The sequence below is a fragment of the Arvicola amphibius genome, chromosome 1 (assembly GCF_903992535.2).
Source record: "Arvicola amphibius chromosome 1, mArvAmp1.2, whole genome shotgun sequence".
In the NCBI taxonomy this organism is placed as follows: Eukaryota; Metazoa; Chordata; class Mammalia; order Rodentia; family Cricetidae; genus Arvicola; species Arvicola amphibius.
The window spans coordinates 101,753,381-101,897,559 of NC_052047.1; the positions used below are offsets into that span (position 1 = coordinate 101,753,381).

Here is a 144,179-nt window from a genome sequence, read left to right on the forward strand (position 1 = left end):
CGCGTGTGGTGGTGAGTGCCTGTAACCCAGCACTGAGAGGCAGGGGACTCCTGGGAGCTCGCTGGCTAGTCATTCAGCCCATCAGGTCCTGGGAGCTCACTGGCTAGTCAGCCCAGCAGAAATGACAAGCTTCCGATTCAGCAAGAGACCACACTTCAAGGGAAGAAGTCAAAGAGTGATAGAACAGGACACCCAATGTCTCTGATCTTTGCACACAAGTTTACAAGTGTGTGCACCCCCACACCTACACATTCATATATCACACACACACGGACACACAAACACACACATTCTTGAAGGTTCCTACAAGACAAGGGGCTGGGCTAAGATCAGAAGGCTGGAGAGAGAGAGGATGGATTCTGGGGTCTTCAGAAAGAAAAACTTAGGGATCTGTAAAAGGGACAGATGCCAGGTTAACTGGAAGTTGGATAAAATAACTCTAAAACAGAGTCCCTGTCACAAGGACTTGGAAGACAGAGACTCCATGTCTTGACTTGATTTTCCTTAGATCACTGTGTGATGAATGCACATTTGTGAATGACTTTAACCAGGGCTCGCTCTCTCTCTCTCTCTCTCTCTCTCTCTCTCTCTCTCTCTCTCTCTCTCTCTCTCTCTCTCTCTCTCTCTCTCTCTCTCTCTCTCTGTGTGTGTGTGTGTGTGGGCAGCTGTGAGAGTTTTCTGGATAAACCGGTTGAGGTCCTGGTGCTGTGTGGAGCCCAAGGGCCCACACGAAGGGGTCAGGGCTCTAGTAGCATCGCCACTGGAGTATGTAAATGGGAATGCTCCATCTCTGGAGGGTTGCAGATGAACGTTCTGACCCAGAGAATTATTAGAGTTGCGGGAAGTCTCACTTTGGTTTGAATGAGGGTCTGTGGTGTCCTAGTAGACTGGGAGAAGGGGGTTTTCTGGACACTCCCCACTTCCTGTGGCATCTGAGACAGTATATTTTCCTTTTATTGTTTAATAATTTCAGATACACATACAGTTTTGATGGAATCCGCACCCCATTCTACTCCCACCCCTCCCTTTCTTCCTGTACCCAGCATGCCCCTCCCCCAACTTCAGTTCTGGTTTTCATTCTGTCTTCGTCTATGCCCCCTTCTCAGCCTCCCTCTTCCTCTCCATTCCCTCCCTTTACTCACTATCCACTCTCTTCTCATTTGGAAGAATTTTCTCCAGATGTCACTGCTCTTGTCTGTGATCCTGCTGTGTTAAAGCAGCTGCTCTCAAACCATGGGCTGGGACCCTCAAACAACCCTTTCACAGGGGCTGCTGGAGTTAATGGGAAAACACAGATATTTACATTATGATTCATAACAGTAGAAAACTACAGTTATGAAGTAGTAATGGAAATATTTTTATGGGGGTCACCACTACATAAGGAACTGTATTAGAAGGTCACAGCTTTAGAATGGTTGAGAAGCACAGTGTTAAAGGCAGTTACCATAGTCTTTTTGAACTTGAAGGTGCTGCCCCCTGGTGGGAAGAGCAAAAAAAAAAAAAAAGCCTGCTCTCTGCTTGGTAACCTGGCAGATTTTAAGCCTCAATTCTTAGCTGAGAATGAGAAACAATTAACCTGGTCCTGCGGTCTTCTCTCTCATCTTCCCATTTCCCCATCTTCCCATTTTTCCTCCATCCCTCCCTCCCTCCCTCCCTCCCTCCCTCCCTCCCTCCCTCCCTCCCTCCCTCCCCCCTCCCTCCCTCCTCCCTCCCTCCCTCCTTTCCTCCCTCCCTCCCTCTCTCCTTCCCTCCTTTCCTCACTCTACTTTTTTCTTCTTAAAAATTAATGACATTTTGTTCTCATTGAAAAATTAGCACACCTCTTTTAGCTTATTATATTTTATTTCATTATGGTTTGTTGTTCCCTCCTAGAAACCGGTTCTCTTCTAATGGGAGACAGAAAGAGAGTGGGTTTGGATGGAGTGGAGGTGGGAGGAACTGTGAGGAGCCAAGGGAGGAGAAACTGTAACCAGAATAAACTGTATGAAAAAAGAATCTATTTTTGATAAAAGAGGGAAAAAGGGAAAAGAAGAAAAAAGCAGCATACAGAGGAGCAGATTTCCTGAAGGTTGTTTCGTGCTAAGTTTCGGCTGATTCCCTGCCCCGCTCGGCTCTCTCCTTACCTGTTTGTAGTCTTTTATTCAGCCATAGAAATAAAACCGTGAAATTTCTAGGAAAATGAGAAAAAAAAGAGCTAGAAAAGCTATTAAGTGAGGTAACCCAGACTCTTAAAGACAAATATTTAATGTTCTCTCCGTGCACCTGTTTTCTGACAGCAGATTTGTGGGCCAAGTTAGGCTGATCCACAAATATGCGTATTTATATTCTGGAAAATTACCATGTAAGAGTGGTGTTGGGGGCCTGCAGAGGGCTCAGTGGTTAGAAGCACTGGCTGCTGTTCCAGAGGACCTGGATTCAATTCCCAGCACCCACATGGTGGCTCACAGTGGTCTGTACCACAGCTCTATGGGACCCAAGATTCTCTACACGCAGGCAAACCACCAACGCCCATGAGAACAGGACTATTCTAGGAGAGTAAGAGAACAGAACAGACGTGTGTGTGTGTGTGTGTGTGTGTGTGTGTGTGAGTGTGCTGTGCACGGTGTTCACGTGTGTGATGTATGTGATGTGTGTGAGTGTTGTAGTTTGTGTGCTGTGTAGGCTGTGTAGAGTACTTTGGAGAATATGAGACCCCATTTTAAAAACAGCACCGCAGCTGGGAGTAAGAATGCTTGCTTGCTGTATAAATAGGGACCTGAGTTAAACTCTCAGCATTGTTGGGCGTGGTAGCATATGACTTTAATCCCAACACTCAGGAGGCAGAAGCAGGCAGATACCCGAGTTCGAGGCCAGCCTGGGTTACAGAGTGAGTTCCAGGACTTCAGGGCTACACAGAAAAACTGTCTAGAAAATGGAAAGAAAAAGAAAAACAAAATAAAAACAATTCCCAGGATTCATGTAAAAAGTTAGGTCTCTAAGCCCAGTGCTGGGAGTGTGGATGGGGAGGCAGGAAGACTGCCAGTCTGCTGCCCGCCACCCTTGCTGGTGCTGTCTGCTGCCTGCCACCCTTGCTGGTGCTGTCTGCTGCTCGCCACCCTTGCTGGTGCCATCTGCTGCCTGCCACCCTTGCTGGTGCTGTCTGCTGCCCGCCACCCTTGCTGGTGCTGTCTGCTGCCCGCCACCCTTGCTGGTACCATCTGCTGCCCGCCATCCTTGCTGGTACCATCTGCTGCCTGCCACCCTTGCTGGTGCTGTCTGCTGCCCGCCACCCTTGCTGGTGCCGTCTGCTGCCCGCCACCCTTGCTGGTACCATCTGCTGCCCGCCACCCTTGCTGGTACCATCTGCTGCCCGCCACCCTTGCTGGTACCATCTGCTGCCTGCCACCCTTGCTGGCTGCCCGTCTGCTGCCTGCCACCCTTGCTGGTGCTGGTCTAGCTCCAGGCTCAGTGAGAAGCCCTGCTTCAAAGGAGCAAGGCAGAGAATGATAGAGGTGGATGTCCAACAGCCTCCTCTAGTTCCTGCATACACATGTGCATGCACACCACACGTGCACACACACATGCAACCATAGCACAAGACAAAAGCTGTTCGGGATGTCGGCAGACACATAGACATGCATTTATGAGCAGCAGCTAGACAGCGGCCTATGGGAGATGATACTTCGATCTGAGGGTTATGAAGGCTTGGAATAGACTTGAATATTCTCCAGCGAAATCTGTTTATTGTAAAAACAAACTGGACACACATCCCCTTTCTGGTTGGGTCTTGATGTCCCTTAGTCTCTACTGGAGGACTGGGTGTGCAAGGTCCTACCTCCAGAGTGGACACCGTTTCTGGGGGCGAACTGGGTTCCTACTGCAGGCTCAGCAAGAACATAGCTGGGTTGGAGAGGCCTCAGGGTCCCAGGGCAGAGAAATTCCCTGAGGCTGTGTTGAAGTCACAGACTGAACATCAACCTAAAGTTATGGTTTTCAGCTTTGAATGAATGAAAGAAAATCGGGCTGGGACTCACTAGGACAACTGGCCTTTAGAGACATGCATACGGGTGGTAAAGGGAGCCCTTGTCCAGGTGTTTTTCACCTGGAACATCTGCCTGAGTTTAATGGATTGCTCCTGAGGACCTTGTTACCCATTGATATCCTATCTGGACTAATACAGGGCAACTAGGAATTGATCATGTGGTGAGTTCCAGAAAACATGTAGAAGTTCCTGAGAAGGGTGTTCCGGGGGTTCAACATGGGAAGACCCTGGAAGAGTGCCTTTGGAGAAGGGCCATGGGGAAGTGTTTGGGAGATTATAACACAGAAGAGGGCTTAGTAGTTGTTCATAGGTTCAGCAAAGGGTGCCCCTCAAGTGCATACAGATTATGACCCAAATCTGGGGGTTCAGAGTCTTTCTGGGAGGATGTGATGGGGAGGAATTGAGTCTGAAAGCATCCTTGTAAGGTGGCCATGTGGGACTGTTCCTGGTGGAAACAATTTCGTCAGGGACCATTCTGAGATCTGGGGTCTTGGTGTCCTTTGGGCATATTGATGGAGTGAGACACTGGTTACAGGGCAGTGAGGGCAAGTCTGGAGAGTTTCACCATGATGGGAAGGGGAGAGTTTCAGGGGTGACTTTTAGATGCCAGGGGACCCTTTACCAGGCAGGTCATTTAAGGGAGATCTTGAACACGGTGGCTGGAAATTTAGTATTCATCTGTGGAGTCTGGAGAGAACAAAGGGGTGTGGTTAGCTGAGGGTGGCCCACACTCCTGACACCCTCCCTGTCCAGTGCTGATAGATTGGTGCAGCTTTAGTTCCTCATCAGAGATTTGCTTTGCAGTGAATGGCAAGCAATGCAGAGACCCTGCAGATGGTCAGGGTGCAGAGACCAGACATCAGAGTCACAGCAGCGGTGGTTGTCTACACAGGACCTATGCAACATCAAGACATTTGACATTCCAGAATAGATGGAAGAGGGCCTCATGCAGCCCCGCCCCTAAGTTGAGGAGCCTTACATAGAACAAGTTTATTTTTCAGGAAAGTATTCTCTGTTAGGATACCTACACGACAGTGGATAGTTCTATGCTCAGGCAGACTTGGCCAGCATTGACTCAGTGGACTCAATGGGCTATGAAAAGATGTTATGAGGTTGAAAGGAGGATGTGGTGGAGGGCTCTGGGAGGCATTGGAGGGGAACTGGGGGAGTGGATATGAAGACACATTGTATACACGTACAAATAAGGGTGTAGTCATGGAGGGTGAGTACAGTTGGAGTATTCTTGGAAGAATTTTGGGGTGTGGTATGTAGACATCTTGTGAAGACTTTTTGGGGGAATGGTTTGGAGGGGTTGAGGAAATATATCAAGGGGAATGACCCAAGGCCCCTTAAGAGTCCATGGAGATTTGGGGAGAACTTTGTGTGTGTGTATCTTGGCAATGTTTAGGTGTGTCTGTGTGCTTTCTCCCACCTGAGGATGTCAGATGGACAGGCTGCAGCTCCCTGGAATGTGGGTTGACAGGACTAAAAGACAGTGTTGTTTTAGGGTTTGTTATGAGAGAAGTATATTTAAGGGACTAGAATTAGGGTCTCTCAGAAGGATAGTCACGGATACTTTAGGGTAGTTTCCTGTCAGGGATGTTTGGAGAAGACACTGGGAGCATGAGGGGTTGGAGCTGGGAGGGCAGGGGTTGAGGCTCAGTTGGAGGTTGGAGGCCAGTGATGTAATGAGAGCATGCGTCATCTGGGTGGGCCTTAGAGCTTGGGATAGATCTGGAAGGCAACAGGACTGAGTTTGCTTGGCAAGAAATCTTTACTTCCTAAGCTCTTTCCATCTTGACCCTGTTAATAACATTTTCGGTATACGACCTGAGGTCCCCTTTCTTCATATTGCTCCCGCAGGACCCAGCAGGACTGGAAAGCATGCAGCGATGCCAGAATGGAGCCTCCAATCCACACTGAGAGGTTCCTGTTGGGCTGTGCCATCACCACCACGTGATCCTCAGGTGGCAGAGAGTGCAGGAGCTCTGCCCTGAAGCGCCCCTCCAGGCCAGTGAAGAGTGAGGAGCCTCCACACAGGAGCACATTCTGAGCCACATGGGACCGTAGCTCCTGAGGCACCTTGATGAGGCTCTGTTCAGCCATGGCTGGTAGGCCCACGGGCGACAGTCCTGGGATCTCCGGGGGATGGAACAGGAGCTCCGGGCACTGGAATAGCTCCTTTCCCAGAGTGACGGTCCGTCCATCCGGCAGCTTCAGGGTCTGCTTGCACTCCTGATCCAGACGAGCCTGCTCCTTTTGGAAATCTGAGGCTAAATAACAGTACTGATGTTTGATGTTCTCCACCAAGTCCAGGTCCTCCTGTCGCAATGGGAAGCCAGAACCCAGAAGCATCTCTGCTAGGAAGGCTGTAAGATGGGTGCCGGCCAGGTCCAAGCGTTGGATGGCATGGGGTAGGTTGTATCCCTGAACAACCGGCACTGTATAGCTGACTCCATGGCCCGTGTCCACAACAAGTCCGTTAACACGCCCGTGTGCATAGACTGACAGTACAGACTGAGACGCCACATAGACGGCTGGGGAATGCAGAGACTCAAAGGCCACTTCTACTAGCTTCTCACGATTGGTGACAGGGCTGAAAGGTGGGTCTGAGAACAGTAGCGGGTGGTCCTCGGTGGCCACTCTGAGATCATGCTCCAGGATGTGTCGCCAGATTAGTTCGGCGGCTTCCCAGTCCACCACAATGCCGTTGCGGATAGGTTTCACCAACCTCAGCTCTGGGCGGGAGCGGGCTGCTTCCCCAATAAAAGTTTCCAGCTCTGACCGGCCCTTGGTAGCCTGTTTCTTGGGCTGGCAACCCAGGATGGTGGCCACGGTGTAGGTGGGTTGGGAATGTCCTGCAAAGCCCACCTTACAGGTGCCTGAACCCATGTCAATAACCACAGCACCTGTCTTTGGTGGGAGTCTGACACCAACCATGTTGAGGGAATCTTGCTGTAGACTCTTGTTCACCAAGAGTGTGTTGGTGTTCAGGGCAAGAGGCCTAGAAGTCTCTGCAGAGGGCTGGGGCATTGGGTGTCCACTGACATTCATGGCTGTAGGTGGCCTGATGAGGTTGTTTGATGACAAGGTGAACCTCCTCTCTTTGGGGTGCCCATAGAAAAGACTAATCAAGGCCCAGGGTGGCCAGAAAGAGAGAGAGGGCAGAAATGTGGTGGCCTGTGACATCACTATGTCTGCCCTTACTTCACAATGCAGGGTTGTAGTGGGTTGAGATGGGTTGGGGGAAGGCACAGGGACCCTCTTGTATGAACTTTACCTGGGAGAAATGTCTGTTTATCAGAGATAGAGTGAGAAGAAGAGATTGTACTCATCTAGTTGGTCAAGCAGTGGTTTAACTGGGGCTGCTTACAGGAGTGTGGATGTGGGGGTGTTGTTTACAGGCACATGGATAAGGGTTATACCTAAAGGGTAAAAATGTCTTCATCTGGCAAATTCTGATGCAGAAGCTTCCTATATTTAAGGATACCTGCTTGTGTAGATGTGTCTATCTGAAACCCAGAGTGATCAAGATTACTGTCTGACTTTCTTTTTTTCCCTTCCCAGTTTGAATGTAATTTGTCCACATAATCTCATACAGAGTGGCACATTTAGGAGGTGTGGCTTTGTTGGAGAAAGTATGTCACTGTGGATGTGGGTTTTGATGTTTCCTATGCTCAGGAAACTGCCCAGTGTGTCAGTTGACTTCCTGTTGCCTGCAAGCCAACAGGAAGTTAGCATCATGTCTGCCTGCATGCTGCCATGTTTCCCATCACGATGATAATGGACTGAACCTCTGAAACTGTAAGCAGGCCACCCCAATGAAATGTTTTCCTTATAAGAGTTGCTGTGGTCAAGCCTGGAGTAGGGGAATCTCCCAGGGATCTATGGGGAGAATCCCAGCTTAGACTTATAGCAATAGCAGATACATAGCCTGAACTGGTCATCTCCTGTGACCAGATTGGTGCCTGACCCAATCGTCATCAGAGAGGCATCATCCAGCAACTGATGGAGTCAGATGTAGTGATCCACAGCGAAACATTAGATAGAGTTCAGGAATCCTGCGGAGGAGGAGAAAGGAGTGTAGGAGTCAGAGGGGTCAAGGCTCACACAATCAACTAACATGGGCTCATAGGGGCTTGCAGAGTTTGAACTGACAGCCAGGGAGCCTGCATGAGACTGACCTTGGCATTCTGCACATAAGTTACAGTGATGTAGTTCAGTCCTCTTGTGGGACTCCTAACGATGGGAACAGGAACTGTCTCCATCTCTTTTACTGGCTTTTGGGACCCTACTCCACATACTGGGTCACCTTGCCCAGCCTCGACACATGGGAAGGTGCTTAGTCTTACTGCAGCTTGAAGATACGCCACACTTTATTGATACCCATAGGAGATGTGTCCTTCCCTGGATGGAGATGGAAGAGGAGGGGATGGGGGTGGAAGAGCGGATGGGGGAAAGGGACTGGGAGGAGAGAATGGGGACAGCCTGTGACTGGGGTGTAAAATAAATAGATTAATGAATAAAAAATTTGAAGAAAGTTCAAATAGAAGAGACTGGAAGTGAAACTGACGTGGGAACTGCGGTGTTTGAATGAAGATGTCTCCGTAGCCTTACATGGATGGCACTATTAGGAGGTGCTGCCTTGCTGGAGAAAGTGTGTCGGGGAGAATGCTCAAACCAGGCCTATTGGCTCTGTCTCTTTCTGCTCTCTGTGGATCAAGATGTAAGAACTCTCAGCTCCTTCTTCAGCACAAGGTCTGCCTGCATACTGCCTTGCTTTCTGCCATGATAATAGTGGACTGAGCCTCTGAACCAGTCCCAATTAAATGCTTTCCTTTATAAGAAAAAAGGAGAGTTGCTGTGGTCAACAATTAATAACTCATTACTTTCTCCTGAAGGAATGGGTCCTCACAGATACTTCCTCTGTTCCAAGCTTGTGCAAGTCTGCATAGCTGCTGTATGTTCGTGGTTACAGTGGTGATATCAGCTGGATGGCAGGTATGATACTCTTCTCTTTCCCAGCCTTTGTTTTCTGGGCTCTCTTTTTCAGCATTCCCCGGACCTTCTGGTGGGGATAGGGGCCATTGTCCTGTTTAGGGCTGGGCACTCTCCAGTTCCTTAGTCTTTGCACTCTGAGCTGGTACGAGTCACTGCATTCACTTTTACCTTGTACACAAAGGAGCTCCTGTGCCTTGGGCTGAGAGCTGCACTCCTCCGTGGGCACAGACTTAGTTATTTATAAGGAAGCCTCACCATATGTTCATGTACTGAAAGAACGGCCATATGCTCGCTTGTTTGGCCGTTTGCCCTTCCTACTTGCAGCACCCCTGCTTTGGAGAGGAGTTATGATGATTTTTGTTTGTTTTCTTGAATGACAACAACAACCAGGAACACACTAAGTGTTCTGTTTGAACAGACTTTCTGTTATATTTTTAAATTCTGTGATAGAGACAGGAGAGATGGTTCTTGCAGAGGACTTGGATTCTCATCTCAGGGCAGCTTTACAACCGTTCTTAACTCCAGTTTCAGGGGATCCAGCTCCCTCTTCTGACATGTGCTTCATAGACATACATGTAGGAAAAGTGTTTGTACACACAAAAGAAAATTGTAAATGCGGTAATACCTGAAAGACAGTGAAGGTGAACCTACGTAGGCCCAAGTCACAGTCCCTTCCTCCCACTGTGCAGTCCAGGGATTCAACTCTGGTCATCGGGAGCGAGCAGCAGGTGCTTTGATCATCTGAGCCGCCACACCCACCTAAAAAGACATGTTTAGAATTTTCTTATCAGTCTCGCATTGTCTGCAGGTTGTCACAGTCTTTATTTTGTCGAGCTATGTGCCTTCTCTTTCTAGCATCAGAAGGGATGTTGAATTTTGCTAAAGGCCTTTTTTTAGTACTGCAATTTCTCTGTTTAACTCTGTGTCCCACATTATATTTATTAAATTGCATTTGTTTAACTGGGTTAAAATCAACTTCATAGCTTTAAAAAAATGATTACATCTTTATTTACCTTTTTTTTTGGTAGGAGAGTCTCCCTGGCAAGTGCAGAGGAGAAGACAACAGGTTGGAGTTGGTTTTTTATTCTACTGTGTGGGACCCAGCGATCTAATCCAGGTCATGAGATTTGGAGGCAAGCCTCTTTACTCACTGAGCATTCCAGTTCTACTGCCCATGAGCTTAAGATGTTTTAAAAATATTTACTTAGAAAAACAGTTAATAGTATGGTTTCTTATGCCTTCCGGATGATCTCACTGCTATTTTACCATCCTTCCTTCTTTTTCTGTATTTATCTCTCTTCATCTCCTTAGATAGAAACCTTTTCCCATTCGTTGATTGGATCACTTGTACCCTGCTGTATCCTTCTCTAGTGTTCCCCCAGCTCCCTGCTATGGCCATGATTTGGGGGAACAGAGGTCACAAGACTCTTGTTTTCTTGGAGTTTTCTGAAAGCTCTCACAAGTCTCCTAAAACAGCTCCACTCTTGGACCGTGCTACAGCAGCTGTCTTCCTAGCATCTCTGCATCCCTTTCTCAGAGGCTTCCGTGAGTGTACCTAGGTATTTTCTTGGAGGATATTTGGAGGGGAGTGCACACATGGCCACCTTATCTGTATGTTTGTGGTTGTTATATAGAAAAGCTATTCATTCCTGAAAATTGATTCTATATTCTGCCACATTTATGACTTTGTTTATTGCTTCTTGAAGTTTTCTAGTAGACTTTTTGAGATCTCATATTATCTGCAAATAGGGATAGTTTGATTTTTTTCTTTCCCTATATGTATCCCTTTAATTTCCTCTCTTGCTTTAATGCTTCTGGTACTTAAAGCAAAATGTTTTGAAGGGTTCTGGATAGTGGACAGCCCACTCTCACTCCTGATTTCAGTAGAATTGTCTCCAGTTCTTCTTCATTTAGGGAGACGTTCACTGTCTCTCCTATATAGATTTTTTAATATGTTGATGGATATTCCTTTAGCCCTACATTCTGTGTAATTTTTACAAGAAGGCAACTTAGGTTTTGTCTTCTTTTGAGAAGATCATGTGATTTTTGTCTTAGTACATTTATGTGATTTATTACATAATTAACTAGCGTCATCACCATCCCTGAATTTCAGGGATAAAGCCATCTTTGTAACAGTGAATAATGTTTTTGATGTTTTTGCATATAGAATACACATTCTATATGCAAGTATTTTATTGAACATTTTTGAGTTTATGTGCATCAGCAATATAGGCCTGTAGCTTTCTTTCTTTTTTATGGTGTGTCTTTTCCTGGTTTTGGTATTGGGTCTGTTTAGGTTGCTGATTCTTTCTTGGTTGAATTTTGATGGTTTGGCTGAATCTAGAAATTCATCCATTTCTTTTATGCTTCACATAAAACATGACATAGTAAGGCTTTTAAAATATTTTATTATAGTATTATAAATTTCTTCTTCATCTGTTATAATGTTTCCCTGTTCATTTCTGATTTTGTTAATTTGAGTCCTCTCTTTCTTTTTGTTAGTTGGACCAAGGGTCTGTCATTTTTGTACAAATAAATTTAAAAAGCAAGCTGATCTAACTAACCATTTTAATAGCTGTCAAAATAGACTCAAACCAAAACTAATCAGAAGAGATTGGGAAGGACACTACATACTTATTAAAGAAAAAACATACCAAGAGGACATTGCAATTTGTAACAACTATGCACCAAGTTCATAAAAGAAACATTTTTTAAATGTCTTAATTTTAATCACATATATTTTCTTTATTATTATTATTATTTTATTTTTATTACTTTAAAAAATACCACTCCAAATTTTCACTTCCTCCTTTCCTCCCATATCTCCACCCAATCTCCCCCCATCCCTCCAGTCTTAAGAGAGGGCAAGGCACCCTGCCCTGTGGAAAGTTCAAGGCCCTCCCCACTACATCCAGATTGAGCAAGGTAAACATCCAAAGAGAATAGGATCCCAAAAAGCCAGTACATGCAGTAGAGACAAATAGCAGTGCTGTTGTTGTTGGCCCTACAGTCTGCCCCAACTGTCAACCACATTCAGAGGGAGTAGTTTGATCCCATGATTGTTCATTTTCAGTTCAGTTGGAGTTGGTGAGCTCCCATTAGCTCAGGCACATTGTCTCAGTGGGTGAATGCATCATGGTCTTGACTTCCTTGCTCATACTGTCCCTCCTTCTGCTTAAAAGAAACATTATTACAACTTAAATCATATATTGGTCCCCTGATGCACTGATAGTGGGAGACTAACAGATATCTACAGAACATTTCACCCAAACAATAGAATATATCTTCATTTCAGAACCTCACGGAATCTTCTCCAAAATTGTCCATATACTAGGTCACAAAGCATATCTCAAAAGACATAAGAAAATGGAAATACCCCCTGTATCTTATCAGACTACCATAGATTAATGCTGGAGCTCAACAAAAGAAACTACAGAAAGCCCACATAGTTACGGAAATAACATGTCTCTACTGAATTAATACTGTATCAAGGAAGAAGTAAAGAAAAAAAAATGAAAGACTCCTTAGAAATCAACGAAAATGACTGAACAACATACCCAAACTTGTGGTAGTACACAATGAAAGCTGTGCTAAGAGGACAGTTTGTAGCACTAAGTGCCTTCATAAAGAAATTAGAGATCTCATAACAGCGACTTTCTAGCACACCCGAACACTCTAGAACAACAAGAGAAGACATTGCAAAGAGGTATAGACAGCAGGAAATAAACTGAGGGCTGAAATCAGTAAAATAGAAACAAAGAGAAGAATACAAAGAAGCAATGAAACAATCAACAAAATAGACAAACCATTATCCATACCAACAGGCAGAGAAATTTATATAAAATATAAATTAACAAAATCAGAAACAAAAAGGGGGTCATATCAACAGAGACCAAGGAAATCCAAAGAATCATTAGGTCATAGTTCAAAAACATGTATTTTACAAAATTGAAAATCTAAAATAAATGGATAATCTTCCTGATAGGTACCACTCACCAAAGTTAAGTCAAGATCAGATAAACAATTTAAATAGACCTATAATCCCCAAGGAAATAGAAACATTCATTAAAAGTCTCCCAACCAAAGCAAGCCCAGGGACAGATGGTTTTAGCATAGAATTCTACCAGACTTTCAAAACAGACCTAATACCAATACTCCTTAAATTATCCCACAAAATAGAAACAGAAGGAATATTGCCAAATTCATTTTATGAGGACACAGTCACCCTGATACCCAAACCACACAAAGACTCAACAAATAAAGAATTAGAGATGAATTACCCTGAAGAAATTTGATATAGAAATATTCAATAAAATACACACAAACTGAATCCAAGAACACATAAAAAAAGATCATCTACCATGATCAAGTGGGCTTCATCCCAGAGATGAAGGGATGGTTCAACATATCCCAGAGATGTAGGGATGGGTCAACATATGAAAATCAGCCAGTACAATCCACCATATAAGCAAGCCAAAAGAAAAAACCCACACGATCATTTTATGAGATGCTGAAAAATCCTTTGACAAAATCCAACATCCTTTCATGATAAAAGTTTTGCAGAGATCAGGAATACAAGTGACATACCTAAACATAATAAAGGTAATACACAGCAAGGCAACATCAAATTAATGTAATAAAAAATAACCAACATCAAATTAAATGTAGAGAAACTTAAAATAATTACACTAAAATCAGGGACAAACCACGTCTGTTCATATCTATCCAATATAGTACTTGCAGTTTTAGTTGGAACAATAAGACAACTTAAGGAGATCAAAGTTATACAATTTGGAAAGGAAGAAGTCAGATTATTGCTATTAGCAAATTGTATGATAGTATACATAAGTGACCCCAAAATTCTAAAAGGGAATTCCTACAGCTGATAAACACCTTCAGTGAAGTGGCTGGATACAAAATTAACTCGAAAAATGAGTATCCCTTGTAGTGATGAGGCGAGCAGGCCTGCTTTTCATCCCACCAGCTTCTGCACGGCTAGCTTTACACCCGAAATAATTACATGGAAACTGTATTCATTTAAACACTGCCTGGCCCATTATATCTAGCCTCTTACTGGCTAACTCTCACATCTTGATTAACCCATTTCTATTAATGTGTGTAGCACCACGAGGTGGTGGCTTACAGGGAAGATTGTAACCTACATCCATCTTGGGCAGGAGCTTCAAGGCATCTGCCTGTCTCTGTTTTCTTCCTCCCACAATTCTGTTCTGTCTTCCCCGCCTACCTATGTTCTGACCTATCAGGTCAAGCAGTTTTCTTTATTAATTAACCAATGAAAGCAACAGATAGATAGAAGACCACTTACATCATTTTCCATTTTTCTGTTTAAACAAAAAAGAAAAGCTTTCACTTTAACACAGTAAAATTACATATAACAAAACAGTTATCAAGCAAAAATTACAGCTACATCATTTATTTCTATTTTATCTTTTATCATAACAAAGGAAAACTATAACTATAACTAACCATTCTTCAACTCCATCAAAGACTCCAGAAGGATATAATATTACATAAGTAAACAAGAAGTAAGCAACTACCAAACTCTAGAAATGACAGAGACATCTCACTGCCTGTACAGTCACCCAAAGTTCCTCTGTACCGTTGGGGCATCCATCTTCAGCCTACAGGCCCATAGTATCCAGCAGACATTTCCAGGAAGCAGGAAATTTCAAAGACAGTTCAGTCACTTTCTGCTGTGTCCTACAGAATGTCTCGCAGACTCTTTCATGAATCAGGAACTCTGAAAGACTATCTCACCTTTAGGCAAGTTCAGCAGTCCTCTCTCTGTGGGTTCTTTGTGTCCAGTTTATGCAACAGTCCAGGCAAGATCAGTTTCTTGCCCAAATGGGTATCAAAGTCCATAAGGAGCCTCTTCAATGCCCATCTTCCTCTTGAAGTAGATTGGTGCTGCCAGGAGCAGACATGTCTCATTGTCATAAAAAGCCCCTAAGTTATTAAAACATTAAATGCCATATTCTGTAGTCTTTTAAAGATATGAAGAATGCCTATCTAACTGAAATATATCTCTATATATATCTAGAAAATCTAACTAACATGACTACAAGCTTGACTATTATTGATGATTATCTATTAACAACCTATATTTCCTAATTATACATTAAATTTTTTTAAAGGAAGTACACAATCACAATACCTTAATACCTTTCTCTTCCAGCTAGAATTTGTTAATTTTAGAGTCATCCAGGTGATAATGGTTATAAAGATAAAGGGATCACAGGAAACAGCTGAGGTTTACAAATGCATGGTAGGGCTAGCAGTTGCATGAATGGACATTAACAGTTTTAGAAATGCCAGTGCCAGGTGATAGGCACCAGAAGTACCAGCTACACTGGAGATCTAAAAGACAGGCTATGTATATGCCATTGAAGATGGAGCAAAAGAGGTACTTTATAGAAAGAGCGGTGGGGCTGTGTCCCGCCACCTGGCTAGCTTTGCCCAAAATAATTACACGGAAACTGTATTCTTTTAAACATTGCCTGGCCTATTAGATTCAGCCTCTTATTGACTAATTCTCACATCTTCCTTTAACCCATATTTAGTAATCTGTGTAGCACCACGAGGTGTGGCTTACCAGGAGAGATCTTAACCTGCATCCATCTCGGAGAGGAGAAGCATGGCGACTCACTATGGCGAATGCCTGAAGCGTCTCACCTCTATTTCCCAGAATTCTGTTCTGTCTACTCTGCCTACCTAATTTTCTGTCTCTTAAAGGGCCAAGGCAGTATCTTTATTAATAATGAAAGTAACACATAGACACTCCTCCATCAGTACTTTATTTTTGATATTGCAGGAAGACATTTAAGAGATTTTAATTTTTAAAAGAACAGTTAAAACTATGGGACATTTGTGCTTATAAAATGTTTTATATTGTTAATGTTTGGAATTAATAAAAGGCTAAAAATTAGGGTCAGAGCCATAAAACAATGACCTAAGCAGTCTGGCAAAGGGATTGATATAATTTCTAGAGGCCATTGAATGTTGACCCTTTGGTGGTTTAAAAAACAAAAACAAAAACACACAAAAAACCTTTTTATAGGGGTAGCCCAGGACCACCTGCATGTCAGATGTTTGCATTAAGATTCATAGCAATAACAAAACTGCAGTTGCAAAGTAACAATGGGAAAATATATTAAAAGGTCAAACCATTAGAAAGTTAAAAATTAGTGGCTTAAAAAAGGCATCTCCTTGGTCAAGGTCTATTCAGGCTTAAAAATGTATGTTTAGCCTCCTTGTCTTTGCTAACTTTGTTGAGTTTAAGTTATTTAAATAAACTGAGTCATATTTTTTATATTGATACTAAGGGGAATATCAACTGAAAAATGGTTGTTTTCTAAAGCTCACACGAGATAAAACTACTAAGTTCTTTTCCCAAGGCCAAGCATTTGGATAAAGCTCCCAGCCCCTCAGGTTGTTTGGAGAATGTTCTTCCTCCCTTCTTATCTCTGGCAAAGGGAACTTGTGGCTCTTCCCTAACAAGTGGCTGTGTGGCTGTACTACCTTAGAACTTGTCAAGGGCAATGCTAGCCCCTAGGCTCCCTCCTGTTCCCATTTTGCCCTGAGACCTTTTTCTGTGCCTTTGCAGGAGATGGCATTAACAGCTAAATACAAACTTGTTCTGTTTTTACCCTCAGAATGACTCCTTAATGGCTTCAATTCAAAATCATTAATTTTTCAAGGCCAAACATGACAGAATGTAAAGTTTTAGTCTTATAAAAGCTGCTAACTTATTATAGGCTTAGGAAATACATGCTAGTCAGTCATCCTTACAGTACTGATATAGTTAATTGCAGGGATACACCTTATTTAGGTTCCTGTATATGCTTTCAAAGTCAAACAAGTAACTAGAAACAAAGTTTGTCCAATCAGATGTACCTAGGTAGCCTTCATACTTCAGAGATCTGCAGAATATAGCATTTAAAATAATGATTAAAAAGCTTATATTAGACAGAGACTCCAAGATCCTAGCAGCTACCCAAGGTCTCCCACCTGGGTTATGACGCTGCTGACCACTGGGCCATAAGCTCCAGGGCAGCACATGCTGCCAGGACCCAGGCCAGACTGTGGGCAGACAGACAGCAGGACATTGGAGAACTGACTGCATCGCTTTTGCCTAGACAAAATAAGGTCAGTCTTCTCCATTTCCCTCTTCCAAGGGAATAAAGATCACCTTATGGGCTTGGCTAAGACTGTATAGACTGCTCTTCTGGATTCTGCCCCCAATGCTATGGAGACCTGGGTATGGTTAACTGCATATGGACTCTGGTCCCTCTCATTTTTAGTAGATTTGGAAGTTGCTTGTTCTGTACTCAGGTAAAATTTATTTATCCTCCTAGGATCTCTGAAAGTTTGATGGCTAGGCCAGCTATAATGTTGTCAGTTTATCAGCAACAGGTATCCAGATTCTTCCACAGAGCTATAGCCAGCTCATTAGCTCATTTTATAGATATAGAAATCAAACCTTGCTTTGTCAAAAGCTATTAGATCAAATGGATGGAAATAGAAAACACTATTCTGAGTGAGGTAACCCAGACCCAAAAAGATGAACATGGGATGTACTCACTCATATTCGGTTTCTAGCCATAATTAAAGGGCATCGAGCCTATAAATTTGGGATCCTTGAGAAGATAATAAGAAGGTGAACTCCCAAAAAAAGATATAGTAATCCTCCTGGATATTGGAAGTAGACACGATCGCCAGGCAAAATTGGGAACTTGAGGGTTGGGCAAGACTGGGCCAAGGGAAGATGGGGAGAGAAAAGTGTGAAGGGGAGAACGGGGGGAGCTCGGAGGAATGGGGTGCTTGGGATATAGGAAGGGTGGATATGGGAGCAGGGAAGCATATATCTTAATTTAAGGAGCTACCTGAGGGTTGTCAAGAGACTTGACCCTAGAGGGGTTCCCAGGTTTCCAGGGAGATGCCCCCAGTTAGTTCCTTGGGCAGCTGAGGAGAGGGAGCCTGAAAAGGCCAGTTCCTATAGCCATACTGATGAATTTCTTGCATATCACCATAGAACCTCCACCTGACGATAGATGAAGAAAATGACAGAGCCCCACCTTGGAGCACCGGACTGAGCTCCCAAGGTCCTGATGAGGAGCAGAAGGAGAGAGAACATGAGAAAGAAAGTCAGGACCGTGAGGGAACCTCCAGCTGGCGACAGATGGGGAAGGTGACTGAGCCCCACATTGGAGCACTGGACTGAGCTCCCAAGGTCCTGATGAGGAGCAGAAGGAGCGAGAACTTGAGGGAGAAAGTCAGGAACGAGAGGGGTGTGTTCACTCATGGAGACGGTGGGACAGAACTAATGGGAGATCACCAACTCCATTTGGAATGGGACTGATGGATCATGCGACCAAACCCGTCTCTCTGAATGTGGCCAACAGCGGGGGCTGACTGAGAAGCAAAGGACAATGGCTCTGGGCTCTGATTGTTCTTCATGGACGGGCTCTGTGGGAGCCTTCTCAGCTTGATCGATCACCTTCCTGGACCTGGGGGGAGTTGGGAGGACATTGGTCTTAGCATAGAGTGGGGAACCCTGATAGCTCCTTGGCCTTGAGAAGGAGGGAGGGGAGGTATGGGTGGAGGGGAGGGGAGGGGAGGGAAGGGGGAGGAGGAGGGGAGGGAGGGGGGAGGAGGAGGGAAGGAGATGGAAATTTTTAAATATAAAAAAAAATAAACCATGAAAAAAAATGTTTGAAGGGTCTAAAAAGTGATTTAAGATGTAAATACAGGTTAAGATATGGAAAATGTTTCTGATTTCTGTTATTCTTTTGGCTGTCACGCCTACTCCTGCTTCCTCTGACCTTCTGTCGCCATCTTGGAATTCCTTCTTACTGTCCCCTCACACATGTACATGTGTTTCTGTCTATTCCCCCCCTCTCCTTCCCTCTCCCTCCCTCTTTTAATAAATGTTTAGCTTTATGCCTATTTTCTGTGTCTATGTGCCTTTTACCTGCCGCCTGTTTACACGCTCCTGCCTGCTGTTGGGAACCCGCTGCCACTTGGCTCTCCTGGCCGCATGGCCTACCATCACTGCTCGGGCCACTGCTCCGGCAGCCGTCTCTGACTTGGCACTGGCTGCTTGCAGAGTCCACCGCCTGCCTACAGCTGCGGCCTGGGACTTATAGCATTTAGAAAAAAAACCCAACAATTTCTTTCCCCTTCTATGGTATAGTTCTGACAAGCTGATAGAGCAATGACTGTTTGGGTCACAAGCTCAAGATTTTAGATTTATTCTGGTTGTCATTTAAATGTGAACCTAAAGGTGTTTCTCATCAGGTCAGAAACATCTCTGTCCAATCCATACCTGGCTCTCTGGACAGCAGAAAAATGTACATGCTTCTAACCAAAATCTGTAGTTTTTGTTAGGAATCAAAGGTATGAGTCTATGCCTGCTGTTTACAGAAACCCATTATTGCTTTTATCTCTGAAACAGATTTCAATATGGGCCTAAAAGTTTCAAATGTATTTAACATCTGTTCCTAGTTTAAATTTATCTCATTAGGTTTTCACTTAGCTGGCAGACACATCTAAGCATCAGTTGCTGACTATAACCTACTCTGAATGACTGTGAGCCCTGGACTTGCTGAAAGCTGATGTGGAGCAGTCCAGCTGATGTGAATGCTCCCTGTCTCTTCAACAGAGTCTGTGAACCAGATGCTTCTGACGAGTGCCCCATTGCCTGAACTCCCTCTTTACCTTTGGCTAGCCTTTCAGCCTTCTTGGGCCCTAATGACAATGCCCCAATGTCAGCTTGAAGTAGTTGCAGAAAGGAACACATCATCCCATGCTCCTTGCCCAGAATAGATTGAAATGCTGAGACAAGGGGGAACTCCCTGGCACGGGGGACAAAATGACTACCTATTGTGCCCATTGATATACCAGAAAAATAGGCCCAGAGTTGTCAATTAATGGATTTATTAACTAAAATGGTCCTACAATTAAAATACACTTTGATTCTTTATGCAGAACCATAGAACAAAAGGGGATATTCAGGATTACAATTACAATTTAGTTGTACTCAAAAGATCAGGGTCTGGTAGGCTGGTAACTGCCCTGCAAAAATCTGTTAGTTAATGGTTCTTAGGTCCCAATACTATCTCCTTGATCCCCTGGGCAAGCAGGACCTATGATTGTGTCCTGTCATTGGTACTTGTGAAGGGGAAAATGTAGGACCCAGCTGTGACAAGCTCAATAGAGGCCTGGGTCTCAGTAGTTTACCCTGAGGTGATACCTGGTTCCCATAAAGACCACAAACTGAGACCACCCAGGAACCACCCAGGAACAGACCATCCAAAAGGATCTCCTAACACTCCAGCTGTTGAAGATACGATCACCTGCCAGTACAAACTATGCTAATGTAACTTTTCTGGTTCTTGCCTTTAAATAATGCCCTCCAGAAGGGTGGGGTGCCTTCTCTTGCTGCTGCTGCACTGACAAGGTCCCTGCCGGCTTGTATTGTGCACACAATAAACCTTGCTTTTGCATTTCGGTGAGTCAGTCTCTCTGGTGGTCTTTTGGGGTCCACACGGACTGGGCATAACAGTATGGATTTAAGAATTACTTGATAAAATATAAGGGCAAAACCTAAAAAAAATACTTGAAATAATCAGAGAATTTATCTTTTTCTCCTAGATAACAAAAGTACTTCAAGAACATGAGCAAGGAAGTCAGGACCGTGAGGGGTGCGTCCATTCACAGAGACAATGGGACTGATCTAATGAGAGCTCACCAAGGCCAACTGGACTGGGACTGTTGGAGCATGTGGTCAAACTGGACTCTCTGAACGTGGCTGACATGGAGGGCTGACTGAGAAGCCAAGGACAATGGCACTGGGTTTTGATTCTACTGCATATACTGGCTTTGTGGGAGCCTAGTCTGTTTGGATGCTCACTTTCCTAGACCTGGATGGATGGGGGAGGAACTTGGACTCCCCACAGGGCAGAGAACCCTGGCTGCTCCTTAGACTGGAGAGGGAGGGGGAGAGGGGTAGGGGGAGGGAAAGGGAAATGGGAGGAGGGGAGGAGGTGAAAATTTGAAAAATTATATAATTTAATAAAAAAGAATAAAGCCAGAGAATCAAACCTTAAAAAAAAAAAAAAAAAAAGAAAAGAACAATCTGTATGGTCTCCGAGGCAGTGGGCAGGCAGAGAATGTATGGTCACCGAGGCAGCGGGCAGGCAGAGAATGTATGGTTACTGGTCACCGAGGGAACTGTACAGTGGCAACAGCTAAAGCACAGGATTGAGTCTGCAGTCGCCACTCCTCAACCCTATGAAGATGATGTTTACAGGAGACAATCATATATCCATTTGTGTTCTATTCACAGCAGTCTTTCTACGATTCACTTAGAAACAACTTGTGGTGTGCAAGGTGATCAATGGTCAAAGAAAAGGTGTGCATACAGTGCCTCCACAAGTGTAGTTCTCTCAAGAAAAGCACCGCCATGAAGGGATACCAATTAAAGAAACCGCAAGCAGGGCACATCTCTGGTTTTTAAGGTACGTTCTTTCTGTCTTAAAGACAAATGTAAAAGAGGAAGACAACCCATCTATACAGATGTTACATAAACTGGAAAATTGAGTCAGAAGCTGTAAACAAAACACTTCATTAACTATGTATAATGGTTAATCAGGAAGATGTTACCAAACAAAAGATGGACAATCGGCCGTGGCGTGATGAACCACCACCATGCAATGTTCCAGAGGTGAAAATTCCCAGAATAAGGATAATATGTGTACGTTGTCACTGGAAAAATACTGTGTTGGTGGAGCACTCCTTCCCAACTGAGGACAAAAACCACCCAGCAAAGACAAAAATCACAGCAATGAATGCTTATTTAATGCAAATGGAAAGGAAAGCAAGGTTCAGATTCCCTCTGTAATCCTGCAAGCATGACACATTCCGAGTGAGGTTGTGATACCTGAGCCCTCGTGAGAGTAGAGTGGGTGCTTCCTGAAGGCAAAGGAACGTTCATTCTAAATCCCAAGAGTATTAGTAATTTCGAACATATTTACTCAATGGGTTTCCTATGAAAGTTTTGAACCAAGAGTTCATTGACTGAATAGCATCAATCTCTCACTATCTCAAATAAGGGATGGTGGGAACTGGGTGTAGAAACATATTGACATACCAAAGAAATGGAATTTGGGGCTATTGAAAGGGGCAATGAAATAGGTGACTTCTATAATGCAGGAGAACACACTGGTTACTTTTGGTATTTCCTGCAGCTATTTAAAGTAGGGCTCACAGCATCCTTACCTTAAGAGTCCTGGCTGGGGTGGCTACTTATATAGACCGCGCGTACTCAACTCATTACTCCAGCGCAGAGGAACATATGAATGTACTGAAGTCCGTTTTCCAAGAGGATTCAGCTATCTTATTAGATTATTTAGTTGTTCTGAGGTTTAAATATGTGTGAAGATTTGAGCACAGCACCTGGGATGCAGACAGTTCCAGTAACTGGTCTACAAGCACAGCACCTGGGATGCAGACAGTTCCAGTAACTGGTCTACAAGCACAGCACCTGGGATGCAGACAGTTCCAGTAACTGGTCTACAAGCACTGTAGCCGAGTCAGATTCTGTTACTGTGATAAAACACCTATAAAGAGGAAGCATTTAATTTTGGTTCATGGTTTCAGAATTTCCAGTCCATGGTCATCAGGCCCTGCTCTTTTGGGCCTGTGTCTGTAATATAATATCTGGTAACAGAAAGCAGGGAAGGCCCATTTGCCTCATGGCAGGAAGAAAGAGTGAGACAAGATGTAGTCAGGACCAGGGCATGCCACCCACAAACTAACTTCCTCCACAAGTTCCATACCTTAAGTTATCCACAACACCCTAGTGATGCCATGATTTTCATTTATGACCACCTGAAGGACATTCAAGATTCAAACTACAGGAGCCACCTCACCTATATCACCGCCAATCATTGAAGTTGTAGAAATACATGCATTTATTTCATTATTTTAAGCCACACAGATGTGTTATCCCTCTATTTTTAGCAAATACACAAATGCATATATACATATATGTACATGTTTGTGCAAAAGTAATTGACTACTCTTGATTTTAAACTTAATAAACACCATTAAGTTAAAAAGCGCATTCTATTGCAATGTAGGAATATTTTTACATAAGGCTATTAAAAATATAATACTTTTTCAGCTAAGAAAAATCCTAAACTTAATCACCTCTTAGCTGATATAGGATGGAATATTTACAGAGAGGTGGAAATCAAATACATCTGGTTTAAAGTGATAGACTCATCCTAAAATGGGCAACTTAAGCACCAAATAAAACAATTCTGCCACTCTTCCTTAAATCAAATACTGTCTTTAGTACATTGTAGCTCACTCAGACAAACATTTTTCAAGTTGATCTCAAGCAAACACATGTGTGTGAAGGAACAGGAAGGCTTCCTTCCCCAGGACTGGCTAAGCACTTCCTCTGTACATAAATAAAGGAAAATGGAACAGTTGAAAGAAAAGTAGCCACCACTGTTTTATCAATGAAAGCAAGAGCTCAAGAATATCTCATCTATACCCATATTAACATCAACTGCTGGTGTAAAACTCAGGACAGAAAAAGAAACCCAACGAGGGGACGTGGGTGGCAGCATAGAAACAAGAGTCTCACAGGGAGCGGGGAGGATGACCCTCAGGCTCCACCAGTTTTAACAGCTCTCCTGAAGGAACAGAAAGAAGAATGAACATTTGGTCCTCCACACACAGTGTGGTCCTGTTTTGTAATTGTAGTAGTAACCCTAGACACGCTGAGCAGCAGGTGCTGTAGCATATTCACAAGAAATGTCTTTCTGTACAAAGAACTTAAACTGTAGTGAAAATCTGAAGGTGCTTTAACAACAGCAAGGTGTGTTTTGATTGTAAAATCCCCTGTGCACGGCACCGAAGAGTCGTACTAGATGGTGTCTTCTGCAACCGTGGTGTCAAATATCTGGTAACATATTCGCTGCTCTGTTCCGCTTGTGACGTTGTAGGACTTGATGAGGCACTCCAGCCACGGGTATGCATCTACAGAACAAAGAGCATCCCGTTTAGCCATTAAACCAAGCATATAACTAGTAATGCTGATCAGTTAGAATTTTTACCCAACCGCAGATGAAAGTGATTTAAGAGTTTGCAAACACTGCCCGCAGAGGCCGTCGATCGCGTCTCATCCATGTGTTACTCCTCCTCTTGTGCTGACTGCTTACGGGCTGCCCCTGGCTTTTCCCTGACTACCAAGAGTCGGAACCTGAACTTAAGATCATATCAGCTTCAGCCTTCGTGTGACTTGCCCAGATGGGAGCAACTTTGGGCCTTGCCATGATGGCAGCAATGATGTCAACTCCATGTTTGGTGGGCAGTAGGACAGGCTCATTTCTTTCAGCAGAAAGCTCTGGTAGATCCAAAGGCATCTGGTACAGCACTTGAGCTCACCCAGGATAAAGTGAGGAGCTCCTGTGCACGACTGGTATCTATTACATTATACACACACACACACACACACACACACACACACACAATTTGCCTGTATATGACAAAAGTTACCATGCCCAGAGACTTATTTCTGGAAATCTAAGCATGGTAAGTGCAATAGCTGACACAAATTAAAACACTGAAAACAAACGATGTGTCTGGATTAAACTTTGCCTCAGGTGAGCAAATTTCCATCTCTTGGAAACTGATGTAACTGATGTTACAGTGCAGAGCTGATGTGGAGGAGGAAACCTAGCTGAGGGGCTGAGGGCAGCATCTCACAGTCACACCAGCAACAGAGAGGCAGACAGAAAAGAGACTTCTCACTGAAAACAATTACTAGAAGAATTAAGCAGCTAGACATAATTTATGTCTGCAGGTTCCAACAGAAAGGAATTGCTGGCCACAGACGCACCTGGTAGCAGCAGCTACAATGGCCACAACTTTCACCTATGCAGAGCCAGTGCACTAGCTGGTGTCTATGCAGAACTAACTAAACTTCACAGGCTGTGCAAAATGAAAATGGAAAATTCTGAAGATCACTAATACTACAGAGGAAATACATTGAGTCAAACAAGAGAAATGCAGTTTATTTGAGGGCATGTTTTTTGTACAAACTACATCCATTTGATATAAAGAAATTTCACTTTAAAGAGTTTCAATGTCTCTGCTATACTCAGAGTCAAAGACGCTGTGACCATAACTGCTATGCTTTAAGTGTCTCAAAACATTTTAAACTCCTTTATTTATATTAATTTTACTTCTGCTGTCATCCCATAAAGTTATTGGTCACATCTAGTAATTCCCATGGTCACATAGTTTTCCTCCCTCCACCCACAGTCTACAGATTAGATACACAGTAGGTGCTTTTTCAAGAAAGGGAAAGAAGCCCCTTCAAAATACTACCTACCAATTTTTATTCCTGGAGGACAAATCACATTCATGACCTTTTCCAGAGTCCCCTGAAGGCTGTCATCAGTGAGGACTTTGGATGCTGGGATCTGGAAAAATTTCTCCTAAAAATGATGCCAAACAAAGGAAATATTCATCATCTGAAAAGCTTTAATGCACAGAATTTCAGTAACCAATTTGCTAAAATGACCTTTTATATACGTATCAGTCTATTAAGGACGTAGAATTCATAAACTGGAATTGCCTATGCTGAAGCTGAACCTTCCACTTCAGCTGTGAAACAGCTTTGGGGTGCATATGGACACATAGTCAAGATCACCCAGCAAGGCTGATGACACTGGTTCACCCAGGAAAGAAATCTAGTGTTGAGTGCGAATGATGGTACATTAAGAAAAATTTATTTAATCTCTTCCCCTTCTATGTTCTGTTTGGGGAAGAGATTTTCTTGCCTTGCTCAGACATGGCACACAGCAGCTGCTCAGTGAATGTTCATTTAATAAGTGGTTGCATGAACTTTGCAGCCTGGAGAAAAAAAACCATTTAACCTCAACTTGGATTATTTCCATTTTTTTGTTATTAAAAAACCAAACCAAACCCCAAATATAAAATAAATATATAAATAAATAAACAAAACAAAACAAAACAGCAACAACAAAAAACAAAACTGCCTTACTCTTAACAAAACACTGGTCCTCCTCTTTGTATTTAGTATGTCATGGCTTGTGGGAGCAGGTGGACTGTTTCCTGGAGCTATGGGTCACTCTGGAAAGCCTAAGAAGCCATTTGAAGTTGGGGAATTTGCGGTGTGCAGGAGGAGAGCAATCAGCCACATGAGCAGTCAGTTACGACAATGTTTGTGCTGAAATCACACCAGGGCCTACCTAGGTCACTTGTACTCAACCTGTGGGTCGCTTCCTTTGCAGGGGTGGGGGTATGAAATGACCCTTTCATAGGGTTTACAAATCAGACACTGCATATTAGATATTTATATTACAATTCAAAACAGAAGCAAAATTAGTTACAAAGTAAAAACAAAATAATTTTATGGTTGGGGGTCACAAAACCTTAGTATTAGGCAAGCAGAGAACCACGGGCCTAGTCAAGCATCCCCAGCTGTCAGTACTCCATGCATAGTTATATACAGTGCAGGAGAATTAAGTCCATGTATTGAAAAACATCTGGACCTGCAGAGACCCACAGCCAGATTCCATGAGGGGGAAGAGTCTAAACTGGAGGTCCCCATTAAATCCCTCCCCCTCAGAGCTCAGGGAATCCTGCAGAAGAGGAGGAGGTAGAAAGAGTCTAAGAGTCAGAGGGGACGGAGGGCAGCAGCAGAACACGGTCCTTTGAATCAACTATGCAAGGCACATATGAGTTCACAGGCCCAACATGGGTCTCTACCAGGTCCCCTGTGTATATGTTATAGCTATTTGTTTATTTTCATGGGACTCCTGACTGTGAGAACAAGTTTGTCATGACTCTTGTGCCTGTTGTTGGGACTCTTTAACTCCTCTTGGGTTGCTGTGTCCAACTTCAATATTAAAGTTTTTGATTCATCTTATTATATAAAAAAAAAGAGGATGAGCTTGGGAATACTGAAGCTAATGGAGGCCTCAAGGAATTCTCAGCTTAAAACCACTAATGTCAGAAATGACAGCAGTGTCTGGGGCTCCTCCACGTCTCATACAATACTACATGTCTGTTTACCACACAAGCTCAGTTCCTTTAAGAGGAAAGCAGGGAGGCTTGCACAATGCAGCAGGCTCACGACGGTATGGCTCCACCGCTGCTCTTTGCCGAGCACTGGAACTTCTGAAGAAATGGCTCCTCAGATTTGGATTCCTCAACTTTATATTTTTAAAATTTTGATCTAATAAAAAGCTATAGATCACACAGTTTTAGATTTATGTGGCTGTATTGCTGTTATGTATTCTAAGTCATTTTAAATCCTTTTAAGAACAAAATACAAAGAAATTGGGTTTTAGGGTTCAAAAGGATTCAGTAAGTTATACTGAAGTAAAACTAAGTAGGATGAATATTAAAAATTTGAAATAAAAACTTTGGTTAACTATTTTTTACCAGGTCTCTTACTTACAGAATCCTTAAGGTAAGCGTCCAATACTCCTGTTCCATCATCAAAACTGAAAGTCATAACAAACACATACTGCAGAGGAACAATGCCCAAAACTAGTGGAAAAAAAAATAGAGCATATTATTCCAGGCTGCTAGATTTTTCTATAAGGTAAACCCGAAATACTCTACTCTAGTGAATAGGTGTAAACCATGACTACTCAGGGTATCACAACAAAGAACTGCTTTCTTCTCTAGGATCAGTTTGTTAAAACTGTGCAACAGAACCCTCCGGAATGTTCCACCGTATTTGTGCAGTTAAGAGTTTCATAAGATAAGGAACTGTATCTAGTTCTTGGTAGAACCATAACAATTAATTAGCTAATGAATTACATGTTAATTATATAAAACATGAAATTAAAAGCATAGAATGCTCTAGAAAGCAACACACAATATTGTTAAAGGCTTATACTCCTTTACACTGACTAGAGTATCCCTTTATTATTATTAATTTTTTTCAGAGATGTCATCTGGTTGAAAGAATAACCATGCTAGAATCTGGGGTTCCATAATTGCCAGGATGAGAAGAATGATTAAAGTGTGGACACTACACAGGACAACTTTAGTTACGGGCAAACGTCTCTGAAGACACTGCCAGGTGTATGGGATGTTTTACTACCTTCCATTCTCACAGACCATATTATGGTAGGAAGATTAATTAGGGAGGCAAGACAGACGAATAAATTGGGGCACAGAAAAAAATTAGTATGTAAATTCTGGCTTAAGAAGGTCTTAATAGTTCCACTGAAGCAACCAGAAGAAGGATGAAACTCAAAACCATGGCGGGTGGGAAACGGTACTGTCCAGCTTGACAGGAGAAGCTCATTTGAAGTAACATGGGATCTCAGTGGTCCAGGGTATGAGAGAGTTGTACCACAAAACAAAACATACCACAAGAAGCACACATAAACATGTTTATAACACAGAATTTCAGTTTAGGAGAAAAAAGCTGGGTGTACACTCTCACAAAAATAACAATTCTCACTATATTTTGAGTTGCCCAAACTAAATTCACAGCTCTCAGCTGTAAAGGGCAAACTCAGAAAACCACTGGCAGAGTGAACACTGATTGAGGAGACAAAGAAGTCAGGAAAACGGAAAAGCGATAAAGGAGGGAAGACGGCCAGCCTGAAAATGGAGACTCAACAGGGACACAACAGACACTGTGAGACCTCCAAAGAGCACTGTCCTTATAGAAAAGGAAAGACATATGTACACAAGAACAGGATCCGTATTAGTAGACAGACCCGACTTCACTAATAAAGACTTTCTAAAACTTATGCCTTATCATGTACCCTGTTCCTGGAAGCTAAAACCGAAGCTGGGTGATTCATGTGTGCAGTCGACAGCCTCCTGTGCTGACTGAAACTAGAAGGAAACAGCCATCCCGACACCTTGTCCATCACTAGGTATGTGCCAGCAATGTCGCAGGATCTGAATCTGTCATCAGTGATTACAAGGAAAACAAATAGCCAGACACTGAGATGTGGTTATGACTGCGGTGCTTGTAAAAGAACACAAGTATCTTACATACTTAGTCCTTAATTTTAGCACAATTGTTACAAATAGGATTAAGAAAAGTTAAGCTAGTTTTGACATAAGTATTCACAAATATTGAAATATAAGTCAGTGAGATGAAAGAGCATTAAAATTTTAGAACAAAAATCCAACTCACCTTCTGCCACAGAAGAAGGAATCCACAGTCTTTTATTAGGAATGGTACTTAGGTTTTGTATGGATTTCAAGTTTGAGCACTGTTTACATCTAAAATGAGTAAATGAGCAAGAAGAAATGGGAAGTATTTAAATATAATCAAATTTACTCAAGTATGACATCTTGTTTCAGCATGGACAGTGTTAGAACGCCAGCTATTAAACAGAAGAGCACTTCACTCTCTGTGCTCTAATGCGGTTGCTTTATAAACAATTATGACTGGTTTACCACACAAAAGCAACAGAAGACATGGCTGTGGTGGCTCCAGTGAGAGTGGCCCTCAGAGGCTCCTGTGTGGGCGTTTCTTTCCCAGTTGGTGAAACTGATAGGGACGCATTAGGAGGTGTGTCCTGGGGGAGGCTGAGGTTTCAAGAGGCCCAGTTAACTGTCTCTTCCTCTCACTGTGGATGTAGCTGTGAGCCCTCGGTCCCTGCTTCAGCACCGTGTTTCCCGGTATGCTGCCCTGCCTCCTGCTATACCAACCAGAACTAAAATGCTTTCTTTTATAAGACACCTTGGGCATGGTGTCTCCTCACAGTGAAAGAACAGTGACTGAGACAATGGGCTTCAAAATAAATAATTTGAAGTTGAGAATCAGGAACTGGATTCTTGGTCCAAATCATTACATAATTTGGCTGTTAATTTTCTTATCTGTTAAAACAAAAAGACATACTAGAGAAGTTGCAGGAACACTAAATTTATAGCTCTATAAGTCTTAAAAAATATATAAGAAAAAATTATTCTGAATGAACATTGGGGACAAGTTGGATTTCAGGCAAATTACTGTTTTTAGTGAGCACAAATTCAGAGGCATCGTGTACTGTCTGGAATATAGAACATCTGAAACAAGACAATTACTAAAATTGAATGTCATTTAGTACAGCTTGTCCGGTTGATATATCAGTAATTTAATTTTATTAGGCAAGATGAAATGTGTATGAGATGTAGTAAGAAAATATGCTTATAAAATATATTTGAATAAAAATCAGAACTCAAGAGTATCTGTAATTTATAAATTGGGAAAGAGGATTCATTTAATCATTAAATATCTAGATATTTCTTCACTAACAGTAATAATGAAACGATAATGGAATGAAAAATAAATCACTAATATTAGACAAGTTGATAGGCAAGCTGGTACCTAACTTTTGGTGTCTGGGGTTAGACTTCGGTACTGTGTACTAGGAAGGTTAGAAGAAATGAAGGGAGAGAAAAGAATGAGGGATGATCCTGTCAGAAGCAAAGCCTAGTCCATGGACTTACTCAAAGAACAACAGAAAACAATGCGTTCTGATATTTCAACTAAGTGGTATATAACCTGCCAGGACATTTAAAGATATAAAGACACTGGGAGCTTCACAGAATTAGGTACAGACATTCATTTTGATTTTATCGCTAAAATTTTTCACCCATTGTGTATGAAAGAAAACCAAGGGCAAAGCCCATTGGTTACTCTAGTTACTTTAAGGGCCACAATCATGCAGCTATGATAATGGCAGAAAGTAATTTTTTAGTGAAAATTAAAATTTAGGTTCATTATAACAACAACAACAACAACAAATGCTATACATTTAAAAAGAAAATGAGGGGGTAGAGGTATGGAGTAACAAGATTTCTCTACGTTACAGTTTCAAAGGGACTGTTTCATAAGAACTATAGGGCACTTTACTTTGCCCTGCTTCCAGCCGTAGGCTCCACGCTCTCTGCCAGTCTTCAGTGGCAGTAACTCTGCAAAATGCCGTATGCAGTTCTGGAACTTACTCAGTTTGCAACTCTGAAATGTCCCCTTAGCTGATACCTAAATTCTTGTGCAAGAAACAAGTTTAGTTTGTGTCTGAGATACAAAATGTTGTAAGCCTTATACGTTGCACACAGGATGTTTAGATCTCTATAAATATACAAGAAAAACTGAGTAAGGATACTTCAGAACTCTAATAGGGTTGCGTCAACACATCTAGATGTAGCACTCCACACAGCTGTTTACCCTGACAGTCACCGACAGAGAGCTTTCAATTGTTATCACTCCCTAGCATGCTTATTATTTCATCACACACCACCAGACTAGAAAGGGACAGTTAGCTGCCCTGTACCAGTCTGTATCACTGGGACACAATCGCTATTCCTTGGGAACTGTCTCTAAGTAGGAACTGGCACAATAGTATCAACTGCACACAGAGCAGCTGGAGGACAAGCAACGGAGACACAGTTGTAATTCCCAGATGCTGAGATGAACACACACCCATAGTGACACACCTTTCCTCGTATGAGGAATGGTGCCGAAAGGTCTAGGAGCTCCAGGTCCTCAGGGCCGGACCTCACCGGGATCACGCCGCGAAACATGCTTGACAGTTTAGAGATTTCACAGAGCCGTCCTCCTGTAAAACAATAAACTCTTCAAAGCCACATGGAATCAGAGCAAGATGCAGCTAAGTTGTTGGTTTAACTTAGCTGCCCCCAGAATCAAATGTCTCTTTGCAATCAAAAAATTCAAAGAAAACAATAATGTACACCATCCAGACTCTCTGTGTACATTCCATCTAAAACTAAACACGGTTTAGTTTTCTTTACTCCTTTAATCTATGACTGTCTGTACTCTGTCTCTTGAAAGACTGCTTTATTCTTTAAACTGTTTACTTCTTTTTATAACTGTCTATACTCCTTTCCTTCTCTCTCGCAAGCCTACATACATTTTAAACACACTGTGACCCGTTCAGAGGTTTATTTTTGTCTGAATCTGTCTTCACTGCATATCTGTAATCATTTTCTGACCAAGAGCACTTCTTAAAATGCTAAGTTGCGTGGCTATGACTAAAGCTGCTTTGGCTTTTGGCTCTACCCAGTCCAGCGTGGTTGGAGGTATGTTCACTGCCAGCTCTGCGAGGCATGATCACGGACCCAGCTCCAGGGATGCAGTGGGTCTATGTCACCATTAACCAACTTGTAGCACACTGCTCACAAACCTCATTTAAGTTCAGGACCTCCTGGAAGAGCCAGAGTTTGTGCTACCAGCATGAACCAGAAAGCCGTTGTTTAAAGAAGTCTTGCAGTTTTTGCTTCTCATGCTGGGTCAGGAAGCCTTCTCTTAGGGGAGCCACACCTCTATTCACTGCTAGTAAACAGAGTCTATCTGAAAGAAAAATGTGGCTACCAAGAAGCTGTGCTCAACTCTGTTCTTTTGTGTCTAGAATTCCTTCCCAAGCTTGCTCAGTTTTTATGTGGATGTACTTGCCCCAAGCTGGTGCCATTTTGTAAATGGAGAGTACTCTTTAGTTCCCAGCTGCCCAGACTCAAATAATCACACAGAAACTATATTAATTACAACACTGCTTGGCTTATTAGCTCAGGCTTCTTATTAACTAATTCTTATATCTTAAATTAACCCATTTCTATTAATCTGTGCATTGGCATGAGGCTGTGGCTTACTGGTAAGGTTATCTATCTCCTTTGGCAGCTACGCGGTGTCTCCCTGACTCTGTCTACACTCTGTGTATCTCTTACAGCCTGGCTATATTCTGCCTTGCTATAGGCCAAAGCAGCTTTATTCATTAACCAATAAAAGCAATACAAATACAGAAGGACCTCCAACAGCAATATGTGACACAGCAAAGGTAGTTACACGTTCAGAAAAAAATGTAAACTTTGCATGACAAAGAAAAAAAATGAACTGTTACATAAGAATTAGATGGAAAAAGGACAGGAAATAGCACAATTTCAATCTATGGTTGGCGATTTTCATCCCAATATTATGACCCAACAGTGACACCCAGAGACCAAGATGACAGCTTCACATAATTTATGAAATCCACTCTGAGCTGATGAGATTAGACAGGAATCCAATAGTGTAGGTAAATGCAAGTTCAATGCATACTATGAAAGTGCAATTCAAGTAGATGTGTGTGTTCACATATTTGAATCTGATATACTGTCTTAAGAAATTTAAATTAACAGCACTTTTACTTCATAGGTACAAAGTACCATAAAATATAGTCAACAATAATAGGGGAGAAAATATATAAAAGAATAGTTGAAAACTCAAATCACAAGTGTCTCACCTTCTATCAAGATCAGACACTCCTCTGAGGGAGGGAGGACGCCGTCGGTTTTCACAAAATGGACGGCGACATGACGTCCTCCTTGACCTTGGGTGGTCCAGACCTCGGAGTCATACAGTGACGTACCTTGGAGTTTGCTCTCTGGAGATTTAGTTGCAGCATCTTGAAAAATTTTATCCACATTTTCCTCACATGGAACATCTTGCCTAAAATGATTGATGACAAATTATTAGCAAAAAATGTAGGTATATTTTTAAAAATTCCAATTGAATAAATGACTCAAAAGCATTCACATGCTTTCCTGACGGTTCTCTGTATATTCTTTGCACTTCTGTGTTCTTCTTATGTTCTTCCTGTGCTCCTTCTAACACCATCTTTACTCTTGATATTTCCCTTCGAACTCTCTCATCCTTGGTGTTTTCTTTCTAGCCTATCTTACTTCCTTCTTCTCCGTCTAACTCCCCTCTTTCCCCTACAGCTTATACCCTAACAAGATCTTTCAGGCAAAGCAGAAGGCGCAAATGGCTTATATTTCATTTCTCAAGTGAATGATTAAGAACAGTCATCCCGACAACTCACATGCAATATATCTAAGTAATTGTATCTTCGAGGGCTACAAATTGCAGTTGTAAAGATCAGTCACTATATTATCTGTCTTGAGAGGTAATCTTATAAAGCATTTTAAAGGAGTCATAAACCTAAACTAATGAGGAGTCCAAGGAAAATAAGAAAACATACTCACTTACATCCTTTATAAACATTTGGTTTTCTCAGACTCAGAGAGTGAGGAGTCTAGGACAAGGAGACTCTTGGGGTGATATAAATCCTCGAGTATGGGCTCAAATCAACACTCCTGAGATACTGTATGTCTTAGTTACAGCTTAGTTGGCACTTCTAAGACATTATGACACCAATAGTGTTTTATATCTCAAAAAATACTTTCTTTATTGTAACTATTGACCATAAGGAGAAACTTGTAGCTCTTTCTCAAGGTTATAAAGTCAAATTATTCTCTGGAGTCCTGACCAGCCAGAGATTCTCTTCCTTCTGTGTTTCTGAACAAAAGCTGTTTCTGTTTATAGACCTTGGTCTTTGTGCTGTCATCTGCACGATTCCAGGACCCATTTTTATACATATAAAGTCAGTCAGCTGAACTTTGAGTCTCAGGATACATACCCATATCAGAAAACTGAGGTTAAAAATGTGCAGATAATTAACCAAGCAGACCTAGCAAGGAAAGTACAAGCAGCAATCAGTTTGCTTTGCACTTTTAACCCTTGCCCAACAAATCAGATAGCTCAGCTATGTGTCCTTGTAAACTTTTAAATTGTTTTTCTGGGGATGTATATCTTAAAAACCATTAACAAGACATCTGTTCTAAACTAACACCATTTTAAAGTTTTGTTTCTACTAAATGGTGCACAACAAAATCTGAAAATGCATATTTTCAGCATTAAGATAATTAGAGCAGCACGCCTTTAATCCCAGCACTCGGGAGGCAGAGGCAGGCGGATCTCTGTGAGTTCGAGACCAGCCTGGTCTACAAGAGCTAGTTCCAGGACAGGCTCCAAAGCCACAGAGAAACCCTGTCTCGAAAAACCAAAAAAAAAAAAAAAAAAAAAAGATAATTAGAGCAAGCCTGGCTCCTGGGGACCTCACAGGCCCTGACTGGGTGGCATGTCTTTGTACTCATTTTTATTTATCAGAACCCTGTATCAGCTAACATTATTAATGCCAATTAGACAATACAGCTAAGGAGGAGTCATCTTAAAAATCCACAAATAAAAATGCTCAGTAGATTGAGAGATATTCATGAAATAAACACTACTGAAAAGGCAGTGGGGGACTCCCCACATCCACCAGGGAAAGAGAGTAGCAGGAACAGGCAAAGATACAACAGAAGCAAAGAGATATTGCAGAGTCTGTAGCCTGTGACCTTCTTAATGAGTTTTGCCCATCAGAGAGTTTTCCTCCTGGGTCGCTGGCACCTTGGGTTTTAATTGCCATTTGCTGTTCTGTGAGATGGCTACTGGTGTCAGGCAATAGATAAGGTACACACACACACACACACACACACACACACACACACAGGCAAAACACTCACAAAATAAATTAATCTACAACAAACTTTAAATACTATTTTATATGCAGATTAAACCAGCTAAGCTTGTTTAAATTAAGGATTTAAGATTTAATGAATTTCATTTAATTTAATTTCAGATTTAACAAATTTTATTCAATAGGTGTTTAACATACGGCTAGATAAATCCATTTCCATAACCACAGCGAGGTTGTATTTATAGGGTCTGTAGAGGTCAGAACAATCTCCTACCATGTTGGTCCCAGGAGCTTCACCCAGATCCTCAAGCTTGGCAACAGGATCTCCGCCTACTGCCCAGTCCAGCACCCGAGGTGACTGCAGTTATTCCCAGGCCCAGTTAGTTGTCCTGAACAAGTTTTCACCCCAGTTAATCTCACTGTCACAGGGGACCTACTTTAAAAAGTTACTAGCTTCATTGTTTTTAATAATTGGTGACTCATACCCGTGTAATAAACGACCGTGTGGTAAACACGGCATAACTTTATTCTGGAAAAGCTCTCGGTTACATCTGCCTGAATACCGCCACGCTCCCCATCAGAAGGAGAACAAATTGAACCTCGGAAATCGTAAGTGAGCCACCCTGATTACATGTTTTTCTGGTAAGAGTTATGTGTTCATATAGTCTCTTCACAGCAATAAAAACCCTAAGACACACACTACCCCAATGTGCATGTTTCTGCACTACCTGTATCTCCCCAAATGCCATTCTGTATTTTGAGGAACTATGGTTCACTGCATTGAAAAAATAAACAGGATTTTATCATGTTTTGAGATGAATATGCATTGACGAGAATAAAACGCTCTGTACCTATGTTTATACATAAAACTGATGTCTGGAATGAAGGCTCTGCACCTGCTACATTTGTATCAAACATTAGATTCCAAGCCTGGAAGATCCATTTTTATTTATTATTATTAAGGATGACTCAAAAAAATTTTTCTTTGTAGGAATTTAGCACTTTCCCTTTAAATCATTAGCATTCTTTTAAAATAACAACAAATTAAATCATAATTTACCCATTTCTTAGGAATTAAAACCACATACACACACAAGCAAACACACATATGGGCATGCATATAGTTAAATAATATGAGATGAAAACTTTTCTTTTTAATTGGAAAATACTTACAATGAATGACATTTAGGACAAAGAAGTTTAACAGACTGGAAAAGTCTTCTGGGCTCATATGATCTCAGTTTTGCTAGGATTCGATATTGTTGAGGAGCTCTTTGCTTCAAAATGGCATGCAGTGGTGTCTTCTCTAAATAGTGGTGATCTATAAGTTCTGCAAAGAATATTTACATAAGAGTAAATAAAGTACAGTGTCTTAGGTATGCTCAGCATGAATTTCCCTGAAACAAATATATACCATAAAATCAAGTTACTCTCAGATACAGTCTCAGCGATTCGAGATGTGCACTTGGTCCATGGACACAGAGCCAGGTGCACAGCAGGACAACGGATATTTTAATTATATACGAAGCACATAAGTATTTCTCTATGGGACTAATAGAAATTCCCAGGAAAACTCTAATTTATGGAAAACAGTAGGGTTTATTTCACCAATAAAATGAAAGGTACCTGTATAACATGTAAAATTGCTCACTGCCAATCTCTTAGACAAATATTTTCAGGCAGTAGTTTATGTTATTTATTACTAGAATTTGATCAAGAGATATTTAAAAAACCACATTCACCAAATATTATTTGTCACACGGTCTTTTGACCTGGGTTCAAGGCTTTGCTGAACTGTCCTTTATCAAAGAGCCGGAGTGTGAGATAGAGGCGGTTATTATTATTGGGAGGAGCCCAATGATCACAGCGTTTGCAGGAGATAGGATTTATTTTGCAGGCAGAAAGGGAAGATGGTGGAAGAGGGATGACGCAGAGGGGAAGCAATCAGAGTGACATCGGAAGAGAAGGCCTGAGAACAGAGCAAATGACTGGCAAACAGAAATATGGAATTAGAAGTATAGGAAATTGGAATGACTGGAATGAGTCTACCCTAAATAGCTTAATATAGCAGGCGCTCCTCAATCTCTTAGACATTCTAGGGTGTACTTTCCTATTTTAGAGAATGAAACTTGTACACAGCCTTGTAAACTTCATAAACCCAGGAAAACCACTTCTGTTCACAGCTTTAAGGCCTCACAGATGTCTCCTCCTGTGGTCAACAGCTGAGGGCTCACAGTGAAATACTCTTGCCAGGCGGACGTCATCAACTTAAAGTAAAACGAAACAGTTGCTTCAGGCCGCATTCTGAGACATTGTTTTGAAACTTTAAACTTTATATTACTTTCAGGAAAAACTGTGAGAACATAAAATCCCCCTGAACATGCTTTAAAAAGATTCATAAATAGTTGTATACTGGCACATTCACTCTGCTCTCTGGTCTACCTCTTTCCCTATATATATTAAATTACTGGGAACAGCTTCCAGACATCATGTCCTGATCTGCCATCCCCTGAGCACTTTAATATTTCATGAAAACAATGTGTGTCCTTCACATAGCTACAGTGCCTGTTTCAAATAATTAGCACGGATTTAAGACTATTATGGGATTGTCAGATATTTCCCTTTCTCCAGTTTTCTCCGCCTTTCTGCTGTAATTCTAGACAATGCATATTTGTCTTTCATCATGTGCTCAGGCTTCAATATCAAGTGATCCTTTGTCTCCTTACTGTTTACTTATGACACTGATTGGAGAAGTTCAAGGGGTAATTTTGCTGAGTAAAAATCTACTTAGGTGCGGCTAGTTTGTTTTTTCTCAGTCTGAGATTCTGATCATGTTTTTTTTTGGCATAGAGACTACATATATGACATTATACTTCTCAGCACACCCAAGGAAAGAATCCATGAGAATGGACCTTCTCTCCTTCTCCTCCAGGGGAGGTAACTGGTGCAACTGATTAAAGGATGTTTAGCTTAATCTATTCTGAACGAATTCCCCACCCTTCTAACTTGCAGAGGTAAATGTGCTATTCTTTATCAAACACTTAGAATCCAGTAGTTTAAAAGCCACAGACTCACAAACCAATAGTTACCACTGTGTTGGCAAAATGATGTCATTTTAATATTTTTTCTTTTTTACATTAGTTAGCCATTTTAGCCCTCAGAGTTTTCTATCCATTCCCAGTTTATTATTCCTCATTAACAAGCTGAGTTCATACATCCTGGGTTGACTCACTGGATTCTAACCTATCACTAACATTAATTGATGAGCGTGTCACTGACTGGCTATTTACTATTAGCTGAGACTGTCTTTATTTTCTAGCAATTCAGGATGTTCTTGATTTATCTCTAATTCCCTTGACCAAATTCTGGAATCTGTTTTTCCTCAAGAGATACCTGGAACATTTTCGTAAGTATATTTTCTGTGCACTATATATGCTTGCTGCTTCTGGAGGTTGCTGCCTCTGCACAGTGCACCTACGGCAATTTTTGTATAACATCTAAGGCCTGATTTTAAGGCACCTTCTTTTCCGGCTCCCATTCCATGCTTACACCTCCTTTCTCCAACAGGAAAAACTCCTACTGCATAGCACCATACATTTAATGAACTATTTAATGAACTTCTGATTACAATTTTTTTTTCTGGATAAAAGCTTTCTCCCAACTTAGATGATATAACAAGGGTGTATCTGGTAAATATGTATTATCATTGTTCCGGGCACAGGGTAAAGAGTTTCTTACATGTACAATGTTAAACACATTACATAACTTTATTGAAATTAATGTCAGAGTAGAATTTATATCATTAAGTTTAGAACATGTTGAATACTACAAAGCTTAGAACATGTTGAATACAATAAATTTTATAAATTTTATAAATCTTAATTATTTATAATATTTATAATTATTTATAAGTTAAAACACATATTCAATATAGAAATATGCACTGTAGGATGAGGCAAGGGAATAAAAGCTAAATATAAGCATTAAGTGTCCCTATGAGGATCATTTGAGAAATACAAAGCAGGTATCTGTGAGCTGGTTACTGCAACGAAAGTGGCCTTACTTGTAGCACAGAATTGCTGACATCTTTCTACCGCATACAGTGAAACCACGTCTGAGCCAGAGTCTACAGGAACAGAAAAGAAAATAACACAATATGTAGCTCTTTAAGATATCTGTTAGAAACTTAATGTAAAACCGAGAGTACATAACACTAACCAGAGAAACTGAAGAAAGCATAAATAAATGTTCAAATGTCTTTCCCCCAATTTATTTGTAAATTCAACACAATTCTAACAAAAATAACAGGTTAGTCACAAAAATTGATAGGCAACATTTCTCCTGTCTTTAAGGGGAATTTAGATAATTGAAGAAGATCATGACAGAAGAACATGAGTGTATTTATACCACAAGACTTCGAGACACAGTAGTCAATAAACTACTACTGTATTGTCATAAAGACTGGCAAACCAACATATCAAAGAGAACTTAGAAATCAACCCACACTTCGATTGCTGACAAAGAAAGGAAGACAATTCATAAAGAATATAGTATTTTTTTTTAGAAGAAATGATTTTTCAACCATTAAAAATTATTAGTAAGGGAGAGTACATACATCAAATACACTCACAAGTGGAAAATAGAAGCCATAGAAGCCACAAAATAAACTCATTTAGCTCATTTGATGTCCTGGCAGACACTGAAGCTATACAAACATGAAAAGGGAAGAGGTACTCTGACTAGAAGTTCTTCCATCACTTCTCATCCCTCCACATCAAGTCAGGAGCTACTGACATATGTTCCATCACCAGCACAAAAGCATACACACATGCCCATTAACTTCTACAAAAAGAATACATTTGTGAGATCTGGATGACTCCAGTCTGCATCAAAATCAAGATGCCCTTGAGCAAAAACTATGGACTGGTTAAGATAAAGATAAAGGAACCTTTTGTTCCTTTTAGAAACTGATAAGCAAAACAGTTGTTGCCTAGGAAATCCAATCAGATTTTTTCAATAAATATGAAAAACCATACCCACATCATAAAGTAAGTAATCATTGTTACTCTAATATGAAAGTGTGAACACATACTAAAAAGTGAGCCATGCTTAGTTTTGGATATGACAAGGACAAAGGCTGAAGGTGTTGTTTTCATGTGAATACACATGCACAACATGTATAGATGTATGAATTTAAAAAGAGACAGGGAAGAAAACACTCAAAAAGATAACTGTGCTCATGGGATTATGAGGAAGTAAAATGTCAGTGCTACACATCGTCCTTACTTGAAGGTGTTAAACAGTCTTCATCTTCATCGTCTTCATCTTCTGATTGACAGGTGTCATTTGAGGGCTGAATGGCTGCCAAATCTACAGATTCTAAAGCTCTGAAACACAAAAGTGTGAAGTCAAATGGAGTAAGAAAGTCAGTACGGCAATTTACCTCTACTCATTAAATCCAGGAGCCCATACAATCATAAAATGTGCCAGATTCTACTCAACTCTCTATGGGTTTTAAAAACTGTCTGAGGACTACAATACCCTCAAAATTAAGAGCAAAGATAAAAAAGATATTGCATGGATGAACCAGTCAGTATAATACTACAAAAACAAACATGCTGTCTGGGAACTTAGTGGCTAACATTTGCAGTTGAGAGAATGTCACTCAAGTTTGGAAAAGCAAGCAGCATCAACTAGGGACACTGAGAGTTGGTATGGAAGAAGCCCCTGTTCTCCCCCAGAGCCAGACCTGGCAGTCCACTTTAGCCTCCCCTTCCAGCTCATCCATCTTCATTCCTCTTTGACTCCACTGACTAGCAGAACCCCTCTCTGCCACACTAGGCTGAGACCCAGGTGGGAGACCAACATCCTTCTTCCTGTCCTCCTCATGTTAGTCTCCCCACACTTGCCACTTACCTTTTGTATCGCTGCAGTCTGCCTACCTACGGAGCCTCTCCTCCCTGTTCACATCCACTTAGGACTCAGGGTCTTGGTACAGACCCAGGAGCCCACTAATTCTTCAACATCACCCCTCTCAGCCTCTCCTTATAGCCCTTCTCCGTTCCTTTGTGACCCCTGCCAACTAGCAGAGCAGCTCTCTCTCTACAAGGGATGCTGCAGCCGTCACGTTTCACTGGGGCTCAGGGATCCCACAGTTGCCATACTTGGATAGGACACAGACTGGGCAAAACAAATCAAACAACAAAACACCTACCCAACACAGACAAAGCTAGATATGTACACCAAGAAACATCTGAAACATTCTCATACCAGATGCCTAGTTCACAGCGCAGAAACACAAACATGAGCACCCAAGACCATATGACTCCTCCAGAAGGCAGCAACTCTTCTGCAATATTCCTTGAGAAGAGTAATTTAGCTAAAATATAAAACAAGGACTTTAACATAGCAATTATGAATATGCTTAAAGACCTTAAAGATGATAGGAACAAATGCCTTAATGAAATATTTGAAAACTCAAACAGTTGAAATAATGAAAACAATTCAAGATATGAAAGTAGAATTTAATAAAGAAAAAATACTAATGAAAACACAAACTGTAAAACCTAAAAATGAAAAAGTAAAGATGTCAAGCAAAGAACTCCAAGGTAAGTTTCACTAACAGAGTACAAGATATGGAAGAGAGAACTTTAGGTCTTGAAGACAGGGTAAAAGAAACTGACAGATAAGTCAGAATAACCAGCAAACTGAGACACTGTGAAAAGATCTTTTCCATGGATAATAGGAATAAATGAAGGAGGATAAAACTGGGTCAAAGGCCAGAAAATACTTTCAACAAAATAATAACAGAGAATTTTCCCAATCTAAAAAGATGTTTATCAAAGTATAAGAAGCATACAAAACACTAAATAGAAAGGACCATGAAATTCCCCATGATCCTCAAAATGGAAACACTAGACAAACAGAACAAAGAAAGGATATTAAAGGGTGGAAGGATAAAAAGACCAAATATCATATAAAAACAGACCTACTAAAATAACAGCAGACTTTAGAGTGGAGACTCTAAAAGCCAGAGGGCCTGGACTGAGATCATGAATGCCAGCTCAGACAAATGTACCAGGGAAACTACCAATCACAATAGATGATGAAAGAAAAACATTTTCCAATCAAAACACATTCAGGCAATTTCTGTGCACTAATCCAACTCTACAGAAAGGAGAAAAAAGAAAACTTCAGTTTGAAGAGAAGGTTAATTACACCCAAGAGGATACAAGGAATAAAAAATCCCAGAAGTTGGTCTAAATTGAGGAGGGGCGGGGGAAGCCCACACCACAATAACAAAACATTAAGAATTAATAAATACTAACTATTCATTAATAACTCTCCATATTAATGGCTCCAATTCCTAAATAAGAAGACATACTAACTGACTGGATTAGAAAACAGGATCAATCCTTTTGTTGTACCCAAGAAACATACTATAACGTCAAGGATAGATACCACCTCAGGCAAAAGAGTGGAAAAGTATTTCAAGGAAATGGAACCAAGAAGAAAGCAAGTGTAGTGATTTTAATATCTGACAAATTGAATTTAACCCAAAACAAAACAGAAAGACACTACCACACAATGGAAAAACCCAAGAGGATATTGTAATTCTAAATATTTATGCACCAAACACAAAGGCATCCAAATTCATAAAAGAAACATTACTGTAGGTAAAGCAACACACTAACCCTCACACCTTAATAGTGACTGACCTCACTTCCTCACCCCTGATAACAGACAGGTCCGCCCGATAAAACAGAGAAATGGTTGGATTGACAACATCATAAGCTAAGTGGACCTAAAAGCATTTACAGAATGGTCTACCCCAATACCAAAGATCATACTCTTCAGCAGTCTATCCCGTTCCCTCCAAAACTGACTACATATTAGGACAAAAACCAAGTCTCATCAGATACAAGCAAACTGAAATAACTCCCCGTGTCCCATCTGACCTCTATGGATTAAAGCTGAGTATCAACAACAGAAACAACAGAAAGCTTATGAATTCATGGAAACTGAAGAAACCACCACTGAAAAGAAAACTGGGTCAAGGGAGAAATTAAGGAAACAAGAAACCTTATAGAATTCAATGAAAATGAAAATATAACATACCTAAACTTACGGGACACAATGAAAGTGGTTCTAAGAGGTAAATTTAGAGCCAGCATCAAAACACTGGAGAAATGTCATACTAATAATGTAAGAACATGCTTAAAAGCTCTAGAAAAATAAGAAGAAATAATACCTAAACGAAAAAAAGTGATAGGAAAAAATAATGAAGTTCAAAGCTAAAATCAATTTCACCCAGCTACAAACCATGTCACCTGCAGCAGATACTTATTTGCAATATATACCAGTGCAATAGGGACAAAAATGTTATAGAAGTTACTCACCACTTTTAAAAATTGGATTTAAGACCTACTTTCTTACATGGTACCTATACATGATAATGCTACATGGACAAGAACCAAAGACTAGATAGGTCATGGGCCTTATGGAAAAAATATTTTTCTGCTAAAGGAATGACTCCTAATGACACGTCGGTATACCCATCACGCAGAGCACCACTCAACCTCGTCAGGAGAGTTTCCTTTTGCAGTAGATAGCAATTAATAAAGAGACCACAACTCAACAGTGTGCAGATAGTTGGGAGACTTTGAAGCAGTCAAGTCTGAATTAAAGCCCTCCCTTCCCCTCAAGGCTCAGAAATCTATGCAAAGAAGGAAGCAGAAAGCTCTAAGAGCCAGAGGTGGTTAATGTCTCCAATGATAAGGCACCGTCCAGCAACAACAGGTGGATGGATCCATGACCTCTCAGAGACTGCAACAGCATTCATAAGACCCACACGTTCAAATTAGACCAAATCCCAGCACTGAGAGGGGAAGGTGGACACAAAGTCCCACCCCAAACCAAGACGCTATTTAACAAAGAACACACTCTGACAAGGGAAAGTCAGTGTTCTGCAATGGAGTGTCCCTGAGTATGCTGACCACACTCTAGGGGGGCAGGGACTCATGCCGGGGGTATCTGGCCAATACAAAAGGAACTCTGTGTAATTTTTTTTGGATACACTTTTTGCTTTGTTATTTTCAGTCTCTGTTGATTTTTTTTTTTTGTGTATGTGTGTGTGCTTTGATTTGTCTTTCTGTTTGTTTTGTTGTTTATTTTAAGAGAGAGAAAACATGGAGTTAGCTGTGTAGGAAGGAGGGAAAAATCTGGGAGGAGATAGGGAAAAGATAATTAAAATGTATTGTATGAAAAAGATCTAATTAAGACAAAAATGAAAAAGTTAAATAATATGCTGTACACTGAGCTACAATCATATGGAACTAGTAAAATAGAGACTTAATGTTAAAAGCAACTGAAATGAATTAAAACTGATATGACAATAATTTGTCACTTTACAAAACAGTGTGCTTTCTCTTTGATGCATTGACTCTCCCTCTAGAATATGAAAGTCTTTCTGTACATAGTAGACTGACAGAAATTTAATTGTTGAAAAACTTATATAATAATACTGGCTTTACTACATCTCGCTACTTGGACTAAGAGTCACTTTCACTTGGCTTACACATTAGAATAATAAACAGTATGGGGATGGGTCTAAGGAGGTATATCAGTGACCCAGTCTGCCTAGACTGGGATGGGAAGATCAGAGGCCCAGTCAGCCTAGTCAGGGCTAGAGTCTGAGTTAAATTCTCCACAAGTCCATGAGGAGAAGCAGGGAAAAGACAAAGGCCACACAGCCCAGGAATGATACTTCCTTATAAAGTAACCTAATGATGATCATATTTATATTTTCTAAGCAGAGATATAAAAAAAACTTACCTTTTCAGCTGATCTACATCAGGGTTACTTTCTGGTAAGACTCTGATCCCCCGACCATAGCTGGTCCCTCCATGAAGATGAAACTCCAACCTTATCAGTGAAGTCATGGACTCTGAATTAACTGGCTGAAGTTTGGTATGGAGGCTATAGATTCTAAGAAAGCTTCCAATCTGAAAGATTGTTTAAGAAGATCATTTCAGAAAAGGGGCCTAATGAAAACAATTTCTGATATTTGATAATTTCAAAACCAAAATGAGGCATCAATTCAACAAGCAAGGACGGCATCTACCCAGGGGAGAGTGGCAGCAGGGAAGCACTGGGCTCGCACAGCAGCTTCAGGGGCCCTTATCAGATCGTGCATGAGTGGCATGCTTGTGCACACACCCATGCACTCAGTACACAACGCAAGCAGGCCAATCCCAGGGGGCCATCAATAAAATATACTCAAGGAATTCAAGACCTAAATAAAATTCTTTTTGATAGTTATTTCTGAAAAGTATTTGCTTGAATAAATTTAAAATGAGATTAAATATGAGGAATAATATCCTCTCACTTTGAGACAGGAGAAAAACTTTATAAACATGTAACTACAGAAAAATAACCATTTTTTTTACAAGATAATTTTCTTGATAGCTGCAGCAATGCTTGTGCCTTAGTCTTCTGACTGATGAGATTATAGGTATGTGGCACCATGTGCTTTTCCCCATCCTACAAATTCTATTGATACAACCTAGATGCCCTTCAGTGGAAGAATGGATGAAGAAAGTGTGGAATATATACATATTAGAGTACTACTCGGCGGTAAAAAACAATGACATCTTGAATTTTGCATGCAAATGGATGGAAATAGAAAACACCATCCTGAGCGAGGTAACCCAGGCCCAAAAAGATGAACATGGGATGTACTCACTCATAATTGGTTTCTAGCCATAAATAAAGGACATCGAGCCTATAATTCATAAAAAATCCTAGAGAAGCTATATAAGAAGGTGAACCCAAAGAAAAACATATAGTTATCCTCCTGGATATTGGAAGTAGACAAGATTGCCGGACAAAAAATGGGAATATGGGGGTGGGGGGGGGATGGAGGGATGGGGGGATGGGGAGAGAAAAGTGTGAAGTGGAGGATGGGAAGAGCTTGGGGGAATAGGATGGTTGGGATATAGGAAGGGTGGATATGGGAACAAGGAATTATATAACTTAGTTAAGGGAGCCATTCTAGGGTTGGCAGAGACTTGACTCTAGAGGGGTTCCCAGGTGTCCAGGAAGACGACCCCAGCTAGTTCCTTGGGCAGCTGAGGAGAGGGAGCCAGAAATGGCCAGATCCTATTGTCATACTCATGAATATCTTGCATATCACCATAGAACCTTCACCTGCCATTGGATGGAGAAAATGACAGAGCCCCACATAGGAGCACCAGACTGAGCTCTCAAGGTCCTGATGAGGAGCAAAAGGAGGGAGATCATGAGCAAGGAAGCCAGGACCGTGAGGAGTGCTTTTACCCATTGAGACGGTGGGACAGATCTAACGGGAGACCACCAAGTCCAGTCGGAATGGGACTGATGGAACAGGGGACCAAACTGGACTCTCTGAATGTGGCTGACGGTGGAGGAGGACTGAGAAACCAAGGACAATGGCAATGAACATGAACTCTACAGCATGGACGGGCTCACTGTGAGCCTTGTCAGTTTGGTTGCTCACCTTCCTGGACTTAGGGGGAGCTGGGAGGACCTTGGACTAAACATAGTGAAGGGAACCCTGATGGCTCTTTGTCTTTAGAGAGGGGTGGAGTGGGGGTATGGGTGAAAGGGAGGGGAGGGAAGGGGGAGGAGAAGGGGAGGAGATGGAAATCTTGAATAAAAAAATGAGAAAAAAAATTTTTAATAAAGCACTTGTACTTTTATCACAATCTTGCAAGATATATTCTATAAAGTAAAACATAGGATTAATCCAGTGGGGCTGTTTTACTCTCTCAACTTCAGGCAAGCTTTATTTATTAAAATACAAATGAAATGCCATTACACACCTTTCTCTTTTTTCCTACAAATCCTGCTTCATTGTGGTGACATAATACAGTGGAGAGAGGCATCAAATGGCGGGAGAAGGGAGGGGGTAGAAGGGAGAGACAAGGAGCCCAAGCCAGCTTCCACTCTGCACTCTCCTGGTTAATCTTTAGCTCCCACAGAGCACAAACAGTGATCAGGGACGAAGATCCATTCTCCCACCACTACCCCTTCATGCCAAGGCACTTCACTTTCTGTGGCCCCTGTGTGCTTCTGAGGACAGGGAGGCAAGAGGGATCAAATTTACTCTTCCCCAACTTCCTTTACCGGCTCTTCAGAAAAACAAAATGGAAAAACACAAGGGAAATATGCATTTTCTAAGAGGGATCCAAAGTGAGATACTAGGATAGTAAAGCAATTTCGACTTCTCAATGATTTTTGGAATGCTTCTTACTTTCTTATTAGTAGAGCAGATTTTTTGTAACCTTTGAAGGATCAGAAAGAAGACTGAAACTTGGAGAGAAAAATTACATTAATAAACAGGAATTTAACTGCCAAAAACATGGTTTCCTTACCATTAACTTTTAAATTTAAGAAAATTAGAGGCAGAAATTTCAGTGTCTTTCATGACATCTGAAAATGTCTTTTTTTTTTCTATAAATAAGAATAAAAGAGAAAGGTCAAGAGCATTCTGGAGAGCAAGAGGCAGAGACAGCGGGGACACCAGATGGTTCCACATGTGCTTTGCTTCAGAGGAACCTGAAATAACCATGGTAAATCTTCAAGAGGAAGTTTAATAAGTGAGCGCTCGGGTGTTTATCATCCTGCACCACACTGCACTATCAAGATCTGTAGGCCAGAGAGATCACAGAGTAAAGATGATGAAAGGCTTTCTGGAGACAATGCTGTATCTTGTTAAAGTTTGAGTAGACATTATTGTGCAATGTGCCTGATGCTTACTACTTGTGCTGTCTTGTCAATAATGCAGTAGGGTTCTACAAGCAGAGGAATGACAGTAAAAACACAAAATGCAAAAGTCTAACCAATATAGAACTATTAAAAGTAAGAGTTTTCTCACCAAAAAAGTACAATATCTTTATTTTTTCCTGTAGTCAATCTACAATTATTGGTTCACAATTGGCCAAGATGTAGTAACAACTATGAATATTTTACACTGTTTTAAGACTGCATCAAGATATGAATGTGTATTAGTAAGTACTATTTTAGCTTATAGACAAAAAGTTTAAAGTGTCATTTTGTACCTGTACATCTGTAAAAAATACTAGAAGAATAGCTTAATACAAAACAAATTTCACAGAGAACCTGAGCTGAAACTGACCTGAGGGCCCTCTCCTTCAAAACAAGCTTTCATGGTACTAGAAGGTGTCATGTGAGGCTCCAAAGAAAGAAGCAACCAAGAGTCCTTCCTACCCTGCTACGATGCCTGTAAACTACAACGACCAGCATGGCACAATGACCCTACGGAGGCAGCAGTAGCCTGCATACCTTAGTGGGAACCAACTGGACACCTCGCCAGCCACCCAGGGTTAGTGAAGTCATGGATCTTGGAGGAGAACCTACAACTGCTGCTTTACCAAACCAGCATAATTCCTAACTACACTCTAAATACACCACCTTATACCCGCAAGTGTGGTTATCACCACTCATCAAGGGAACTTCTTTATAATGGACAAAGATTATTACCAGAAAACCACAACCAAAATGTAGAATTGTAGAGCCAGGGATCAGTTCAGATGACATGAGATAATATTATAAGAGCCAGAGGAACTGGAAGTTTATGGTGACAATATGTCTTCTAGAAATGTAAGAGAACCTAAACCCATGAAGTCTCATCACCGAGGCTGCCTAAACCTGACCTGAACAAGGATGATATGAACAGACATGCTAATGTGGAAGGGGGAAAGGCCGTGCTGGTTCATTCCTAAACAAAGAACTGCAGGCAACCCAGCAATGCTGAGAGTGGGAGAAGAGTCTCCAGGGATGAGCCCCTCACCTGGTTATCCAATACCAAGTCACATTAAAACATACATGCAAGTAACACTATAAAGATCAAACATATAGTATTTATGTATTTATGAATCAACACAATAATAAACACAACAAAGAAAAAGAGGTCAAGAATTGGAAGGAAGTAAGGGGAAGAAGATATATGGCAGGGTTTGGAGGAAGAAAGGGATAAATAATGTGATAATTCTCAAAAATTACAATAAAAATTATGGCTGCATAAGATGATTCAGAGCTTTCTTTAACTTAGACACACATAAGTTTTCTAAATTAAAAAGCTGAAAACAAGTAAATCTGAAATGAATTTCTAGACTCTAAATAACAAATAAATCTACAAATAAAATTATATCAACAAAAATTACAACTAAAAAGAACACAGAAACAAAACAGCATACATCTTTCTAGTCAACATCACCTTCAGGGATTTTGCCATTTGGACATGATTATCATAAACTACAATGTCTATCACCAGATTCTGTAGCTGCAGAATGTGACTTAAGTCACCTTCGAACACAAGGTCTTGGATGCAGACTCTCCAAGAGGGAAACTTCGTCCTGGTGCCATCCCATACCTGTCATAGGGTAGTAAAGCAAACCTTAAGAATACTTTTTGCAAAAACAAGAGTCAAATTTAAAAATGAACAGACATATGCTGGTATCTGTAATGCTTTAACGTGTGAAGTCCCTTATTCTGTGATTATGGAGCAACTATATATGAGTACTGTCATATGACAAACGTAGGAAGATATGAAAATCACCATACAATGCCACATGAAACATTAACCTGGTGCAGACGTAGACTGACTTCTTTTTCTGTTCTGGGCTCAAAGACACTGCGCTCACACCCCACCCCTTGGGAACGTATGACTTCTGCATTACTACCAAAGACAAAGCTCTGAGATGGAATGGAGGTGTTAAATCATGAAACTATAACAGTTTCAAGCTGAATAACAAAACAAAACAGAACAGAACCGAATATGCTTGAACAAATTACAACTGAAAAGCATTTGCTCCATACCTACACTGTATGAATGAAGAACAGACTAAAAGCACAATGATTTTTAAAGATTACTGAGGGCCGGAGAGCTGACAATGCATGATGCTCTTGCAGAGGTCATGAGTTTGGTTTCCACCACCCACGTCAAACATCTGACAACTGCCTGTAACCTCGACCTCAGAGGATCAGGCACACTCCTACGGCCTCTCCAGGCATCTGTATAAATGTGCATATTCCCACACATATACATGTAATAAAAAAATACATTCGTAAGCCACTGGTAAAACATGGTCATCTGGTTAACTGTCAACTTGACGTAGCCCAGACTCGTCTGAGAAGAGAGCCTCACTTAACTGCCAAGATCAGACTGGCTTGTGTGAGGAAGATTGCTTTGATTATTCATGGACACAGGAGGGCCCAGTCCACTGTGGGCTACATCATCCTTAGGCAGGTGGTCCTGAACCAAGTAACAAAACTGCTCAGCACAAGCTGGTCTATAAGCCAGTGAATAAGAGGTAGCATCCTCCATGATTTCTGCCATACTTATTGAGTTTTGCATGAATTCTACATTTAAAGTTAGAGGATTTTTGGTGTGGAATTTGAAAGCTTCAAGTTCCTGATAGAGTACCTGCCCTGATATCCTCTGGAGTGTGACCTAGAAGTACACACCAGATTAACTCTTCCCTAGGCTGCTTGTGGTGTCTTATCACAGCAACAGAAATGATACAAGAACACATGGCTGCTGAGAAAACCAGAAATGGATGCATCATGATTACTTAAAGGGGGCCACAGTTAGTACTGTGCTAAGGTTGATACTAACCAGGTATAATTCAGAGAGAATAATGTCTGCTTGCTTCTGTTTTTAATATTTAATTAAAAATTTATGTCTGAGGCCAGTAGTAGTAGTGCAGACATTTAATACCAGATTAGGCAGATCTCTGTGAGTTCAAGGCCAGTCTGGTCTAAATAGTAAGCCAGGACAGCAAGGGCTTTGTAGAGAGACCATATCTCAAAGAACAAAATTATCAGAAAAAAAAAATCAAAATTCCATTCTGCAAAAGTCGTTAAGAGAATATTGTTACCATATTTACCTCCAAAGACATTTTTGCTATCGTCTGGACATTTTCAGTCTATAAATGAAGGCATACCAATAAGCAGACTATTACTAAAGTTTATCTCAACAAGTCCATGTCTGTAACTTTACTATATAAAGAACATTCTATCACACAGAAGTAGTCCACACAACAGTTTTGCTTCAAGTGTACTTTTTCCAAACATTTAAAATAATTTTTATAAAGGAAGTTTATAAAATTAAAATTGTTAGATGATATGCAAAGACTTGAGACATATTTTTAAACTATCCTTAAGAAAACTTAACTTTTTTACATTCACTTCTCAGTGCTGATTTTCAAATAATTCCTTGATCTTGCTCATACTCATCAACACTGCAGCCTCAAGGCAGAGGGCCTGCCCAGGCTTCACCCCTAACCAAGAAGAGACTGGCAGCTGCTGGCTGCTGCAAGAGGAAGTAGGGATGAGGGACAGTTAGCGGAGATGTGGGAGTGGACGATGACCACATTTCATTGCATACAAGCATGAAATTCTCAAAGAGTAAATTTTTTTTTAAAGAAAAACTCTTTCTCCAAGGTACAAATAAGTTACTCAAGAGCTGGATGACTTATATGAGAAACTATATCTACTCACTCGGTGCTTGAGGGAGGAAATGCACTTTTGCCACTACCCACTAAGGCTCACAAGGCTTTAGCTCAGAAGTCAACTGCTTTGCTCGCATAATCGTCACACAGGAGTCAGCATCTTTGTTCTCGGGAATGTTTGGTGGCTGGTAAATGTCACGCGTCAGTGCAGGGAGCCTTCCTCCACTCGCTCACTTTAAGTGTTTACTTTCTCACAGCACTGTTTCCATGAAGCTGTACTTTCACTTTGAGTGTTCCTTTGAAACTAAGTCCTCAATCTTGTCCAAGCACCATGACACTCCACTGATGGTCTGATTATTACAAGTGACAGAGAATTAAGTACAGGACCTTGGTCATATAGCAGTACTGCTCAAAAAATCCTGGAAAGTATGGTCCAGCAAAGAATTTGATTAAGTAATGACCTTCTGCAGGTCATTCATGGGCATTACTTATGTTACTATGTTTTTTTTCCTGGCTGATTTAAAAACAAGAATGATAAGAAACATCTCTCATTATCTGTGACTCTCCCGTGAGTCAGGCAGTATGACAGGGCCAGAACTGAATGAGAACAGACCCTGATAGTCAATGGGTGACAACATGGCTGACTTTCACAAAGCAGCAGAAATATATCCTGGAGTGTCACTAAAAAGAACTCCGTGGGTTTTATTATTAAAATAAAATAGATGCAGCATGCCATACCATCTGTAAAGTACACATCTGACAATGGTGTTCTCCCCAGAGGGAAGGCACAGAGAAATGCAGGAGCACAGCATCAAGAATTTTAACTCAGTATAAAACAGCTTGTAAATCAGTCAATGGAGGGCCGCAGGCTCCTTACTGCAGGTGGTGCTAAGGCACAGCCTCAAGGATTGAAAATGTACCTTCAGAAGAAAAGACGTCCCATCCACTTCTGCTTTGCCCAGGAGCTGACAGGTCAGGTCACAGTACTGCATGGGGTGGACGTCAGAGAGTGGCAGTAAAGTGGGAGAAGGTGGCACATGTGTGGATGCCCAAGCCCGCAAGGCTTCTACCATATTGTGGTCCAGAGCAGTGATGTTAAAGTTTTTGCCTGAAGTGCGCAGTGTCACAGGAGACATTAAAGTACCATCAAATGTCAAAGATGCAAAACCATAGTTGCTGATTCCCTGAAGTTCGTTTTTATATACTTGGATCTAATAACATGGACAAAGCAGAAAACAAACAAAACAGCTGATACAAAACCCAGGAACCAAAGAACTTGAGATGTTAAATTTTTCTAGTGTGAGAAGCAGAGTGACCCTTTACTATTTCTTACTGAATTAATTCATGAAACCATACAACCAACACATACTGTATCGGGGTATATAAGCATGCAACTTTAAAACAGTGCAATTGATACTTTTTAGACCAGTAGCTAACTAATAGTTATCCCGATTCTCTAAACTTGCATTCTTACATTTGTGTGTTTAATTTATTGAAGTATAATTTTCCTAGAGGAAAATATAACATGCCAGTTATTTATGTGGTATAGTGTAATCCAGAACCCACCAATATGTGAAGCAAGCACATGCAACAGAGGCTAAGTCACCCTCACCATGAGCGAGCTGGGCCATGACGGAAGGACTTTAGCTGCCTGAGTGTTCAGGCTCATTTATTCAATGGATAACTATCAAATAAGTGGTTTTAGTATTTTCTTCACGAACTGACTTTGTTCATATAAAATGCTCCCCTTTCTCTTCACAAATTTCTGGTAGTACTTCATGTCTGATAGTAAGATATAGTCATTTCATTTTCTTGCCGCTTGATAATTTTCTCTTATAGTTTTAGTTCCAATTTATGTCCTCATATTAAGCGCAGTTTGTAAGTAGCACATGATACTTGATATTTACTTATTAATACTTTCCTGTTAGTCAGGACATATTCACTCTGAAAACATTATTACAGGTCCAGGAGTGCTGCACAGGGCCGATTCCCTTTTGGCCCCTAGTCTGTGCTGTTCAGCAACTGTGTCCTATTGTTCCTTTGGTATTCTTAGGGTACCATTTAACTCCTGGGGTATAAAAGGCTCCTCGTGTCTCAGTGGGTGCCGAATCAGTATTTTCTACCACACTCCCTGCTTTCCATTCCCACTGCCCTCTGCACACTCTACTACACAACACTTGGTGCCACTGGCATCTTACATGACTGCTCTTGCCCCAAATACTCATTTATCTCAGTGAAATTGCTAGAATAATAACAAAAAAAGCTTCATATTTATTCACTTTCAAGTAGTTTTGCCACTTCTTAACAAGATTCTATTTGGAAAGGCTCCACTTTACTGAAGAATATTTTATTTAGAAATAAAATTATAGGTAAATGAAATTTTATCAAAAATCCTAACTGTTCTCCCACATGGAGCATGGTTTCTCCAAGCATTACTGACTTTCTAAGATTGGATGTGTGTATGTGTATGTATACACACATCCCATTCACTTCTTTTCTCCTGTATCATAACTACATGCTAGTTACATTACTAGATATTGTCACCAAGCCCACTGTGGTCCATTTATTTTTATCTATTACTGGTACTTCATACCTGGTAATGTCTTTGGCTCCATCTTTAATGTCTATTCCATATCAACCCCTCCAGTAGACTTTTCATTTGCTGTTCCTTTTAGGTATTGAATTTCTATTTGCTTCTTTTTCAGATTCTATTTGTTTCTGTTACTGATTTCTTTTTATTCATTTAATATTTTTTAATTTGCTGAAAGTGGTGCTCTGCTTAATCTTTTGGGAAAAATTACAATAGCTAATGATAAATTACTGTTTAACAGACTTAATGAATGCATCCCTGTGGAATTAATTTGGAAAGTCTAATTGCTTTTTAAAAATGTCTTCTTCTAAGTCCCTCTACTTGTACCCAGAGCTCTTCTTCGTGACTAGACCCTGCAGTGAAACCCTGAAAGGCTCTGAGTTATGTCACCTCCTCTGGAGGGCAGTTTTCTTCATTTTGGCAGGTTGCTAGCTGAGCTCCTGAAATGGACAAAAGCTTGAATTTATGCCTCTTAGGGTGAATTTGTAGCAAGCTCAGGGTTCCCCAAAGCCCTTCCTCCTTAGTGAGACTCACCCTGCAAACAGTGTTCCTTGTGGAATCATGTAGGTTTTTAACAGATGTGCACGAGAAGCCTTCCTATAATCTTGGTGAGATAAGGCGGACTTCGTGATGTCTTACCGTATTGGACAAGGTACCTGTAACTGTGTGTGCGAGACCGGCCTCAGGCTCCTGTGGTAGTAGCCCTGTCTGTGGCTACTATGCAGCACTGGGCCTCGGTTGTTGGAAGGAGGGTCCATACCACTCCAATTTCTACTCTTGTTTTCTCTGCTTCCTGCTCTGGCAGCATTGTGAGGAACAATTCTCTACCACGAAACTGAGCCAAACTGAACTTTTTGTAAGTTGCATCTGATAATATTTTTGTCATAGTAATGAGGAAAAATAATACGGTGTTAAAGAGGTACAGACTTACTAGGATGGCTCTGCAGCATCCTACTGCATCCCTTTCCGGTTTCAGGCTCTTGCAATCCTCAAGAGACCTTGCCCTGCCCGTACAGCACAGCGTTCAGTCAAGTACGCATGGGCACAAAGCAGACTCTCAGTGCAGTCTGTACAGTCTTTTCTCTCTAGTGCTTTGTCCAGAAGGGTCAAGTTCTTTTAGCTGAACTGAATTTTAATCTTCCCCTTCTCACCTTACCAGAACTACACTGCTCACACTTCAGGAGTTTAAAGTTAGACAGGACAACAGTAAGACCCCAACTTAAATAAAATTAAATTAATTAAAAAGAAGTTATGAGGATGTATGCCCCTATCCTTGACAAATTCCACACGGAAACTTGGTAACACCAACTATATTTGGAAGTGAGAGGACAAACTGAAACGAGTTAGAAACACAGCTTCAAATGCGTGCTTCAGGAAAGAGAGCAGGCAAATTCATTCACATGATTGATAACTGATACCATTTGCATTTCTTGTCTCTTGGAATGCTAAGTGTCACCCTCTAAGAAGGCGGCCATACAGTTAGTACTAGATACATTTGATGAACAATATAGATGTCTAGTAAATGTAGAAAGTACGAATCATACCTTCAGCCCACGGAAACAAACAATGTCTCCAACTTTATAAATGACTGGAAGGTCTTCATAGTTCCTACTAAAGAGCATGCACGTTAACTTCACATCTGTCTGGTCCACAATTGTTACAACTGAACAATAATCTGGGAAACAAAAAATATTTCACACAGATTAAGAAATTTCAAAGCATTTATAAAATCAGAATATGCTAATTTAAGAATGTCAAACAAATACTACTCTGCCCTATTATTGCCTTTTAAGAAAATGTGATACCATTCCCAAATTAATTCACAAAAATTAACCTTCAGACTTGTAATGAAACAAAAATAAATGTGCTATTTTTCTACCGAACAAATAACGTTTTCATAACATTAAAATCAAAAAGGGAGAAAAGCAAATCATTGCCACCCAATATCCGAAGAAATAAATTAGTGTAAGCTATTTTAAATGACAAAATATGTAAGAGTTAATAAGGAAAAAGGAGGGGCAATGGTGTTCAAAAGGAGTAACATTTTCCTTAGGGAAAAAAAGTCTGATTTAAAATATTCCCCTTCTGAAGATGCTGACATCTGCAGGTTGTGCATCCCACATTGTCACACTTAAGATTCACCCGTTGACCCTTAGGACATCAGATATAGAAACAAGAGGCAGGAAATGGGCCAGAGCAGGAAGCAAATGCAGGGTTTCCCCAGGTTATTGGCTTCAAAGTTTACAAACCAAGCCTGAGAAAGGAAGCTGCACCTAGGATACAGTGAGAAATGTATCCTAGGTACAGATGAGCCTCAGCGCAAATCAGCCACCTACAAGGAAGGCCAGGGCAAAAATCCATCTGCTAGAATAGGAAGTCAGCAGACTGTCCAGGAGTTTCATAAGAAATAACTGATTTGTGGGGAACAGTACCAATACAATCAGTGAAACTCATTACCATTTGATTCTCCTTGCCTTTTTTGTTTTGTTTTGTTTGGTTTGTTTTTTGTCCAGTGCTTGGTAATGGTGTGTAGATTCTGGAGTTTATTTGGCAATGAGAAAAATAGATTGGAACATTTGCCCTCCTACTGAAGAACAATGAAAATTTAAGGAAATCAGAGTAGGAGAGGTCTTAGTTGGTGCTTCTATTACTGTGATGAAAATACCATGGCCAAAAGCAACTTGGGAGGAAAGACTGTATTTCAGTTTACACTTCATCCCTGAAGGAAGCCAGGGCAGGAACCGAAGTGGGAACTGAAGCCTAGGCCATGGGTAAATGTTGTTTACTGGCTTGCTCCCATGACTTTTTCAGCATCCTTTCTTAGACAACCCAAGGCCACCCACATTGGGCTGAGTTTCCCATATCAATCTTCAATCAAGAAAATACCCCCACAGATTTGGCAACAGCCAATCTGATGGAGGCATTTTGCAATTAAGATTGTTTTCTTTCCAGATACATCTAGCTTTGTGGCAAGATGACAAACACCAACCAGTAGAGGGGGGGTATTTCATATATATATATATATATAAATTATTCATGTTTCCATACATATATATATGCATACATATATATATATATGTGTGTGTGTATGGAAACATGTATTTTCAGTGGCAAAATAAACATAAGATCACCAACACTAGCTAAACTGGTAAGGAACACGCACACAGGACCAAACTAGTCCCTCTGAATGTGGTTGGCAGTGGCATGGCTGGGGTACACTGAGGGGCCACTGGCAGTGGCACCAGGATTTATCCCTACTGCATGTACTGGCTTTTTGGGAATCTATTCCTTTTGGATGGATACCTTGCCCAGCCTAGATATAGTAGGGAGGGCCTCAGACCTTCCTCAAAGCAATGTGCCTTACTCTCTCTGGAGACTGGATGGAGGCGGGGAGGAGGGTAGGTGGAGGGAATTGGAGGAGGGGAGGGAGTGGGAACTTGGATTGGTATGTATAATGAAAAAAGATAGTTTATTTTCTTTTTAAAAATATATAAAGAACTCAAGAAACTAGACATTAAAATTCTAAATAACCTAATTAAAAAATGGGGTACTGAACTGAACAGAGAATTCTCAACAGAAAAATTTCAAATGGCCAAAAGATACTTAAGGTCATGTTCAACTTCTTTAGCGATCAGGGAAATGCAAATCAAAACAACTTTGAGATACCATCTTACACCTGTCAGATTGGCTAAAATCAAAAACACCAATGATAACCTATGCTGGAGAGGATGTGGAGTAAGGGAAACACTCATCCATTGCTGGTGGGAATGCAAACTTGTGCAACCACTTTGGAAAGCAGTGTGGCGGTTTCTCAGAAAATTGGGAATCAACTCACCTCAGGATCCAGCAATACCACTCTTGGGAATATACCCAAGAGATGCCCTATCATACTACAAAGCATTTGTTCAACTATGTTGATAGCAGCATTATTTGTAATAGCCAGAACCTGGAAACAACCTAGATGCCCCTCAATGGAAGAATGGATAAAGTGTGGCACATCTACACATTAGAGTACTACTTAGCAGTAAAAAACAGTGACATTTTGAATTTTGCATGCAAATGGATGGAAATAGAAAACACTTTACTGAGTGAGATAACCCAGACCCAAAAAGATGAATATGGTATGTACTCACTCATTAGTGGATTATAGCCATAAACAAAGGGCATTGAGCATATAGTTCGTGATCCCAGAGAAGCTAAATAATAAGGTGAACCCAAAGGAAAACATATATAGATCCTCCTGGAAATTGGAAGCAGACAAGATTGCCGGGCAAAAGTTGGGAGCATGGGGGTGGGGAAAGGGGAGATGGGGAGAGAGAAGGGAGAAGGGGAGGACTGGGGAGAGCTTGGGGGAAGAAGGGTGGATATGGGAGCAGGGAAGAAGATATCTTAATTAAGGGAGCCATTTTAGGGTTGGCAAGAGACTTGGTTCTAGAAGGGTTCCCAGGAGTCCATGGTGATGTCCCCAGCTAGGTCCTTGGGCAGTAGAGGGTGCCTGAACTGGCCTTGTCCCATAGTATCATGAATATCACCATAGAACCTTCATCCAATGATGGATGCAGATAGAGACAAAGACCCACATCAGAGCACTGGACTGAGCTCCCAAGGTCCACTTGAAGAGCAGAAGGAGGGAGAAGACGAGCAAGGAAGTCAGGACCATGAGGGGTTGGTCCACCCACTGAGACAGTGTGCCTAATCTAATGGGAGCTCACCAAAGCCAGCTGGACTAGGACTCAATGAGCATGTGATCAAACTGGACTTACTGAATGTGGCTGAAAATGGGGGCTGACTGAGAAGCCAATGATAATGGCACTGGGATTTGATTCTACTGCATGTACTGGCTTTTTGGGATCCTAGTCTGACTGGATGTACACCTTCCTAGGCCTGGATGGAGGGGGAGGGCCTTGGACTTTCCATAGGGCAGGGTTCCCTGACTTAAGGAGAAGGGTGAGTGGGGGAGCAGGAGGGAAATGGGAGGAGGTGAGGAGGTGGAAATTTTGAATGGCATTATTTATAAAGCAATAGGAAAAGAAAGAAATAGAAAAAAAATTAAAAACTAAAAAACAAGCATCATTTATCACTTCTCTTTTTGTACTTTTCTTTTATAAAAGTTAATTCTTTAATTCTTAAATTGAAAGTATTTTGTGTAATATATTCTGATCAGTTTTCCTTTCTCCAACTCCTCTCAGATCCTCCACATCCAAATCCATACCCTTTCTTTCCCTATCTCATTAGAAAACAAATAGGCAGCAAAACCAAAAGCAGAGTAGAACAAAACAAACATAAGAAGAAGGAGCCAAAGAGAAAGCAGAATATAGACACGCATAGAAACATGTACACTCACACACAGAAATACCATAAAATACATAATCAGAAAGCAGAATATATAAACCTGTAAGAAAATAAAACAAAACAAACAAATAAACAACAACAAGAACAAAACAGAGAAAGCATTTTATTTGTCATCTTTTGCTGGGCATGGAGACTGGCTGTTCTGCTGGAGAAAGCTAATCTTTCTTTTATGAGCAGTTGTTGACTGGAATTGGCTTGTGTCAGGGCTAGGGGCTTGTGTTCATTTCAGCACTGGAACCCCAGCTGGCCTAGCCCTGTGCATGCTGCTAGGGTCTCTATGAACTCGTGTGTGCATCAGTCCTGTTGTGCCTGGAAGACCTGACTCCTTACATTCTTTTTGTCTTCTTTCCTACAGGGTTCTGAGCCCAGAGGGGAGGAATGTAATGGAGACATCCCATTTAGGGCCAATTATTCCAAGGTCTTGAATCTGTATATTATATGGTTGTGGGTCTCTGCTTTTGGTCTCATGTGCTGCAGAAAGAAGCTTCTCAGATGATGACTGAGCAAGACAGTGATCTAGGAGTACAGCAGAATGCTGTTAGGAGTCATGTTATTGCTACATTCTATTAGCAGACCGGTAGTAGTTTTCTCCTAGGTCCATGGCCTATCTAGTCTCGAGTTCTTGGCTCGCTGAGCACTGTCAGGCATGGGCTCCATCATGGAGTAGGCCTTAAATCTAGTGACAGTAGCTGGTTACTCCCACAGCTTTTGCTCCAGCACATCATGCAAACAGGTCGTCGCTGTAGATCAAGGGGTTGTTTACCCCTTTCTCCTCTTCCAGCACCGTGAACACTAGTGAGTGCGTGAAGACTAGGCATACAGAAGCAAGAACCAACAAACACTGAACACAGCTGGCGACTGTTCTTCCCATGTACCATCACCATTCCTATCTTAGGTTTTTATTCCTGGGTAGAGACACCATGACCACGGTAACTTCGTAAAGAAAACATTTAATTCTGAGTGCTCACTTACAGTTTCAGAGCTCAGTTAATTTGGGGCATGGTGGCGTGCAGGCAGAAGTGGTGCTGAAGCTGAAGAGTCCTGCATCCTGACTCAGAGACAACAGGAAGTCTACCGACTCTCTGGGCCACATCCTGAGTATATAACCTCAAAGCCCACCCCCACAGTGACACAGTTCCTCCAACAAAGCCACACCTCCTAATACTGCTACTCCCTTTGAGATTATGGGGTCAAGTACATTCAAACTACCACAATCCCCAAAGTACTTTCTGAAGCAGTTGCAGTTTGTCAAAGCCCGCCCTGCGCCTAACTCTTCAGCTAGGTTTTTACACACTTCCAAAGCTGGTTCTGTAAATGCCCATGCTGTAACTGCAATTGAAGCCACATTTTTTCAATTTTAGCCCATTTCTTACTAATGGTGAAAACAAGGATTTTGTAGTCAGACATGCAGCTGCTTTGCCAGAAACAAATGGTATACTTTGATAACCTGCCACTTTTACACATAATCATCACTGAAGCTAAAAGAAGAAGCCTTGGTTACCCACATGCACACGCACACGCACACGCACACACGAGTGCTGCTTTCCTGTCTGCATCATATCACACACCCATACAGAGTCACCTTGATAACAGAATGACATCATGAAGAATCCAAAAGGAGAGCAAGGGAGCAAGGAAGATATCTTGGTCATGGAGGGGTTTGCCTAGTAACACTGAGGACTCATGTTTGATCCCCAGAACCCAGACATAAAATTAAAACAAACGAAAAACAAACCACCAAACAAAACCACCTCAGGTATAGTGGCATTTAGTAAGAGAAAACCAATCTGTATGATTTTCCCTGGGGAAGGTTATTTCTTTTTTTTTTCCTCATTTTTTTATTAAAAATTTCCATCTCCTCCCCTCCTCCTCCCTCTCCCCTCCCCTCCTCTCCACCCATACCCCAACTTCCTCCCTCCCAAGGCCAGAGAGCCATCAGGATTCCCTTCACTATGGTAAGTCCAAGGTCCTCCCAAATACCCCCAGGTCCAGGAAGGTGAGCAACCAAACTGACAAGGCTCACACAGAGCCCGTCCATGCTCATCACCATTGTCCTTGGTTTCTCAGTCATCCTCCTCTGTCAGCCACATTCAGAGAGTCCGGTTTGGTCGCATGTTCCATTAGTCCCATTCCAACTGGACTTGGTGATCTCCTGTTAGTTCTGTCCCACGGTCTCAATGGGTGAACGCACCCCTCACGGTCCTGACTTCCTTGCTCATGATCTTCCTCCTTTTGCTCCTCATCAGGACCTTGGGAGCTCAGTCTGGTGCTCCAGTGTGGGGCTCTGTCTCTATCTCCATCCATTGCCAGGTGAAGCTTCTATGGTGATATGCAAGATATTCATGAGTATGGTAATAGGATCTGGCCATTTCTGGCTCCCTCTCCTCAGCTGCCCAAGGAACTAGCTGGGGGCATCTTCCTGGACACCCGGGAACCCCTCTAGAGTCAAGTCTCTGCCAACTCTAGAATGGCTCCCTTAATTAAGATATATATTTCCCTGTTCCCACATCCACCCTTCCTATATCCCAAGCATCCCATTCCCCCAAGCTCTCCCCATCCTCCACTTTACAAATTTCTCTCCCCATCCCTCTTTACCCCCAAGTTCCCAATTTTTGCCTGGCAATCTTGTCTACTTCCAATATCCAGGAGGATAACTATATGTTTTTCTTTGGAGTCACCTTCTTATTTAGATTCTCTAGGATCACGAATTATAGGCTCGATGTCCTTTATTTATGGCTAGAAACCAATTATGAGTGAGTACATCCCATGTTCATCTTTTTGGGCCTGGGTTACCTCACTCAGGATGGTGTTTTCTATTTCCATCCAATTGCATGCAAAATTCAAGATGTCATTGTTTTTTACCGCTGAGTAGTATTCTAGCATGTATATATTCCACAGTTTCTTCATCCATTCTTCCACTGAAGGGCATCTAGGTTGTTTCCAGGTTCTGGCTATTACAAATAATGCTGCTATCAACATAGTTGAACAAATGCTTTTGTAATATGATAGGGCATCTCTTGGGTATATTCCCAAGAGTGGAATTGCTGGGTCCTGGGGTAGGTTGATTCCCAATTTCCTGGGAAACCGCCACACTGCTTTCAAAGTGGTTTCACAAGTTTGCATTCCCACCAGCAATGGATGAGTGTACCCCTTACTCCACAACCTCTCCAGCAAAGGCTATCATTGGTGTTTTTGATTTTAGCCAATCTGACAGGTGTAAGATGGTATCTCAAAGTTGTTTTGATTTGCATTTCCCTGATTGCTAAGGAGGTTGAGTATGCCCTTAAGTGTCTTTTGGCAATTCGAACTTCTTCTGTTGAGAATTCTCTGTTCAGTTCAGTGCCACATTTTTTAATTGGGTTACCTTTTGTCTTAGTGACAGTGTCCTTTGCTTTACAGAAGCTGCTCAGCTTCAGGAGGTCCCATTTATTCAATGTTGCCCTTAATGTCTGTGCTGCTGGGGTTATACGTAGGAAGTGGTCTCCTGTGCCCAAATGTTGTAGAGTACTTCCCACTTTCTCCTCTAACAGGATCAGTGTGTTCAGATTGATATTGAGGTCTTTAATCCATTTGGACTTGAGTTTTGTGCATGGTGATAGATATGGATCTACTTTCATTCTTCTATAGGCTGACATCCAGTTATGCCAGCACCATTTGTCGAAGATGCTTTCTTTCTTCCATTGTGCACTTTTAGCTCCTTTATCTAAAATCAGGTGTTCATAGGTTTGTGGGTTAAGATCCGGATCTTCTATTCAATTCCATTGGTCGACTTCTCTGTTTTTATGCCAGTACCAAGCTGTTTTTTAATACTGTAGCTCTGTAGTAGAGTTTGAAGTCAGGGATGGTAATGCCTCCAGAAGTTCCTTTATTGTATAAGATTGTTTTGGCTATCCTGGGTTTCTTGTTCTTCTATATAAAGTTGATGATTGTCCTCTCAAGATCTGTGAAGAATTTTGATGGGACCTTTATTGGGGATTGCAATGAATCTATAGATTGCTTTTAATAGAATTGCCATTTTTACTATGTTGATACTCCCAATCCACGAGCAAGGGAGATCCTTCCATTTTTTGGTATCCTGTTCAATTTCTTTCTTCAAAGACTTAAAGTTCTTGTCAAATAGGTCTTTCACTTCCTTGGTTAGAATTACCCCAAGATATTTTATGCTATTGTGGCTATCGTGAAAGGTGACGCTTCTCTGATTTCCTTCTCTGCTTCCTTATCCTTTGTGTATAGGAGGGCAACTGATTTTTTGGAGTTGATCTTGTATCCGGCCACGTTACTGAAGGAGTTTATCAGCCATAGGAGTACTTTGGTGGAGTTTTTGGGGTCGCTTATGTACACTATCATATCATCTGCAAATAATGAAAGTTTAACTTTTTCCTTTCCAATTCGAATCCCCTTGATCCCCTTGTGTTGTCTTACTGCTATTGCTAGAACTTCAAGCACAATATTGAAGAGATAAGGAGAGAGTGGACAGCCTTGTCGTGTTCCTGAATTTAGTGGGATGGCCTTGAGTTTCTCTCCGTTTAATTTGATGTTAACTGTCGGCTTGCTGTAAATAGCCTTTATTATATTTAGGAACGACCCTTGTATCCCTAATCTTTCCAAGACCTTTATCATAAAGGGGTATTGAATTTTGTCAAATGCTTTTTCAGCATCTAATGAGATGATCATATAGTTTTTTTCCCTTCAGTTTATTTATATGATGGATTACACTGATAGATTTTTGTATGTTGAACCAGCCCTGCATCTCTGGGATGAAGCCTACTTGGTCGTAGTGGATAATTTTTTTAATGTGTTCTTGGATTCGGTTTGCCAGTATTTTATTGAGAAATTTTGTGTCGATGTTCATGAGTGAGATTGGCCTGTAATTCTCTTTCTTGGCTGAGTCTTTGTGTGGTTTAGGTATCAGGGTAACTGTAGCTTCGTAAAAGGAATTTGGCAATGACTCTTCTGTTTCTATATTATGAAATACTTTAAGGAGTATAGGTATTAGGTCTTCTTGGAAGTTCTGGTAGAATTCTGCATTGAAACCATCTGGTCCTGGGCTCTTTTTGGTAGGGAGGTTTTTGATCACAGTTTCTAATTCTTTGCGACTAACAGGCCAATTAAAATATTCACCTGGTCCTGGTTTAACTTTGGTATATGGTACTTATCTAAAAAACTGTAAATTTCTTTTACATTTTCCAATTTTGTGGCATACAGGCTTTTGTAGTAAGATTTAATTATTCTCTGAATTTCCTCTGTGTCTGTGGTTGTGTCCCCCTTTTCATTTCTGATCTTATTAATTTGCGTGTTCTCCCTCTGCCGTTTGATTAGTTTGGCTAGGGGTTTGTCAATCTTGTTGATTTTCTCCAAGAACCAGTTTTTTGTTTCATTGATTTTTTGGTTGTTTTCTGTTTCTATTTTGTTGATTTCTACCCTCAGTTTGATTATTTCCAGTCTTCTACTGCTCCTAAGTGAGTCTGCTTCTTTCTTTTCTAGAGCTTTCAGGTGTGCTGTTAAGTCTCCAATGAGTGTTTTCTCTGTTTTTTTAAAGTGGGCACTTAGTGCTATGAACTTTCCTCTTAGCACTGCTTTCATTGTGTCCCACAGGTTTGAGTATGTTGTGTCTTTATTTTTATTAAATTCAAGAAAGACTTTAATTTCTTTCTTTATTTCTTCCTTGACCCAGGTGTGGTTCAGTAGTTGACTGTTCAGTTTCCATGAGTTTGTAGGCTTTCTGGGGGTAGCATTGTTGTTAAGTTCTAATTTTAATCCATGGTGATTTGATAAGATACAGGTGGCTACTAATATGTTTTTGTAACTGTGGAAGTTTGTTTTGTTACCGAGTGTGGTCAATTTTCGAAAAGGTTCCATGAGCCGCAGAGAAGAAGGTATATTCTTTCCTATTTGGGTGGAATGTTCTATAGATGTCTGTTAAGTCCATTTGGTTCATTACCTCCATTAAGTCTTTCAATTCTCTGTTAGGTTTCTGTCTGATTGACCTGTCCATTGGTGAGAGAGGAGTGTTGAAGTCTCCTACTATTAGTGTGTGTGGTTTGATGGCTGCCTTGAGTTCTAGAAGTGTTTCTTTTACATAAGTGGGTGCTTTTATATTAGGGGCATAGATATTCAGGATTGAGACTTCCTTCTGAAGGATTTTTCCTGTTATGAGTATAAAGTGTCCCTTTCCATCTCTTCTGATTGATTTTAGTTTGATGTCAACTTTGTTAGAAATTAGTATGGTCACACCGGCTTGTTTCTTAGGTCCATTTCCTTGATAAACCTTTTCCCAACCCTTTACTCTGAGTAGGTGTCTGTCTTTGTGGTTGAGGTGTGTTTCTTGTAAACAGCAGAATGTTGGATCCTGTTTTCGTATCCAATCTCTTAGCCTGTGCCTTTTTATAGGTGAATTGAGTCCATTGATATTAAGTGATATTAATGACCAGTGGTTGTTAACTCCGGTCATCTTTTTTTTTTTTTTTTTTTTTGGTAGTAGAGATTGTGTTTCCTTTCTTTGAGATGTGCTGGTGAAGGGGTCGCTAGATGTCTGAGTTATTTTGGGCAACGCTTGACTCCTTGTTTTGTGATTTTCCTTCTATTACTTTCTGTAAGGCTGGATTTGTGGCTACGTATTGTTTAAATTTGTTTTTATCTTGGAATAATTTGTTTTCTCCATTTATAGTGAACGAAAGCTTGGCTGGGTGTAGTAGTCTTGGCGTGCATCCATGGTCTCTTAGTTTCTGCAAAACATCTATCCAGGACCTTCTGGCTTTCATGGTTTCCATAGAGAAGTCAGGTGTTAGTCTGATAGGTTTACCTTTATATGTTACTTGACCTTTTTCCTTTGCAGCTCTTAATATTCTTTCTTTATTCTGTATGTTTTGTGTTTTGATTATAATATGGCGAGGGGATGATTTATTTTTGATCCAGTCTATTTGGTGTTCTGTAAGCTTCTTGACCCTTCATAGGAATATCTTTCTTTAGGTTGGGGAAGTTTTCTTCTATAATTTTATTAAATATATTTTCTGGACCGTTGAGCTGTAATTCTTCTCCTTCTTCTACCCCTATTATTCTTAGGTTTGGTCTTTTTATTGTGTCCCAGATTTCCTGAATGTTTTATGATGAGAATTTGTTGGATTTGCTGCTTTCTTTGATCAGTGCGTTTATTTTCTCTATGGCATCTTTTTTTAAAATTTTTTTTGAGACAAGGTTTCACTGTAGTTTCTAGAGCCTGTCCTGGAACTAGCTCTTGTAGACCAGGCTGGCCTCAAACTCAGAGATCTTCTCTATGGTATTTTCAGAATCTGAGATTCTTTCTTCTATCTCTTGTATTCTGTTGGTTATGCTTGTTTCCATAGTCTGTATTCGTTTACGTAGATTTGGAAGGTTATTTCTTTGCGCTCAGATTTCCTCAGTTGCCGTGGTTCTAAATATAGTGGGGTTAAAGCCTCCTGGGTTTTTCCTGTCTACTTTGTTGTATCTATGGTTCACCTCACATTTGGGCAGCCATGTTGTTTAAAATTGACAAGTGCAGCCTCTGGTGTGATTTATTTCATCATCATCCCCAAATTCAACAGTCTTCACATCATCATCCACAGAGAAAATCATTATTCTTGTATACTAGTAAATAAGAATATGCGATCCCTTCTCCTTCAGCCCACGCAAGCTCATTCCTATGTATTTTAGGTTTGATTTTTTAAAATTTATTTTCCTATTTAAAAAAAGATCCCCTGGAATTTTAAGGGGGGGAAGTCGTATGGGAGAATTGTCTGTATTCTGTCAATCATATTTTGAATAAATGTTGATCGGTCAGGCAGGAAGTACAGGCGGGTCAACCAGACAGGAAGTAGAGGCGGGCCAATAAGAACAGGAGAATGCTAGGAAGGACGAAGCCCATACTCCCCATTCCTGCCCAGACCACAGAGAAGCAAGATGTAAACTACTGGTCTGAGAAAGGGACCGAGCCATGTGGCTAACGTAGATGAGAACAATGGGTTAATATAAGCTACAAGAGTTAACAAGAAGCCTGAGCTAATGGGCCAATCAGTTTATGACCTATGTAGACCTGTGTGTGATTTTCTTTGGGGCTTGCCGGCTGTGGGGAACTGGGCAGTGCAGAAACCCCAACAAGCTGGCCCTCCATATTACATTTGAGGACTGATTTTTTTTCTATTTAAAAAAAGATCCCCTGGAATTTTTAAGAGCGATTGTGATATATCTTTACATTGCTTTGAAGACCGTAAATGTAAAGACTATTGAGTCTTGCTATACATGGGCATCTCTAATCAATTCCAGCAATACTGTGAGTGTTCAGAGCACAAGCCTTGATTCCCTGAATGAGGTCATTCCAATGTATACTATAGTATGGATGCTATTCTAAATCGTAGTGCTCTGTTACCCGCTGAAACTGTTCATCGCTTGTCTGCAGAAACACAATTTATATAATGCTAAGTTTGAATCTTGAAACATTTATTAGTTCTCAAAGGCTCTGCGTGGCATAGCATTTAGTGTTTTTTTTTTTTTTTTTTTTTTTTTTTTTTTTACAAGATTACATTCTTTCAAACACAATTTAATTTCTTCTTTCTCAGTTAGCTGCCATTTTTTTTTTATGTCCCAGCCTTACCCCAACCACTTTGGCTAAGACTAACACCATGTTAAATACAGCAACAAAACACTGGCCACCTCTGACAAATTGTCTTTTTTACTGATTGGTATTAATTATGCTGTGAGAGACTCATATATCCAGGTGAATTTATGGTAATTTCTTCTACACTATCTACATTGAACTTCTGTAACGACAATCTTGGATTATTGTTTTAATATTATGTATATGTTTCTCACAGGTATTTTCTTTATAGTTAACATGGGGTTCAAGTAATATACTTTATAATAACAGCAATCTACTCTAAAGTTGCAGACATTTAACTTCAGTTACATAAATACTCTCACCCACCCCCGCCCCAGCACTCTTTATCATCACAACGCAGTCTATACATATGCTATAGTAATGTCTTTTCCTGTTCAGTTTTCATTTCTCTGCAGACTTGAGAAAGACTGATGTGCGGTCACTACAGTACTGGAATGTTCAGTATGTGGTAACATACCTTCACCAGCAAATGTTATACTTATGAATGTTTTCATGTCACTTCACACTCTTCTAAAAAATGTATTCGTATTGTGTTGAACAAGACTCTGGAATCTAAAGACCACATTCACTTCATAAATTAAAATGACCAAAACCAGACATTGGTTTCATTAGACAACTGAAAATCAGGATGGACACTGTTCTCAGACCCAGGGCACTGAAGGCATTGTGGCCCTGAGACCAACAACACAGCTCTTGTCCATAAAACATGCCCACCCTGACACCTACCAGTTCCTTTGCTTAAGTAGGGAGGCTTAAAGAACTTCACAACGCCACAGACATTGACAACTGTGCCATCCTTAAGTAGATTCAGGGGTGTGTATGTATAAGGTGCTACTGGGACCTAAAGAAAGAAAAGATAGCAAATTTACCAGCCAATATTTATATTTTATAATCTTATGATAACAACTGTAAATTACTAAGCTTGTACCAATTCATTTTAAAAGACTTACCCTAAAAAAAAGAAAGAAAGAAATGACTTTCGGATGGTATGATTGGGAACAATAAAGCTACTAGTTTTCTTGAAACAATTCTGCTCATAAACAGAAATCAACACACCAGTCTATAAAAGTTTAAACATTCATTATATTTCTTTAACAAGAAAGTACAAAAAAATCCATTAAAATGCAGAAGCTGAATCAGTAACAGAAAGGAAATTCTTACTTTTAACTCAATGTTACAGATCTAAGAGAATCTTCCAGATGGAGACGACAAAGTTTGATGAAGTCTCTGGACACCCAGAGGGGCAGCCAGAGCTCTCTGCTATTGATTGAAGCTCAGTTAAAGATCTGTACCTAAACTCAAGACAGACCCATATGCCACCTCAATGATCTTGTTCCCGACTCTGAGATGCATGGGAAAGCCACACAGGGACATGAACCACTATCCACCTAACTGCTTACTCAAAAAACCAACTAACCAAATAAACAACAAAATACTCGGAAATTATTAATTTGACAGTCATTGAAATTAGTCACTACTTATTTATGTAGCTAAGTTACTCTTCAATATAAATTAATAAATGGATTTTTTTCTGCATAGTCATTCTCTTACAAACTGGGTTAATGTACTCTTGAATGGAAATCATCTAGAACATTATATATAAATTTACATAATAAATACAAATGAGTTATTTTTTTCCCTGGCTGACAGCAAAATGTGATTTCCCTAAGAGGAGACTACGGGGGGTAGGAGGCATCAAAATCAGTTTGAACTTAAGAGACAAATGCTGTTAGAGGAGAGTTAACAGGGTAGGTAAGGGCAGTGGTATGCAAATGTGCATCAGCAATAGGTGGTAACAGGGAACAAAACCACAGAGCAAACAGAACTTACAAGCAATTGTACATAACCTACACCAGAGATCTACAAGCAGTCTGACGAGCCGATGTCTAATATCTATAACAACAGCCATGTAGTATTACAGCATCCTATCTTGTGTTTGGCTTATCTTGTGTTTGGCTGATAACGTGATCTCACATTCCCTTTCTTGACAGTGCCTCCTAGGGCATGCAACTGCTCTATGACTACCCCTAGAAGAACTAGAATGTTCCTGTCCAATAGGGCCTACCAAACACAATGGCAAAGACAGAACTTGAGCATAACCAGTGCAGCTATGAAATAACATGTTATTTTCTGGCTTGAGGCAGGGTCTCCTTGTGAGACCCCGGATGTGATGCTCCAGCTGCATTCTCTGGCATGCTGGGGCCACAAGCAAGGACTCTCAAGCAAGGACGATTTATTTACTTTGTGTGGTTTTGAGACAGAGTTTCTCTGTGTGGTCCTGGCTGTCCCTAGAGTGTGTGTAGATCATGCTGACCTCACACTCTGAGATCCATCTGTCTCTCCCTCCTAAATGCTGGGATTTAAGGTGCACACCATTCCACCAGGCTACAGAGAACTACTTTTATTATTTATTTCTGTATTTTTATTTTAATAGTCATACATGACCAGCCTCTATGGCATTTGACTGCACAGGTCTAGAAAATCACTTACCCTAAGCTATACTAAAACATATTCATGAGAAAGCTACAGGCTTTATGTTATGCTATATGGTTATAAACTAAAGATAATCTGATACCATCTTCAAAAATCATTGCGCATATTGGTCACCATACTTTATTTCACAAAGACATGAAAGGCTTGAGAGAAAGCTTGTTATACAATGGGGCCATGAGAATGTAAGGACTGGTGGCTGAAGGTGCAGTTCAGAGGTGTTGACTGTCACTTACAAAATCTGTGTTTAATCCCTAGAACCAACTATATAAGTAAACAGTACAACCACCACAACTGAACCTCACAAACAAAAACAAACCTCATCCCTGAACAGTAATGTGGGATTCCCCTCTGTGTGCTGTCAATATATTTCATTAGCATTGGTTAATAAAGAAGCTGCTTTAGAACCAACTATATAAGTAAACAGTACAACCACCACAACTGAACCTCACAAACAAAAACAAACCTCATCCCTGAACAGTAATGTGGGATTCCCCTCTGTGTGCTGTCAATATATTTCATTAGCATTGGTTAATAAAGAAGCTGCTTTAGCCTATGGCAGGGCAGAATAAGGCCAGGAGGGAAAAGAAAGTGGAGTCAGAGAGATGCTATGTAGCTGCCAAAGGAGACAGATGCTGGAACCTTACTGATGGGCTACTGCCTCATTGCAATACATAAATTAATAAAAATGGGTTAATTTAAGATGCAAGAGTTAGTTAATAGGAAGCCTGCCTGACCTAACAGGCCAAACAGTTTAGTAATTAATATGGTTTCTGTGCGATTAATTTGGGTCTGGGTGGCCAGGAACGAAAGAGCAGTCTCTGTCAGAACAGCATTATTAAATGAAATATAATTTAAAGCAGTGTATAAAAGTCAAGACAATATATGCCTAAATAATGAAAATCCACCTAGCAGGGTTGAGAAGATGGTCAGCAGATGAAACACTAGCCATACATGTGAAAGGAATACAGCACCCAGGTCAGTGCTGATTGAGTTTGCAGCTCACGAGTAATCACAGTGCTCTGAAGGCAGACACAGAGGACCCTGGGAGCAAGCTGGCTAGCTGAAGTAGAGTAAGCAACCTCTGTGTTTGATAAGATATCAATGCTTCACGGTATATTGTGGACAGGAATACAGCAAGAGACCTACCCACCAGTTGTTGGTATCCACATGCACTTTCTGTGCACATACAGTGGTTAAAATCTTCCCATACTTGCAGAAAGGACCCGAGCTTGGTTTCTAGTACCCACACTGAGTAGTGCACAGTACACCTGTGACTCCAGTTCCAGGAGCCCCAACACCTGAGACTCAGAGGCGCAGTGCACGTAAACTCCAGCAGGCACATGCGCACACACAGAAATATAAGGGAGTACCAAATGCAGGTATTTCTTATATTAACTTTATCAACACATGGCATTCTTTCCAGGTTCACTCAGCTGTGCATATGGGAACCTTCCCAATGCTGCTTTAAACGTCAAACTTTTATAAAACAATGAAAATTTGGCTCAAAAAATGTATCACAAATATAAAGATTTTCATTGATACAATATGGCATGTCATAATTTAGCACATAAAAACCTAATGTAACACAAACTGACAGAAAGCAAAAGAAATATATTTGCCTGTGGTTTAAACTAATAAAAACTGTAATGTCGGGCTGGAGAAATGGCTCAGTGGTTAAGAGCATTGCCTGCTCTTCAAAGGTCCTGTGTTCAATTCCCAGCAACCACATGGTGGCTCACAACCATCTGTAATGAGGTCTGGAACCCTCTTCTGGCCTGCAGGCATACAAGCAGACATAATAAATAAAAAAAACTGTAATGTCTTCATAAAGTATTTCTGTAGTACTTAGGGAGAGATATTTATAGATAATGCAGGCAACAAAACAATCAATTACTAGGTAAATATAGAACTATAATACAATATCATCATATAAAAAAGTGAAGGTATCAGTTTTCCACTGTATTGACAGTACAGTAAATGTCAAATATGAAGAAAGTTAAATTTAAAATCTATGTATCATAAATGAAATTAACTATCATCTTACCAAAGACATTACTTCTGTGGAAAATCCTCTTACAGAAAACCCTGAAAGCAGAAACCAAAAGGCAAATTTATATTCAGGCTACATCCAACATGATCACAGACTTTCTGACAGGCTTAACCATACATTCAGCAAAGCTGGAATTCTCTACGATGTTGCTCACAATTGCCCGGGATGCCAGCTGCAGGGGCTAACACCCCCACCTCCACTTGGACACATATGTATATATAATTTAAAAAATTCTAAGAGATAGAAAATGAAGTTAATACTCAATTTTTCCTCCTGCACAGAACTACACCCAGAGTTTTCCCAAGTAACAATCACTTTAACTACACATTTGATGGCCGTCAAGCTGATTCATTGTTTTGCTATCACAGAAAAACACCTCAGCCATATAGCCCTTTGGGATACTAAAACCTAGGCTCAACTGTTCCCTCGAAGTCTTTATCACAGAGGTAGTTTATAACTGTGGTATGGAAGAAAGTGAAAAGGAAGAAAGAAATGATTTATATTCACAAAGTATAAAGTAAGAGAAAAATCCATTTCCCTAAAAGAGCCAATTGGTTAACTTAAAATGAACTTAAGTTTCTATCAAAAGTACCTGCACACAGAAATCCCTGCAACCAGTGGCAATATCTGGATGCATAGGTTTATAAGCCTCATTAATAAGTGTGCCAAAGGGCATGTCAAGCAAGGGACTACATCCAGGACGGTGGTCTCATGGCTGACCACTCAGAAGCTCAGTTTGTTAAGCACACACTGCAAGGTTCACGTAGAGCCTGAACCACCCACAATGCATTTCTCTGTCACTGAGAGACACACGATCACAGGTTTAAAAGAGCCTCATCTCCACATGGAGTCATTCTAAAAGCAGAAACCCAGTTTAATATTTTTTAATTTAAAATGTTCAACTGTTAAGGACCCAGAAAACGTTGCTCTCACATATTCTGCTTTGGATCTCAAACTGGGAGCATTCAGGGAGCAGCAGAGGACTCTGTCTGAGGTTCCTTAACCTAATTAGAGACCAGAAGGGTCACAGACAGTTATGGTAGCTTCATTAACCAGGCTTAGACACAGCAGAGAGAAAGACACTAAGAACACAATGTCACACTCAAGCACAGAGGAGTTCTGTGTGATGTAGGTGGGTCTTCTATCTATCTGTTGCTTTCATTGGTTAATTAATAAAGAAAACTGCTTGGCCTGATAGGTCAGAACATAGGTAGGCGGGGAAAACAGAACAGAATGCTGGGAGGAAGAAGGCAGTGAGACAGTCGCCATGAAGCCAGCCACCAGGTCAGACATGCTGAATCTTTCCCGGTAAGCCACCACCTTGTGGTGCTACACAGATTATTAGAAATGGGTTAAGCAAGATGTGAGAGTTAGCCAGTAAGAGGCTAGAGCTAATGGGCCAGGCAGTGTTTAAATGAATACAATTTGTGTGTTGTTATTTAGGGTGTAAAGCTAGCCATGTGGGATGCGGGCAGGATGAAAAGCAGGCCTGCTCGTCTCATCACTACATCTGTGTTATCTACTGCTTAGGGAAAATTTTTATTTATATTTATTATTATTATTATTTTGCTATTTTATTGGGGTAGTAAATGATTCTGAAGGGGAAAAGAGGGTATTCAAGCCACAATGTGTCATTTTTATGGCTCATGTGCACTGCTAACATTTTTATTTCTTCCTAATCCATCTATTTTCAGTAATTCTATTCGATGAGAACATTTCAAATTTTACATGTAAATTAAAAACCCAGTTTACCCAGACTTACAGAAAAAGTATACTATCCAATGACTTTGCCATTAAAATCAAACATGATAAGAGAGTAAAGGTGTGTACTTACATAAACAGTGAGTAGAAAATCTTCAAATGCTGTCAAAACATTGCCGTCCGTGCTTATTACCTCTGCTTGCTACTGACAAGACTCCAAATCCAGACACTGCAATGGTACCCAACATGGGAAAATTAGTGTTCATCCATCAGTAAGCACATATAACGCCTAGCACCACAAGTCCATGTTCACAGCATGTTTGGCAGGCACATCTATAAAGCAGAGTCTGGTTAACCTAAACTTGTTTAATGCTTACTGAATACGCGAGTCAGACCACAACCTTCCTTAAGAGCCTCCTTCACTAACAGATACAGGATAGCCACTGATGGTTGTAATGCCTGCTCCATGGATCGAAAAAGCGCTAAAAACACTTCTTAGACAATTGTATTTAGTGAGACTTCCAAAATCACTGCCTCCACTTATGTAAATGAGCAGTGTGAGGAAGTCCTATGCTAAGGCAGCAGATGACACAGCAGTAGGAAAAACAGAACTGAAATGAAACTACATGCAGAGACAGCCACTGAGACAGGGCTACCAGTACTCTTAGGTCAGACCTAAGAACTGACCCGGGACATTGACAGAAGCACTCTGTATTTTCACACCAGTGCAAATAAGGACTCCCCTTTTGTTTTTAACTATCAGGTCATTATCCTTTAATTTTATTTCATTGCCTTTTAATTCTTGTCTTCCATAGACTGAGATGACCAGGCTTTTATCTGTTGCATTATATTATTAACTTAACTGATCCAATTTTAGCAACAAATTCATAAGATAGCTATAAAATTCCTGGGCTTCTGTCTCTTTCCACTTTTAGTATGTACCATGTGGAAGTCACTATGGTGAGCAGTCCCTCAGTCCAGAAAGGGCTACCACCTATGTGTGGCTGCGCTGCGCCTGGGAGAGGTGCAGTGCTGCGAAATGAAAAGGAAAACAAACAATCTGTGGACTAGAACATCGTTATCACTGGGAGCGCAGGACTAGAAGAACAGTTATCATGGGAGCGCAGGACTGGGAGAACAGTTATCATGGGAGCGCAGGACTAGAAGAACAGTTATCATGGGAGCGCAGGACTGGGAGAACAGTTATCATGGGAGCGCAGGACTAGAAGAACAGTTATCATGGGAGCGCAGGACTGGGAGAACAGTTATCATGGGAGCGCAGGACTGGGAGAACAGTTATCATGGGAGCGCAGGACTAGAAGAACAGTTATCATGGGAGCGCAGGACTGGGAGAACAGTTATCATGGGAGCGCAGGACTGGGAGAACAGTTATCATGGGAGCGCAGGACTGGGAGAACAGTTATCATGGGAGTGCAGGACTAGAAGAACAGTTATCATGGGAGCGCAGGACTAGAAGAACAGTTATCATGGGAGCGCAGGACTGGGAGAACAGTTATCATGGGAGCGCAGGACTGGGAGAACAGTTATCATGGGAGCGCAGGACTAGAAGAACAGTTATCATGGGAGCGCAGGACTGGGAGAACAGTTATCATGGGAGTGCAGGACTAGAAGAACAGTTATCATGGGAGCGCAGGACTAGAAGAGCTACTCTTATAACATCTTTTCTGGAGTAGATACTAGTTACAAGTTTCTGTTTCCTTTGTAAAAATCCATATTATGCAACTTGTTCATTTTCCCATAGGCATGGTATGTCTATTTAATAAACTTAATGGCTTAAAGAATAGACTTCGATGGTCTGAAATACCAGTGTTTTTCCTGTTATACTATACTCATTCGTATTTGTTTTCTTAATTAATGAATGGCTCTCTGAGATCTAAGTCCACAACTGTGCCTTCTATTTACTTGTTCTGTGCCCTGCCTGAACTTTATAGTCTACTTAACAGTCGTTTACCAAACCTAACTACTAGAAATCCCAAAAGAGAGACATATTTCAATTTTCTATCAATCTTCTTACTTGATAAATAGCACAGATACATTAGATTTCCTCAGAAAATTTATTTAAATATGTCTTTATAGTCCACAAACTTTTTTTTTCAAGACCACACTCATATCCTGGCACAGCCATACCTGGTGGGAATGGCAAAGTCATAAAGCCAGTGTTAGGGTTCCTGCATTTACCGGCCCGCCCTGCTTGGGCTGACAGTGGTAGCCATACGTGAGTGCACAGTGCTCCTGCCAGGGGCACACCAGTGGCAGCACACCAGCAGCACAGTAATGGCACAGTAGCTGCACACTGCTGCACAGCAGCGAGAAGCACACCGGTAACCGCTGCCTCAGGGGAGACGCCACAGTCCCTGGAGCCTCTCCAGAACTGCGCACCAATTAGGACTGCCTATATTCTCCATCATTGCTGGTGGACCACATTGCCCTCCCCTAATAAACTCCTACGTGGTTTTGTCGAGCTCTGCGGTTTACTTCTCATGGTCACAGAGAAACAGTAGCCAGCACGGCCGTGTGACAAAGATCCAGCAAACCCATGCCATTTTTGGTTTTGCTCTCCACAGGTTGCATGCTTGGGGGATTTTTAATATTTATACAACCTGGGAATACTGGATTGATGAGAAATTTCTAATGAACCATTAATACCTTCTCCTAAAAGTACTGCTGCTTAGCTTCCCCAGGGAAGTCCTGGGCATACCACTCCTCCGCTCATCTACCTGAAGGTCTTCCTTATGCCTTGGAGGTTGTGTCGCACATAAAGCAGCCAGAGTTCTCGCTATGAGGCTCTCCTGGACTTACTCAGGAACAATGCCATCAGAACACGGTGCAAGTCTCTTCCTCTTACACACTCAGGCGATTACATGACATAGACAGCAACAAAGTTAGATTCGCTGAAGTCACCTCTGCCCTACACAGGGGCTTATCCTGGTGGGCAAAAAATGGTGTAGAAAGACGATAAAAGAAGGAGGTGTCAGCACCGCCCTTTCTCAGAGCTAGCTCCCACACAGCCACTATGATGTCATATGACCACACAGCAGAAGAATGTCAGATACAAATGAATCCTCTAAGGATATGAAATGTAATCCTTTTATTATGCTAAAAATTGAATAATTATAGCATCAGCACTGGCCTGAGGATTTTTCTTGGGCCTACTGACAACAATAATTCAGTGCTTTGGATATAACAATCTACCTGGGCTAGTTTATAGATTTTCTTTCTGTCTAGTGTCCTTGAAGCTACAAGAGCTGCCTAGAAGTTGGGCTATGTGATTGATGAGGGAAAATGACTGTAAAAGATAATTCTATTCAAAGATAAATATGGTATATGGATATTAGACATTAACTAAATGATAACCATGCCACAATCCATCCCCAACTTTACCCATAAAATCTCCCAGAGAGATTCTTGTGTCCCCTCAGTCCTTTCCTCAGTACCCAACCTCTTGGGGAAGGTGAGAACGAAACAGGAGGATTATGGGGAGAGATGAGAGAATAAAGAAAAACAGATAACATGTTCTATCATGGTTTATTAACGATAACTAAATGTAGATATGTAAAAGGAAGTTAAACATGTGTCCAAGGACAGAAATGATAGGATCTGTTTTGGAACAACATGAATTTATCCCTGATTACAGTACTGAATTCCATACAAATAAAGATGTACTCTGACTACCAATTAGTAAGGCTGCGAGATTTCCCCAATATCCATGGCCTGGCTCAATACTTCCCTCACCTACCCCTCGTATCCTCTCTGGAACCAGTAAACCAACAAACTCAGCTCCTAGCAATATCCTATATTATTTTTTATAATTATTTATTTCATTTCTTCTCTCCTATATGACATAAACTCCAGAAGCAATCCTCAAGTCTGACTCACCACTGCATGCCCAGTGCTGACAACAGTGTCTATCCCACTGGTGGCTGAAATAGCTGGAGCTCACAGTCTGGCTCCCAGTCACTGTTCTAGGCCATCTAAGCCAATCACAAGCTTTATATTTATCTTTTTTAAGATTTATTTTTTATGTATACAGTGTTCTGCCTGCATGTATGCCTGCAGGCCAGAAATGGGCACCAGATCTCATTACAGATGGTTGTGAGCCACCATGTGGTTGTTAGAAATTAAACTCAGGACTTCTAGAAGAGCAGCCAGTGCTCTTAACCTCTGAGCCATCTCTCCAGCCTCCAATTAAAGGCTTTGAATGAGATGGGTTGGTAGCATCTAAACATCCAAAGGAGTCCTTCCAACTTGTCAGGATTACTTGAGCAATAATAGAGAATTCTCCCTACATGAAGACACCTATGTAAAAAGTTATATATTGAAGCCAAAGTTTTAACAAAGTTACTAAGGTGATTAGTTCATGTCAATTAAAGAGCAAACAGATAGGGCAGTTAGCTATTGCCACAGCCTGGATTATGAGTTGAAAGGTGAACGGGTCTAGCAAGACCAAGCATGGCAAACATGTCACCAATGGGTTTTATCTTTTACCCTTCTCTCCCATTCCTCTGCCTGGCTAAACCATTAGATTACAATCCTAAAGCTAGCCACCAAGGTTCAGTCTATTATTTGACCACTTCCTCCTCTTGAGGCTGACTAGCAACATCCAGCTATTAAAGCACTTAAGCCCAGCAATCAAAAGCCCCCTCATTTGGCTATCCTAATTAACATGCTTAATCAAAACAAACCAACAACATCCTAACTCGGGGTTTCTCCTCTTCCCTGTGTGAACTGCCATTTGCCTACAGTCTATCTCCTCTCTATTCAGAGGAAGTCTTTTGTTCCTCAGATCAAATATTCCTTCCCTCTCTCCCTTGCCCCTTTTTCTCTTCTCCCTAATCCTCTATCCCCTATCTTTGTCTCTTATTACCTGACCTTTGTCCCTCTAGGGCAAATAAACCTCCTTTGTGTTGAAATGTTCATCTTAGGGCATCTTGTGCCAACTTCAAGGTTCTTTCAATAGGAATCTTACCTATTAATGAAACAAAAGGAGGCTTAGGGAGACACTACAACAAACTGTTAGCAAAGGAAAAGCAGCTTTGCTTTATACAGATATTGTCTCCACTATGAGGAGTGCATTATCTATTAAAGTCACCCATATGTGTATGTCCTTGTGAAACACACATCTAAAACGTTATCTATTTCTAGAGGACAAGTTAAATGCTAAGTCAATATGCCCAGTTCAAGTAAATATTAAGTCACCTGAGAAAAAACTGAGGACGTAAAAATACGTATGGTTCATAACTTGATTTCTTAATCCTTACTTAAGATACAAAAAAAGTGAAGTTAATCAATTTCTCCAAGCTTTGTTTCATCTAACAGTATATCTTACAAAATCAAAGAAAATTTGCTTTTAGGAACCATGGCAATTGAAAAAGGAAGGAAATCCCAAATGTGAAATGAAAGCCTCATCAACTAGGACATGCCAAGTCAATATACTAAGAGACAAGTACAATTTATCTCTGCTCCAGCCTGTCCATCCACTTAAAAAAGTGTCATCTAGTCAAAAGCACAGACAAAGTGCTTCATCACAACTCTTCACAATCCCTTCTGACTCTCACTCATATGAAAATCTCTCTTACACACACCATGGACTCTTTGTCAACATCCACATGGGTATCTGTTTTATTTATTGGAAAAAGTTTAAAAGTCAATGCTCAACAATACTCTTCCACATTACATTCCAGAACTTAACATAATTAACAGAAACTGAAAAGACAGAAACGATGAGAACCTTATTCCTTTCTAGTCTCCATAAGCCAGTTGTGGTGGTGCACACCTTTAATTCCAGGCAGAGGCAGGCAGATCCCGGGCATGTTCCAAGACACCCAGAGCTATACAGGCAGATAGTATCTAAAAAAAGTAAAACAAAACAAAACACACAAAAAAGTTATCATAGACTACACATAGACTGTAAATAATGCACGATTCAGAAGAAATAATAACAACAAACAGTTGGACAACCTGCAAAATTTCAAAACTTTCCTTGACCCATTAAAGGAGGTTCAGGGTAATAAACTACCATAGAGTAAAGGAAAGATATTCTTCAATGAGACATACTTCATCTAAAGCAAAAGGCAGACACTGCCTAGTACCTGAGAGAAAATTTATGGAGCACTTTTAATGGATTTTGAGGGCCAAGAAATGGCTTTAGAAAAATACAGGGCGTGCGGGAGCTGCTAATCGTGGGGATCAGCCATTCAGTACAAATGTGAGGAGTAGGGAAACAAGTCTGTGCATTTGGTGAAAGCCCAGTGTGGCTGGAAAAGAGAATAGAAAGAAACAAAACCAAACCCACCTTCTGCTCCTTTTTGGAAAGGAACAGAGGAGCAAAGCCCAAGACGACAGTTAGAAGCAGGCCAAGACAGTCTCATCCCAAAATCCTCATGAATATATCCAGACTTGAACTCAGGGCTTAAATGTGAATCTCCTCTCCTCTTGCCCAGAACAGATGGGAGTTACAGAAAGTTAAGCTTCCTGAACTCACTGACTCTGTGGTTGAACTGACCTCCAAGACCTTTTAACTCTTGTTTTTTATCTCAAGTCTGAAAAACAACTATTTAAATGTCACCTCCAACACTTATGAGCTATCTGACCTCAGGAAAATGACGTAAACCTTCTGAAATACAGTATCTCCAGATGTAGAGATAAGGTATAAAGCACTGATATCATAAAGCTTTGTGATAATTAAATACCTAAGATGTCACCAGGCAGAGAAAATAATAAATGCTAAGCTTTGTTGTTATTGGCATTAGATTGCTATTCTTTTCTACCCACCTACTCCCATTGTCCCTTCTACCACTAATGGAAATCAGTTATCACCTCTTCCCTGCATAACTGACACTGCCTAATTGGGTTTTCTTCCACTTCACTGGCTATACCATATCTACACCATAAATTCTTTGTGCAGGAGGCAGAGTGGTTTAAACTCAAAGTGAGTCATGTCTTTCTCCTGCTCATATCTGGTGTGAGACTCCCATATCACTATTGTAGCATCCAAATTCCTCAGCACACACGACTGTCCTCATCATCCCAAAAAAGTAAAATACAGTTACTCCGAAGTCCAGCTCATCTCTCATAATCTAACCATCAAAACAAAAACTCTCTAATGTTCATATATTAAAGTGCTATTGTTTCTTATTAATTAAAATCACTTTTAGTTAATTAATTAATATCACCTTTAGTATGGTGACTAGATTATCTTTGTACCTCAGAAACATATTCTAGTATATCACAAAACAATAACTGCTAAGTGAAAGTTGTAAAATCATGAATAAGCACTGAAATATTCAATCTCAGTTGTAGTGGCAAAAATAAAAACCTACTTTAAGTGCTCTCATAAAGATACTAAATATAAAGTATGTGTATAGTTTTTAAGGAAGAAAATGCAATCTGAGTTAATTTACATGGATATACATCTTGCTATATTCACTTCTCTGCTACAGAGATCTAAAACCGAGTTTCTGCAATTTATTCAGTGGCTGAACTTCCCAATCCCTTAGAATTCCTTTATTAATTGAAGTGGCAAACATCCTGCTTCATGATGTCCAAATAAAATTCAAACAGAAATAGAAAATTCAAGCTGATAATAGCTGCTGAGGACACAAAAAGCAACATTTTATCCAAAGTTTAGTCCACAGTTTTCCTTAAATATCTTTGACATAATTTTGGTTTTGCTTTCTTTAATACGTTCATTTCAGTGTGTGGGTGGAGGTATTAGAAGAACATACAACTTTACAAGTTTACTGCAATTATAAACACATAGCACATGTCTAAGAGGCTGAAAGGGAATTAACAACTCTTCACTTAGCTTTTGTATTAAAAGTACTCCTAAAAGCTGGTTTTAAGGTCTGTAGCCCGGCACAATGGTTCACGCCTTTAATTCTAGCATTAAGAGTCAAAAGCAGGTGGATCTCTGTGAGTTCGACGACAGCATGGTCAGCATAGACTATTTCAGGACAGCAAAAGATACATAAACACTCAGTCAAAACAACAACAAAAATCTGTGAAAAACTCACTAACTTCACCAGGGTACGGTATTTTAAAATATACAGACAATGGGCGGAGCTAGTTTGGTTTCTATTTTGTAATACCCTTGGCAAATTCTAAAATTTTGTGCATGCACCTTGCACCAAAAGCTTCTCCTCGAACTCGTAAATAACCTAGAGAAACGACTACTGACGCTAACTGCGCAATCTTTCTTCTGAAACTTTTGTCAGAGCCACCCACCAACATCACTATTGTAATACGTAGGGACGCACTTCCCAAACCAGTCAGCACCAGGACGGGTACCAGGAGCCACTCGCCCCGCCCCCATGCTGAACACAGCGGGTTAACGCTGCCAGCGACACAGAACGCACTATCCCAAAGGTGAAACTAAACAACCCGGTTACATCACCTAGGGCCCTACCAGCCGCGAGACCAGCATTCGCTGACCAACAGGACATCCGGAAACCTGGCAACCGTTTCCACCCACACAGCCGTGACTTCCGAGTGCGCCCGAACACGCGCGTGCGCACTGCTCTAGCGCCGCTCTCCCGGAGTCGCAGCGCTGACAGGACTAGGGGGCGGGGCCTCGGCCGAGAGCCTCCCAGGTCTGCACAGCGGCGCCCCACGCGCGTCTGTCTTCCTCCAGGCTTTCAGTGGGTTCCCTGGGCACACGGGAAAATCATCACAAGAATTAGTTAGGGGGCTTCTTGCTTTTAAAGAGATCCACAGCGGAGCACTGGGCTGAGCTCCCAAAGTCCGTTGTCAAAGATGAAAGAGCTGACCTGAGCTAAGGGAAGCCCACCAACTCCAGCCTGACAGCAAAGGAACCATTAGAGGACCAAACTAGTCCCTCGCAGTTGTATGTCTGGGGCAGACTGTGGGGCCAGTGACAGTGAGACCAGGATTTATCTCTACTGCATGTACTGACATTTTTGGAAACGCATTCTCTTTGGAGGGGTACCTTGCTCAGCCTAGATATAGTGGGGAGGGACTTGGTCCTGCCTCAAAGCAATGTGCTAGACGTTGTTGACTCCCCCATGGGATGGGATGTGGACGGGTGTAGGGAAGAGGTGGAGAGAATGGGAGGAGGGGAGGGAGTGAGAACTGGGATTGGTATGTAAAATGAGAAAAGATTAAAAAAAAGTGCTCTAAATCTTGAAGCCAATAGCAACCCTATTCCTAACCAGAGTCCAGATTCTGTATGGTTGACCGAAGCCCTTCTAAGTTAAGAACCCAAAGGCACTTTATGCAAGAATGTAAATACACAAAGATAACAATTTTATTAAGTGTTATTATTCCAATTTAGGGCTATTTATGCTATTTTCAGGTAAGTTGACAAACACAACAGAAAGAGGATTTTGTTGGCATGAATATTTTTCTTTCTTGACTGTATTTTTGGGTGATCAAAAGATCATCATAATTTTAGAAACTTTATAACGAATAAAGTTTTGGATTATAGAAAACTGAACAAAAGTGTGTATACTGGGAATCCCTGATCCTGTGCAGTGGACTTCCATCTGGACTGGTGAGTGAGTGCTACCCTGGGGCAACATGCCCTGGAAGAGAGCACAGACCCTCTCCCCCAGCTCCTGCTGCAGGCCTGTCTTTGTTTCTCACCTCTCTGCCTCTCCCAAGCCTTCCCTAGTGTTTTCAGGTGTCCTGCTCCCTTACGAAGGCCATCCACCCAAAGGGGTCAGACTCTGGCCTCCAGGCAGGTCTGAGGATTCCTGCTCTGGCACTGAGGAGATCCAACCAGATTCAGTCACAGCAAAGATTGGTCTAGGACACCAAGCACCTCCCGGCTCCATTTGAAGGAAGAGATGGGCAGGCGCCAATGCAAGAACTCCTCCAACAACATGAAAGGCAACATGACATCACCACAATCCAGACATCCAGAAACAACAAGAATTGAACACCCTACTCCAGAAGATATAGAAGAAACTGACCTTAAACAGTACTTTATGAAAATAATAGAGGACCTTAAACAGGAGGTAAAAAACTGCCATAAAGAAATGGAGATGACAAACAAAAAGGTAGACGAAATAAATAAATCTCTCAAAGATACCCAAGAAAAACAAGAAAAAGCAATCAAACAGGTAAGGGAAACAGTACAAGACCTGATAAATGAAATGGAGGTAATGAAGAAAACACAATCTGAGGGAAGACTGGAAATGGAAATTCTGAGTAAATGAACAGAAACTTAAGAGACAAGTATTTCCAACAGAATACAAGAGATGGAAGAAAGAATCTCGGATTCTGAAGATACTATAGAGGAAATAAATTCACAGATTAAAGAACAAAACAAATCCAACAAATTCTTAACACAAAACATCCAGGAAGCCAAGCTTTCCCTAGTGTTCTCAGGTGTCCTGCTCCTGTTCTAAGGCGATCCACCCAAAGGGGTCAGACTCTGGCCTCCAGGCAGGTCTGAGGATTCCTGCGGAGGGGTGCGGGCTCCTTCAGATTGTGCTGCCAGGTTCGCTGTGTAATATTCCATCCCGCCCTGCCCCCACCTTGGCCCTTTTGTCTGGGCAGCGACCCTGGGCTGCCTGGAATCCCTGATCCTGTGCACTGACATTCCATCTGAACTGGTGAGTGAATGCGGACCCTGGGGCAACCTGCCCTGGAAGAGAGCACAGACCCCCTCCCCCCAGCTCCCTCTGCAGGCTTGTCTCTGTTTCTCCCGTCCCTGTCTCTCCCAAGCTTTCCCTAGTGCTCTCAGGTGTCCTGCTCCTGTTCTAAGGCCATCCACCCAAAGGGGTCAGACTCTGGCCTCCAGGCAGGTCTGAGGATTCCTTCAAGGGAGTGCGGGCTTCTTCAGATTGTGACGCAAGGAAACTGGGGAGATCCAACCAGTTTCAGTCACAGCAAAGATTGGTCTAGGACACCAAACGCCTCCGGGCTCCTTTTGAAGGAAGAGATGGGCAGGCGCCAATGCAGGAGCTCCTCCAACAACATGAAAAGCAACATGACATCACCACAATCCAGACATCCAGAAACAACAAGAATTGAACACCCTACCCCAGAAGATATAGAAGAAACCGACCTTAAACAGTACTTTATGAAAATAATAGAGGACCTTAAACAGGAGGTAAAAAACTGCCATAAAGAAATGGAGATGACAAACAAAAAGGTAGACGAAATAAATAAATCTCTCAAAGATACCCAAGAAAAACAAGAAAAACAAAAAAAAAGCAATCAAACAGGTAAGGGAAACAGTACAAGACCTGATAAATTAAATGGAGGTATTGAAGAAAACACAATCTGAGGGACGACTGGAAATGGAAACTCTGAGTAAACGAACAGAAACTTCAGAAACAAGTATTTCCAACCGAATACAAGAGATGGAAGAAAGAATCTCGGACTCTGAAAATACTATAGAAGAAATAAATTCACAGATTAAAGAACTAAACAAATCTAACAAATTCTTAACACAAAACATTCAGGAAATCTGGAACACCATGAAAAGACCAAACTTAAGAATAATTGGGGTAGAAGAAGGAGAAGAATTACAACTCAAAGGCCCAGAAAACATATTCAACAAAATTATAGAAGAAAACTTCCCCAACCTAAAGAAGGATGTTCCTATGAAGGTACAAGAAGCCTACAGAACACCAAATAGACTGGATCAAAAGAAAGCATCCCCATGCCATATAATAATCAAAACACAAAACATACAGAATAAAGAACAGATATTAAGAGCTGCAAAGGAAAAAGGTCAAGTAACATATAAAGGGAAACCTATCAGAATTACACCTGATTTCTCAATGGAAACCATGAAAGCCAGAAGAGCTTGGATAGATGTGCTACAGACACTAAGGGAACATGGATGCAAGCCTAGACTACTATACCCAGCAAAGCTTGCATTCACCATTGATGGAGAAAACAAGATATTCCAGGACAAAAACAGATTTAAACAATACGTAGCCATAAATCCAGCCTTGCAGAAAGTAATAGAAGGAAAATCACAAACCAAGGAGTCCAACAACGCCCACAATAAATCAGGCATCTAGCGACCCTTCACCAGCACAACGAGAAGAAGGGAAACACACAAACTCTACTACAAAAAATGACCGAAGTTAACAACCACTGGTCATTAATATCACTTAATATCAATGGACTCAATTCACCTATAAAAAGGCACAGGCTAAGAGACTGGATACGAAAACAGGATCAAATATTTTGCTGTTTACAAGAAACACACCTCAACCACAAAGACAGACACCTACTCAGAGTAAAGGGTTGGGAAAATGTTTATCAAGCAAATGGACCTAAGAAAAAAGCCGGTGTGGCCATACTAATTTCCAACAAAGTTGACTTCAAACTAAAATCAATCAGAAGAGATGGAAAGGGACACTTTATACTCATAACAGGAAAAATCCATCAGAATGAAGTCTCAATCCTGAATATCTATGCCCCTAATATAAAAGCTCCCACTTATGTAAAAGAAACACTTCTAGAACTCAAGGCAGCCATAAAACCACACACACTAATAGTTGGAGACTTCAACACTCCTCTCTCAACAATGGACAGGTCAATCAGACAGAAACCTAACAGAGAATTGAAAGACTTAATGGAGGTAATAAACCAAATGGACTTAACAGACATCTATAGAACATTCCACCCAAATAGGAAAGAATATACCTTCTTCTCTGCGGCTCATGGAACCTTTTCGAAAATTGACCATATACTTGGTAACAAAGCAAACTTCCACAGTTACAAAAAAATATTAGTAACCACCTGTGTCTTATCGGATCACCATGGATTAAACTTAGAATTCAACAACAATGCTACCCCCAGAAAGCCTACAAACTCATGGAAACTGAACAGTCAACTACTGATCCACACCTGGGTCAAGGAAGAAATAAAGAAAGAAATTAAAGTCTTTCTTGAATTTAATGAAAACAAAGACACAACATACTCAAACCTATGGGACACAATGAAAGCAGTACTAAGAGGAAAGTTCATAGCACTAAGTGCCCACTTAAAGAAAACGGAGAAAGCACTCATTGGTGACTTAACAGCACACCTGAAAGCTCTGGAAAAAAAAGAAGAAGACTCACCTAGGAGAAGTAGAAGTCTGGAAATAATCAAACTGAGGACAGAAATCAACAAAATAGAAACACAGAAAACAATCCAAAGAATCAATGAAACAAGAAGCTGGTTCTTGGAGAAAATCAACAAGATTGACAAACCCTTAGCCAAACTAATCAAACGGCAGAGGGAGAACATACAAATTAATAAGATCAGAAATTTAAAGGGGGACATAACCACAGACACAGAGGAAATTCAGAGAATCATTAAATCTTACTACAAAAGCCTGTATGCCACAAAATTGGAAAATGTAAAAGAAATGGAGAGTTTTTTAGATAAATACCATATACCAAAGTTAAACCAGGACCAGGTAAATGCTCTAAATCATCCTGTTAGTCACGAAGAATTAGAAACTGTTATCAGAAACCTCCCTACCAAAAAGAGCCCAGGACCAGATGGTTTCAATGCAGAATTCTACCAGAACTTCCAAGAAGACCTAATACCTATACTCCTTAAGGTATTTCATCATATAGAAACACAAGAGTCACTGCCAAATTCCTTCTATGATGCTACAGTTACCCTGATACCTAAACCACACAAAGACTCAACCAAGAAAGAGAATTACAGGCCAATCTCACTCATGAATATCGACGCAAAAATTCTCAATAAATTACTGGCAAACTGAATCCAAGAAAACATTAGAAAAATTATCCATTACGATCAAGTAGGCTTCATCCCAGAGATGCAGGGCTGGTTCAACATACGAAAATCTATCAATGTAATCCATCATATAAATAAACTGAAGGAAAAAAACCATATGGTCATCTCATTAGATGCTTAAAAAGCATTTGATAAAATTCAGCACCCTTTTATGATAAAGGTCTTGGAGAGATTAGGGATACAAGGGTCATTCCTAAATATAATAAAAGCTATTTACAGCAAGCCGTCAGCTAACATCAAATTAAATGGAGAGAAACTCAAGGCCATCCCACTAAATTCAGGAACACGACAAGGCTGTCCACTCTCTCCTTATCTCTTCAATATAGTGCTTGAAGTTCTAGCAATAGCAATAAGACAACATAAGGGAATCAAGGGGATTCAATTTGGAAAGGAAGAAGTTAAACTTTCATTATTTGCAGATGATATGATAGTATACATAAGCGACCCCAAAAACTCCACCAAAGAACTCCTACAGCTGATAAACTCCTTCAGTAACGTGGCAGGTTACAAGATCAACTCCAAAAAATCAGTCGGCCTACTATACACAAAGGATAAGGAAGCAGAGAGGGAAATCAGAGAAGTATCACCTTTCACAATAGCCACAAATAGCATAAGATATCTGGGAGTATCTCTAACTAAGGAAGTGAAGGATTTATTTGACAAGAACTTTAAGTCTTTGAAGAAAGAAATTGAAGAGGATACCAGAAAATGGAAGGATCTCCCCTGCTCATGGATTGGGAGGATCAACATAGTAAAACTGGCAATTCTATTAAAAGGAATCTATAGATTCATTGCAATCCCCGTAAAGGTCCCATCAAAATTCTTCACAGATCTTGAGAGGACAATAATCAACTTTATATGGAAGAACAAGAAACCCAGGATAGCCAAAACAATCTTATACAATAAAGGAACTTCTGGAGGCATTACCATCCCTGACTTCAAACTCTATTACAGAGCTACAGTATTGAAAACGGCTTGGTATTGGCATAAAAACAGAGAAATTGACCAATGGAATCGAATAGAAGACCCGGATCTTAAACCACAAACCTATGAACACCTGTTTTTTGATAAAGGAGCCAAAAGTACACAATGGAAGAAAGAGGGCATCTTCAACAAATGGTGCTGGCATAACTGGATGTCAACCTGTAGAAGAATGAAAGTAGATCCATATCTATCACCATGCACAAAACTCAAGTCCAAATGGATTAAAGACCTCAATATCAATCTGAACACACTGAGCTTGTTAGAGGAGAAAGTGGGAAGTACTCTACAACAAATGGGCACAGGAGACCGTTTCTTATGTATAACCCCAGCTGCACAGACTTTAAGGGCAACATTGAATAAATGGGACCTCCTGAAGCTGAGCAGCTTCTGTAAATCAAAGCACATTGTCACTAAGACACAAAGGCAGCCTACTGACTGGGAAAAGATCTTCACCAACCCTGCAACTGACAAAGGTCTGATCTCTAAAATATATAAGGAACTCAAGAGACTAAACTTTAAATGCCAATTAACCCAATTAAAAAATGGGGCGCTGAACTGAACAGAGAATTCTCAACAGAAGAAGTTCAAATGGCCAAAAGACACTTAAGGTCATGCTCAACCTCCCTAGCTATCAGGGAAATTCAAAGCAAAACAACTTTGAGATATCATCTTACACCTGTCAGATTGGCTAAAATCCAAAACACCAATAATAACCTTTGCTGGAGAGGTTGTGGGGTAAGGGGTACACTCATCCATTGCTGGTGTGAATGCACACTTGTGCAAGCATTTTGGAAAGCAGTGTGGCGGTTTCTCAGGAAATTCGGGATCAACCTACCCCAGGACCCAGCAATTCCACTATTGGGAATCTACCCAAGAGATGCCCAATCATACTACAAAAGCATATGCTCATCTATGTTCATAGCAGCATTATTTATAATAGCCAGAACCTGGAAACAACCTAGATGCCCTTCAGTGGAAGAATGGATGAAGAGACTGTGGAATATATACATGCTAGAATACTACTCAGCGGTAAAAAACAATGACATCTTGAATTTTGCATGCAAATGGATGGAAATAGAAAACACTATTCTGAGTGAGGTAACCCAGATCCAAAAAGATGAACATGGAATGTACTCACTCATAATCGGTTTCTAGCCATAATTAAAGGACATCGAGCCTATAAATTTGGGATCCTTGAGAAGATAATAAGAAGGTGAACTTCCAAAAAAAGATATAGCAATCCTCCTGGATATTGGCAGTAGACACGATTGCCGGGCAAAAATTGGGAACTTGAGGGTGGGGCGAGACGGGGCCAAGTGAAGATGGGGAGAGAAAAGCGTGAAGGGGAGAATGGGCGGAGCTCGGAGGAATGGGATGCTTGGGATACAGGAAGGGTGGATATGGGAGCAGGGAAGCATATATCTTAATCTAGGGATCCATCTGAGGGTTGTCAAGAGACTTGACTCTAGAGGGGTTCCCGGGTTTCCAGGGAGACGCCCCCAGTTAGTTCCTTGGGCAGCTGAGGAGAGGGAGCCTGAAAAGGCCAGTTCCTACAGCCATACTGATGAATTTCTTGCATATCACCATAGAACCTCCACCTGACGATAGATGAAGAAAATGACAGAGCCCCACATTGGAGCACCGGACTGAGCTCCCAAGGTCCTGATGAGGGGCAGAATGAGAGAGAACACGAGAAAGAAAGTCAGGAACGTGAGGGGTGCGTTCACTCATGGAGACGGTGGGACAGAACTAATGGGAGATCACCAACTCCAGTTGGAATGGGACTGATGGATCATGCGACCAAACCCGTCTCTCTGAATGTGGCCAACAGCGGGGGCTGACTGAGAAGCAAAGGACAATGGCGCTTGGCTCTGATTCTTCTGCATGGACGGGCTCTGTGGGAGCCTTCTCAGCTTGGTGGATCACCTTCCTGGACCTGGGGGGAGTTGGGAGGACCTTGGTCTTAGCATAGAGTCGGGAACCCTGATGGCTCCTTGGCCTTGAGAGGGAGGAAGGGGAGGTATGGGTGGAGGGGAGGGTAGGGAAGGGGGAAAAGGTGGAGAGGGAATGGGGAGGAGGAGGGGAGGGAAGGGGGAGGAGGAGGGGAAGAGATGGAAACATTTAAATATAAAAATAAGCCATGAGAAAAAAAAAAAGAAGAAAAAAACATCCAGGAAATTTGGGACACCATGTAAAGACCAAACCTAAGAATAATTGGGGTAGAAGAAGGAGAAGAATTACAACTCAAAGGCCCAGAAAACATATTCAACAAAATTATAGAAGAAAACTTCCTCAACCTAAAGAAGGATGTTCCTATGAAGGTACAAGAAGCCTTCAGACCACCAAATAGACTGGATCAAAAGAAAGCATCCCCACGCCATATAATAATCAAAACACAAAACATACAGAATAAAGAACAGATATTAAGAGCTGCAAAGGAAAAAGTCAAATAACATATAAAGGGAAACCTATCAGAATTACACCTGATTTCTCAATGGAAACCATGAAAGCCAGAAGAGCTTGGATAGATGTGCTACAGACACTAAGGGAACATGGATGCAAGCCTAGACTACTATACCCAGCAAAGCTTGCATTCACCATCGATGGAGAAAACAAGATATTCCAGGACAAAAACAGATTTAAACAATACGTAGCCACAAATCCAGCTTGCAGAAAGTAATAGAAGGAAAATCACAAACCAAAAGTCCAAACAATGCCCACAATAACTCAGGCATCTAGCGACCCTTCACCAGCACAACTAGAAGAAGGGAAACACAGAAACTCTACTACAAAAAAAATGACCGGAGTTAACAGCCAATGGTCATTGATATCACTTAATATCAATGGACTCAATTCACCTATAAAAAGGCACAGGCTAAGAGACTGGATACGAAAACAGGATCCAACATTCTGCTGTTTACAAGAAACACACCTCAACCACAAAGACAGACACCTACTCAGAGTAAAGGGTTGGGAAAATGTTTATCAAGCAAATATACCTAAGAAAAAAGCCGGTGTGGCCATACTAATTTCTAACATAGTTGACATCAAACTAAAATCAATCAGAAGAGATGGAAAGGGACACTTTATACTCATAAGAGGAAAAATCCATCAGAAGGAAGTCTCAATCCTGAATATCTATGCCCCTAATATAAAAGTCCACCTTATGTAAAAGAAACACTTCTAGAACTCAAGGCAGCCATAAAACCACACACACTAATAGTTGGAGACTTCAACACTCCTCTCTCACAAATGGACAGGTCAATCAGACAGAAACCTAACAGAGAATGGAGGTAAAGAATCAAATGGACTTAACAGACATGTATAGAACATTCCACCCAAATAGGAAAGAATATACCTTCTTCTCTGCGGCTCATGGAACCTTTTCGAAAATTGACCATATACTTGGTAACAAAGCAAACTACCACAGATACAAAAAATATTAGCAACCACCTGTGTCATATTGGATCACCATAGATTAAAATTAGAAATCAACAGCAGTGCTACCCCCAGAAAGCCCACAAACACATGGAAACCGAACAGTGAACTACTGAACCACACCTGGGTCAAGGAAGAAATAAAGAAATTAAAGTCTTTCTTGAATTTAATGAAAACAAAAACACAACATACTCAAACCTTTGGGACACAATGAAAGCAGTGCTAAGAGGAAAATTCATACCACTAAGTGCCCACGTAAAGAAAACGGAGAAAGCACTCATTGGTGACTTAACAGCACACCTGAAAGCTCTGGAAAAAAAGAAGAAGACTCAGCAAGGAGCAGTAGAAGACTGGAAATAATCAAACTGAGGGCAGATATCAACAAAATAGAAACACAGAAAACAATCCAAAGAATCAATGAAACAGAGAGCTGGTTCTTGGAGAAAATCAACAAGATTGACAAACCCTTAGCCAAACTAATCAAACGGCTGAGGGAGAACACGCAAATTAATAAGATCAGAAATGAAAAGGGGGACATAACCACAGACACAGAGGAAATTCAGAGAATCATTAGATCTTACTACAAAAGCCTGTATGCCACAAAATTGGAAAATGTAAAAGAAATGGAGAGTTTTTTAGATAAATACCATATACCAAAATTAAACCAGGACCAGGTAAATGCTCTAAAAAGTCCTGTTATTCGCGAAGAATTAGAAACTGTGATCAAAAACCTCCCTACCTAAAAGAGCCCAGGACCAGATGGTTTCAATACAGAATTTTACCAGAACTTCCAAGAAGACCTAATACCTATACTCCTTAAGGTATTTCATAATATAGAAACACAAGAGTCATTGCCAAATTCCTTCTATGAAGCTACAGTTACCCTGGTACCTAAACCACACAAAGACTCAACCAAGAAAGAGAATTACAGGCCAATCTCACTCATGAACATTGATGCAAAAATTCTCAATAAAATACTGGCAAACCGAATCCAAGAACACATTAGAAAAATTATCCATTACGATCAAGTAGGCTTCATCCCAGAGATGCAGGGCTGGTTCAATGTACGAAAATCTGTCAATGTAATCTATCATATAAATAAACTGAAGGAAAAAAAACATATGGTCATCTCATTAGATGCTGAAAAAGCATTTGACAAAATTTAAAACCCCTTTATGATAAAGGTCTTGGAGAGATTAGGAATACAAGGGTCATGCCTAAATATAATAAAGGCTATTTACAGCAAGCCGCCAGCTAACATCAAATTAAACGGAAAGAAACTCAAGGCCATCCCGCTAAGTTCAGGAACACGACAAGGTTGTCCACTCTCTCCTTATCTCTTCAATATAGTGATTGAAGTTCTAGCAATAGCAATAAGACAACATAAGGGAATCAAGGCGATTCGATTTGGAAAGGAAGAAGTTAAACTTTCGTTATTTGCAGATGATATGATAGTGTACATAAGCGACCCCAAAAACTCCACCAAAGAACTCCTACAGCTGATAAACTCCTTCAGTAACGTGGCCGGATACAAGATCAACTCCAAAAAATCAGTCGCCCTCCTATACACAAAGGATAAGGAAGCAGAGAGGGAAATCAGAGAAGTATCACCTTTCACAATAGCCACAAATAGCATAAGATATCTGGGAGTAACTCTAACCAAGGAAATGAAGGATTTATTTGACAAGAACTTTAAGTCTTTGAAGAAAGAAATTGAAGAGGATACCAGAAAATGGAAGGATCTCCCCTGCTCGTGGATTGGGAGGATCAACATAGTAAAAATGGCAATTCTATTAAAAGGAATCTATAGATTCAATGCAATCCCCATCAAGGGCCAATCAAAATTCTTCACAGATCTTGAGAGGACAATAATCAACTTTATATGGAAGAACAAGAAACCCAGGATAGCCAAAACAATCTTATACAATAAAGGAACTTCTGGAGGCATTACCATCCCTGACTTCAAACTCTATTACAGAGCTACAGTATTGAAAACAGCTTGGTATTGGCATAAAAACAGAGAAATTGACCAATGGAATCGAATAGAAGACCCGGATCTTAAACCACAAACCTATGAACACCTGTTTTTTGATAAAGGAGCCAAAAGTACACAATGGAAGAAAGAGGGCATCTTCAACAAATGGTGCTGGCATAACTGGATGTCAACCTGTAGAAGAATGAAAGTAGATCCATATCTATCACCATGCACAAAACTCAAGTCCAAATGGATTAAAGACCTCAATATCAATCTGAATACACTGAGCTTGTTAGAGGAGAAAGTTGGAAGTACTCTACAACAAATGGGCACAGGAGACCGTTTCCTATGTATAACCCCAGCTGCACAGACATTAAGGGCAACATTGAATAAATGGGACCTCCTGAAGCTGAGCAGCTTCTGTAAAGCAAAGACACTGTCTCTAAGACACAAAGGCAGCCTACTGACTGGGAAAAGATCTTCACCAACCCTGCAACTGACAAAGGTCTGATCTCTAAAATATATAAGGAACTCAAGAGACTAAACTTTAAATGCTAATTAACCCAATTAAAAAATGGGGTGCTGAACTGAACAGAGAATTCTCAACAGAAGAAGTTCAAATGGCCAAAAGACACTTAAGGTCATGCTCAACCTCCCTAGCTATCAGGGAAATTCAAAGCAAAACAACTTTGAGATACCATTTTACACCTGTCACATTGGCTAAAATCCAAAACACCAATGATAACCTTTGCTGGAGTGGTTATGGGGTAAGGGGTACACTGATCCATTGCTGGTGTGAATGCACACTTGTGCAAGCATTTTGGAAAGCAGTGTGGCGGTTTCTCAGGAAATTCGGGATCAACCTACCCCTGGACCCAGCAGTTCCACTCTTGGGAATCTACCCAAGAGATGCCCAATCATACTACAATAGCATTTGTTCAACTATGTTCATAGCAGCATTATTTGTAATAGCCAGATCCTAGAAACAACCTAGATGCCCTTCAGTGGAAGAATGGATGAAGAAACTGTGGAATATATACATGTTAGAATACTACTCAGCGGTAAAAAAACAATGACATCTTGAATTTTGCAGGCAAATGGATGGAAATAGAAAAGACTATTCTGAGTGTGGTAACCCAGACCCAAAAAGATGAACATGGGATGTACTCACTCATAATCGGTTTCTAGCCATAATTAAAATACATCGAGCCTATAATTCGGGATCCTTGAGAAGATAATAAGAAGGTGAATCCAAAGAAAAACCTATAGTAATCCTCCTGGATATTGGAAGTAGACACGATCGCTGGGCAAAAATTGGGAACTTGAGGGTGGGGCGAGACGGGGCCAAGTGAAGATGGGGAGAGAAAAGCGTGAAGGGGAGAATGGGCGGAGCTCGGAGGAATGGGATGCTTGGGATACAGGAAGGGTGGATATGGGAGCAGGGAAGCATATATCTTAATCTAGGGATCCATCTGAGGGTTGTCAAGAGACTTGACTCTAGAGGGGTTCCCGGGTTTCCAGGGAGACGCCCCCAGTTAGTTCCTTGGGCAGCTGAGGAGAGGGAGCCTGAAAAGGCCAGTTCCTATAGCCATACTGATGAATTTCTTGCATATCACCATAGAACCTCCACCTGGCGATAGATGAAGAAAATGACTGAGCCCCACATTGGAGCACCGGACTGAGCTCCCAAGGTCCTGATGAGGGGCAGAATGAGAGAGAACATGAGAAAGAAAGCCAGGACCGTGAGGGGTGCCTTCACCCATGGAGAAGGTGGGACAGAACTAACGGAAGATCACCTACTCCAGTTGGAATGGGACTGATGGAACATGAGACCAAACCGTACTCTCTGAATGTGGCCGACAGTGGAGGCTGACTGAGAAGCCAAGAACAAATGTGCTGGGCTTTGATTCTTCTGCATGGACGGGCTCTGTGGGAGCCTTCTCAGCTTGGTTGATCACCTTCCTGGACCTGGGGGGAGTTGGGAGGACCTTGGTCTTAACATAGAGTAGGGAACCCCGATGGCTCCTTGGCCTGGAGAGGGAGGGAGGAGGGGCTATGGGTGGAGAGGATGGGAGGGAAGGGGGAGGAGAAGGGGAGGAGATGGAAATTTTTAAATATAAAAAATAAACCATATATATATATATATAAAAGAAAAAAAAGTGTGTATACCTCATAGGTTTATCATAACTATTTGAAATAATTGGGAACATCTATCAGGTTTCAAGGTATTTTTAACACAATAACATGTTTGTATCATTGTCAAAATGTTCCCCTATTAGTTTAAATGGAACCTAAAATGTATTCATTATGTTCACCCATTTTTTTCTAGAAATGGGAAGAATATTGAAATCCCCTTAATGCAAATGTAGGTCCTTTGCTTATTGTTTTCAGTTGCACACAGCAATAGCTACACTATCTAATAGCAAATGTTACTCTTTCTTCCTGACAGTGTATCCATCTAAGACTGCACTGATGAAAAAGATGAGATTGTGTGCATTGATTGGAGAGTGAAATTTATCTTTAATGTTTTTTTAATAAATTAAAAAATCAAAACCAAACAAATAAAAACTAAAACATTTTAATTACATTTTATCAAAGAATGTATTTTGATCACATTTTCTCCTCCACAAACTAATCCTATTCTCCCCACATATTTATGCATCCAACTTTTTGATTTTTCTTCTTTCTTCTAAAAAAATTAGCCAATACTAAAGTGAAAATTGTAACAAACAAAAACCCAGTAAGACAAAAGAGTGCCCCAAAGAGAACAAAATAACAAATCCCATCCAGCCACACACACACACACACACACACACACACACACACACAGAGTAACATACAAAATTTGTTTTGTGTTGACTACCTACAACAAAAGGTAGGGGCCTTTCCTGTAGTGTGATTGATACAACCAGTGGCCCTCCATTGAATAAAATTGATTTTCTCTTTTTTTGACAGGTTTGGATTGCAAACAAGCTTTGGTTTGCTCTATATAACCTGGTGGTAAGGAGAAAATCATAAAGATAAAGTTTACTTATGTTATAAAATATGGAAATGTCTAGCTTTACCTCCATTGACTATCATTTAAGTTGCTAGAAACTACAGTGGTTTGATCACATGCTCATCAGCTGACCTTGGTGAGTTCCCATTAGATCAGCCCCACCGTCACAATGGGTGGGCGCACCCTTCGTGGCCCTGACTTCCTTGCTCTTGTTGTCTTTCCTTCTGCTCCTCATTAAGACTTTTGTATAGCTTAGTAGTACTCTTGTTTAGACAAAGGAGAAAGATATATTGTATATGATCTAAAAATGTAAAACTATTTAAGTTTCAATAAAGCAATTTATACCTGTACTTTACAAGAGAATTTGAATCTGGTCTTATCAAAATGATGTAACACTTTAGGACAAAGATACACCCTAGCAATCCTGCACTAGTGACCAAAATGGAGAAGACCTCCACAGCCACCATGACCTTCTGTGGTAGACAGGGAGGAAGGTGACCCAGACCCTGCAGAACACCAGAATGCTGAATGCTAGGAACTTGACTTCACTGAATCTCTCAGGAATATTCATGGCAAAAAAAGAAAGAAAAGCCAGAGTAAAGCTCTCAGAACCAAGCAACCTCAGTATCCGAGGACAGAGTGGAAAGCAGTGACTGAGCCTTTGTTGATCTTTAGAATTAGATTCAATTTAAGGATTCATAAAAATAGGTCATTCTGATGTGAACATTTTTGTATTTGTAGAAATTCCTAAAGAACTTGTTTTACTTCTGAATGCCATCCATGAACTAGATCACAGCGCTAGAGAATGAGTCTCTGCTGTATTTATCTTAGAATTCTCATTCCACAGAAACATGAAAAATCCGTTACTTGAACCATATATCTAATTGATGATGTTTTTGCCTTAAATTTTTTTATTAATTAAAATTTACACTTATGTATAAAGTATTTTTAAAATATTATTTTAAGAATCAAATAATACTTCATGATATTGTATTCAATTTTCATATTCATGCCCTTCAGTTCCTGAAAACATCTCATTAAAGCATATTTAATAATATCCGTAACTCAGAATCATAATACTAATGCATGAGTATTAAATTATATTTCTGAACTTATAAAGTATTTTTTCAAAATGAAACATAATAAAATATCTTAAAATAGTAAAGAACAAATCACTCAAATATATTTGGAAGACAGAATATATTACCCTCTGACACAGAGCAAGAATATTCAAAATGTATTATATATCTGTATAAATTGTCTAAGAATCAGTTTACTAAAAAATTTTAACCATGTTTATATAAGAGAATTTGTTTAATCAATGAAAAAACTTTTATAAAGACCAAAATAGGAGAAACTTTCAAGTAAAATATCCAGGAAAATGCTAATTTTATTAATAGAAAAATTATCAGTAATAACATTTCCATCTGTTTTTAGAATGTGCTTTTAATATTTTTAAAATGTTAGTGTTTTAAAGATAATAATTTTAACAATCATGTCACTTAATTTTGTAAAATCATTCTCATCATATATAAAAATACAATATACCACATAATAATATTATTATATCATCCTTTGGGCTTACTTGCAAATCAATTTCCTGTTTGACATTTGTGTGAATGTTACTAGGCCAATTTACTGAAAAATCTATCAGACTACTTGCTTTTTATTTGATTTTATTGAGTTCTACATTTTTCTCTGCTCCCCTCCTTACCTCTCCCCTCCCCTTCAACCTTCTCCCAAGGTCCCCATGCTCCCAATTTAATCAGATCTTGTCTTTTTCTACTTCCCATGTAGATTAGATCTATGTATGTCTCTCTTAGGGTCCTCATTGTTATCTAGGTTCTCTAGGATTGTGATTTGTAGGCTGGGTTTCTTTGCTTTATGTCTAAAAACCACTTATGAGTGAGTAGATATTATATTTGTCTTTCGAGGTCTGGGTTACCTCACTCAATATGATGGTGTTTTTTAGCTACATTCATTTGCCTTAAAATTTCAAGATGTCATTATTTTTTCTGCTGTAGTGCTCCATTGTGTAAATGTAGCACATTTTCCTTATCAATTTTTTGGTTGAGGGGCATTTAGGTTGTTTCCAGTTTCTGACTATAACAAACAAAGCTGCTATGAACATAGTTGAGCACATGTCCTTGTGGCATGATTGAGCATCCTTTGGATATATACCCAAGAGTGGTATTACTGGGTTTTGAGGAAGGTTGTTTCGAATTTTCTGAGAAATCACCACACTGACATCCAAAGGGGCTGTACCAGCTTGCACTCTCACCAGCTATGCACAAGTGTTCCCTTTTCCCCACAATCTCTTCATCATAAGTTGCCATCAGTGTTTTTGATCTTAGCCATTCTTGCATACTGCTGTTAACGTTATAACCTTCCTAATTCGTCATCATCCTTTACATGATGTCTGAGCATTGAGACCTTCTCTCCCTATAAAATGTGTCCACCTGACTTAGCACAGTTTCCCAGTACTTCTGTCTCCACTAGCAATTACCTCTCGTCTGAAGTAACAACAGTAAAGATGCTGTTTTGCTCAGATTTGCATTTGTCCATTGTGAGTTCAGAGCTAAAAATTCTAACCACAAAAGTGTATTGACACAGTTCATATACTTATAATAATAATTCTTATTGCTACTTATAAAAGTGTCATTAACGAGAATTTCTATTATCTTACTGATGAAGTGGGAACTCACCTGGAAGACAACAGAAATGCAGTTCCTACTGACTAAGCACTGAGGGATAATAATATGAAGTCATCATGGGAATCTAAGTGTGCATTGTAGCTAACAACTGGAAAATGTATTTGTAAAATCCCAAAGCAATTCAAACTAAATAGGGAATGGGATAAGAGTCAGAGACTAAGGAAAACATGGGAAACATCAGTATATGAAAAAGAAGTTCCAGACATCGTGAATAGCACCAAAGCTGAGCAATTTCCACTGGTTACCTCTGACCTGCAGTCACCACTGGTAACGTCCCACACTCGAGTTCTGAAAACTTCGTAGCTATGTTGAGAACACCTTCTTATGCTCGAGAAGTACAATAGTTTTAGAATATCACTGAATTTATGTTTATTCATTAATTAAAATGAGCGATTATCTATCTGATGTTGATTATGTCCCAAATCCATTACTGTACATATGCACAAGTGAACCAAAATAATATTCTGCTATCAAAATCTCAAAGCTGACAGCTTTATTTTCCCTGTACTCAATGTCAGCTCAAAACTGATATGAAGGGCTCATTTAGAGACTGTTTTTTAAAGCAATGTGTACGTTTATTCACAAACAGCTGTGTAATTCTAGACATGTAATCATGTATACTAGACCAAAATTAAGTAACCTCTCTACAAAGGCCTTTAAATTACCTGCTGATGTAGGAATCCTTGGCAGACACTTGATACGCAATGATGCAGGCTCTTCATATTGAACTCATGCCTGTGGTGTGGATTGTGAATGCATGGCAGATCAAGAGAACTTTTGCAATGACAATTTTCAACATAAGGAAATCCATGAAGAAACAAAAATTAGAACTAATCTCTTTCAATGTCCAGCTTTTGAATAGGAGACCAGTGTAAGAAATTCAAACTAAACTGTGATATATTTAAAAGTATTACAATAGTGATCTACATAAGAATTAATTTTCATAGTTCCTAATATTACAGTGGAAAGCACAGCCCAGAAGCCCACAGTTTCTCTACACAGACACAAACTTATTTATTTGTTTTCAAAAGAAAACAATCTTTTATCATTTTACATACCAATCCCAGTTCCCACTCCCTCCCCTCCTCCCCTTCTCTCCACCAAATCCTATTACTCTACCCCCCATCCACTCCTCAGAGAGGATAAGGCACAGTGCTTTGGGGAAGGTCTAAGAACCTCCCTACTATATCTAGGCTGAGCAAGGTATCCATTGAAAGAGAATAGGTTCCAAAAAGCCTATACAAGCAGTAGGGATGAATACTGTTGCCACTGCCAATGGCCCCTCAGTCTGCTCCCGCCATAAAACTGTCACGCATATTCAGAGGGATTAGTTTGGACCTATGCTGTTTCCTTCCCTGTTCTGATGGAGTTGGTGAGCTCCCATTAGCTCAGGTAAACTGTTTCATTGGGTGTCTTGACCTTTTTGTTCAAATTCTCACTCCTCCCACTCTTCGACTGGACTTTGGGAACCCAATGCAGTGCTCCCATGCAGGTCTCTGTGTCCATTTTCATCAGTTGCTGGGTGAAGGTTCTATGGTGATGTTTAAGATATCCATCAGTCTTACCAGCACAAGTTAAGATCGGGGCCCCTTTCCTATATTGCTTAAGGTCTTAGCTGGACAGACACAAACTTCTAATTCAAGATATTTATGAAGGAAATGAAGAAGCTAATAACTTACTTAAAATTAATTAGAGGATTGTAACAATTTTCCTCTATAGGTTCCTGAGTCATGAAAATAGTAAAACAACAGCCAGCCCACAAACCTCTGTTATCATCTTCCTTGTGGTTTATTCTCCAAAAGCAGCTAGTTTATGTCAAACTGAAAAAGATAAGAGAAAACTTCAGAAGCAAGAAGGCAATAATGAAAGCACACAACTTCCTCATGTGATCTGAGATTCCCCTCTATATGCTATGAATGCCATTTTAATAAAGAAGCTGCTTTGGGCCTATTGCAGTGCAGAACAGGGCAAGGGGGAAATTCCAAGCAGAGATAGTGAAGAAAAGAAGGCAGAGTTGGGGGAAGTCATGTAGCCACTGCAGGAGACAGATGCTAGATGCTGGAAGGAACCTTATTGGTAAGCCACAATCACTTGATGGTACACAGATTAACAGAAATGAGTTAATTTAAGATGTAAGAGCTGGCTAGAAATATGTTTAAGCTATTGGTCAAACAATATTGCAATTAATACAGTTTCTGTGTGATTATTTCATGTCTGGGTGGCTGGGGAATGAATGAGCAGCCTCCAACTACACTCATGCTGGTCAGAACCTATGATAAAACAGTTGTGAAACTTACTTCTCATACTGACAAACATTGCACACACGTTTATGTCTGTGTGTTCACTTTTTACTGTTGGTGACTGGAGGTTCATATATATCCCAGTTTCTTCCCACCCATTGGTGCAATACTTCCTGGATACATTTGGGAAATTCTGGCCTCAGGATCTGCGTATGAGGTCATGATCAACACTGGTCAGAAAACATGTTGGGAGGATTATGGGCTCCATCCTCACGTGCCATGACTTTATTCATGTCCATGGCATGAATGATCTCCTCTTTATAGCTCAGACCATACCCCTTGTCAACAGCCATGTGCATGTACCCCATTGGTGATCATTTCAGTGGGTTTCATCAGAAATTCCATAGTTAAATGAGAATCGATAGGGACATAAAAGGCCCATATCATTCAGAGCTCAAGTTGAATCATGGGACAATATGTCCTCTGTTGCCTATGGTAGGGAAGGGCAGCCTCTCATACAGTGTTCAGCCAGGAGCCAAGCGCTGTCTTTATTGTTCCTAACTATTGTGTGCTAGTATATGCTGCGCCAGCATAGCTAGAGCTAAGTCCCAGTGAAGGATGTCAGGATTAATGGAACATGCACTTTGGATGTTGCAGGGTCAGAATCCTTTATTGTACATCACCAAGGGGGTCTTATACATAACCCAGACAGGTGGGCCTCATTGCAGGATCCTCGGGTTAGGGCCGAGGCAATGCATATTCAGGAAGCAGGGTTGGTAAGCAACTCTGACAGCATGGAACTTGCAAATCTCTCAGAAACCTAGAACAATAAGGGCAAGAAAGGTCACCAACAGGGGAGGTGAATAGGAAGGCCAGGACTCCATTAGGTCCCAACATGTATAGAATCTCCTCAATCTTTCTGAAATTCCTGTCATGTGGGTAACCTGCTGTTGTGCTAAATCCAGTAATGCCTGGAATTATACAGATTCAACTCCAACCCTGTCCAGTATCAGTACCTGTGTGGGCATTCACGATAAGTCCTACTTATAATGCTTATCTCTTGCCTGATCCTGAGTCCCTATTGACCAGTGCTTTTTGATGAAACATCTCTTTGGTTGACATTTCTCCACACCTCTAAAGAGTCCTTCTCTGTCCCATCAGACAGTTCCCAAATGGTGACACAGAGACTTCTTATTAATTCTGAAAGATTGGTCTTAGCTTGTTTCTTACTAACTCTTCTATTATTATTTTTTATATTTTTATATTATTATTATTATTACAAATTTTCCCCTCCTCCCCTCTTCCTATTTCCCTCTCCCTCCCCCCTCCCCCTTCCCCTCCTTCTCCAGTCCAAAGAGCATTCAGGGTTCCCTGCCCTGTGGGAAGTCCAAGGTCCTCCCTGCTCCATCCAGGTCTAGGAAGGTGAGGATCCAAAAAGACTAGGTGCCCACAAAGCCAGTACATAAAGTAGAATCAAAACCCAGTGCCATTGTCCTTGGCTTCTCAGTCAGCCCTCGTTGTCAGCCACCTTCAGAGAGTCCGGTTTGATCACATGCTCTATCAGTCCCAGTCCAGCTGGCCTTGGTGAGTTCTCATTAGATCAGGCCCACCGTCACAGTGGGTAGGCACACCTCTCATGGCCCTGACTTCCTTGCTCATGTTCTCCCTCCTTCTTCTTCTCATTTGGACCTTGAGAGCTTAGTCCAATGCTCCATTGTGGGTCTCTATCTCTATCTCAATCCGTCACCAGATGAAGGTTCTATGGTGATATGCAAGATATTCATCAGTGTGGCTATGGTATAAGGCCAGTTCAGGCTCCCTCTCCTCAGCTGCTCAAGGAACAAGCTGGGGACATCTCCTTGGACACCTGGGAACCCCTCTAGAGTCCAGTCTCTTGCCAACCCTCAAATGGCTCCCTTAATTAAGATATATACTTCCCTGCTCCCATATCCCAAATGTTCCATTCCCAAATGTTCCATTCCCCCAAGCTCTTCCGATCCTCCCCTTCTCACTTATCTCTCCCCATCTCCCTTTACACCCACCCCACCCCCACCCCCACCCCCAAGCTCTCAATTTTTGCCTGGCAATCTTGTCTACTTCCAATATCCAGGAGGATAACTACATGTTTTTCTTTGGGTTCACCTTCCTATTTATCTTCTCTAGGATTATGAATTATAGGCTCAGTTTCCTTTATTTATGGCTAGAATCCACTAATGAGTGAGTACATACCATATTCATCTTTTTGGGTCTGGGTTACCTCTCTCAGGATAGAGTTTTCTATTTCCATTGATTTGCATGCAAAATTCAAGATGTCATTGTTTTTTTTACCGCTGAGTAGTACTCTAATATGTATATATTCCACACTTTCTTTATCCATTGTTCCATTGAGGAGCATCTACATTGTTTCCAGTTTCTGGCTATTACAAATAATGCTGTTATGAACATAGTTGAACAAATGCTTTTGTAGTATGATAGGGCATCTCTTGGGTATATTCCCAGGAGTGGTATTGCTGGATCCTGGGGTAGGTTGATCCCAAATTTCCTGAGAAACCGCCACACTGCTTTCCAAAGTGGTTGTACAAGTTTGCATTCCCACCAGCAATGGATGAGTATTCCCCTTACTCCACATCCTCTCCAGCAAAGGCTATCATTGGTGTTTTTGATTTTAGCCATTCTGACAGGTATAAGATGGTATCTCAAAGTTGTTTTGATTTGCATTCCCCTGATCGCTAAGGAGGTTGAGCATGACCTTAAGTGTCTTTTGGCCATTTGAAATTCTTCTGTTGAGAATTCTCTGTTCAGATCAGTACCCCATTTTTTAATACTCAGTAACAAAGCAAACTTCCACAGATACAAAAAAAATATTAGTAACCACCTGTGTCTTATCGGATCACCATGGAATAAAGCTACAATTTAACAATAATTCTACCCCCAGAAAGCCTACAAACTCTTGGAAGCTGAACAGTCAACTATTGAACCACCCCTGGGTCAGGGAAGAAATAAAGAAAGAAATTAAAATCTTCCTTGAATACAACGAAAATAAAGACACAACATACACAAACCTATGCAATACTATGAAAGCAGTGCTAAGAGGAAAGTTCATAGTTCTAAGTGCCCACATTAAAAAAACGGAGAAAGCTCACATTAGAGACTTAACAGCACAGCTGAAAGTTCTAGAAAAAAAAAGAAGCAGACTCACCCAGGAGGAGTAGAAGATTAGAAATAATCTAACTGAGGGCTGAAATCAATGAAATAGAAACACGGAAAACAATTCAAAGAATCAATGAAACAAAGAGCTGGTTCTTTGAGAAAGTCAACCACACTGACAAACCTTTATCCAAACTAATCAAAAGGCTGAGAGAGAACATGCAAATTAACAAGAGCAGAAATGAAAAGGGGGACATAACAACAGACACTGAGGAAATTCAGAGAATCATTAGGTCTTACTACAAAAGTTTATATGCCACAAAGTTGGAAAATGTAAAAGAAATGGACTTGTTTTTAGATAAGTACCATTTACCAAAATTAAATCAAGATAGGTGAACAAGTTATAAGTTGTAAGGAAATAGAAGCTATCATGAAACCTCCCAACCAAAAAAGCCCAGGACCTGATGGTTTTAATGCAGAATTTTATCAGAACTTCCAAGAAGAGCTGATACCTATACTCCTTAATGTGTTTCACATAATAGAAACAGAAGAGTCATTGCCAAACTCTTTTTACGAAGCTACAGTCACCCTGATCCAAAACCACACAAAGACCCAACCAAGAAAGAATTACAGGCCAATCTCACTCATGAACATTGACGCAAAAATTCTCAATAAATTTCTGGCAAACAGAATCCAAGAAGACATTAAAAAATTATCCATTACGATCAAGTAGGCTTCATCCCAGAAATGTAATCCATCATATAAATAAACTGAAAGAAAAAGACCATATGACCATCTCATTAGATGTGGAAAATGCATTTGACAAAATTCAACACCCCTTTATGATAAAGGTTTTGGAGAGTTTAGTGAAACAAGGATCATACCTAAATATAATAAAAGCAATATATAGCAAGCCAACAGCTAATGTCAAATTAAATGGAGAGAAACTCAAAGTTATTCCACTAAAATCAGGAACAAGATAAGACTGTCCACTCTCACCATATCTCTTCAACATAGTTCTTGAAATTCTAGCAATAGCAATAAGACAACATAAGGGAATCAAGGGGATTCGATTTGGAAAGGAAGAAGTCAAACTTTCGTTATTTGCAGATGATATGATAGTGTACATTAGTGACCCCCAAACCTCTACCAAAGAACTACTACAGCTGATAAATAACTTCAGTGAAGTGGCAGGTTACAAGATCAACTCAAAAAAATCAGTAGCCCTCCTATATACAAAGGACAGAGAAGCAGAGAGGGAATTCAGAGAAACTTCACCTTTTATGATAGCCACAAATAGCATAAAGTATCTTGGGAAAATGAAAGACGTATTTGACAAGAACTTTAAGGCATTGAAGAAAGAAATTGAAGAGGACACCAGAAAATGGAAAGACCTCCCATGCTCTTGGATGGGTAGGATCAACATAGTAAAATTGGCAATTCTACCAAAGGCAATTTATAAATTCAATGCAATCCCCATTAAAATCCCAACAAAATTCTTCACAGACCTTGAGAGAACAATAATCAACTTTATATGGAAAAACAAAAAACCTAGGTTAACCAAAACAATCTTATATAACAAAGGAACTTCTGGAGGCATTACCATCCCTGACTTCAAGCTCTATTACAGAGCTACAGTAATGAAAACAGCTTGGTACTGGCATAAAAACAGAGAAGTCGACCAATGGAATCAAATACAAGACCCGGATCTTAACCCACAAACCTATGAACACCTGATTTTTGACAAAGGAGCTAAAAGTATACAATGGAAGAAACAGGGCATCTTCAACAAATGGTGCTGGCATAACTGGATGTCAACCTGTAGAAGAATGAAAGTAGATCCATGTCTATCACCATGCACAAAACTCAAGTCTAGATGGATTAAAGATCTCAATTTCAATCTGAACACACTGATCCTGATAGAAGAGAAAGTAGGAAATAGTCTTACTAACTCTTATAATTTAAATTAACCATTTCTATTAATCTACATGCTGCCACATGGCTTTTACCTCTCCTCCTGTATATCCTGCTTTCTCTGCGTCCTGCTGACTACTGCGCCTCTCTTCTTCCTAGACTGCTCTGGAAGTTACACTTATACCCCCTACCTAGTTTTTGGCTTTTTAACATTTTATTAAACCATCACAGTGACATATCTTTACATACTATAATCGAATATTTTGGAACATACATCTAATTAAGATAATAAGATTACAGAGAAAAATTTCATGCTTTTTTTCTCAAAATGAAAATGAGAGACCTTCAGAGTCATTTATGGGAGAATTTATTTCTAATATTTTCTTCTTTTTTTCTGGAAGAGGGATTCTCTGTATAATAACCATGGCAGTACTGGAACTTACTCTAATATTAGGCTGACATTGAACTCACAGATATCACACTACCTCTGACTCCCAAGTGCTGGTACTAAAGGTGTGTGTCATTACAACTGGCAAGAATTTTTTTCTCATTTTTTTATTAAAGATTTCCATCTCCTCCCCTCCTCTTCCCCCTTCCCTCCCATCCCTTCCACCCATACCCTTACTCCACCCCTCTCCAAAGACAAAGAGCCATCAGGGTTCCCATCACTATGTTAAGTCCAAGATCCTCCCAGCTCCCCCTAAGTCCAGGAAGGTGAGCAACCAAACTGACAAGGCTCACAGTGCGCCCATCCATGCTGTAGAGTTCATGTTCATTGCCATTGTCCTTGGTTTCTCAGTCCTTCTCCACCGTCAGCCACATTCAGAGAGTCCGGTTTGGTCCCCTGTTCCATCAGTCCCATTCCGACTGGACTTGGTGGTCTCCCGTTAGATCTGTCCCACCGTCTCAATGGATAAAAGCACTCCTCGCGGTCCTGGCTTCCTTGCTCATGATCTCCCTCCTTTTGCTCCTCATCAGGACCTTGAGAGCTCAGTCCGGTGCTCCTATGTGGGGCTCTGTCATTTTCTCCATCCAATGCCAGGTGAAGGTTCTATGGTGATATGCAAGATATTCATGAGTATGGCAATAGGATCTGGACATTTCTGGCACCCTCTCCTCAGCTGCCCAAGGAACTAGCTGGGGTCGTCTTCCTGGACACCTGGGAACCCCTCTAGAGTCAAGTCTCTGCCAACCCTAGAATGGCTCCCTTAACTAAATATATAATTCCTTGTTCCTATATCCACCCTTCCTATATACCAACCATCCTATTCCCACAAGCTCTTCCCATCTTCCACTTCACACTTTTCTCTCCCCATCCCCCCACCCCCCATCCCACCCCACCCCCAAGTTCCCATTTTTTGTCTGGCAATCTTGTCTACTTCCAATATCCAGGAGGATAACTATATGTTTTTCTTTGGGTTCACCTTCTTATATAGCTTCTCTAGGGTTTTTTACGAATTATAGGCTCGATGTCCTTTATTTATGGCTAGAAACCATTTATGAGTGAGTACATCCCATGTTCATCTTTTTGGGCCTGGGTTACCTCACTCAGGATGGTGTTTTCTATTTCCATCCATTTGCATGCAAAATTCAAGATGTCATTGTTTTTTACTGCCGAGTAGGACTCTAATATGTATATATTCCACACTTTCTTCATCCATTCTTCCACTGAAGGGCATCTAGGTTGTTTCCAGGTTCTGGCTATTACAAATAATGCTGCTATCAACATAGTTGAACAAATGCTTTTGTAATATGATTGGGCATCTCTTGGGTAAATTCCCAACAGTGGGATTGCTTGGTCCTGGGGTAGGTTGATCCTGAATTCCTGAGAAACTGCCACACTGCTTTCCAAAGTGGTTGCACAAGTGTGCATTCCCACCAGCAATGGATGAGTGTACCCCTTACTCCACATCCTCTCCAGGAAAGCCTATCATTGGTGTTTTGGATTTTAGCCATTCTGACAGGTGTAAGATGGTATCTCAGCATTGTTTTGATTTGCATTTCCCTGATTGCTAAGGAGGTTGAGCATGACCTTAAGTATCTTTTGGCCATTCGAACTTCTTCTGTTGAGAATTCTCTGTTCAGTTCAGTGCCCCATTTTTTAATTGGGTTAATTAGCATTTTAAAGTCTAGTCTCTTGAGTTCCTTATATATTTTGGAGATCAGGCCTTTGTCTGTTGCGGTGTTGGTGAAGATCTTTTCCCAGTCAGTAGGCTGCCTTTGTGTCTTAGTGACAGTGTCCTTTGCTTTACAGAAGCTGCTCAACTTCAGGAGGTCCCATTTATTCAATTTTGCCCTTAATGTCTGTGCTGCTGGGGCTATACGTAGGAAGCGGTCTCCTGTGCCCAAATGTTGTAGAGTACTTCCCACTTTCTCCTCTAACAGGATCAGTGTGTTCAGATTGATATTGAGGTCTTTAATCCATTTGGACTTAAGTTTTGTGCATGGTGATAGACATGGATCTACTTTCATTCTTCTACAGGTTGACATCCAGTTATGCCAGCACCATTTGTTGAAGATGCTTTCCTTCTTCCATTGTGTGCTTTTAGCTCCTTTATCTAAAATCAGGTGTTCGTAGGTTTGTGTGTTAAGATCTGGGTCTTCTATTCGATTCCATTGGTCGACTTCTCTATTTTTATGCCAATACCAAGCTGTTTTCAATACTGTAGCTCTGTAATAGAGTTTGAAGTCAGGGATGGTAATGCCTCCAGAAGTTCCTTTATTGTATAAGATTGTTTTGGCTATCCTGGGTTTCTTGTTCTTCCATATAAAGTTGATTATTGTCCTCTCAAGATCTGTGAAGAATTTTGATGGGATCTTTAAGGGGATTGCATTAAATCTATAGATTGCCTTTGGTAGTATTGCCATTTTTACTATGTTGATCCTCCCAATCCAAGAGCAAGGGAGATCTTTCCATTTTCTATTATTTTCTTCAATTTCTTTCTTCAAAGACTTAAAATATTTGTCAAATAAGTCCTTCACTTCCTTGGTAAGAGTTACCCCAAGATATTTTATGCTATTGTGGCTATCGTGAAAGGTGATACTTCTCTGATTTCCCTCTCTGCTTCCTTATCCTTTGTATATAGGAGGGCAACTGATTTTTTGGAGTGGATCTTGTATCCTGCCACGATACTAAAGGAGTTTATCAGCTGTAGGAGTTCTTTGGTGGAGTTTTTTGGGTCGCTTATGTACACTATCATATCATCAGCAAATAACGAAAGTTTAACTTCTTCCTTTCCAATTCGACATCCCTTGATCCCCTTGTTTTGTCTTATTGTTATTACTAGAACTTCAATCACTATATTGAAGAGATAAGGAGAGAGTGGACAACCTTGTCGCATTCCTGATTTTAGTGGGATGGCCTTGAGTTTCTCTCCATTTAATTTGATGTTAGCTGTCGGCTTGGTGTAAATAGCCTTTATTATATTTAGGAATGACCCCTGTATCTCTAATCTCTCCAAGACCTTTATCATAAAGGGGTTTTGAATTTTGTCAAATGCTTATTCAGCATCTAATGAGATGATCATATGGTTTTTATCCTTCAGTTTATTTATATGATGGATTACATTGATAGATTTTCGTATGTTGAACCAGCCCTTCATCTCTGGAATGAAGCCTACTTGATCATAGTGATAATTTTTCTAATGTGTTCTTGGATTCGGTTTGCCAGTATTTTATTGAGAATTTTTTGCATCGATGTTCATGAGTGAGATTGGCCTGTAATTCTCTTTCTTGGTTGAGTCTTTGTGTGGTTTAGGTATCAGGGTAATTGTAGCTTCATATAAGGAATTTGGCAATGACTCTCGTGTTTCTATATTATGAAATACCTTAAGGAGTATAGGTATTAGGTCTTCTTGGAAGTTCTGGTAGAATTCTGCATTGAACCCATCAGGTCCTGGGCTCTTATTGGTAGGGAGGCTTCTGATAACAGTTTCTAATTCTTCGTGACTAACAGGATGATTTAGAGCATTTACCTGGTCCTGGTTTAACTTTGGTATATGGTACTTATCTAAAAAAGTGTCTATTTCTTTTACATTTTCCAATTTTGTGGCATACAGGATTTTGTAGTAAGATCTAATGATTTTCTGAATTTCCTCTGTGTCTGTGGTTATGTCCCCTTTTTCATTTCTGATCTTATTAATTTGTGTGTTCTCTCTCTGCCATTTGATTAGTTTGGCTAGGGGTTTGTCAATCTTGTTGATTTTCTCCAAGAACCAGCTTTTTGTTTCATTGATTCTTTGTATTGTTTTCTGTGTTTCTATTTTGTTGATTTCTGCCCTCAGTTTGATAATTTCCAGTCTTCTACTCCTCCTAGGTGAGTCTGCTTCTTTCTTTTCTAAAGCTTTCAGGTGTGCTGTTAAGTCACCAATGAGTGCTTTCTCTGTTTTTTTTAAATGGGCACTTAGTGCTATGAACTTTCCTCTTAGCACTGCTTTCATAGTGTCCCATAAGTTTGAGTATGTTGTGTCTTTATTTTCATTAAATTCAACAAAGACTTTAATTTCTTTCTTTATTTCTTCCTTGACCCAGGTGTGGTTCAGTAGTTGACTGTTCAGTTTCCATGAGTTTTTAGGCTTTCTGGGGGTAGCATTGTTGTTGAATTCTAATTTAATCCATGGTGATTGGATAAGATGCAGGTGGTTACTATTATGTTTTTGTAACTGTGGAAGTTTGCTTTGTTACCGAGTATGTGGTCAATTTTCGAAAAGGTTCCATGAGCCGCAGAGAAGAAGGTATATTCTTTCCTGTTTGGGTAGAACGTTCTATAGATGTCTGTTAAGTCCGTTTGGTTCCTTACCTCTATTAAGTCTCTTAATTCTCTGTTAGGTTTCTGTCCAATTGACCTGTCCATTGGTGAAAGAGGAGTGTTGAAGTCTCCCACTATCAGTGTGTTTGGTTTGATGGCTGCCTTGAGTTCTAGTAATGTTTCTTTTATATAAGTGGGTGCTTTTGTATTAGGGGCATAGATATTCAGGATTGAGACTTTATTCTGATAGATTTTTTCCTGTAATGAGTATAAAGTGTCCCTTTCCATCTCTTCTGATTGATTTTAGTTTGAAGTCAACTTTGTTAGAAATTAGTATGGCCACACCCGCTTGTTTCTTAGGTCCATTTGCTTAATAAACCTTTTCCCAACCCTTTACTCTGAGTAGATGTCTGTCTTTGTGGTTGAGGTGTGTTTCTTGTAAACAACAGAATGTTGGATCCTGTTTTCGTATCCAATCTCTTAGCCTGTGCCTTTTTATAGGTGAATTGAGTCCATTGATATTAAGTGATATTAATGACCATTGGTTGGTAACTCCGGTTGTCATTTTTTATCTGGTAGTAGAGATTGTGTGTTTCCTTTCTTTGAGATGTGCTGGTGAAGGGTCACTAGATGTCTGAGTTATTTTGGGCAATGCTGGACTCCTTTGTTTGTGAATTTCCTCTATTACTTTCTGTAAGGCTGGATTTGTGGCTATGTATTGTTTAAATTTGTTTTTATCCTGGAATATTTTGTTTTCTCCATTTATAGTGAATGAAAGCTTGGCTGGGTATAGTAATCTGCATCCATGGTCTCTTAATTTCTGCAAAACATCTATCCAGGACCTTCTGGCTTTCATGGTTTCCATAGAGAAGTCAGGTGTTAGTCTGATAGGTTTTCCTTTATATGTTGCTTGACCTTTTCCCTTTGCAGCTCTTAATATTCTTTCTTTATTCTGTATGTTTTGTGTTTTGAGTATAATATGGCGAGGGGATGTTTTTTTTTTTGATCCAGTCTATTTGGTGTTCTGTAAGCTTCTTGAACCTTAATAGGAATATCTTTCTTTAGGTTTGGGAAGTTTTCTTCTATAATTTTATTAAATATATTTTCTGGGCCATTGAGCTGTAATTCTTCTCCTTCTTCTATGCCTATTATTCTTAGGTTTGGTCTTTTTATTGTGTCCCAGATTTCCTGAATGTTTTGTGATGAGAATTTGTTGGATTTGCTGTTTTCTTTGATCAGTGCGTTTATTTTTTCTATGGTATCTTCAGAATCTGAGATTCTTTCTTCTATCTCTTGTATTCTGTTGGTTATGCTTGTTTCTGTAGTCTCTGTTCGTTTGCATAGATTTTCCATATCCGGCTGGCCCTCGGGTTGTGTTTTCTTCCTTGCCTCCATTTCAGTTTTCAAGTCTTGCACTGTTTCCATTATCTGTTTGATTGTTTTTTCTTGGTTTCCTAGGATATCGTTTACGGATTTACTCAATTCTTCAAACTTTTTGTTATTCTTCTCGTCCATTTCCTTAAGGGAGTTTTTCACCTCCTGTTTAAGGGACTCTATTACTTTCACAAAGTCAATTTTTTCTACTTCTTCTTGATTAGTGTGTTCAAGTCCTCCTGTTATAAGTTCGTTGGGTTCTGGTGCTTTCATGTTGTTTTTCAAATTGTTGGAGGAATTTTTGCATTGGCACCTGCCCATTTCTTCCTCTGAGTAATCCCCTTTGGGTCTTCTTTTAGAAGTTCAATTCCCCTCAATGAATTCAATTCACTCACCCCAATGAATGATGGATCCTCTGGCAGACTGTCAGGTCTCCTTGCAGGCCAAGCAGCTCGCTGACAAAGGGCCTGCCTTGCTTTAGGCAGGCTAATGAAGGAGGGGACCTCCCACCGGCCTGGGTGCACTCAATTCCAGGTCCCCAGTGCCCAAACAGGCTGAGCTGTGGGATTTTGTGGCCCCAAAGACGGGAGGATGAGGTGGGGTAGGGGGTTCTGGGTGCAAGCTGGGAAGGGACAGGAAGAGAGAGGCAGTATCCGGGGAGAATAACCCTTGCAGGACGAGCAGGAAGTGTGCGGGTGGGGAGAGGGGAGAGTTGGGGAATGTCGGTGGTCCCTCTCGGGGCTGCTGCCAGCGGTTCAGGCACTCACTCCTCACTCACCCCAATGAATGATGGATCCTCTGGCCGACTGAACTGGCAAGAATTTTATATCTTTTCTTCTTCTTCTTCTTCTTCTTCTTCTTCTTCTTCTTCTTCTTCTTCTTCTTCTTCTTCTTCTTCTTCTTCTTCTTCTTCTTCTTATTCTTCTTCTTATTATTATTATTTATTATTATTAAAAATTTCCGCCTCCTCCCCACCTCCTGTTTCCCTTCCCCTCCTTTAACTCCCCTCCCCCTCCCTTTCCAGTCCAAGGAGCAGTCAGGGTTCCCTGCCCTGTGGGAAGTCCAAGGTACAACCCCCTCCATCCAGGTCCAGGAAGGTGCGCATCAAAACAGACTAGGCTCCGCCAAAACCAGTACATGCGGTAGGATCAAAACCCAGTGCCACATCTTTAATCCCAGCACTTGGGAGGAAGAGGCAGGCAGATCTCTGAGTTCGAGGCCAGCCTGGTCTACATGAGCTAGTTCCAGGACAGGCTCTAGAAACTACAGGGAAACCCTGTCTCAAAAAACCAAAAAACAACAAAAAAAAATAAAAAAAACCCCAGTGCCATTATTCTTGGCTTCTCAGTCAGCCATCATTGTCTGCCACGAAGAATTTTATATCTAATATTACCAAATACTTTATTCTATTTTGCTCATCTCTAACTGACATTTGTTTTGATTCAATACCTTAACTGTATTGGATTACATAGCAATAACACAGATGCATGTCTGATTACTTATTTATGTAATTTAGCTAAATTCTAAGGAGTTATTACAGAATGGTCATTGAGTTTGATTTGTAACCTTTTGAACTACTTCATACTGATGTCCATAGTGGCCACTCTGCACTGCATCCCCTTAAAAATGATGTAGCATCATTAACTCATCTCTCCATCACCACATTTTCTGCATGGTTGGTATTGCACTAGGTTGTAACAGAATCTTACAATGGTAATTATTTCAGTTTCTTGGTAACTATTCATTGAACTTGTTTTATATTTTGGTTGAATAATATTTTTCTCAACTTAAATATTTTTGTCTAGTACTTTTGCATATTTACTGAATTACGTATATTCTTGACATTTTCAGTCTTTATGTATTCTGGATGGTAATGCCATGTCAAGTGAATTGAGAGCAGGTATTCTCCCCATTATGGGGACTGTCTCTTTAATTCCACTATGTCTACTACACATGCACTTCCTGATCGTATCATCCCATGCAACAGCTATTAAAATGACTTCCTGAGCTCTGTTACTCTTTCAGGATGTCATTAACTACACATGAGCATTGAACAGGGATCCATAAAGCACCGAAGTTATGTCAAACCTACAGTTTCAACAATGAACCCTTTCAAAGTAATTGTTGGATTTGTTTTGCCTAGACTGAGAGATGAGTTTTAATGTAGTTTTTTATAGAGACATCCTTTTTTTTGTTTTGTTTTTTAAACTTTTAATGATGCAAACAAAAATATATCTAAAAGCGAAGCTTCTGGAAAAACCATTTGTTCTTCCCTGTCTTGTATCGTTCCTCAAATTTGACCTTGGCTTCCCGCCTTGCCTTGCGTTTCAGGGCTGGGTCCCTAAAGACATCCTTGTTGACAACAGTTTTGTCCAGGGGGATGTCCACAGAGTACCTTGTGGGCATCAGGTGGTTGTAGTTATAAACCTTCACAAAGGACTTGATCTTGGATCTCTTGGCAACTTTCTTCTTGCCCATAGCAGCTGTCACTTTTCGGGGATAGCGGTCAATTCCAGCCACCAAGGCATGGCTGTAAGGGCGGTCTGAGGTGCCATCATCAATGTTCTTCACGATGACGGCTTTGCGTCCGGAGTAGCGTCCAGCCAGGACGAGCACCACTTTCCCGGGTTTCATGAACTTGCCCATTTCGACAGCGAGCCTCCGGTTCCCAGCAGAAAGGAAAGGAGGCCGAGACATCCTTTTTGTTGTTTAGAATGTAAGTCGTGTCACTTGCGCTGTCTTACTCCCCCCAGCCTGAAGATCACGCCATTGATCTGGTTTGTCGAATAGAGTACACAACACACACCTCTGTATTCTTCCAGAATATCAAGGAAGAGCTTTGTTTTTTTCTCTATTGGTTATACTGTTGGCTGACAATTTTAAGGCATTCACTAAATACTTAATGTGTATTTGAAATGCAAATTTGTTTCCATGTTTAACAGATACTATTCCATAGTTTTCTTATGGTTTGTTGTATCTTTATCTAATGTTGCTAACATGTTATGTTTGGCTTCATGGAAAAGTGTGATGGTCTTTATCACTTTTTTATTTCATAAAAGACTAGAAGAATTGGTGTTATATTTTCTATTTATTTATTTATTTATTTAATTTATTTATTTATTTATTTATTTATTTTTCCGATCCTCCTTTCTCCCGGGTTGCCCAGGAGATTTCATCTAATTCCCCTTCCCAGAGCAATACATGTATCTCTCTTAGGGTCTTCCTTGTTACCTAGCTTCTGTGGAGCTGTGGATTATAGTCTGGTTATCCTTTGCTTTACGTCTAATATCTACTTATGAGTGAGTACACACCATGTTTGTTTTTCTGAGTCTTGGTTGCGTCACTCAGGATGCTTTTTTTCTAGTTCTATCCATTTTCCTGAAATTTCCATGATGTCATTGTTTTTTTACAGCTGACTAATATTCCATTGTATAAATGAACCACATTTTCTTTATCCATTCATCTGGTGAGAGACATCTAGGTTGTTTCCAGGTTTTGGTTATTAGAAATAATGCTGCTATGAACATTGTTGAGGAAGTGTCTTTGTGGAAGGATTGAGTATCCTTTGGGTATATGCCCAGGAGTGGTATCCATGGGTCTTGAGGTATATTGAAAACCAATTTTCTAAGAAACCATAATACTGATTTCCAAAGTGGTTATATAAATTTTCAGTCCCACCAGCAATGAAGGAGTGTCCCCATGAATCTACATGCTCTCCAACATAAGATCCTCAGTTTTTTTGACCTTGACAATTCTGACAGGTGTAAGACAATATCTCAGAGTGGTCTTGATTTGCATTTACCTGATGACTAAGGATGTTGTATATTTCCTTAGATGTCTTTTGGCCATTTGAGTTTCTTTTGCTGAGAATTCTCTTTAGCTTTTTATCCCATTTTAGCTGAATTATTTTGTATTTTGATGTTTAGTTTCTTGAGTTTCTTATATATTTCAGAGATCAGTGTTCTGTCATATGTGGGCTTGGTGAAGATATTTTTCCACTCTGTAGGCTTTCATTTTGTCTTATTTACTATGTCCTTTGTCTTACAGAACCTTTTCAGTTTCAGGAGGTCACATTTATTGATTATTGTTCTCATTGTCTGTACTACTGGTTTTATATTTAGGAAGTGGTCTCCTGTGTCAATGTATTCAACATTACTCACTTTCTCTTCTATTATGTTCAATGTCACTGGATCTATGTTGAGGTCCTTGATCCATCTGGACTTGAGTTTTGTGCTTGGGGATGGATGTGACCTATTTGCCGTCTTCTGCATGTTGACATCCAGTTGTGCCAGCACCATTTGTTGAAGACACATTTCTTTCTCCATTGTACCATATTGAGTCCTTTGTCAAAACTCAGGTGTTCATAGGTGTGTAGATTAATATCAAGGTCTCAAATTTGATTCCATTGATCCACATGTCTGATTTTATGCCAATACATAGCTGTTTTTATTACTATTGTTATATAGTAGAGTTTGAAGTCAAGGATAGTGATGCCTCCAGAAGTTCCTTTATTGTACAGGACAGTTTTAGCTATTCTGGGTTTTTGTGCTTTTCCATATGAAATTGAGTATTTTTTTCAAAGTTTGTGAAGATTTGTGTTGGGATTTTGATGATGATTGCAGTGAAATGGTAGATTGCTTTTGCTAAGATTGCTATTTTTATTTTGTTGATCCTACCTATTTGAGAGCATGGAAGACCTCTCCATTTTCTGATATCTTCTTCAATTTATTTTCTAGAGATTTAAAGTTCTTGTACAGATTTTTCACTTGCTTGGTCAGAGTTACCACAAGATACTTTATATTTGTCGCTATTGTAAATGGTGATGTTTCACTTGGTTCTTTATCAGGCAGTTTATCATTTTATATAGGAGGGTTACAGATATTTTTAGAGTTAATTTTATGTCCTGGTACATTACTGAAGGTGTTTATCAGCTGTAGGGATTTTCAGGTAGAGTTTTTGGACTCATTTATGTATATTATCTTATCATCTGCAAATAGTGAAATTTTGACTTCTTCCTTCTCAATTTGTATTCCTTTGATCTCCTTTTGTTGTCTTATTGATCTAACTAGAACATTGAGTACTATGTTGAATAGATATGGAGACAGTGGACAGTCATATCTTTTTTTCTGATTTTAGTGGAATTTCTGAGTTTCTCTCCATTTAATTAGATGTTGACTGTCAGCTTGCTGTATATTGCTTTCAGTATGTTTAGATGTGTTCCTTGTATCCCTTTATCAAGACCTTTATCATGTAGGGGTGTTGTATTTTGTCAAAAACTTTTTTAGCATCTAATGAGATGATCATAGGTTTGTTTTTGCTTTCTGTTTGTTTATATGGTGGATTACATTGACATATTTCCATATACTAAACCAACCCTGCATCCCTGGGTTGAAGCCTACCTGGTCATGATGGGCAATTTATTTGTTTTTGGCAATGTAAATTTTTACTGACGGCTTCTATTTCCTTAAGGGCCATAGGTTTATTTAAAGTGCTTCTCTTGGTCCACTCTGTGCAGTTGTAGTTGTGTCTCTGGGAGCCACTGAGGTCATGGGGAATGGGTGCGTTTGGGGTCAGAGTGGGACGTGTAGATTTCAGCGCTTGATGATGGGGTGCTGGGGCAGCCTGCCTTCAGAAGGCTTGGCAACTGACCAGGTAGTGTGACTGAGGCAGGTGCGGGAGGGGCATGGGGATTTTCCCAGGGGCCTAGGGCCTAGAGACTGAACTGTCCAGCCAGGATGTTGGTCAGTCACTTCTTGGTCCTTTCTGCGCATTTGCAATCTGTGTCTCAGGGAATGGCTGAGGTTCTGAGGGATTGTGTGTTTGGGGACAGAGTGGGATCTGATGGGCACATGCTGGGGCAGCTTGCCTGCAGGAGGCTTGCCCTTGCTGCTGAAGTGGATTGCAGAAGGGCCTGAGAGGCTGGTCACTCACCTTTGGGTCTGCTCTGTGCAGTCACTGTCTGGTATTAAATGTTTCATACTTATCATTAGTGGAACCTTGTCTTGTCTCCCATTATTTAGATGCTGTCTGTTTCTTCAATCACTTAAAAATTGGTTTGGTACAGCACAGAGCCATAATTTATTCAAATCTTTGACATAGTTATAAGTATCTGTAGTTATTACTGCACACTGATAGGAAGACTTCCTCTTCTGTGACTGAGGGCAATGGCAAAGGTCTGTTTGCTAAACCACAGATATTTAAGGTAACATGATGGCCATGCTACAACCATTTACCCAAAATATAGTATCAGTTTCTTTGCTAGAATTAACAAACATCTCAACTAACGATAACTTTCCTGATTTATGCTCACTCTGTTTACTGAAACAAAATCTGTCTATTACACATAGGATTTGTCATAAAATGATTCATAACTGGAATGACATGTTATTTCAGTAATGATCAAGATTCACAGTCAAGCAGGTTTGGTGGTGATGATTGTTCTAAGTTGTTATCACAAAATTTTTAACCACATGAATCCAGTCTTGCACTGAAGAGTTCTGTATTCCTTTCCAAACTTGATTATTTCATGTCATATACCCTACAAAAGAAGGAAATCCCTGTGTCCTATATAAGTGTTACAACTTAAAGGTCCTTGTGGTGATTTGAACAGGAATTCGAATAGTATATTCATTTGAATAGGAATGATACCCATAGACTCAGGTGTGAAGGCTGGTGCATAGGGAGTGGAACTGTTAGGAGGTGTGGCCTTATTGGAGTAGCTGTGGTCTTGTTGTAGAAAATGTGTCATCGTGGAGGTGGGCTTTGAGGTCTCATATATACTCAAGCTCTGCCCAGTGTGACAGTCCCAGCTGCCTGTCAATCAAGGTGTAGAACTCTCAGCTCCTTCTCTGTCATTTTGTCTGCCTGAGCACTGCCGTGTTTCACAAGATAATGAAAATAGACAAAAACATCTGAATTGTAAACCGGCCCCAGTTAAATGCTTTATTTTATAAAGTTGCTGTGATCATAGTGTCTCTTCACAGCAGTAGAAACAGTAACTAAGACAAGTATATAGAGTCAGTAGCTCCTACCAAAAAATTTTTACCAGTTACTATGAGTTTTGTTTAATAAAATTGTGTCTTCCTGGGAGTCTTCTGATATGAATACACAGTGGCTTCTTTTAAACTTTTTGATGGTCATTTTTTGTTAGTTTTAACAAAAGCATTTTGAAAATAATTATTGCACAAAATGTTTGGAATTGAATAAGGAAAACATTTCTATTATACTTTTATTGAAAGTAATTTTTTCCACATAATATATCACGATTATGGTTTTCTCTCCCTCTACTCCTCCCAATTCCTATTCTCTTTCCCTCCCATACATATGTACTTTTTTCTGTCTCTCATTGGAATACAAAATCTTAAAAGATAATGTAGTTATAATATAATATATTATTTCAAAAGATAATAAGATAACACAAAAATTAACACATGTTCCACCTACCCCCATCATTACCTGCCACATTAGCAGCCACTGGTGCCACAGTTCCCACCTATACCTGGAGGAAGAGGCGAGTCTCTGAACTACCAGCTACTGTACAGCTCTGCTCTCTCAGTCCTAGCCGCCAGGGGCACATCCTGTGCCCCACCCCCAACTACCACATCCCTAGCAGCCAGGAAGCAGCATCTTCCCACCCACCCTCATCATTCCCCGCCTCATCAGCTACCACTGGACCACAGGTCTGGTGTACAGCTGGAGGAAGAGCAACCACCAGAGCCACAGGCTCCAACTTCAAAGACTGGAGAAATAGAGGGGTACACGACAGTGTAGTAATATATTCAAAAGCATAAAGAACAATACAGAAACATCATAAACTAATGGTGCTATGTCAGTAAGACCTGAACATTCCAACACAGATGAGACAGAAGACAATGGACCTGATATAAGTTTATGGAGATAATAGAGGCCCTATAAAGAGAAAATGAAAATTCCCTTAAAGAAATGGAAGAGGAAAAGACAAATGAAAAATTGGAAGAAACCAATAAATCCCTAAAAAAAGAAAGAAAACAAAAAAAAAATACCATTCAAACAAGTGAATGAAAGAGTTCAATGTAGTATGGAGCTGCGGGCCGGCTTCCCACCGCCTGGCTCTCGGCTGCCGGCTAGCTTACCCAAAATAATTACACGGAAACTGTATTCTTTTAAACACTGCCTGGCCAATTAGTTTCAGCCTCTTACTCACATCTTGACTAACCCATATCTAATAATCTAAGTAACACCATGAGATGTGTCTTAGCAGGAAAGATTCAGCACGTCTGTCCTGGTGGCTGGCTTCATGGCGACTCTCTCCCTGAGGAGAGGCATGGTAGTCTGACTAACTTAGGAGAGGCGTGGCATCTGACTGAGCCATCTACCTCACTTCCTTCTTCCTGTTCTGTCTACTCCACCCACCTAAGGGCTGGCCAAGGCAGTTTGTTTATTAGTCAATGAGAATCCTCCATCATTTCCCCTTTTTCTGTTTAAACAAAAAAGGCTTTAAATTTAACATAGTAAAATTACATATAACAAAACAGTTATCAAGCAAGAATTACAGTTACTGCTGGGCGGCGGTGGCGCATGCCTTTAATCCCAGCACTTGGGAGGCAGAGGCAGGCGGATCTCTGTGAGTTCGAGACCAGCCTGGTCTACAAGAGCTAGCTCCAGGATAGGCTCCAAAGCTACAAAGAAATCCTGTCTTGAAAAACCAAAAAAAAAAAGAATTACAGTTACAATATTTATATCTACTTTATCTTTTATCATAACAAAGGAAAACTATAACTATCTATCTATTCTTCTTCAGCTCCATCAAAGACTCCAGAAGGACACACAAAAAAAGAAATAAGTAAAAAAGAAATATGCAATTTCCAAACTCTAGAAATGATAGAGACATCTCACTGCCTGGACAGTCACCCAAAGTTCTTTTGTATTGTTGGGGCATCTATCTTCGGCCTATAGGCCCACAGTATCCAGCAGACTTTTCTATGAAGCAGTAAATTTCAAAGACAATTCAGTCGCTATCTGCTGTGTCCTGCAGAATGTCTCGCAGACTCTTTCATGAATTAGGAACCCAGAGAGATCATCTCACCTATAGGTAAGTTCAGCAGTCCTCTCTGTGAGGGTTCTCTGTGTCCAGTTTATGTAATAATCCAGGCAAGAGCAGTTTCTTGCCCAAATGGCTATCAAACTCCATAAGAAGCCTCTTCAATGCCCATCTTCCTCTTGAAGTAGATTGGTGCTGCCAGGAGCTGACGTGTCTCATTGTCATGAAAACATCTTCTTGAAGTAGATTGGTGCTGCCAGGAGCAGACGTGTCTCATTGTCATGAAAAGTCCTAAGTTATTAAAACATTTAAGTGGAATATTCTGTAGTCTTTGAAAGATATTAGGAATGCCTATCTAACTGAAATATATCTCTATATATCTAGAAAATCTAACTAACATGACTACAAGCTTTACTATTATTGATGACTATCCATTAACAACCTATATACATTACATTTTTAAATGAACTACAGAATCACAGTACCCTAATCAGTATCAGAAATATACATATATATATAACAAAATTGACCTTAAATTTATATCAATAGAGTAAAATTTATACCAATGTAAATTATTCATATCTATATCATTTCCCCCTTTCAATGTAAAAGAACATTTATAAACAATATTTGGGAAAATGGGTGCAGTTATTTCTCTCCAAACTGCTTCCTGCTGAATGGGGGCGCTGTAATTTAGGTCTTTCATGGTATAACCTGTCTGCCAGGTTCATCTCAGTCGGCAGTTGAGCGAAGTAATTTTCTGAAGGTGTTCACAGCTGCAATCTTTCAGGATGGCGTGGAATAGAAACATATTGGGATAGAAATAATCCATAGGGTCTCATTTTCTATAAAAGCAAAAGAAGAATCTCTTTTCCAAAGTATCATATCCTTAGATCCAAATTCTGAAGTCAAGGTATTTTCAAAATATCTATCTTGAATTAGTTCAGCAGCATTTGTAAACAAATATCTTTTAGCAGCTGTTGTTCCTTCCTCAGCATTCAAACAATTCAAAGAGAGCATAATAGCATACAGTATAAAGATTCTCTGTGTATTTTCCATCTTTGTGCAGCTTTATTTTAACCTCTATTTCTTTTATTTTTACTTTTACTTTTTGAGACAGGTTCTCTGTATATCATTGTCCTCAAATAACTCTTTAGACCAGGCTGTCCTTGAACTCACAGAGATCTGTCTGTCTCTGCCTCCAAGGCATTGGGATTAAAGGCCTGTGCTACCACACCTTGAAGTCACAGAGGTCAATCTACCTCTGCCTCCCAAGTGTTGGGATTAAAGGTGTGTACTACCACATCCAACTCCTTTCTTTCTTCCTTTTTTACCCTAACAACTTTAACCTTTAGCATGCATATATTTTTAACACACTGGAAACCATTTAGAGGTTTTCTTTGTCTTTGAATTTTTCTTTTACTGTATATCTCTCTTTTTGTCACCACATGAGTCTTTAATTTACCAAACATTATCAGTAGGACTAAAGCCGTGACTTTGGCGGCTGGATACAGCTCATTCCTTAGCTTTCCAGCCTCTGGCAGAGGTAAAGGTTGTAGCCAATTTTATTACCACAACTCTATGGCTTTTCATGGTCCCTGCCAGCAAGCAAGCTGCAACAGTGTCAAACAACAATCAAAAGCTCCATAGTCAGGACCGCCTACTTGAAAGAGTCAGAGTTAGCCCTGGCAGGATGGCCTAGAAAGCTGGCATTTTAAAACAGCGCAACTTTTTTCCTGCTACAGCTGAAAACAGAAAAGCATGCGGTCGGCTTTCATCAATACTGTTTAAGTGTTTTGTGGCAGGACCTCTTAAAGAGCTGCAGAGTTTTGCAGCTAAAGCTGAGTCAGGAAGCCTCTCTTAGATGAGAGTGCTTGCTAGCCTCTAGCAAGCAGAGCAGACCCGAGAAATTGCTGCTATCAAGAAAACATGTTTTACTCTATTCTTTCCCAAGCTTTCTCAAGCTTTCTGTGGATTCAGTTATCCACATGGGCGCCATTCTGTAGTGTGGAGCAGCGGGCTGTGTTCCCACTGCCCGGCTCCCCCACGGCTAGCTTTACACATGAAATAACAACACACTAATTGTATTTTTTTAAATACTGCCTGGTTCATTGGTTTCAGCCTCTTATTCACATCTTGATTAACCCATATCTAATAATCTGTGTAGCACCACGAAGTGGTGCCTTACCAGGAAGATTCTAGTGTACATCCATCTTGCGCTGGGGCTTCATTACATCTGTCTCACTGAGGAGAGGCAGGGCGGTCTGGCTCAGAGAGCAGAGGCATGGCAATTTATTAACTTCCCTTCCCAGCATTCTGTTCTGTCTACTCTGCCCACCTAAGGGCTGGCCAATCAAATGGGCCTGGCAGTTTCTTTATTAGCCAATGAGAGTCCTCCATCAGTTCAAGACTTGCAAATTGAAATACAAGTAATAAAGAAAACAAACTGAGAGAATTCTGGAAATGGAAAATCTGGATAAATAGACAGAAACTACAGATGCAAACATATCAAACAGAACTTAAGAGATTGGAGGAAAAATCTTAGGTGGTGAAGATATGACAGAGGAAATAGATTCTGTTAAGTTGGGAGCGTCACTCTAGTTCCTGGCATCCATCCCAGCCCCCTGGCCTGGGAGTTGCATTGGTCTGGACTCCAAATCCCTGCATGCCAATGTATAAGTATCTTGATCAGAGGTAGAAATGTACATTGCAATATGATAAATATATCCTAAAATTGTATCAATATACAAAAACATTTTAAGCAGAAGTAGAAGCATGCATGCATACAATATGGCAAATTAACTTTGTCTAGGTATACAAATATGTTGGATGAAAACAGGAACATATTCAATATAAGAAGTTTGTATCAATATACAAGAATCTATACCTATGTAAAGTACCTATAAATAATAGCTCACCAGTATTCACTCTATTACTCACTATTATTGTTAGTGTGAGTAAGCTCAACTAATGTATTATCCCATCCAATTTTCCCAATTTTAAAAGCGATCCCTGAGCATACAAAATTTACCCCCAACCACCAACCCTATACCAATTATAATCAACCCCTAAATGATGTTCCTAACCCTGAGGACAAACTTTGTTGGGAGAGGGGACATCGTCTTCTAGAATTACTTTCAACTGTCATGGGGGTGATGTTCTTTCTATTGGATCCTGTGGTTAAGTTCCAAGATTACTACCTGGTATAATTGCAAATAGTCTCTGAGTACTTAGTAGGGCTTTTCTGAGGTTCATATTTGGAGTTCTGGCCAGAAGGTTGTAAAAAAGTTCACCATTTCAGGTAACCCAGTTGGAACCATCTTGAGCAGCTGGTACCCAAACTAGGTCTTATAGTAGTGCTATCAGCATATGACATCGTATCAACCAGGTGGAGTTGTTGTGGTGCCCCAACTTCTTCCTGGAGACTTCAAAGACTACTGCAGGAAAATTCATTGTTCATTGTAGAAAACTTAAACATTATTTATACAGAAATATATATTCAATGAAAGGTATGATAGACACAAAAATGGATATGAAGAAAAGTAAAATTTTTTTCTAAATTCTTTTCTTCTTTCTGTCCCATACCAGACGGCTCTTGACATGAGATAGAAACAACATGCTTGGATATAGAGAAGGACACAGCTGTTGTTTAACTCCAAAACAAGCTCTATATATTCAAAAATATATATATGTATATGTTTTTATCACCTATCCTTACAAGTCATATTACTTTTTCTTTTTTATTATTATTAAAAATTTCCATCTCCTCCCTTCCTCCTCCCCCTTCCCTCCCCTCCCCTCCACCCATACCCCCAATCCCTCCCTCTCAAGGCCAAAGAGCCATCAGGGTTCCCCACACTATGTTAAGTCCAAGGTCCTCCCAACTCCCCCCAGGTCCAGAAAGGTGAGCAACCAAACTAACAAGGCTCACACAGAGCCCATCCTTGTCGCAGAGACCAAGCCCATCGCCATTGTCCCTGGCCTCTTGGTCAGCCTCCACCGTCAGCCACCCTCAAAGAGTCTGGTTTGGTCAGATGTTCCATCAGTCCCATTCCAACTGGACTTGGCGATCTCCCGTTAGCTCTGTCCCGCTGTCTCAGTGGGTGAATGCACCCCTCATGGCTCTGACTTTCTTTCTCATGTTCTCTCTCCTTATGCTCCTCATCAGGACCTTGGGAGCTCAGTCCGGTGCTCCAATGTGGGGCTCTGTCTATATCTCCATCCATCGCCAGGTGAAGGTTCTATGATGATATGCAAGATATTCATGAGTATGGCTTTAGGATCTGGCCTTCTCTGGCTCCCTCTCCTCAGCTGCCCAAGGATCTAGCTGGGGGCATCTCCCAGGACACCTGGGAACCCCTCTAGAGTCAAGTCTCTTGACAACCCTAAGATGGCTCCCTTAATTAAGACATATGCTTCCCTGCTCACACATCCACCCTTCCTGTATCCCAAGCATCCCATTCCCCCAAGCTCTCCCCTTCCTCCCGTTCACACTTTTATCTCCCCATCTTCCCTTGCCCCAATCTTACCCCACCCCAAAATTCCCAATTTATGCCCAGCAATATTATCTACTTCCAATATCTAGGAGGATAACTGTTTTTTCTTTGGGTTCATCTTCTTATTGTCTTCTCAAGGATCATGAATTATAGGCTCGATGTCTGTTAATTGTGGCTAGAAACCAATTATGAGTGAGTAAATCCCATGTTCATCTTTTTGGGTCTGGGTTACCTCACTCAGAATAGTGTTTTCTATTTCCATCCATTTGCCTGCAAAATTCAAGATGTCATTGTTTTTTATCACTGAGTAGTATTCTAATATGTATATATTCCACAGTTTCTTCATCCATTCTTCCACGGAAGGGCATCTAGGTTGTTTCCAGGTTCTGGCTATTACAAATAATGCTGCTATGAACATAGTTGAACAAATGCTTTTGTAGTATGATTGGGCATCTCTTGGGTAAATTCCCAATAGTGGAATTACTGGGTCCTGGGGTAGGTTGATCCTGAATTTCCTGAGAAACCGCCACACTGCTTTCCAAAGTGGTTGCACAAGTGTGCATTCCCACCAGCAATGGATGAGTGTACCCCTTACCCCGCAACCTCTCCAGCAAAGGCTATCATTGGTGTTTTGGATTTTAGCCAATCTGACAGGTGTAAGATGGTATCTCAAAGTTGTTTTGATTTGCATTTCCCTGACCGCTAAGGAGGTTGAGCATGACCTTAAGTGTCTTTTGGCCATTTGAACTTCTTCTGTTGAGAATTCGCTGTTCAGTTCAGAGCCCCATTTTTTAAATGGGTTAATTAGCATTTTAAAGTCTAGTCTCTTGAGTTCCTTATATATTTTAGAGATCAGACCTTTGTCAGTTGCAGGGTTGGTGAAGATCTTTTCCCAGTCAGTAGGCTGCCTTTGTGTCTTAGTGACAGTGTCCTTTGCTTTACAGAAGCTGCTCAGCTTCAGGAGGTCCCATTTATTCAATGTTGCCCTTAATGTCTGTGCTGCTGGGCCTATACGTAGGAAGTGGTCTCCTGTGCCCAAATGTTGTAGAGTACTTCCCACTTTCTCCTCTAACAGGTTCAGTGTGTTCAGATTGATATTGAGGTCCTTAATCCATTTGGAGTAGAGTTTTGTGCATGGTGATAGACACGGATCTACTTTCATTCTTCTACAAGTTGACATCCAGTTATGCCAGCACCATTTGTTGAAGATGCCCTCTTTCTTCCATTGTGCACTTTTGGCTCTTTTATCAAAAATCAGGTGTTCATAGATTTGTGGGTTAAGATCCGGGTCTTTTATTCGATTCCATTGATCAACTTCTCTGTTTTTATGCCAATACCAAGCTGTTTTCAATACTGTAGCTCTGTAATAGAGTTTGAAGTCAGGGATGGTAATGCCTCCAGAAGTTCCTTTATTGTATAAGATTGTTTTGGCTATCCTGGGTTTCTTGTTTTTCCACATAAAGTTGATTATTGTCCTCTCAATCTCTGTGAAGAATTTTGATGGGACCTTGATGGGGATTGCATTGAATATATAGATTGCTTTTGGTAGAGTTGCCATTTTTACTATGTTGATCCTCCCAATCCAAGAGCAAGGGTGATCTTTCCATTTTCTAGTATTTTCTTCAATTTCTTTCTTCAAAGCCGTAAAATACTTGTCAAATAAGTCCTTCACTTCCTTGGTTAGAGTTACTCCAAGATATTTTATGCTATTGTGGGTATCGTGAAAGGTGATACTTCTCTGATTTCCCTCTCTGCTTCCTTATCCTTTGTGTATAGGAGGGCAACTGATTTTTTGGAGTTGATCTTGTATCCTGCCACGTTACTGAAGGAGTTTATCAGCTGTAAGAATTCTTTGGTGGAGTTTTGGCGGTCGCTCATGTACACCATCATATCATCTGCAAATAATGAAAGTTTAACTTCTTCCTTTCCAAATCGAATCCCCTTGATTCCCTTATGTTGTCTTATTGCTATTGCTAGGACTTCAAGCACTATATTGAAGAGATAAGGAGAGAGTGGACAGCCTTGTTGTGTTCCTGAATTTAGTGGGATAGCCTTGAGTTTCTCTCCGTTTAATTTGATGTTAGCTGTCGGCTTGCTGTAAATAGCTTTTATTATATTTAGGAATGACCCTTGTATCCCTAATCTCTCCAAGACCTTTATCATAAAAGGGTGCTGAATTTTGTCAAATGCTTTTTCAGCATCTAATGAGATGATCATATATTTTTTATCCTTCAGTTTATTTATATGATGGATTACATTGATAGTTTTTCGTATGTTGAACCATCCCTGCATCTCTGGGATGAAGCCTACTTGATCGTAGTGGATAATTTTTCTAATGTGTTCTTGGATTCGGTTTGCCAGTAATTTATTGAGAATTTTTGCGTCAATGTTCATGAGTGAGATTGGCCTGTAATTCTCTTTTTTGGTTGAGTCTTTGTATGGTTTAGGTATCAGGGTAACTGTAGCTTCATAAAAGGAATTTGGCAATGACTGTTCTGTTTCTATATTATGAAATACCTTAAGGAGTATAGGTATTAGGTCTTCTTGGAAGTTCTGGTAGAATTCTGCATTGAACCCATCAGGTCCTGGGCTCTTTTTGGTAGGGAGGTTTTTGATCACAGTTTCTAGTTCTTCGCGACTAACAGGACTATTTAGATCGTTTACCTGGTCCTGGTTTAACTTTGGTATATGGTACTTATCTAAAAAACTGTCCATTTCTTTTACATTTTCCAATTTTGTGGCATACAGGCTTTTGTAGTAAGATCTAATGATTCTCTGAATTTCCCCTGTGTCTGTGGTTATGTCCCTGTTTTCATTTCTGATCTTATTAATTTGTGTGTTCTCCCTGTGCCATTGGATTAGTTTGGCTAAGGGTTTGTCAATCTTGTTGATTTTCTCCAAGAACCAGCTTTCTGTTTCATTGATTCTTTGGATTGTTTTCTGTGTTTCTATTTTGTTGATTTCTGCCCTCAGTTTATTTCCAGTCTTCTACTCCTCCTAGGTGAGTCTGCTTCTTTTTTTTCCAGAGATTCCAGGTGTGCTCTTAAGTCACCAATGAGTGCTTTCTCAGTTTTCTTTACGTGGGCACTTAGTGCTATGAACTTTCCTGGAATATCTTGTTTTCTACATTCATTGTGAATGCTAGATTTGCCGAGTATAGTAGTCTGGGCTTGCATCCATGTTCCCTTAGTGTCTGTGGCACATCTCTCCAAGACCTTCTTGCTTTCATGGTTTCCAGTGAAAAGTCAGGTGTAATTCTGATAGGTTTCCCTTTATATGTTACTTGACCTTTTTCCTTTGCAGCTCTTAATATCTGTTCTTTTTTCTGTATGTTTTGTGTTTTGATACTTATATGGCATGGGGATGCTTTATTTTGATCCAGTCTATTTGGTGTTCTGTAGGCTTCTTGTACCTTCATAGGAACATCCTTCTTTAGGTTGGGGAAATTTTTCTTCTATAATTTTGTTGAATATATTTTCTGGGTTTTGAGTTGTAATTCTTCTCCTTCTTCTACCCCAATTATTCTTAAGTTTGGTCTTTTCATGGTCTTTTCATGGTGTTCCACATTTCCTGGATGTTTTGTGTTAAGAATTTGTTGGATTTGTTTTGTTCTTTAAGCTGTGAGTTTATTTCCTCTATAGTATCTTCAGAGTCCGAGATTCTTTCTTCCATCTCTTGTATTCTGTTGGAAATACTTGTCTCTGAAGTTTCTGTTCATTTACTCAGAATTTCCATTTCCAGTCTTCCCTCAGATTGTGTTTTCCTCATTACCTCCATTTCATTTTTCAGGTCTAGTACTCTTTCCCTTACCTGCTTGATTGCTTTTTCCTGTTTTTCTTGGGTATCTTTGAGAGATTTATTTATTTCATCTACCTTTATGTTTGTCATCTCCATTTCTTTATGGCAGTTTTTTACCTCCTGTTTAAAGTCCTCTATTATTTTCATAAAGTACTGTTTAAGGTCGGTTTCTTCTATTTCTTCTGGATTAGTGTGTTCAATTCTTGTTGTTTCAGGATGCCTGGATTCTGGTGATGTCATGTTGCCTTTCGGGTTGTTGGAGGAGTTCTTGCATTGGCACCTGCCCATCCCTTCCTTCAAATGGAGCTAGGAGAGACTTGGTGACTTGTTCTAATCCTTGCTGTGACTGAATCTGGGTGGATATCCTCAGTGGCAGGGCAGGAGCTATTCCTTGCAGTACAATCTGAAGGAGCCCTCACTCCTTTGCAGGGCTCCTCAGACCTGCCTGGAGGGCAGCCTCTCCCCCCTCTGGTTAGGTGGCCTTGGTACAGGGTCAGGACACTTGAATATACTAGGGAAAGCCATCCAGATGGGACTCCACAGCACTGAATCAGGGATTCCTGGTAGCTGAGGGACGCCTCCCAGATGTGTCTTCCGGTTTTAAGATCTGGTGTCTTTGCTCCCAGATGTGTCTTCTGGTCCTCCTAGATGTGTCTGGTTCTCCCAGATGTGTCTTCTGGTCCTAATATCCAGTGTCTTTGCTGGCCAGGGAGTTCTGGAGAGGGCCTACCTAGCTGCAGGCAGGCTATTGAAACAAAGAAACTCTGCCCGCCGGTTGCACTCCCTATGCAGTCCGGGCTGAGCTGGAGATGTTATGAACCCAAAGAGGGGAGGAAGAAGGGACAGTTTTTCTGGGTGCAAGCTGGGTGGGGTCAGAAGATGGAGGCAGTAGCCAGTGAGACTAGCCCCAGCCGCAAGACTAGCAAGTGTAGCCGGTCAGGGAGTGGCTGTGCTCTGTCTCCCAGGCTGCTGCCGAGGGGTCAGGAAGTCACTCACCTCCCCAATGTTTCTTTTGGTCCTAATATCCAGTGTCTTTGCTGGCCGGGGAGTTCCAGAGAGGGCCTGCCTTGCTGCAGGCAGGCTATTGAAACAAAGAAACTCCTGCCCGCAGGTTGCACTCCCTACACAGTCCCAGCGCCCTGATCAGGCTGAGCTGGAGATGTTATGAACCCGAAGAGGGGAGGAAGAAGGGACAGTTTTTCTGGGTGCAAGCTGGGTGGGGTCGGAAGATTGAGGCAGTAGCCAGTGACACTAGCCCCAGCCGCAAGACTAGAAAGTGTAGCTGGTCAGGGAGTGGCTGTGATCCGTCTCCCGAAAAATCAGTCTTGGAGATACAGTTATAGGTAAGTCGTTGAATGCTGATAGTCATGATTAATAGTCTTTACATAGGCACTATATGAGACTTTTACTCTGTTTAAATTGAAAAGCAAACTTGTAAGCTGATGAATATATTTGTTTGTTTGCTTGACTTGAGCATCCATTTCACTGTTTTTCAAAGTATTACAGAGTCCAGAATGTAATGGCGTTTACATTTCTAAATACAATTTTAATGTTTCCTCTTTAAGATTAAAAACCAAATGTTTCAGGAATGATGTCTTCTATTTGTGTATGTGTACATTTATGTGTATGAGTGTGCATGTGTGTGCATTTTTGTGGGTGCTAGTGTAGTATGCAGTATACTACAGCACACATGGAGGTAAGGGAAGACTCTGAGTGAGGGTCCTTCACCCCATTTCAGTCTCATATCTGCCAGTATGCATACTAGGCCATTTAGACTACTGGCTGCCATGATTTCTCCTACTTCCACTTCCTATCTTTCCACAGGAGTGCTGATGCCACAGACACATGCTCTCACTTCTAGATTTTACTGGGTTGCCAGGAATTAAACTCAGTTCCCAGTGTTTGCCTAACAAGTACTTTACTCATTAAATCTTTGAAATAACATGAAAAGCCAAAGTGCTCTGGATGATAGAAAAGCTACAGAAGATAGAACAAAAAAAAATTCATGAGAAACCATAATGCAAATATTTTAGCAAACTTCCATAAATGAACAAATACCAAAATTAAAAATATGAATAAATGATGTTGTCATGGAAGGTCTTGTAGACACAGGTGTGGATGTTACAATAATTGCACCAGAATCTTGGCATCCAAATTGGCTTCTTGAGGAGATTTTTGGGGATTCAAACTTTATCTCAGCTAAAACAGAGCATGAGATGGCTTGAATGTATATGGCCAGAAATACAAAGAGGAAAAGTTAAAGTCATATGTGTCTAACGTAGCAATGAACTTATGGGGACATGATTTTTTACAGCAATGGAATACTCAGAATAAAATTCCTCCAATCTCAGTAACAAACCTCCATTAGTGTATATTTCTGGGGAAAATATCAGAAGGTATCATAAAGAACAGTCCCCAACCATTCAGCTTGTACAAGAACAGGGCACAACAGCTGGTGATCTTTCAAAGGCACCAACATCCATACCTTTAAAAATGGTTGATAGAGAAACCTGTAAGGGTTAAGCAATGGCCTTCAGCAATAGAGAAACGGCAGGTCTTAGAACAGCTGGCATAGGAGCAGCTCAGCATATTAAAGACACAGCCAGCCCTTGGAATTCTCCTATATTTGTTATTAAAAAGAAATCTGAAAAATGGTAACAGATCTAAGAGCTGTTATTAAGATGATTCAGTCAAGAGAGCTGCTTGGCCTGCAAGGGGACCTGACAGTCTGCCAGAGGATCCATCATTCTTTGGGGTGAGTGAGGAGTGAGTGCCCGAACCGCGGCAGCTGCCCAGAGAGGGACCACCGACATTCCACAACTCCCCCTGACACCAGCACACTTCCTGCTCTTCCTGCAGGGGTTATTCTCCCCGGATACCGCCTCTCTCTTCCTGTCCCTTCCCAGCTTGCACCCAGAATCCTCCCCCGCCTCCCCCTGCCTCATCCTCCCGTCTTTGGGGCCACAAAATCCCAGAGCTCACCCTGTTTGGGCTCTGGGGACCTGGAATTGAGTGCACCCAGGCCGGTGGGAGGTCCCCTCCTTCATTTGACTGCCCGGGGCAAGGTAGGCCTTTGTCTGAGAGCTGCTTGGCCTGCAAGGGGACCTGACAGTCTGCCAGATGATCCATCATTCTTTGGGACACTGCAGTCCTGATGACGACTTCTGGAGATACACTTTCATACCTCGCTGACCTCTCAACACAGTAGCACCAGTGATATTTTCTTAGTTGTTCTCAGGTGTCCTGATCCAGTTCTAAGGCCATCCACCCAAAGGGGTCAGACTCTGGCCTCCAGGCAGGTCTGAGGATTCCTGCGGAGGGGTGCGCGCTCCTTCAGATTGTGCTGCCAGGTTCGCTGTGTGGTATTCCATCCCGCCCTGCCCACACCTTGGCCCTTTTGTCTGGGCTGCGACCCTGGGCTGCCTGGAATCCCTGATCCTGTGCACTGACATTCCATCTGAACTGGTGAGTGAATGCGGACCCTGGGGCAACCTGCCCTGGAAGAGAGCACAGACCCCCTACCCCCACTTCCCTCTCCAGGCTTGTGTCTGTTTCTCCCGTCCCTGTGTCTCCCAAGCTTTCCATAGTGTTCTCAGGTGTCCTGCTCCAGTTCTAAGGCCATCCACCCAAAGGGGTCAGACTCTGGCCTCCAGGCAGGTCTGAGGATTCCTGCGGAGGGTGCGGGCTCCTTCAGATTGTGCTGCCAGGTTCGCTGTGTGGTATTCCACCAGTTCAGTTCCACCTGAACTGGTGTCCTGCTCCTGTTCTAAGGCCATCCACCCAGAGGAATCAGACTCTGGCCTCCAGGCAGGTCTGGGGATTTCTGCAAGGGAGTGCGGGCTTCTTCAGATTGTGACGCAAGGAATAGGTCCTCCTCTGGCACTGGGGAGATCCAACCAGTTTCAGTCACAGCAAAGATTGGTCTAGGACACGAAGTGCCTCTGGGCTCCTTTTGAAGGAAGAGATGGGCAGGCACCAATGCAGGAGCTCCTCCAACAACATGAAAGGCAACATGACATCACCACAATCCAGACATCCCGAAACAACAAGAATTGAACACCCTACCCCAGAAGACATAGAAGAATCCGACCTTAAACAGTACTTTATGAAAATAATAGAGGACCTTAAACAGGAGGTAAAATACTGCCATAAAGAAATGGAGATGACAAACAAAAAGGTAGACGAAATAAATAAATCTCTCAAAGATACCCAAGAAAAACAAGAAAAACAAGAAAAAGCAATCAAACAGGTAAGGGAAACAGTACAAGACCTGATAAATGAAATGGAGGTATTGAAGAAAACACAATCTGAGGGACGACTGGAAATGGAAACTCTGAGTAAACGAACAGAAACTTCAGAAACAAGTATTTCCAACCGAATACAAGAGATGGAAGAAAGAATCTCGGACTCTGAAAATACTATAGAAGAAATAAATTCACAGATTAAAGAACTAAACAAAACTAACAAAACTTAACACAAAACATTCAGGAAATGTGGAACACCATGAAAAGACCAAACTTAAGAATAATTGGGGTAGAAGAAGGAGAAGAATTACAACTCAAAGGCCCAGAAAACATATTCAACAAAATTATAGAAGAAAACTTCCCCAACCTAAAGAAGGATGTTCCTATGAAGGTACAAGAAGCCTACAGAACACCAAATAGACTGGATCAAAAGAAAGCATCCCCATGCCATATAATAATCAAAACACAAAACATACAGAATAAAGAACAGATATTAAGAGCTGCAAAGGAAAAAGGTCAAGTAATATTTAAAGGAAAACCTATCAGAATTACACCTGATTTCTCAATGGAAACCATGAAAGCCAGAAGAGCTTGGATAGATGTGCTACAAACACTAAGGGAACATGGATGCAAGCCTAGACTACTATACCCAGCAAAGCTTGCATTCACCATTGATGGAGAAAACAAGATATTCCAGGACAAAAACAGATTTAAACAATACGTAGCCACAAATCCAGCCTTGCAGAAAGTAATAGAAGGAAAATCACAAACCAAGGAGTCCAACAATGCCCACAATAAATCAGGCATCTAGCGACCCTTCACCAGCACAACTAGAAGAAGGGAAACACACAAACTCTACTACAAAAAATGACCGAAGTTAACAACCACTGGTCATTAATATCACTTAATATCAATGGACTCAATTCACCTATAAAAAGGCACAGGCTAAGAGACTGGATACGAAAACAGGATCAAATATTTTGCTGTTTACAAGAAACACACCTCAACCACAAAGACAGACACCTACTCAGAGTAAAGGGTTGGGAAAAGGTTTATCAAGCAAATGGCCCTAAGAAACAAGCAGGTGTGGCCATACTAATTTCCAACAAAGTTGACTTCAAACTAAAATCAATCAGAAGAGATGGAAAGGGACACTTTATACTCATAAGAGGAAAAATCCATCAGAATGAAGTCTCAATCCTGAATATCTATGCCCCTAATATAAAAGCTCCCACTTATGTAAAAGAAACACTTCTAGAATTCAAGGCAGCCATCAAACCACACACACTAATAGTTGGAGACTTCAACACTCCTCTCTCACCAATGGACAGGTCAATCAGACAGAAACCTAACAGAGAATTGAAAGACTTAATGGAGGTAATGAACCAAATGGACTTAACCGACATCTATAGAACATTCCACCCAAATAGGAAAGAATATACCTTCTTCTCTGCGGCTCATGGAACCTTTTCGAAAATTGACCATATACTTGGTAACAAAGCAAACTTCCACAGTTACAAAAACATATTAGTAACCACCTGTGTCTTATCGGATCACCATGGGTTAAAATTAGAATTCAACAACAATGCTACCCCCAGAAAGCCCACAAACTCATGGAAACTGAACAGTCAACTACTGACCCACACCTGGGTCAAGGAAGAAATAAAGAAAGAAATTAAAGTCTTTCTTGAATTTAATGAAAACAAAGACACAACATACTCAAACCTATGGGACACAATGAAAGCAGTGCTAAGAGGAAAGTTCATAGCACTAAGTGCCCACCTAAAGAAAACGGAGAAAGCACTCATTGGTGACTTAACAGCACACCTGAAAGCTCTGGAAAAAAAAGAAGCAGACTCACCTAGGAGAAGTAGAAGACTGGAAATAATCAAACTGAGGGCAGAAATCAACAAAATAAAAACACAGAAAACAATCCAAAGAATCAATGAAACAAGAAGCTGGTTCTTGGAGAAAATCAACAAGATTGACAAACCCTTAGCCAAACTAATCAAATGGCAGAGGGAGAACACTCAAATTATTAAGATCAGAAATGAAAAGGGGGACATAACCACAGACACAGAGGAAATTCAGAGAATCATTAGATCTTACTACAAAAGCCTGTATGCCACAAAATTGGAAAATGTAAAAGAAATGGACAGTTTTTTAGATAAATACCATATACCAAAGTTAAACCAGGACCAGAACCTCCACCTGACGATAGATGAAGAAAATGACAGAGCCCCACATTGCAGCACCGGACTGAGCTCCCAAGGTCCTGATGAGGAGCAGAAGGAGAGAGAACATGAGAAAGGAAGTCAGGACCGTGAGGGATCCTCCATCTGGCGACAGATGGGGAAGGTGACTGAGCCCCACATTGGAGCACTGGACTGAGCTCCCAAGGTCCTGATGAGGAGCCGAAGGAGCGAGAACATGAGGGAGAAAGTCAGGAACGAGAGGGGTGCGTTCACTCATGGAGACGGTGGGACAGAACTAATGGGAGATCACCAACTCCAGTTGGAATGGGACTGATGGATCATGCGACCAAACCCGTCTCTCTGAATGTGGCCAACAGCAGGGGCTGACTGAGAAGCAAAGGACAATGGCACTGGGCTCTGATTCTTCTGCATGGACGGGCTCTGTGGGAGCCTTCTCAGCTTGGTCGATCACCTTCCTGGACCTGGGGGGAGTTGGGAGGACCTTGGTCTTAGCATAGAGTCGGGAACCCTGAGGGCTCCTTGGCCTTGAGAGGGAGGGAGGGGAGGTATGGGTGCAGGGGAGGGTAGGGAAGGGGGAGAAGAAGAGGAGGGAAGGGGGAGGAGGAGGGGAGGGAGGGGGGAGGAGGAGGGAAGGAGATGGAAATTTTTAAATATAAAAAAAATAAACCATGAGAAAAAAAAAGCTGCAGAGAAACTCTGTCTTGAAAAACCACAAAAAAAAAATAGATACCAAAAAAAAAATAATCAAAACATAAAACATACAGAATAATTAACAGATATTAAGAGCTGCAAAGGAAAAAGTCAAATAACATATAAAGGGAAACCTATCAGAATTACACCTGATTTCTCAATGGAAACCATGAAAGCCAGAAGAGCTTGGATAGATGTGCTACAGACACTAAGGGAACATGGATGCAAGCCTAGACTACTATACCCAGCAATGCTTGCATTCACCATTGATGGAGAAAACAAGATATTCCAGGACAAAAACAGATTTAAACAATACGCAGCCACAAATCCAGCCTTGCAGAAAGTAATAGAAGGAAAATCACAAACCAAGGAGTCCAACAACGCCCACAATAACTCAGGCATCTAGCGACCCTTCACCAGCACAACTAGAAGAAGGGAAACACACAAATTCTACTACTAAAAATGACTGAAGTTAACAACCACTGGTCATTAATATCACTTAATATCAATGGACTCAATTCACCTATAAAAAGGCACAGGCTAAGAGACTGGATACGAAAACAGAATCCAACATTTTGCTGTTTACAAGAAACACACCTCAACCACAAAGACAGACACCTACTCAGATTAAAGGGTTGGGAAAAGGTTTATCAAGCAAATGGCCCTAAGAAACAAGCGGGTGTGGTCATACTAATTTCCAACAAAATTGACTTCAAACTAAAATCAATCAGAAGAGATGGAAAGGGACACTTTATACTCATAAGAGGAAAAATCCATCATAATGAAGTCTCAATCCTGAATATCTATGCCCCTAATATAAAAGCTCCCACTTATGTAAAAGAAACACTTCTAGAACTCAAGGCAGCCATCAAACCACACACACTAATAGTTGGAGACTTCAACACTCCTCTCTCACCAATGGACAGGTCAATCAGACAGAAACCTAACAGAGAATTGAAAGACTTAATGGAGGTAATGAACCAAATGGACTTAACAGACATCTATAGAACATTCCACCCAAATAGGAAAGAATATACCTTCTTCTCTGCGGCTCATGGAACCTTTTCGAAAATTGACCATATACTTGGTAACAAAGCAAACTTCCACAGTTACAAAAACATATTAGTAACCACCTGTGTCTTATCGGATCACCATGGGTTAAAATTAGAATTCAACAACAATGCTACCCCCAGAAAGCCCACAAACTCATGGAAACTGAACAGTCAACTACTGACCCACACCTGGGTCAAGGAAGAAATAAAGAAAGAAATTAAAGTCTTTCTTGAATTTAATGAAAACAAAGACACAACATACTCAAACCTATGGGACACAATGAAAGCAGTGCTAAGAGGAAAGTTCATAGCACTAAGTGCCCACTTAATGAAAACGGAGAAAGCACGCATTGGTGACTTAACAGCACACCTGAAAGCTCTGGAAAAAAAAGAAGCAGACTCACCTAGGAGAAGTAGAAGACTGGAAATAATCAAACTGAGGGCAGAAATCAACAAAATAGAAACACAGAAAATAATCCAAAGAATCAATGAAACAAGAAGCTGGTTCTTGGAGAAAATCAACAAGATTGACAAACCCTTAGCCAAACTAATCAAACGGCAGAGGGAGAACACGCAAATTAATAAGATCAGAAATGAAAAGGGGGACATAACCACAGACACAGAGGAAATTCAGAGAATCATTAGATCTTACTACAAAAGCCTGTATGCCACAAAATTGGAAAATGTAAAAGAAATGGACAGTTTTTTAGATAAATACCATATACCAAAGTTAAACCAGGACCAGGTAAATGCTCTAAATCGTCCTGTTAGTCGCGAAGAATTAGAAACTGTTATCAGAAACCTCCCTACCAAAAAGAGCCCAGGACCAGATGGTTTCAATGCGGAATTCTACCAGAACTTCCAAGAAGACCTAATCCTATACTCCTTAAGGTATTTCATAATATACAAACACAAGAGTCACTGCCAAATTCCTTCTATGAAGCTACAGTTACCCTGATACCTAAACCATACAAAGACTCAACCAAGAAAGAGAATTACAGGCCAATCTCACTCATGAAACTTGACGCAAAAATTCTCAATAAAATACTGGCAAACCGAATCCAAGAACACATTAGAAAAATTATCCACTACAATCAAGTAGGCTTCATCCCAGAGATGCAGGGATGGTTCAACATACGAAAATCTATCAATGTAATCCATCATATAAATAAACTGAAGGAAAAAAACCATATGGTCATCTCATTAGATGCTGAAAAAGCATTTGACAAAATTCAGCACCCTTTTATGATAAAAGTTTTGGAGAGATTAGGGATACAAGCGTTATTCCTAAATATAATAAAAGCTATTTACAGCAAGCCGACAGCTAACATCAAATTAAACGGAGAGAAACTCAGGCTATCCCACTAAATTCAGGAACACGACAAGGCTGTCCACTCTCTCCTTATCTCTTCAATATAGTGCTTGAAGTTCTAGCAATAGCAATAAGACAACATAAGGGAATCAAGGGGATTCAATTTGGAAAGGAAGAAGTTAAACTTTCATTATTTGCAGATGATATGATAGTATACATAAGTGACCCCAAAAACTCCACCAAAGAACTCCTACAGCTGATAAACTCCTTCAGTAACATGGCAGGTTACAAGATCAACTCCAAAAAATCAGTCGCCCTCCTATACACAAAGGATAAGGAAGCAGAGAGGGAAATCAGAGAAGTATCACGTTTCACAATAGCCACAAATAGCATAAGATATCTGGGAGTATCTCTAACCAAGGAAGTGAAGGATTTATTTGACAAGAACTTTAAGTCTTTGAAGAAAGAAATTGAAGAGGATACCAGAAAATGGAAGGATCTCCCCTGCTCGTGGATTGGGAGGATCAACATAGTAAAAATGGCAATTCTACCAAAAGCAATCTATAGATTCAATGCAATCCCAATCAAGGTCCCATTAAAATTCTTCACAGAGATTGAGAGGACAATAATCAACTTTATATGGAAAAACAAGAAACCCAGGATAGCCAACAAAATCTTATACAATAAAGGTACTTCTGGAGGCATTACCATCCCTGACTTCAAACTCTATTACAAAGCTACAGTATTGAAAACAGCTTGGTATTGGCATATAAACAGAGAAGTTGACCAATGGAATCGTATAGAAGACCCGGATCTTAAACCACAAACCTACGAACACCTGATTTTTGATAAAGGAGCCAAAAGTACACAATGGAAGAAAGAGGGCATCTTCAAAAAATGGTGTTGGCATAACTGGATGTCAACCTGTAGAAGAATGAAAGTAGATCCATATCTATCACCATGCACAAAACTCAAGTCCAAATGGATTAAAGACCTCAATATTAATCTGAACACATTGAGCTTGATAGAGGAGAAAGTGGGAAGTATTCTACAACAAATGGGCACAGGGAACCGTTTCCTGCGCATAACCCCAGCCGCACAGATATTAAGGGCAACATTGAATAAATGGGACCTCCTGAATTTGAGCAGCTTCTGTAAAGCAAAGGACATTGTCACTAAGACACAAAGGCAGCCTACTGACTGGGAAAAGATCTTCACCAACCCTGCAACTGACAAAGGTCTGATCTCTAAAATATATAAGGAACTCAAGAGACTAGACGGTAAAATGCCAATTAACCCAATTAAAAAATGGGGCACTGAACTGAACAGAGAATTCTCAACAGAAGAAGTTCGAATGGCCAAAAGACACTTAAGGTCATGCTCAACCTCCCTAGCTATCAGGGAAATGCAAATCCAAACAACTTTGAGATATCATTTTACACCTGTCAGATTAGCTAAAATCCAAAACACCAATAATAAATAACCTTTGCTGGAGAGGTTGTGGGGTAAGGGGTACACTCATCCATTGCTGGTGGGAATGCAAACTTGTGCAACCACTTTGGAAAACAGTGTGGCGGTTTCTCAGGAAATTCGGGATCAACCTACCCCAGGACCCAGCAATTCCACTATTGGGAATCTACCCAAGAGATGCCCAATCATACAACAAAAGCATAGGCTCATCTATGTTCATAGCAGCATTATTTGTAATAGCCAGATCCTGGAAACAACCTAGATGCCCTTCAGTGGAAGAATGGATAAAGAAACTGTGGAATATATACATGCTAGAATACTACTCAGCGGTAAAAAACAATGACATCTTGAATTTTGCAGGCAAATGGATGGAAATAGAAAACACTATTCTGAGTGAGGTAACCCAGACCCAAAAAGTTGAACATGGGATGTACTCACTCATAATCGGTTTCTAGCCATAATTAAAGGACATCGAGCCTATAAATTTGGGATCCTTGAGAAGATAATAAGAAGGTGAACTCCCAAAAAAAGATATAGTAATCCTCCTGGATATTGGAAGTAGACACGATCGCCAGGCAAAATTGGGAACTTGAGGGTTGGGCGAGACAGGGCCAAGGGAAGATGGGGAGAGAAAAGTGTGAAGGGGAGAATGGGGGGAGCTCGGAGGAATGGGGTGCTTGGGATGTAGGAAGGGTGGATATGGGAGCAGGGAAGCATATATCTTAATTTATGGTGGTACCTGAGGGTTGTCAAGAGACTTGACCCCAGAGGGGTTCCCAGGTTTCCAGGGAGATGCCCCCAGTTAGTTCCTTGGGCAGCTGAGGAGAGGGAGCCTGAAAAGGCCAGTTCCTATAGCCATACTGATGAATTTCTTGCATATCACCATAGAACCTCCACCTGACGATAGATGAAGAAAATGACAGAGCCCCACATTGGAGCACCGGACTGAGCTCCCAAGGTCCTGATGAGGAGCAGAAGGAGAGAGAACATGAGAAAGAAAGTCAGGACCGTGAGGGAACCTCCAGATGGCGACAGATGGGGAAGGTGACTGGACCCCACATTGGAGCACTGGACTGAGCTCCCAAGGTCCTGATGAGGAGCCGAAGGAGCGAGAACATGAGGGAGAAAGTCAGGAACGTGAGGGGTGCGTTCACTCATGGCGACGGTGGGACAGAACTAATGGGAGATCACCAACTGCAGTTGGAATGGGATGTTGGATCATGCGACCAAACCCGTCTCTCTGAATGTGGCCAACAGCGGGGGCTGACTGAGAAGCAAAGGACAATGGCGCTGGGCTCTGATTCTTCTGCATGGACGGGCTCTGTGGGAGCCTTCTCAGCTTGGTCGATCACCTTCCTGGACCTGGGGGGAGTTGGGAGGACCTTGGACTTAGCATAGAGTGGGGAACCCTGATGGCTCCTTGGCCTTGAGAGGGAGGGAGGGGAGGTATGGGTGGAGGGAAGGGGAGGGAAGGGGGAGAAGGAGGGGAGGGAAGGTGGAGGAGGAGCGGAGGGAGGGGGGAGGAGGAGGGAAGGAGATGGAAAATTTTAAATATATAAAAAAATAAACCATGAGAAAAAAAAAGATGATTCAGTCAATGGTCCCTCTACAGTCTGGAATCCCTTTGCCTTCTCTATTGCCTAAATAATGACATTGATCTTGTATAGTTATTGATTTAAAAGATTGTTTCTACACTATACCTTTATAACAAAAAGACAGAGAAAAATTTGCTTTCATGGTGCCTACTTCTAATAATTCTCAGCCTTTTAAGAGATATCAATGGAAGATTCTCCCACAGGGAATGTTAAATAATCCCATCCTGTGTCAATATTTTGTACATCAGCCAATGGAAATG

The 144,179-nt window shown here is 40.7% G+C and overlaps 3 protein-coding genes across 12 annotated transcripts; all 3 read right to left on the reverse strand.

Moving 5' to 3' along the window:
* Positions 1-5,827: 5,827 nt before the first annotated feature.
* Actl9 (actin like 9) lies at positions 5,828-7,075 on the reverse strand. Its single transcript, XM_038318417.1, has one exon. The coding sequence runs from the start codon at positions 7,073-7,075 to the stop codon at positions 5,828-5,830; it is 1,248 nt and encodes a 415-aa protein (XP_038174345.1).
* A 15,917-nt stretch (positions 7,076-22,992) lies between these two features.
* LOC119826322 (protection of telomeres protein 1-like) lies at positions 22,993-83,285 on the reverse strand. 10 transcript variants are annotated; one of them, XM_038347599.1, is made up of 20 exons: positions 83,164-83,198; positions 81,052-82,701; positions 80,533-80,606; positions 74,872-74,967; positions 73,032-73,072; positions 69,221-69,335; positions 56,968-57,057; positions 56,055-56,185; positions 52,841-53,131; positions 49,685-49,840; positions 45,241-45,410; positions 40,693-40,793; positions 39,470-39,532; positions 36,580-36,736; positions 33,349-33,554; positions 31,536-31,671; positions 29,259-29,347; positions 27,549-27,640; positions 25,452-25,557; positions 22,993-24,094 (listed from the first exon to the last, which is right to left on the reverse strand). In XM_038347599.1, exons 5-20 carry the CDS (start codon positions 73,038-73,040, stop codon positions 23,982-23,984), a joined length of 2,025 nt encoding a protein of 674 aa, XP_038203527.1. In that variant the 5' UTR covers positions 73,041-73,072; positions 74,872-74,967; positions 80,533-80,606; positions 81,052-82,701; positions 83,164-83,198; the 3' UTR covers positions 22,993-23,981. The 10 variants fall into 10 exon arrangements, with proteins under 10 accessions (XP_038203527.1, XP_038203508.1, XP_038203491.1 ...); XM_038347580.1 differs by adding an exon at positions 77,477-77,684 and having other exon boundaries at positions 80,533-82,701; XM_038347563.1 differs by lacking the exon at positions 81,052-82,701 and having other exon boundaries at positions 83,164-83,225.
* A 32,933-nt stretch (positions 83,286-116,218) lies between these two features.
* On the reverse strand, positions 116,219-116,708 carry LOC119825593 (60S ribosomal protein L27). The gene has a single exon (XM_038346568.2). The coding sequence runs from the start codon at positions 116,671-116,673 to the stop codon at positions 116,263-116,265; it is 411 nt and encodes a 136-aa protein (XP_038202496.1). The 5' UTR covers positions 116,674-116,708; the 3' UTR covers positions 116,219-116,262.
* Between the last annotated feature and the right edge of the window lie 27,471 nt (positions 116,709-144,179).

Bases quoted from the DNA above. Each gene is read 5' to 3' on its own strand.
- Actl9 (XM_038318417.1), bottom strand. From the start codon at position 7,075: ATGAATGTCAGTGGACACCCAATGCCCCAGCCCTCTGCAGAGACTTCT.
- LOC119826322 (XM_038347570.1), bottom strand. The intron at 49,841-52,840 runs GTACATTTTCAA...ACCCTATGACAG, and splicing joins GGACGTCTTTTCTTCTGAAG to GTATGGGATGGCACCAGGAC. The intron at 36,737-39,469 runs GTAAGGCCACTT...TATTCTTTGCAG, and splicing joins TCAGCAATTCTGTGCTACAA to AACTTATAGATCACCACTAT.
- LOC119825593 (XM_038346568.2), bottom strand. From the start codon at position 116,673: ATGGGCAAGTTCATGAAACCCGGGAAAGTGGTGCTCGTCCTGGCTGGA.